Genomic DNA, 123,323 nt, shown 5'->3' with positions numbered 1-123,323 from the left:
CTCCTTGTACTATTCTTTTAATATTTTCTCAATATTTGACATTTTTCATAATAAAAATTTGGAAAAAATACCTTTTAAATCACTGTATGAATCCAGGTGGAGAAAATAAAACCAAGCCACCATATATGCAAAAAATAATTAGATGTTTCAGTATGAGTTAACTCTGGGTATGACTGCCAAAAAAAATGTCAACAAAACAAAAAAGAATAACCACGAGCTGTATTAATAGAAACATTGTATTTGTAGTGTGACTCTGTTCAATGTATTTATCCTCTATAAGTCTCAGTTCCATCGTGTGCAAAATGGGAAAAGAATTAAAGGAGACAATGTGTGTAAAGGGCTTGAAACAAAAGTCAATGTTCAACAAGTCTCCATAAGTAGCTGGTAGGACTACAAGAATGAGGAAAATGTTATAGTCCTAATGGACTTCTGTGCTGATACACCATGCAGAACAGTTTACACTTTGCTCGGGGCGTTGTCAGAGGATATTCCTCTGGTTCCTTGTGTGACACTGTCGTGTCATATAATGAGTTGCTGAAGGATAACAGGGTTTCACCTGGAGTGGGAAAGACTGAGGTAAGGAAGGCATTATGAATGTCTTCTGGTAGCTGAAGGAATAGCAATAAGAGCAAAGGGGGAAAGTTTCAGTAAAATAATTTCATCTTAAATAAGGAAAAGCAGTCAGAGTGGTTTGAAGAGAAATTTGACCATCTCAGGAAGTTGTGAGCTCCCTGGATCTGGTGATGGGTGGGTTGCAATCAGAGGCTGGACAGCCACTTGATGAAAACATTGTCATAAAAAGGAGATTGGGCCAGATAATCTTTACGGTCCCTTCCAATCTAGGGAGTCTAAGATGCTCTTAAAATATGGCACCTGGAACTGAATGTGATGCTATAGATGTGAGTTAGTGAGACAAATACCCTCCTTAATAAAGTTATTGTTATTTAAATCTTGAAGATCTTTATGTTACATGAAGAAGATAGAAAACCAAAAACTAAATATATTTGCTATATCTATCAGCTATTAATATCATGCCACCTATGCCAAATGTTGGATCTGTCTCATCTTTACTCTTGTATTCATTCATCTTTTCAATATTCCGTATATATTTACAAGATATGTCTTTTCCCCTAGGTACTAAGGATACAAAAATGAACAGACATATAAACAAGTGATACATGCAACATAAGGGCCCAGTGGTGGAATTAAGGAGACATGGACTCCAATAAAAATTAATAAAATTTTTTTAAAAAGGAGACATGGGTAGAGTAACAAGGACAGAGATTCACTCTGTCTAGGGATGGTGGGAAGGCTTCCTTGAGGAAGTGATGTTTGAGCTGCATCTTGGGAAACAAATAAGGTTTTCCAGGCATAGAATGAGTAGAAAATCTTTCAGGAAAATGGAAGAGCTTATTAGAAGTCAAAATAGAAAGAGTGCCATGTTTTGGAGGGGAAATTAACCAGGTAAGACCGGGTCTCAAGGATATATGAAAGACCAAGAACGTTAGGAACACGTATCACAATTCTAACAGGAGAGACAGAAGGAGAGACGGAGAGAGACTTAAGCACCCAGCCTTCTCTTTCTTCTCACTTTTAGAGATCCCCCTCCTAAAACCTGGTATATTTTCATTCTTTAAGCTGGTGACCCCATTCACACTATGCTTATCCTCCCAGTTATCCTTCAAGAGGATTTGCAGCTATAGCGATCTGGAATTAATCTCTTTCTAGTTGTACATTTCAGATTATTGACCCTTCGAAGTACACCCCACCTCCTTACTCTACCTTTCGATGGGCTTGTCTTGGATCTCCCATCAGAACCCTCTCTGCAAGCTTGTCATGTGTGGGGCACTCTCGGGTTCCTCCAATATTGCCTCCAATTAATTGAAATTTCTTGTTCCTCCATTTCTTTAGCTAACGAGCAGGGCTGATGATGGGAAGGATGAAAGAATGGAAGAGACTCATGAAGCCTTAATTTTTTTTTAACATCTTTATTGGAGTATAATTGCTTTACAATGGCATGCTAGTTTCTGCTTTATAACAAAGTGATGAAGCCTTAATTTGACTATAAAAAGAACTCTAATTCCTGGCCCCTCATCACTGCTATTTAATAATTTTTACTGATTCTCAGCAAAAATTGATATTCCCTTTGGTCAGGGGGCTGAGTGACTATCTGCAAAGTAAGTGAAGTATGGCGTGCTTGGAGTCCCTTAGCTTGTGAAATTACCAAGACCCATTATTTCAGCATGGTTGTCTCCAGGCTGGCTCCAACACAAGAAAAAAGGACTGGTAAGATGCCTGGCTCCTGCCTTCCCATCAACTATTTAATTTGTTTGACACATCTTACTGGTAAAAGCTCAGGTGAAGGGATACTGAAGCCGGATGAGGGCTAGGATCTCTAAATATGTTGAAAATGTTATCTGTTCTTTCTCAAATATGTCTCTCCCTTTCAGGTATTTGCTCTGTGATAGCCTTTTCCCTCGGCAGCCGTTGAGTCTCTGTGCCTTGTATTTCAAAACCGATAAGGAAAGGCGAGATCCTCCTGCATTGCGGGGCACCTGGGGAAGAGAGGCCATGTGTGACTTGGGCTGCGTAGCCTCACAACCAGCGCTCACCCACCTCCCCCTTGCTGTGCATGCCTTGCTCGGCTAGAGAGCAGAAGGTAACAGAAAAGGAGAAAATAAATGGGCTTTCTCTGAGGGACTCACACATGCATTCTCTCTAGTGATCTCCTTATCTGCAGACTTTGCAAATTCTCTACAACATCTGATCAAGGAAGGGCTTTCTTGATGTTTCTGCATGTTCTCGATTTACTGCCCTGCTGCTGGGATATGATGAGATGCCCTTATCAGGAGCCCCTTCAGAGCTTTCCAGACGGGTTGCAAAGTCGTGTGTATTTTTAAATAAACAGCAAACTAGTCCCGGAATGTGGCTTCTTTGGAGCTAAAGCAACATTTGCATAAAGCAGGAGGGTAGATGCCAGACCCAAGTGATCTACTGCCCCTAATCTGACTCTGTGTCCCTCCTCTCCCCCCTTCCTGTCTCTCCCTAGACTCCCCATCATGTTAATTCTGCTGTCAGGACCACTCTATAAGTCCCCAGGGCCTGGACTGAGTTACAGGATGGGAAGCTGCTCGTGGCCTCCAGGCTTCTACCTTGCATCTGCCTTGTGCCTGGCTCTGCCGACCAGTGCCGGGAAGCTCACAGGTGGAAGGGGCTGGAGATTTGGACTTTTTGATCTGCTTATTCCTCAAAGTCTTCAAAGCTCTGGTCTATATGTCTACCATGACCAGGATCTCCAACGAAGTGGTGGGGTGGGGGAGATATAGGGGGAGGCTGATTAATGTGAGAGCAGGCGCATGAGAAAAAAGCTGAAAGCCCCCACTTCTTGTTAAATTAATTAATTTATTTATTTTTATTGAGCTATAGTTGTTTTACAATGTTGTGTTAGTTGCTACTGTACAGTGAAGTGGAGTTCCCTGTGCTATACAGCAGGTTCTCATTAGTTATCTATTTCATACATATTAGTGTATATATGTCAATCCCAATCTCCCAATTCATCCCACCACCCCCCTTTTCCCCCTTGGTGTCCATATGTTTGTTCTCTACATCTGTGTCTCATTTCTGCCTTGCAAACCAGTTCATCTCTACCATTTTTCTAGATTCCACATATATGCGTTAATATACGATATTTGTTTTTCTCTTTCTGACTTACTTCACTCTGTAGGACAGTCTCTAGGTCCATCCATGTTTCTACAAATGACCCAGTTTCGTTCCTTTTTATGAAAGTTCCCACTTCTTATCCATCCCTGTATCATGACTCCCAGTACCTAGAAAGTCATAGCATTTGCATACCCATCATAAGAATTTGGAAAGATGTGTCCTCAAGGAGAACCCCTTCGCAAATTCATGTTAATAGCCCCCTTCCCATTGCCCCCAGGGTTGCTGTAATATGCCAAACCTGAACCCTTTCAACATCAAGATCGATCATGTTCAAAGTGCCTACATCTTTCCAAACTTGGAGAAGACCCCCCCCCCCCCACTTCAAGTGGAAGGTCTCTAAAGCAAGACCTCCCATAATGGCCAAACCCTGACCGTTAGAGATTTTCACAGAATCTGTGAGTCAACCCATATCTGACTTGGACACTATTTGCGGGAATTCTCAATCTTAAAGGGTTACAAAGACAGAGAGAGAGATTCCCTAGTTAAACCTGGTAATCTTGAATATTGGGGTAGTCTGCTTGATTTCTCTCCTCCAAAAGGAAAAAAGCAGTCACCTCAGACTCTAAACAATGCCTGGTGGTCTGATAGCTAAGGCAGGGTTAAGAGTAGAATGAGAGGCTTCCCTGGTGGCGCAGTGGTTGAGAATCTGCCTGCCAATGCAGGGGACACGGGTTCGAGCCCTGGTCTGGGAAGGTCCCACATGCCGCGGAGCAACTGGGCCCATGAGCCACAATTACTGAGCCTGCGCGTCTGGAGCCTGTTCTCCGAAATACGAGAAGCCGCGATAGTGAGAGGCCCGCGCACCGCGATGAAGAGAGGCCCCCGCTTGCCGCAACTGGAGAAAGCCCTCGCACAGAAACGAAGACCCAACACAGCCATAAATAAATGAGATCTTCTTTAAAAAAAAAAAGAGTAGAATGAGGTGGAAGAGAGGCTGACATCCTAAATGCATTGCATATTCCAGATATGTGGGCTTATATATAAATCCTAGAGGGCCAGAGGCACAAAAAGAAAAATGATGTGTTGCTTTTCAGGTATGTGATCTTGGGTACATTATTTATTTTCTCTGAGCCTCGGGCTCCTCATATGTGAGAATAATGATCATACTAACCTCCCAGAGATGTGATGAGAAGTAAAGACTAATAGCAAAGTTCTATATAAATGTCAATAACATCAACAATGATAACAAAAATAATAACAGCTGCCACCAACAAGGGAAGTGGGAAAAGCATTGTGAAAGAAGTAGAGTTACCTGGGCAGCAATGATAAGGAGCAGGACTGGAGTAGCTGCCGTAGCCGAGGTAAATCGGCACTTCCTTCCCTTGAGATAATAGGGCCACTCCTTCTCACCTTTCACATTGCTTCTCTACTCTAATGCTCCTTTCCCTTCTCACAAATTAAACAGGCACTGCTCAGCAAATGTTTGTTCCCCATAATGGCTGCCAATCTGGCAGCTCCCTCACAGAGCTTGGGGATTTGTGTGGATCATGGTATCAGTGACTACTGCAGCCCTAGAGGTCAAGTAGATGGACACAATTTGAAAGAGAGAAAGGATTCCTCCTATTTCTCAGCTGCCACCAGCCTGCCCCGTTGTTCTTTCCTGTGCAAGATATCCTGCCTGTATCAACAGAAATATAGTGCCCAGATCGAGGGATATAATATTTCCACTCTACTTAGAACTGATCCAGTCACACTTTATATTTTCTGTTCAGTTCTGGACACTTTGTTGTGTAGAAAATATTGACTAAGGAAGAAAGAGCAGGATGGGGAAAGATCTGGAAATCAGGTCTTAGGAGAAACAAATTAAGGAATTGGGAGTGTATATTACTCTAGGGATACACACGACAGCTGTCTTCAAATATTTGGAGGGGTAGCATGTGGGAAAGGAATTGAGTCATTCTCTTGGCTCCAGAAGGCAGCAAAGAAGTAAGATCAATGGGTGCAAGTCCCAAGAAGACAAACTCGTATTCCTTATAAAGAAGTATTTTCTAGTATTTAGAACAGTCCAACATCGGGGGAATCTCCCTTATAAATAGCAATCTTCCCATTGCTAGAGGTGTCCAAGTCCAGGATATTGTAGTAAAGATTGGGTGAGGGTCTTTACGTTCCTTCCATATCCAAGCTTTCAGTTGTCGTTTTGCTTCGATTTGTGCCTCTTTCATTCTCCTAAGTCCATCTCAGGTGGGCACTAGTGAGGTTGAGAAAAGCAAGGAATTCCCAGCAGTTGTCACCTTCAGCCCTGATATGTCTTGGGAAACTCACTCACCTAAGGAGAAATAAAAAAGCTCCTGGGTTATGTTCAGGAGGTATATGGGGAAAGAGAGAAAGGAACCAAAAAGCGTTCAGCGATGCAGATTCCTCACCTCTCTCTATGAGCTAAGAAGCAGCTAGATGGCCATCAAAATATCCAAAGGCAATGTTGATTTGAAATCTGGATTAGTAGTTAATGGTATCTCATTATTGGGCAGGAATTTCTCTCCACATCTGCCAAAGTTCTGAAGAAAACACCTCTCCCTGTTGCCGGAAGCAGATTTACAAGTAACTCCCTCCTCCTCTGTCTCCATTCCCTTAAACAGTAAAATTCCTTCATTAAGCTTGCAGGGTTGTTGGGTGTGTGTGTGTGTGTGTGTGTGCGTGTGTGTTGGGAGGAGAGGAAAGTCCTTTCTCTCCAGGTTCACCTACATAGAAAGACCTGCTCTTCACACCTATCAGGGACCCATGAGCTTTTCTCTCTCCTCTCTCAATCAAGGGCTTCAGACCTCAACAGAGAATGGACCCTGGGACTCAGGAGGCTGCTCTCAATTCCAGGCTGAAGTGGGAAGGGGCTCTAAGGGTGCTGAGTGAGACCCTCTGTGACTCCAAAACAACTATCTACGTCTGGAGCCCTGCCTCAGTTGAAAGGAGAGGATGGAAGAGGGCTCCTGACCCCAGAGAAGAATCTGAGTTATGTCTCAGCAACTGAGCAAACATTTACACTTGTCACCAAAAATAAAACTGAAAACTAAACTTTAAAGTTCTGGGGAGGGAAAAAAAAAGAGGGAGAGAATCCGGTCTTTTCTTGTTTCCCAAGGAGAAATCTGAGATTGGGAGCAGCTCAGCACCTGGCCAATGCAAAAGACATAAAAGCAAGAAGTTTTTGTACTGATTAAATTAAATTCAAACCCAGGACCCCTTTTTTTCCAGAGAACTGTGTGCAAGAGGGCTGGAGGAAGAGAGAAAGAGTAAAGCAAAAAATCACTTTGACTTAGAAAGAGTAGAGACGGAAGGAAGACTGCTGCAGATAAACCCCCTTTCTTATTCAAAGAGAGGAATTTTTTAAAAAACAGATATTTTTTCTCTAGTGAACTAGAGGGAGTTTTTCATAAAGGGAGGATTTTGGAACACACTCAGACTATTTTTGGTAGATTTATTGAACACACTTTTGAAACTATGTTTTTTCTTTTTTCTTTTTTTTTCAAAATAGGATGTTGAAGAACCCAAAGTTAGTATTGGTATTGGGCACTAACTGGATGCTATTTTTCTTTTATTTTTGTATCTGTCCCTCTGTTCTTCATCATTAAATTCTAGGGATAAGCACAAGCTCTTTTTCTTTTTCCTACTTAAGGTGGGAAGACTCAGGTAAAGCCTACTAAACTCTGGGTCCAAACACCCAAATGAAAACCAGGGAAAAAATCAGCTTTCCAGATCTTTGGTATTCTGTGAAGGAAAAGTAGGAAATTAGTCACGTTTGGGATTTTTTGTTTGTTTCGTTTTCTCTTAATTTTTGCTTTCCCTCTGAGCGCGCAGCCGCACACCACCCAGCACAGAGAGATGACTCATTACTCACCTCCTTCCTTTTCATTTCCATTCTGGGAATTCTGTAGAGATGAGACTGAAGCATTTTTAGCAAAAGGCCCTCTTCCTTTTCACCTCTTTGCGGAGAACTCTTCTGTTTTCCACTCACACTTCTCAGAAGCTTCATTTGGTACCACTTAACAGTCAAAACATAAACTCCAAAGAGTGAAGAGAAACAGAACCTTTCCACGCAGGTAACAATACCTGTCTCTCCAGCCCGCTTTCTCTGGCTGTTGCAGCCACGTGTGCAGAGCTGTGTACAAGGTCAGTTTATTTGCCGGTCTGAGGCACGAGTAACAATGCTTGTTTACAGACAGGTCTGCGAACGTGTGAGGGAGGTTGGCGTGTCTCTTTGGGGATGTGTCAAGGTGTGGATTTCAATGGGTTTTGAAATGTGCCGCTTGGTAAGGCGGGAGCCTGCAAGCATGCAGACCCTTTCAAAGGTGTCTTTGCAAGTCCCCATCCAATGCACCCAAATCACTGAATTTGAATTGCTGAATACAGACCCCCTGCTGGATTAGGAATTGCTCCACCCACCCCACCCATCCTCCAAGGAAGGTGTTGCCCTCCTGCCTTCCTCTAACTCTGGGTAGTGTCCCTCCTGCCAGGCCCCGAAAGGTGGGGATTGAAAATTGAGTTCCGGAAAACGACTGAGTGTAAATTGGAGAGACAGTGGAGTAACTGGAGGCGGTGGATGGTGGAAAGAAAGCTCAGGGCTGGAGAGGAGCGTGGGACAGCTCTTTCCACCAGCTGCCAGCCTATTTCCTCACATACACCTCAAAGGCTTTTCTTCTGCACATCTTGTTGTCCAGATTTTGCCTCTTCAGACTCCCCATCCCCCAAAACAACAGCTCCCAGCAAAGGCTGTGTCTGAAATGGGGAATCAGAGAACTCTGGCCAAATTTGTCAGAGCCATGCCCAGAAGCCTTGAACCTTTGAGTTTTTTCAGGTCACTGCTGAGGAATTCCATTCCCCAACTCCGTTCTTCCTAGGGGGCCCTTGATCTGGAAATCTAATGCCAGGGAGGAACAGGAGGTGGAGGTGTCTTTTCCTTTTCCTTGACACTTTTCCCTTCCTTTTTCTTGCTTTAAATCAGGTTTCCTGTTCTGTGATCAGGATCCACGTGTGTAGGTCTGTGGCTGGAGTATGCAAGAGGATGTCATCAATTCCCAACAATTTCCAAGAATGGTAACTGACCACACCAGAATGGGTGATCTTCTCAAGCATTCTGAGAAACTTCCAACAGGTGACCATCCTTGCCCTCGAGTTCCATTAAGCATTAAAAGTAATGCTTCCCCTCGCTGTCCCCTTTCAGACCCAAACAAACCTAAGTGAATTCACTTTATTGGGCCTAGAAGGGGAAGACTTCCCAAAGGTTTTTAGAAACGGAAAACTTGGTCCATTGGCGTATAAAGGACACTGCACCCTGTGGGGCTGCATTGGGTGATGGAGAGGAGAAAGGAAGGCTTGTCTGCAGCGGCTGCACCTGCCTGGATCTCTCAACAGAAGAGTTGGCTTCTCTGTCTATTTTCTACCAACATTTCTACCAATCTAAACATCCAGCTGGGCCTTCAAATCCTTTGCATTTCTAAAGTTGAGTCTTTTCTTGAGTTTACGCTTGCTAAAGTAAAGGAAGTTCAAACAAAACAAACAAACAAAAACTCTATGGGTGAACCCTGGGAGCAGACTCTCCCTGAAGCTGTAAAAGAAACTCTGTCATTTGCCTGAGATAAATACCTTTAACGAATGAACGGAAAGTCAGAGAATAAGAAGATGTTTCCCAGGTCCCCTTCCATCACTTGTCCTACTTTCATTATTTTCATATGAATACACTGATCAGGTAACACTCTTGGACTAATCAAACATCTAAAACTGATGTCATTTCAGAAGACCATTTTGCGGGGGTGACTGGCTTCTAGACAAGAGAAATTTGCTTCAATGTTCACTTGTCCAACAAATATTTACTGAGCATCTACTACATGCCAGGCATTGTTCAAGGCACTAGAAATGCAGCAATGAACAAAACAGAAATCTCAGTCTTCATGGATCTTATATTCTAGAAAGTTAGGAGGTTAGAGACTATTTTTCATATATGGTTGCTGAGAACATGCATGTCACTTCTTTATCATATTAGCCCTTGTAGTGTCTTTGGAAAGAGAGTCCAGACTATTACAAGTTTACCAAATTTCTCTTCCATTAGACATAGTTTATGACACTAATAACATGCAGATATGTGGCCCTTTGCAGTCCTGGATGATGTTCCCAACCTGACAGTCCCATTTTAGCCAATCTCCCTACACCCCTTCCCCCAAAAGACAATCATTTCCTGAGTCGTCTCTCCTCTGGGAGGCTCAGGCACTGGTCCAGCAAGAGTGGAGAGACCAGGGCATGACCCCACGACCGGGACCCTTCCCCCGCCCTCTGGCCTCAGCAATCCCCTGGACAGGCAGCTCCTCCAGGGCTGGGGGGTGGGGGGCTGTAAGCCATTTCAGGGCTGAACTCTCCATGAACCAGGAAGGGAAGGGGGTGAGGGTTGCAGAGCAGAGCCAGCAGGAGCTGGCTGGGAGGCAAGGCTTCTGGGCAAACCTCTCCGGCTGAGTAAATACCGAGCTGCCTCATCTCCAAGGTGGGGTAGAAACGGAGCTGTCAGGCCAGAGTAAACTCAAGGGAGCTTCGGGCCTCTAAGGAGCAGAGGGCACATGCTTTTTGGGACTCCCTCCCTCCTAGGTTCTCCCTTCAGGCAGAAAGGGCTACAGGGCTCAGAATTGTCTGGACCCAGGCCAGTGATCTTGAGAGCATGGAGGAAATTGACCCGGGTGGGGGGGAGAAACAGTAATTTTAATTAGCTCCAACTTGGCCAGTAGACTATGCGGGACATGATGCTTCCCCCACCCCACCCTACCACCCCCCATCCCAGACCAAGTTTAACATTCTTTCTTACTTACATCTTCTTCTATCATCAGAGGGAAGGATCAGTAAAGCTGCAGTGAGATAATGCAACTTATATTAAAGACTGGGAAAGCAGGCCCAGAGAGGTTAAGTGATTGATTCAAGGACACACAGGAGGCCCTTGGTAGAGGAAGCTCTGGTCTCCTGACTTCCTACAAAATTCTTTCTTCTCTGAAGTACCTGATCCACTTTTTTCCCGATGAAGAGAATGACAGTGGCCAAGAGGTCCTACTCTGAGCTGAAGTTAATAGCTGCTTGAGCCAATCTGTTCTCCCAGAAATGGGCATTAAATATTTGGCATCTCCAACTCCTGTTCCACCCAGGACCCACTCTGAGGATATCAAGCATTTAGAGAGCCTGGGAAATAGCAAAAGTTAAAGCATCTGGAATATTGTGGTTGAGTCATGTAAAGGAGGCCATGCAAGGAAGTTCTTAGAGCTAGGACTGAGCCACCAGGAAAAAATCTGGTACAACTGCAGGGCGTGCCAACCGCATGGACCACAGCGAGAACATGCTCCCAGAGTTATGCAATGAGACTGTCCTGCCAAAAGCATGTCTCATTACGATGCTGCACTTACTATGAACTAGTATTCTGTGGAACTACCCTGAACCTTTTCATTCATAATTATTTTATTCCCCAGCAGCAAATTCCATGGTTACAGTACTAGATGAGTCTGCAGGTACAGTGCTGGAGGATGAAGGCTAGCGAATGTCTGCTTCCATCACACCAAGGCCAAGAAAAACTCAGTACAAGAAAGTAATAAAAAATGTCTTGTATGAATATATAAAACAGAAACTCTCTACTGAACACTGCCAGGCAGTGTTCTAAGCATGTCTCATATATCTCACTTATTCAACTTCCCTCATTTTACATCTGAAGAAATGGAAGCACGGGGAAATTGAATAACTGGCATAAGCTCACTCACCCAGCTGATAAGAGAGGAACCACGTTGAAAACTAAGTTACACTTCAGAACCCTTGCCCTCCACCACTCTAAATCAGGAACTCAAACTGTCTGCCTTCAGGACTTCTGAGCCTTCTTCCCAATGGAGATGGGAGGGAGAGTTCAAGAGGCCCAGGACAACTCTCCTCTTCTACAGGTGAGTGGGCTGAGACCTGAAGGAAAGGAAAGGGTCTCAGCCAGACCCACCTGGGTGTTCTCAGCTGCTAAGAAGGGAATCCCCTCTACCTGTCCTTAGCCCCAGAACCTGTCTCTAGTATCATATACCTATCAGGGATCAAACAAGATATGAATGTGAGAAGTGAGAGTGTGTGTGCACCCCAAAGGGTCAAGATGTGCCCTGGAATCAATTAGGGACTATAGATAGGGGAGAGGACATGTCCCCTTTAATAATGATAAGTATTATTATAGCGCATATTTATTTATTAGGGACTGCTCTCGAATATTTTACACATATAAACTTATTTATTAACATCCACCCTATGAAATAAGTACGATTATGATGCCCATTTTGGAGAAAATGGCCACAAGGCTGTGAGAGGCAGGGCTGGAAGGATTTGAACCCACGTATCTTGGCCTTCCTCTCAGTTTCATCTGGATCTCCATGCTCTCAGTCATCTGGAGATGCCCCCAGCCTCCCCATCTCCACCTTCTTCTACTCCGCATCCCACCAACTCCCTTCCAGCAGCCCAGTGGTATTGGTGCAAAGAATGTTCATAACAAAGAAACCCACATTAAAAGTAAGAAGAACTTTAGGGTTTTTTAAATCTCTTTTCCTTGTCTCTCTTGTCCTGGAGATCAAAGGGCCTCATGTTGGGAGAACAAATGCTGAAGAAGAAAGCAAATGAAAGAGGAAAAGTTCACACTTGGGGCTGAGAAACAGATGGTGCAGAGTGTTGGGTGGAGTGGAGGCTACGTGGTGGAGGAGGGGCGGGGAGATACTCCTCAGAAACCTTGACAAACTTTCAACCTGAGAAGAATTCTCCCCCCCCATAAAGAATCAATGGGGGAAAAAAATCTCTATTTTAAGATTTTTATTTTCAAAATAGGAGACTTTTTGGAGATTTGGTAAATGGAGGTGTTGGGGTGGAGGGCTTTAAATCTTGCAGAAAATGTACTTTCAGATCTTCTGGGAAATATAATTCCCTTTGCCCCCTCAAGGGCTGTGAAAAACCCACCTATCTGAAAGGCATGGTGGAGTCTATGAGGGAAGCAGTTTGTCATCTATTCTGGAAAGTTTAACAATGTGTTTTTGTTTGTTTGATTGTTTGTTTGTTTTTACCAACCTCTCCTTTGTCATTTATGATAGGAAAATACAGTGACCTTTTGTTTCTGCAAATAAATGCTTTCCGTGTAGACCAGTCTGAGGCCTCAGATAAGTGGGACTTTAGGAGAGCACAAAGTGGGGAAGGGGTTAGGATCAAAGGAGATGGGGGGGCTCAGATGTATTGCAGATTCTTCTGAGCCTGCCCCTCTGTTAACAGAGAATTGATTTGCCCCTCATCTCTCCCTGGGGGAATCTGATAGTTCCTTCTGCTGTGGCCAAAAACCAAAGAGACCAGCCTCCCCCAGGACCTGTCAGCCCCAGTCTAAGGCCCAGCTTCACCATCCCTGGGGTCCTGCTCTAACCAAAGCTCCTTCCTCTTCCCTGATTTTCTGCCCACTGGTCCAAAGGTTGCAGGATCCAGAAATATCCCAACCAGAAGGCTCTACCAGCTTACACTGAATGGCTCCAAGCAAGCGTTTTGTTTCCACAGACACTGGTCTGTCCCCTCTGTCAAGGTGACCCCCTTGGGAAAGCCAACCTTGGTGGCAATTTTAATTAAATGCAGAAGAGCAGTTAATAGATTTTTTTTTTTTTTAAGACAGAGGGCAAGGCATCAAGCTCTGGGAAAGCTGAGCTTCCTCTTGCAACACACTTCTCTTCCTCTCCAGCTGGGCTGTGACATTATTGATAATTTGGCCTCTCCTATAATAGCACCAATATCATTAGGAAGCAAACGCTCGGCTTTTCTTGCACACACTCCTAGTCCTCTTCGCTCCTTGTCTTCCTCTGAAAGGTCGAGAATTCAGTAGATGGGGTGGGTAAGACGCCCCCTTTGGTCCTGCTGCCCGACCCCAGATGTCTTGACTCCAGGGCATCGGGGGTCCCCGTTAGCAATAAACCGGTCGGGAGCGCGCAGGCCCGCGTCCTCCGGACGGCACTGCAGGGCGAGAGCGCTGGCGGTTAGGCGGCCGTCGCGGCGCTGCCGGAGCCAGGCCCGCCTCCGCCTCCCCAGCCTCCGCCGACCAAAGGGTTGTCAGTGGGACCCGCCAGGAGACAATAGCTGCCCCCGCGGGCGCGCCGTCGGCTTGTTTGGAAAGCCCGGGGGCGCTTCGAGGTAAAAAGGTCAGCGCGGGACTGAGGTTTACCTCGGCCTCCTTCGCCCACCCCGGCCCTCGGGACTCCAACCTGCCGCTCCCGCCGCAGCCCTCCCTTCCCCGCCTCCCCCTCGGCCCTTTCGCCTCGCCTCCCATGCTGTCCAGCGCCGGAGACCCGGGAGTCACCGGGAGCCTGGTGGACGGCACTTCGGAGGCGGGCGGCTGCGGCCAGAGTCTCTCAGCCTCGCCGGCTCCCGAGCCCCGACGTCCCGGGTGGGTGGAAGGGCGCCAGGCTGGGAGCGGGAGTGGAGGGGTAACCTGTGTGCCAATCTGAAGTTTGTCGGGGGACCTGTCCTCTGACTTTCTCTGAGCAAGAATTGGCGGGGAGGGGGACGATAAACAGCCTCCCCAGCAAATATTTATATTTCCCGAGGCACACTCTATGCCAGGCCTCGCTCTGGACGTGGGGGACGCAGAAGGGAGAAGGGGCAGTGGGCCCTTTGCCTTCCCCCGAACTTCCTCCTCTTTTCACACCCTTTTCTGTTCTCTCCAAACAGATCCGTTTTTCTTCTTTCCTGCCTTCCTTTCAGGACCCTCTCTGAACTGTATCCTCCCCACCACCCTTTCCCTCCAGGTCTTCCCACATTCCTCCAATGACCTGAGGGCTGACGGCTGTCAGATCTGGAAACCTAGGGCCCTGTTCTGCTTAGGCCCCACCCAGTAAGTCCTTCTCTTTATCCAGCCGAGCTCTTAAAGCTCAGCTCCTTCCCGCCCAACCAGCCTGCACCTACTCTTTCCTCATCTCTCCCCCAGGGCTCTTGGAGAGAGCCTCCTTTACCCCTAGGTGGAGGAGCAGAAGAGGCGGAAGAGGGGAAAACACAGACTTTATTGAAATGAGGCAGCTGGAGGTACAGAGAGAACCCGATTGCTTGGGGCTCAGGTTTCCAGAAAGAGTGGTGCCTCCACTGTCTCCAAGGTTCAGAGAAATGCTTGCTGCTGGTAGGAGCTCTCCCTGCACCTGGGCCTCCCTGGGCTGCGCCAGGGGTCGGGGTGGAGATGAGGAGGAGGGTCCTGGCTTTTCCAGGAGGCAATAAATAGGGGAGGAACTAGTGGGGGCGTGCCTGCGCCTTCCTGGTAGAGGCTTGCTGGGGTCCAGCCTCAAACAAAATTGCAGAAGTCTCCGAAGTACCAAGTTCCAAAACACTTTGGTAGCTTAGAGATGAGGTCACTGGTGGGAGGGGAGGCAGGTCTCAGAAAACAACCTCTGGAGGCTGCTAGTGCAATACAAATGTGCCAGGAGGGGGTTAATAGGCTTAGATTGGGGGGGGGGTGCTTTTTGGTCTGTCGCAAGGCAGCTGGTGCTATTGTAAGGTCTGTGGTGACTAGAAAGATTAAGCATTGGTAATACGCCTGCACCCAAACACCTCCCACACAGGAAACCTCAAGGCCTTCTCTCTGTCCTGGGCCTAGAAGGGGGAGTTAGGTAGGATAAGAGTGCATGAGGAGAGTCCTCGAAGCTCAAAGGCACTGGACTGAACAAATCGAAGTTGGGAGGGAAAGGAGAATCCAGGAGGCTGGGACTTGTTCCCACCCCGCCCACATGCTGATCCCCAGATTAAAGGCAGAGGGAAGCCCTTCCCTTTACTCTTGACAGGTTGGGTGTCTCCCATGCCTCTGGTCCTCCTGTAGGGTCCCCAGCCATCAGCACCTTGCCCAGACCGGAGAAAAGGGGCCCCCATTCCTCCCCAAAGCAGCTCTAAACTGGCGCCCCAGCCTTGGTGAGGATCGCCTGAGTAGTAAAGCCGAGGCCCAGGGTTAGGGAGAGCAGAGGAGGGGGCTGGACTGCGGTGCTCCGGGGCTGGCGAGCCCCGTCGGCTGCGAGGTTTAGTTCAGGAGGTGACGGAGCTGGGCGAAGCTTCCGGGGAGGTGCACGTGGACTGGTCGGAGGCGTCTCCAGCCGCCTCCTTGGGACAGCCTGAAGGGGCTGGGGGCACCCGGCCTCCCTCCCGCTCGCGCTTCTTCTGCTTCATGCGCCGGTTCTGGAACCAAATCTTGACCTGCGTCTCGTTGAGCTCCAGGGTGGCGGCGATCTCCACCCTCCGGGCCCGGCTCAGGTACTTGTTGAAATGGAACTCCTTCTCCAGCTCGGTCAGCTGCCGCGTGGTGAAGTTGGTGCGGAGGCCACCGGGCGCGCCCAGGCCCAGCTCGGACACCTTCGCTGAGGGCGGGGCGAGAGAAAGGCCACGTCAGTTCTCTCACCTCTTTCTCCTTCCCCTCCCCTCCCCCCTGGCCAGCTCTGCACCCGCATTCACCATGCTGTCCCGCTTCAGCTCTCGAAGCACCAAGCACCCCTCCAGGTGATCTGGATCAGCCTCCCCTCGCTCCCATCCCCCATCCCTCCGCAGGACAGCAGGTCCTGGGCCTGAGCTGGGCACACAGATCCGGAAGTGCGGCTATGTGTGGAGACTTACTCTTAACGGGAACCGGGCACTCTCTGGGTGGGGAGACCCCACCTGACCTGAGACCGGGCAGAGTGCTCTTACCTGCCTCTACCCAGCGGCGCAGAGACAGGAACCTAGCCCAGGACACCTCAGTGCAGAAGCAGCAGAGCCGCTCTGAGCCCCAGAGAGGGGTTGGCCACGTCTGAGCCCTACCTGTCTTGGGTGGGTTCCTCTTAACCTTCATCCAGTCGAAGGTCCGGGCTGTGGGGAGGCTGGTTTCTGACGCGCAGGGCGATTCCTTGGCCTCGGAGAGGAGCTCAGCATAGGCCGGTGCAAAGTTCCCTGTCTGCTCGTTCCCGTAAGGGGGCTGCGGCGGAGGGTACGGCCCCGGGCCCGTTCCAGCGGTTCCATAGCCGTCGGGCAAGGCCCCCAGCTGGGCCCCATAGCTTGAAGGATGAAAATAGCCTCCATCTCCTTCCGGCTGGCCCAGAGGGTAGTACTGAGAAGGCCCGTAGCTGGGGCTGCAGGCAGCCGGGGCGTACCCCGAGGTCGCGGAGCTGGGGAAGGGCACCCCTAACGCCGAGGGCGGGTGCTGGGCCGGATAGCCTGAGTTCTGCTGGAGCGTGGGGCTGGGCAGCCCCCCACCATAGCGGGTCTCGCCTGCATAGCTGTCAACAGAGGGAGCCGAGCTGGGGGGGAAAGAGGTAGGGGCGCTGTAGGCGCTGGGTGCCCGGTTACAGAGTGGGTACTCTAAGAAGGAGTTCATCCTATTATAGTCCATGCGTCGAGGCCGCAGGAGGGTCGGCCCGTTTGGGGGAGACACCCTCTTGCCCTACAACCTTTCCGCAGTATGTCACAGCGCCGAAGCTTGCATCCATGGCCTAACCCAGCTCGCCTGGGCCAGGGCTCCCCCAGGAAGGGGGTAGGGAGTGGGGGTGGAGGGGCGCATGTGATCTCTCCCAGACCAATGGGCGCAGCGGGCCAGAGTTTGGCAGCCCCAGCGCCCATCCATCACCCCCTGAGCATTAGCATGACAAAGACACTTCAATCACCCGCAGCCCATCCATCTGAGGGCGACGTGGAAGCGTCAAAAACATCTTTCTTCAAAGACTTTTGGAAAGAAGGGACCAGAGGGAGAGGGGGGAAAAGTTAGAGGAATATTCAGGACTTTCCTCCCCTCCCAACCCCCAAGGCCTTCAATAGGCTTCTAGGTTATTAGATTTGGACAAATTCAACCCAGCTGCCCTTCATTCTTCCCACCCCCCACCCAAAGGAGCCTTCCCCCCTCACCAAGTCTGTAGACCAGGAGATGGGGAATCCAGCCTCCTTTGCCCAGAGACTCCCACTCTGAGTTTCTTTCTCCCAATTTGGGGTGATGGGCTAGGACAGCCGAGTGAGGTATGTTATTTTGGGCCAAATGGATGACTGTGAAGGAAGAGGGTGCAAAAACACCTAAGGGTGTGAGGCAGGGCCCAGAATCTAGAGGAAGAATTAAGTGAGGGGTGGGAAACTGGCATATCAAGGAGCAAGACAAGATGACAGAAATGTGGAGAGGAGGATGAGAAATGCCCCATTCCTCTCTCCATCTCTCCACATAACCACTCTCTCCTCATTCACACATGCATTTCTCTCCCTCGGCTTCTTTTTATATTCTCTCTGTCTCAATCCATCTCTCTCTTCGTCCATCTCTCTCCATATTTATATTCATTCCCTACCTATCCATCAACTCATTTCTCTGGATGTATTTATCCTCTCTCTAGCCATCCATAGCTGTAGCTGGCTCACTCACTCAGACTCAGATAACTCCCTGTATCTCTCCAGAGAGCCACAATGAGCACAGAGCTAGGTAATGTTTACTTACAGGTGAAGAGGAGGGAATTTTTATTCTCTTTCTGAAGTGTTTAAAACTAGTGTAGTGCATTCTTCTGGTTCATTCCTACCCCACAGCACACACCCCCAAATCCCAAGCCTCAAATCCATAAATTTAATACCAATTACATCTTAAAGATGACTCAAATTTCTGATGACTTTCTAGAACAGGTCAAAGGAGTTTGCTTAGAGAATGGGAGCTTCAGGCTCAGGAGCAGAGTCTCACCCCTTTCTGCTCCGTGTGTCTGTTGGGTTAGGGTTGGGGGAGGGGAGGAGAACAGGAAGTGGCTCCTTCACTCTATTCAGACAGGGATGGAACTGGAAGGGAAGCTCTTAGGTAGAGCCCATTGATTCTCCTCCTCCAGACTCCGAGGACAAGAGCTTGGTGCAATCTAACACCCACGCTCATTTGTAACCTGTCAGGGTGTCTGCCTGGCTGGAGGCCTGGGGCCAGGGCTAGGGCAAGTCCAGGAGGGCAAGAGTTCAGGGGAGGATCTCTGTAAACAACTGAGCTGAGGAGAGGAAGGGGAAGCAGGTGGGACAGGTCCAGAGAGGACCCTCAAAACTTCTCAGGTTTCCCTGCCCCAAAAAGGGCAGGGTGAGTACTCATCCCTCTGCAAGGTGGCCCTAAGTTGTCTCTCAGTCACTGTGTCGCTCCCTCTTTCTGTTTCCCGGTCCCCTCATTTTGCCTGTCCCCTCCTACTTTCTGTCTCTATCACCAGAATCACACTGCCTTTCTATTTTCTTAATAACTGTGAGCCTTGCTTAGCCCTCAGCTATGGAAGAGCTTAGAGCATTTCACAGGACCCCTGCCCCCCTCCCTCCTCACGTGTACTCTGCTTCAGACCCTGCTTCAGAGCAGGACAAGTTGGGGGGAGGGGACCAGCTGGCAACTCCTTTAAGAGAGATGCAATGGGGGAGGGTGAGAGAATGTTCAGTGCAAAGGGATGAGGGCGGACAAAGGAAAGGAGAATTGAGGTGGGGGGCGGGGGCGGCCTGCAGAGGGACTGAAGAGAAAAGGAGTGTTGAGGTGAGAACAAGATTTCTTTCTATTTCCCCTTTTGGGTTTGTAGATGCTCCCAACAGTTTCCGCTCACTTTAAGATGTTCTCCACAGAGGCATTTGGAGAAGAGGAAAGTAGGGAACCAGGGTTTCTCTTCAAACCCCAAATCTGAACTAGGTCTATATCTGACCTGGCTGTCCTGCTTCTGGGAGACTTGAGACTCTACTTTCCACCTTTCCCTCAACCCAGGGAGACCCTCCTCACCTCATCCCTCGCCCTCCTAATTAAGGGAACAATTTGAGGTCTAAAGGGGGAAGTAAACTCCAAATCAGTTTAATAAAAGAGTAGAAATCATTCTGGGAATTGGGGAAATGCAGTCTCCCTAGTAACAGCTGAAGTCACCAATAGTCTATTATAAAGACTAGAAGGAAGGGGGCGGAGAAAATGTGCCTCAAGTTATATTGTCAAGTGCAGTGGTTGCTTTGGTCTCAGCTCTCCCAATTCACTCTGCTCTCCAATTCATCCCTGAGCCTTGCTACCTTCTTTTGTGTAGCAGAAAGATGAAAACTTTTCAGATTTCCTGGTGGCTCTCCAAGCCCCAGCAGAAAGGACTGGGAGAAAAAGCAACATGGGTCCTTAGGTTCCCAAGTCTCTTCCTCCTTAAAAGAAACTCCACTGGCCTCTGGCCTGAGGAGAAACCCTATGGAGCCTGGATTCCTTGCTAAGCCCATAGCTGAGTGAAACACAAAACAAACAAACAAACAGTGTAATCCACATCTGAAGTAACCTATGGCCTATAGGATTATCTGGTTGACCAAATTAAAGTCACCAGAGATGGTCTGGGAAGACCCAACACCAAAGTGAAATATAGTTGATTTCCTCTTTTCTATAATCTATTTAGACATATAGGAGAGCAAGGAAAACACAGGCATGTTTAGTACTGAAATGATCTTTGAGAGATACTGATCCCTGTACCACTAAGGCAGGGAGACCATTCTAATCAGAATGGGGAAGTGTTAGAAGTTTGCACCTAATTCTGGCCTTTTCTATGGAGGAAGCTGCTTTAGCTGGGGGTTGGCAGGAGCAATCTAACAGTTCTTTCATTAGGCCCTTAAGTGCCTTTCTGCCTGCTCTCCCCAGCCCAGATCTTGAAGACCAAAGTTCAAGATCAAAGATTGGAACTTAAGAATTTAAAAGATATTCAGGGTTATAATTTTTTTCTCCATAAGAAATGGTTTCTTGTTGCTGTTTTGGGGGAGGATGCAATCTGAATTCAGTGCTGTTTGTTTTAGTACAAGCTCATTAAAATGTCACAAATCTGGTTGAGAACCATAGGCTACGGGTGGTACATAATGTACTGGGAAGACTATTAGTTTTGGGGCCAGAATACTTGGGTTCAAATCCTTGCTTGGCCATTTCTTAGCATTATGGTCCTGGACAAGTTTCCTGGTTCCTCTGAATCTCAGCCTCAGAGAAGAAGAATGGGTTTAATACTGCTTACTTCACTGCATTGTTAGTAGGATTAAAGCAAACAAGAAAATATAAACCATAGAGAACTCTATAAGTGTATGATATTGACATTACATGCACATTCTGAAATAGTGTGAGTCAGTCTTCAGTTTTTTAATATAACTAGCATATTAAAATATGGAAATATGTGATAGGAAAATAGCACATGTGCTATATCTTTATGTAACATATCACCATAATTGTACAATATGTACTTTATCATATGCAAATTTCGTTGAGAATTCAGAAGGCTGGCTCCGTTTAGGCAAAGGATTTTCTTCTAAACTGAAGAGTTTTTTTGAAAAGTAAAGCCTAATATTGTATAATCTATAACAAATCCAAATGATGAAAACTGCAGCAGAGGGACTTCCCTGGTGGCACAGTGGTTAAGAATCCGCCTGCTAATGCAGGGGACACGGGTTCGAACCTTGGTCCGGGATGATCCCACATGCCACGGAACAACTAAGCCCATGCACCACAACTACTGAGCCTGCGCTCTAGAGTCTGCAAGCCACAACTACTGAAGCCCGCGTGCCTAGAGCCCGTGCTCCGCAACAAGAGAAGCCACCACAGTGAGAAGCCCGTGCACTGCAACGAAGAGTAGCCCCCGCTCACCGCAACTAGAGAAAGCCCGCACGCAGCAACAAAGACCCAATGCAGCCAAAAATAAAATAAATTAATTAATTTTTAAAAAAAAACTGCAGCAGAAAGATTTGAGGTTGGGTATTAGCAAGAACTTCCTGAACTTCCAAATTTTGGAGAAAAGTTTTCTAGATGTTTTCTCTCTTCCCTTGAAGGGTTTAGCTTAGAAACTGTCCTTCCCAAGGTAGGGGTTGAACCTGACTTCTGTGATGTCAGAATAGGATGTAAACTTTCACCTGGAGGGAAAAGTAAGTCAGAGAGTCGGGATCTTTCTAAAAGGAAAGATTAGAGAAACATGAAGAATTGAAATAACTTTCTACTTGATTGGGTCTATCCAGGTATGGTGGTTGCAGCCAAAATACCCGCGGTGGAGAACTTACTGAACATCCATCAAGCTGAATTTGTATCTGAATGACTGTCCAAACTGTGATTTTTCTGTGGTGGTTGGGAATTAGAGAAGGTTTTAGGAAGGCACTTTTACTGTTGACTCTCTCCTCAGAGGAGGAAGCAGTTTGTTAGATCTCCTTCAGGCACCAAATATCTGCCTCACCACTGAGTGTGGAGAGGGATGGGGGTGGGGGAGCAGGAGGGCAGAGCTGGGCTGGAGAGGTCAGTGGAGGATTTGGGCCACACCAGCCATAGCAGGTGAAGGGAATGATGTAGGGCCCGAGAGTCTCCTTTCTGCAAACTGAGGACATGTACTTGATAGACCATATTTCAGGAAGATGTACAGTGGGGCCAGTGAGTGTTTGTCAGAGACTTGGAGGAAAGGTGGGCAGGGGGTTCAGCAGAGCTCTTTAGGGGGACCCAGAATTTGTACCTATGCTCTGATACCCTAGCAACCAGATAAAACCTGACTACAGGGGACTTTTAAAGTCTAGTACACTGGGAATTCCCTGGAGGCCCAGTGGTTAGGACTCCATGCTTCTACTACAGAGGGCAGGGGTTCGATCCCTGGTCCTGGTCTGGAAACTAAGATCCCACATGCCTCGTGGAGTGACCAAAATAAATAAATAAACGTTAAAAAAAATAAATAAAGTCTAATACACCATGACAAACAAGTTTGGTGCCTCTTTTTGTATAAAATGTCCTACTCTTTTTCAAACAAGAGTAAACATAACAAAATGTTGGGGAAGGTGGCAGAGAATGAAAGCCAGAGGAAAACTTGGCTAGGACACTTTTTTTGTTTTGTTTTGTTTTCATTTATTTTTATTTTTTTTAATTAACTGTTTTTAAAAAGAAAAGTTTAATTAAAGACCAAGTTTAGTTCAGAAACAATGTTCATCAGGCAATAAATTAAGCACCCTGTATAGTGGACCAGAAATTCTATTTCTCTGCTGCCTTTACAGGAGTAGCACCACAAAGGTGAAACCGGTAGCATGTAATGCTCAAGTACTTGGTTCACATCTTGCTGAGTGTCGTGTCCCCCGTGCCCAGCTCAGGGCACGTAGTGGATGCTCATTAAACACCAAGGGGAAGTGACTCTGGGGTCTTGATGGAGGAGTGAGAGTCAGCCTGCAGGATCCCGAGGCTTAAAAGGGCCGACCCTTGAAATAAAGAACACTGTCTAGCTACAGATGGTTCAGAGCTCCCTGTATGATGCTTATTCTCCTCTTTTAGCCCATCAAAATTTGCATTCTTGGTCCTCCTGCTGTGGGAAAATCCAGCATCGCTGAAGTGTTGTCCAAATACTACAAACTGTATCACATTAAATTGAAGGATGTCATTTCTGAAGCCATAGCAAAACTGGTAACACTTTTAACTACTTTATTGGGAATTTTTATATTTTTAGGACACTTCTTAATACTCATATTCATTGAATACCTGGCACCTGGCACACAGCACTACAACCAATTACACGCTTGTTGAAAAGATTTCTCTCCCTGCTTTTAAATAGTGATTGGGGCATGATTGTTTGTGTAAAGATACAAATTGAAATTTGTTAAAATGGCTGTACCAGATACTTGGGAGGTGGGCTATCATCAAACATCAAGAGTCACCACCTCCATTTAAAAGCACATGACACCAGCCATAATAAATATTTGATACATTGTTTGTGAAGACTACTGAATATACTTTTGGCATATACTGATGCAGAGAACATTAGAGGCATTTAGTTCTTCCATTTATTTTATAGTTAGAGAAACTGAGGTCCAGAAATGGGAAGGGATTTACCCTGGCATAAGTTTAAAAAAAAAAATTTTAATGACTCATGGTTATCATGATTGCAAATAATTCCTCAATCTAACGGTCTTTTGCTTTCACCATAATATTAATGGGCCATTCTTCTTAAAAGAATGACTCACCAAGAGCAGGGCAGACTGACCAGCAGCTTTCAGTACTGCACTGAAGCCTTCCCACTCCAACCACAGCCAGTTTATAACCAGTCTGTGCTACATACCACTCAAGAGGAGTCCTGCCCCATCAGGATAGGATAAGTGAGTACAGCCACCTGGCACTGCCCTCTAACCTGCCATCACTGGGGGGTCTGCTGCCTTATCTGGGAAACCATCCTCTTCTCCTTCCTTCTCCATAGCCAGGCTGGAAAACTCAGGTTAAAGAGGATGACCCTAGAGATGAAACAAGGAAAAGGAGCTAATTTGGAACACAGGCATCCTGAATCCTGGCCCCTTATGAATCCTAAATTGCCAGGCATTCCTTTGAATTTAAAATTGGTTGGGATAGAAAAGAGGAGTCATTTCCTTTTGGAAATACCTTGCCTCTTTGTTCTGCTCTGGTGGCATCAGAGATGGTGAGTTACGTGAAACATGGGACAGAAGAAAGAGGGAGAGGCTGTGTGTTGCCTGTAAAAAGAGTTCTAACTCCTCTCTAATTAATAATCAATCAAGGGAAATGCTGGACCTCCTGATTCCCTGGATTGGTTGCTTCTCACTCCCAGGACACACAAAGTACCTAGATCTAAACAGGTAGATTGAGCCTTTTGTTGGGCCTTCCACTCACTTTGGCAGGAAGGATTAGGGAATGATGCAGCCTCAGGCAGGAGCTGAAATTCAGTGCCCTTTGGGCCACTGGTTTGGGTTGGGGTAGATTGGAAGGCAGTGGCCAGGTAAAGTGGGTCAAAAATTCTTAAGCATGGGAGGAAGGCAGGAAGAAAGGTGGCATTATGATCCAGCAATACTTCTCAAACTTTAATGTGCATATAGATTACTTGGGGATCTGCTGAATTGAGATTTTGATTCAGAAGATTCGGAGTGGGGCCTAAGATTCTGCATTTCTAACTAGCCCACAGATACAGCCGATGCTGCTGGTCCATCAAGTCTCTTAGAGAACTGGAGCCTTAGAGGCCCCCGAGTACTGCAGACCAAGCCATGATTCCAGGAGGTGAATTCTCTCCAGCGGAGCAGATCCTGCATTTTTGGCAACGATCAAGGGTGCTCTCCTTTTGACCAAAGAAAGCTGGAAGGTGGGCAATCAGCAAGATCCTTCTAGTATTCTCGCTCTTTGCTATAGCTGAAAGAGCATTTTTAATTAGACCAAATTATCTAGTTTGGCTGTCCACAGAAATCAACACCCCAGCTGAAATGTCTTTATTTTGTTGGTGTAGAGATAGCCATGTGCTGTGATTTCAAAGATGTTAAACACTGTCTATGGGCATATTTTATGGAGAAATAAACACACAGCCCAATGAGATGTATAGTGTGGTTTTAATATATTATATGTTCACTTATTTATGGGGAAAATAAACACACAAGCCAATAAGCTGTGTATTATTACTTTAATATATTGAATTTATTTCATACCTATATATTTTATGAGGGAAAATAAACTAAGATACATGATATCATTATTAATAACACATCTAATTGTTCTATATTAATTTATTTATGAAAGAAATAAGTGCAATTTAACGTGGCATAACATTATTTAATGCAGGAGATGAATTCTATATTAAGACAGTTTAAGGGATTGATTAAATTCCAGCAGAATAAGATGTGTGTGCTTCCCACACTGAGGGACCAGGTTAAAAAAATATGCAAGGGCCTGTCTGGTCCTATATGTCACGACCTATGTTGGCTCCTGGCTCTTCCTGACAGTTGTTGCCTCTCGGTGCCTGGTACTCCAAGTCCCCGTCCTGCTGGTTCAGGGGAAAGTCTGGGAAGCCTGGGAAATAAACTGCTTTTCAAGAACGGCAGCATCTGCTGGGGAGGTAGCCCTGTGGTGTCTGTTTCTGAGCCCGAGAAATATTAAATAAACCTAAGGAGAATGGATGGCTTTCCAGGGCCCTTTAAATCTCCACGTTCCCCGGAACAAACCAGGAGGCAGACGGGGCGATCGATCCTTGCTTCCCGCTTACCGGGTTTGCAAGAAGCCTGGCAAGGTGCGGTGGGGGATAGGAGATAGTGTTGAGATGGCAAATGAAGTTGTGGGCAAAGACAGGTAGGTCTGCACTTGGAGAAAGCTCTGGCCGGGCATCAAATCCCAGAGCGAAGGATCAAAAGTCAGGTTCGGCTAGGCAGACCCGGGCCAACAAGATCCGCCGTTCACCCCCTCCCACTCCCACCCCCTCGCGGATTCTCCGTCCATCTCGCGTCCTCAGCATCCGTTGGGCTGATTTTTTAAACAATACAAAAACCAAAAGGAGGCTCCCGGGCTCCCTTTCTTCTCTGGCATCTGGATGATCCGGAAAGGCGAAGGTGGGTGCGGGGACGGTGCCCGGGGCTGGCCCCGCGCATCCCGAGGCGGCTGTCATGGCGGCCACAAGCTCTTCCCTCGCCCTCCCTGCCGCCCGGCCCCAGCGCCATTTTGAGCATCTTCCTTGCTTCCCTGTGTCCCTCCCGCGTTCCTCGCTCCTCCTTCGCTGCCTGCAGGCCAAGCGCCTCCCAACGCAGCCCGGGCTTCCCGGGGCTTGTCGCCCGGCAGCTCTTCGGACTCTCCTCCCAACTCCAGGAGCCTTAGGGTGACTGAGGGGCCCGAAGAGCATTGGTGCCCGGCCCCCGCTACATTTTCCACCCGGTCTCCTTTCTTGTCCACTTGGAGGTCAGTTACCATCCCTGGGCACAGGCCCTGCTTCCCCAGAAAACCCCCGACCCCACTCCACTCCTTGGCCCTGCCCACGACCCCAGGAGTCGGGTCCCCAGGGGTCCTGGAAAAAGCTCCTCCACCCTGCTTGGGGCACTGAGGCGAGAAGCCTAGGAAACCCTAGGACCCCTCCCAATCTAGCTGAACCTCTGCGCCTCCCACCACGACCCCGAAGCCTCTTCTCCTGGCACCCACTTCAGTTGGCAGCGCACCCTCTCCCCCTACGTTTATTTTTAAGCAGAGCCAAAGGCTATCTGTTAGGGGGTGGCAACAAACGCCCAATCTCGTCAGAGCTGCGGGCGGCCAAATAGGGCCCCTTTTGTACCACCCGGGCTTAGTCGGCCCAGGGCCAGACAAACCTGGCGCTGGTCCTGAGGGAGTGAGGGCCGGCCTAGGGGGTGCGAAGAGGAAAGGGGCTGGGTCCCAACACAAACACTCGTTTTCGTATTATAAAGACATTTATTTAATCTATGAAAATAATGTACAATAAATACTTTTCCCTTTTCCTATTATTAAAGAGTTTTAATAAATAATCTACGATCTAAAACTTAAAAAAAAAGAGGAAAATAGGTTCCTCTAGTTCCTTTTAAGAAAGCACACCCCCGCCCCCGCGCCAGAGTTTAATTATTCCTGAGATTTCGTTGGAAGGACTCTACCAAACGGACTTTTTCTGTGTGACTTTTAAAAGACGCCCGAGTGCCCAGTATTTTAAAGAGAGAAGAAAGGAAGTGGATTAAACGGTAATTCAATAATACCTGAATTTTAGCAAAACACATAAAGAAGTCTACACAGCTCGGGGAGTGGGATCCTCGGCAGCCGAGGGGGGCGGGGGTCGAGGGCCGGGAGGAGGAAGCGGGTTATTAGGAGAACTGCAGGTCGATGGCACAGAGGGTGCTGGTGAAGAAGTCCAGCTCTTCCTCGGAAAAGGGAACCGGGCTGTCGAGCGAGCCCTGGAGGCTGGGGGAGAGGCCTCCGGACAGCTGGAGACAGGAGTCGGCCGCGAAGAAGCTGAGGTCGGGGAGGAAAGGTGAATCCTGCCGCTCCGGAAAGGCGTCTTCTGGCAACGGCTCCGGCCCCAGCCCGCCCGCCCCGCGCAGCGCGCCGCCCGGCCTCCGCGCGCCCGTGTCCTCCACGCGAGCTGCCAAAGGCCGGGGGCCCGAGGCGCTCGGAGGCCCCGGCGCGACCTCGGGCGGGTGACAGCAGGCTTCCCGCGCCGCCTGCGAGGCGGTGGGGCGGCCCGGGCTGGTCACGGGCTCCTCGGCGGGCTCGCCGGTGTCCTTCGGCGCGCCGGGGCAGGCTGGCTCCTCGTCGGGCGGCTCTCGGTGCTGCGTCTGCCGCTTGTGCTTCATGCGCCTATTCTGGAACCACACTTTGACCTGCCTCTCGGTGAGGTCCAGCAAGGCCGCTATCTCCACGCGGCGCGGCCGGCACAGGTACTTGTTAAAGTGGAATTCCTTCTCCAGCTCCAGCAGCTGCGTGTTGGTGTAAGCAGTGCGCAGCCTGCGCGCCCCGCCGCCCGCGGCCTCCTGGAGTCCCGGCCCATCTGCAGGGAAAGCGGGCTGGGCGTCAACGCGGGCCGTGTCCTTAGCCCAACCTCGACTTGGTTGAAATAAAGACTACCCCATCAGCCCAAAACAATATCAGCAGCACCCCCGCCCTGACCGCTTACCAAAGCGGCTCGCTCCCAAGGCTCTTTGCCTTCTTTCCCGTCCCTCTCTCGCCTCCAGACTCAGCCCGGGTCAGGGCAAAGCATTCAGAGAGCCGCCCACGAGCCACGCAGGGGGTGGTAGGAAGCGGTTCCCTTTCTCCCCCAGAACCTCAGAGCCCCCTCCCAGGTCCTCTGAGTGGACCCCTCATTTCGGCACTTTCCAACTCAGCCTGGGGAAGAGGGTTCATAAAGAAATATTGTTCCTCACCTCCTTTCCTCCCTAGCTCCCTAGCTCTCAAATTCCCCCTCTTCTCCTAGAGCTGGGGTAGATGGGACCGAATCTTTTCCTGCCTCCAGATTCGACCCCAGCCAACAACACTCCTCCACACAGATAAAGGTGAAACCTCAATCAAATCCTTTTCTTCTAGCATAAAAAAAAAAGCTCTTCCCCAACCAGCTTCCAAAATCTGCTGTAGAAAGAAAAAAAAAAAAAGTGCAGGCAGCGGTCAGGCCTGAACCCCAGCGGTCTTTTCTGCTTCCTCGTCCCTGGAATCGACGGGGGCAAAGAACCCCAACAGGCTCGCCAGCTTTTCTACCTCCCCCATTGCTCCTTCTCCCCCTTTCTTTCTAGCTGCCCCTCGCCCCATCCCTACCGCGCTTACCGACCTGCGGGCGATCCGACCCCGGAGGCCGGGACGGAGGAGGCGGCCGGGGGAGACGTGGCGGATTGGCTGGGTTTCTTGGCAGATTTCTTCTCTTTCATCCAGGGGAACTCAGGGGCCATGGGGGCGGCGGGGAACGGCGGCGGCGGCAGAGCGGGCCCATCTTCAGCTCGCTTTTGGCTCCCGGGTCTCTGAAGGGTGGAGGCGCCGGGCTGGAGGCTGGGGAAGGTTTGCTCGAAAGGAGGAGGAGGAGGAATTAATGTCGACTCCTTGATTGATGAAGTTTGAAATGTCTCCAAGACAGCGGGGAAGGAAGTCAGACACTCGGCGAGCGATGGCTGGCTGTTTATAAACCCAATCTCCCTCTCAAATTCAAAATTCATGGCTTTCAATGGTGGGGGAGGGGGCCTGCTGGGGGGGCGTCAGGAGGGAGGATCGGAAGGGACCCCCCCTCCTGCCCCCCCCAGGTCTGTGTGATGGAGCGATTTTGGGAGGGGAAGATTTTGCTCTTTTTTTTTTTTTTTTTAATTTTGGGCCTTTATAATTGTATATTGCTGATAAATACAAGCGTATGGGGACTCTCTCTATTAAACCCAGGACTCCTGCGAAATTGCAGGGAATTCATGGTCACGGGACCGGCCTTGGCCAATCGCTTGTCTGGGCCTGGTGGAAAACAGAGAGCATTATTTGCTTTAATTGATTCAAAAACTCTAGAGGACCATGACCTGGACACCATGAGCTCCCCAGTCCTACACTCCCTCTCCCCATGCCTCCCTTTCTCCAGAAAAGCTAAAGGAACCTTTTCCTCATCCCCTTCAGAGGATGGGAGGTTCTGGAATCCCAGGAAACGAGAACCTAAGGGAGAAATCATCCTCTTCTGCAAATATTTTTAATAGAGTAAATTAAAGCTTTCTTTACAAGGCCAGCAGCATTCTCTTCCCCTCCCCTCCCCCCAAAAGGAAGCTGAGTGAGGATCTCAATGTGAGAGGAAGAGGTAGTAAAAAGAGGCTTTCGCCTTTGGGAAAGGTCGGTGTTACCGTGCAGTAAGCAAGAGATTTGCAAGCATCAGCACCACTATCCCCAACCCACCCCCCAAAAGCAACAGATAAATCTTGGGAAATCAACAAGCACTCCTAGGCTGACACAGAGGGGGGAGAGAGATAGTGAGGGGCCCTTATGCACCTCTGGCCTACATAGCTGTGTGGTCTCAGTTGCATTCTCTGCCCAGCGTTTGCAGCACTACCCCTGCCCCTGTGTCTACCTGCCTCCTCACCTGGAGGCATCTGCACTCCTCTGTGACACCCCCAACAGACAGGGTCTAAGATGCATATGCACCCACCCACTCAAGCCTCAAGCCTGTATCTGCATCTATATCCAGCAACAGGAACAGGAACCAAGGTAGCCACCGATTTAACTTAGAGAACTCTCGAACCTCAGGTCAATGTATGGGGTGGAGGTGGGGCTTTTCCCTCTAGGAATCCCCCTGCCATTTTTGCCATTGTATTAATTAATATCCCTGACAAGATAGAATTCCCTGAACATGGAGGGGGTGAAAAAATAATGACCACTGAGATGATATTCCATTTCTGGCCCCTGGGGGGAATTGTTGTTGTTTATTTCTTTTCAGAGGATCAAGATAGTATGAACTTTAGGGAGTGCTGTAATTTACTAGAGGGAAGGGATACAAGACTCAGGACCCCAAGCAGTCGGTGGGAAACTAGATCTCAAAGCAGAAAATGAAAAGTCGATCTGGGGTAAGATTTTTAAATAAGTGGGTCAGAGGGACCGAGAGGAGATGAGGCGATCAATCTTAGCCCCCTGACAGCTCCCTCGGATGGCATCAAAGAATTTGGCTCTTTGGGAAAGCAGAGGGAACAGCCGAAATTCCACATCCCTTTAAAAGGCCTGGGGGTGGGGGGTGTTAGCAAAAGAGAAAGGTGATTCTGGGAGAGCAGGGAAACAGATGGGAAATGGGGACAGAGGAAGGGCGCTGGGTTGGGTGGAAAGTTTGTCTGGAGAACTCCCACGGCTCTGGCCTCCCCTCCCCCTCCTTGCTCGCCGCCTCCTAGCAAGAAGGAGAAGGCTGGTTAGCAGAGAAATGGCAACTCGGCCGGGAGCTGGAACTAGAAACTTTCTGTCAATGTAACAGACGCGTGGGTGGTGGTGAGTATTCATCCGCGTGGGTGGTGGGTGAGTAAAAAAAGACAGAGAAATCTGAGGAAAAGTGTGGGGCGGAGGAGAGCCAGGAGGAAAAAAGGGGAGCTGGAGGCGACGGCTGCACGGCAGGGGGCGGCAAGCTCTGGAGGGTTCAGATCCAAGAGAGCTGCTCTGAAAAACTGGGCAAACTTGCCAGAGACGATTAGTTGTATCCAACTCAGCTCCAAATAAAGTAATTTTTGCTACTTGGAGGTGAGGATGGGGGTGGGGGTGGGGAGTAGGCAGAGAAGAATCTGAAGAGTAGTTGTCTGGAAGTTGTGCAGTGAGGCCTGAGAGGGTTCTTCCTCCGGCCACCCCCTTGAAAAGCCCTGCAAGTTTTTTCACAGCCTCTCCAGCTGGCTGCAGGGTTGAACGCTTCTCTCCGCAACAACTCCGGCTGTCCCTGCAGGAAATACGGCTCTCTCTAACCCTGCTGACAGATTTTATGGCCAGATTAGAGAAGAGCAGAAAACTTGGGTGTTAAAAGGGACCAAGAGAACCTTCCTTCCCCGAGACACTGCTTCCCCGCCCCCTTGTTGTGCTGTGAATCTTACAGCACAGATATTTCCCCCTTGACCAGATATTTTCCCCTTCCCCCTGCTTAGCTAGGGCCTGAAATCCCTCAAAGGGAAGGGTAGGGGACACCAAGCCAAGGCAGCCCTTATTTTTCTTGTTTGCAATTACAATTTCAAGCCAAAGCTCTGTTTTTCAAACTTGAGCTAAACTCTGATTTGGCCTGCCTCTCTCCTGCTAGATAAATAATCTATCCACTCTACCCCCAGAGCCAAACATGGCGCTTCATCTAGTTACATCATTCAGAAAATGTTACTCAGGGAAGAGGAAGAGAGAGAGAAAGACAGAAAGAAAGAAAAACCCTTGAGCATTATTTGATCCCAATCAAACTTTGCATGCTCTTATGCCTTTAAATTATAGCCTGACTCAATGCTAAATTGCTTGCTGCTTGGGTGAGCCTAGTCCAGTTAAAATCCTACTTGGTGGGGGGGGGGGGGAGTGTAGAATTCAGGTTGCTTTTTTATTGTTATTTATTGTTGCATAAAGACTGTAATTACTAACCTTGGACTGCCAGGATGCAACATAAAAATGAAAATCAGCTCTCGCTTTAAGGCTGAGGGCCTGGAACGATTCTCACCGACACGCTCCCCCCCATCACTATCACCAAATATATGCTCCTAATTAAGCAATGCGGGCGCATCGCTTACAATTAGAATTATGCAACTCTTCAGCAAGCAGCCATCGCTTCTCTTTCAACGAATTAGCTCCATATTTCAGCCGCCCTGTCTCCTCGCTCTTATCGGCTCCAGCGACGCGGCGGTGACATTTCATCTTTGACAGACTCTCTCTATCCTCGCTCCAATGTGATAAAAGTTTTATGGAACCACGACTAAGAAATGAAGTTTTCCCAAGGATCGTGGAAACAGAGCAGCACATTAGCCTGGGGACCATTTTATTTACGCTTGGATCCAACAGCTTCTCCTACCCTCCTCCTCTCCCCTTTCCCTGGCAGTGGAAATCAAACACGCCTCCTCTCCCTCCGTCCTGAGTTTTATTTAGTGATTTAATTTCACTTTAGTTTTAAGGTTTGACCTGAGAAGTCTAGGCCTCAGATTTTTTTTTTTAGATTAATCATTTTCCTTTGTTTTCATTTTAGACCCAATGGTGGTTGGGCTTCGGGTCACGTGACGACTTCTTTGTCGCCCCGGAAGAGAACTGTGAAGTTTAGGTTGCGTGTAAGAAGCAGTAATGGGCCAAGTTTTTGTTGTTGTCCATGGGGTGGGGTGGGGTGGGGTGGAGGGGGTGGGGGGAGCGGTGAGGAGGTTGTGGCCAAAGAAGCAAAAAGACAAAAGACCAATCAATGAGAAAAACTGAGAGGCAAAGAAGCCAAACAGAAAGATGGAGAGAGAGCGCCCAAGTCTCCTTTCCCCCCAAACTTGTTACTTATATCTTAGCTAAAGAAGTTGGCAGAATGCTCCAAGCTTGTGTGAGAAAAACCAAATAAACCTGAGACACAGATGGGGGAGGTAGGGGCCTGAGCAGTAGACTAAAAAGGCCAGGATAGGGTCTTCACCATTCTTCTTCCCTTGGGGGAAATCTGGCAGTCAGCAGCCTGCTGCTCTGCTATCTAAATTGGACCACCAGGACAAGATAAAATTGATAACAGAAAGTTTATTCAAGAATTGTTTGACAGACAACCCTTTTAAGTAAGGAAAAAAAGTAACTACAGAAGAACAAAGAAAGTTCCAAGAGGGAATTAACTCTAATTCTACAAATTCAGGACTATACAGTGACAATTAGGAGCTGAGTTCATGCCTTTAGAACTAATTACAATTGCTCATAAGTACGAGTTTAACATAAATCTACAGCTCTTTTCTAGAGTATAATATAACTAAAATAGCTGGTTTTACATGACAGGGAACACAACATCCTTTATAACAAGTAAATACTAAAAAAAGTACAATTTTTTCCTTTTTCCTCATATAAATACATAAGGTAGGGGGATAAATAATACAAAAAAGGAAAATATTTTAACAGGCTATAACCAATAAATATATATGAAAATGTTCACTAGAACACACACTTTTTGAGCAATGCTGGACTCCTGCAGGCCCAGGCATCTCTCACAGTTGTTTTTATATCCATTAAAATGTAAACTCTAAGTGCAACAAAAGTGTCCTGTCCCGGTTGAGCAAGGCACACAGGCCCAGCTGCAGACCCCGCCTGGGACAGACAGTTTGTTAAAATATACCCTGTTTTCACGTTAAGTCAAGAGAGCAACGGAAGAAAAGAAAAGTGTAGAACCTCGTGTCACCGACTGCTTTCTGTGGAGAGAGGGGGATGGACCTGGAGCTGAGATGCGAAGCAGCAGAATGGGCAAACCTTCAGTCCTGACAACTTGCTTGCCCTCACCTCCCAGCTTTGCCATAAAAGAAAAAAAAAAAAATATATATATATATATATTTATAATATAGACAGCTCTGACTTTCAGGATCTCTCACCATCCCTGAGCCCTCTGAAGACTGTAATTGATGGGGGCGGGGTATAGATATTAATGTCCTAGAGCAGGAAAAGTGTGGGACTAGAAATGGAGGGAGTGCCCAATCAACCTCAAATCAATTGACAGAAATTTGAGGATTCAGGGAAGTGGGAGGGGTACGTGCTTTGTGCCCTTGGTTTTGAAATATGTTTTAATTTTTTTTTTAAAAAAGGAGAATTGCCAGGAAAAAAAAAATCAAGATTTGGGGGAATTACCCACATAGACAGAAGGTAAGTTGGTTGGTTGGCTGGTGATGGCCTAGCCATCTTGTCTGTTTTTAAAAATGTGCTTCTCTGCCTTGTTTCCCTATCTCCTCTTTCTCTAACCCACTCTCGAGGGTGGAATTCCAACTGGGTATTGCTGGAGGCCTAGGATTGATAGGGTCATCTCCAATCTGCTGTAGATTCCTTTCCAATGGGCTGGCAGGTGGACTTAAGAGCTGCAGGACTTAAAAAGCAACTTCTCAGGCCAGGGGAAGGGGAAGGAACTCCAGGCCCTTTCTTCCCGGGAAGCCTGGCTGCCACCTCCCTGCCTCCTCTTTCAGACCTCCAGGCTGTCCCCCAGAATTCCACAGCCCGCGCCCCTCCTGGGTCTCCCCCACCCCAGGACCTGCCCCTCAGCCCCCCCTCTCCCATCACAGGTGTGTTAACTTGGGCGCTTCTTGGATTCTACCCTGAGGAGGCGCATGGTGAGAGGAGAGGTCTGTGTAGGTGGGGTGGGGGTCGCAGGGTCCGTGGTGCTGGCTGGGGGCCATAGGGGGTGCCCCGTTGTAGTCCAGGTTCCCCGAGGGGTGGTGGGAAAGGTGGTTGAGGCCGTAGAGGGAGGGGCCGGCAGGGGGCGGCAGCGGATCCGCGTAGCCGCCCCCGCCCACGTACACCGGGCTGCCCTGCATGGTGGGCGTCCCGTAGGCGCCCCCGTTGGCTTGGAGGACATGAGGCTCGTAATCGGGCGCCGGGGTCGGGGGGTACTTCTGAGGGGCGCCGCAGCCTTTGAGGGGGGGCTGGTAGTTGGAGGGCAGCGCATAGGCATTCTGGTGGGCTTTGCCGAAGGCGGGCGGGGACGGGCTCTCGTAGCTGGGGGTCATGGAATGCAAGGCGTTCATGAAGCCGGCCGTGGACTGCATGGGCTGCGGGGGGCTGCCAGCGGGGGAGGGGCCCCCCGAGGACGAGGCCAGGCCCTTGGCCTTCTGGTCCTTCTTGTACTTCATGCGCCGGTTCTGGAACCAGATCTTGATTTGCCGCTCGCTGAGGTTCAGCAGGTTGGCCATCTCCACGCGGCGCGGCCGGCACAGGTAGCGGTTGAAGTGGAACTCCTTCTCCAGCTCCACCAGCTGCGCGCTAGTGTACGCCGTCCGCGCCCGTTTGGACGCCGCCGACCCCGGGGGGCTCTTGTCCCCTCCCCCGCCGCCGCCGCCCCCGCCGCCGCCACTGCCTCCTCCGCCGCCGCCGCCGCCGCCGCAGCCCTCTGCTGGATCCGCGGGGGAGGGGTGGGAAGGGGAGAAAATGAAATAAAAGATAATTACTGAACACGCCGAAATTGAATGCATCGTTTCTTAATAAATCCAGGCCTGGACTCGGAGCACCCGCCGCCCTCCCCTTCGCGTCCCCGCCTCCTCCTCTCACCGCCCCCCCACCCGCCCGTCGCATTAGCGGACACTCTATAATAGTGGCATTTATTAAGAGACCTGTTCGCCTCTCGCTGCCCCAGCTTATGAAAATTTGATCATGTCACGCAGACAGAGCCGCATGGCCATTTATTTAGGGCTGGATTTTCTCGCGCACGCTTCCTCCCACTTATCCCCAGTTCCAGGTGTGGCAGACACTCCTCCCACCCCCACCCCGCCCGGTCCTGTGGACCCGGCAGGTGCCTGAGGAGAACCCCGGGGGGAGTCTGGACATTCTGGGCAGGGCACGGAAATGTGGGGCGAAGAGGCTGTAGTGCCTGGAGGCCAGGACCCCGGGCCGCCCGAGCGACTGTGATTAATGCCCACAGTAATCATCCTTAATAATAATCAATCGTTGACGACTCTGCGTCTACTGGCAGCGTCTGACTCTGCGGCCTTGCGAAGGGCTGAGGCCGAGCACCTGGACTTCTGGACCTCTCAGAAGCTCAGGTGGAGGGGGCTGGAGGGAGAGGGTGTTGGCGGGGTCAGGGGTCATTAGGTGGTGGGGGGTACGGGGAAATGCGCCGCTGCCGCAGCCACCTGATATTGTTCCCAGGCCGCCGCCTGGGCGCCTAGGGGCTGGGTGCTAGAATAACAGTGACATTCCTGGCCCGGACAAACGCTGACGACGAGGAAGCCAGAGAGCCGGTACCTGTGCCGGGGGAGATGTTTTTCAGCTTGGACGTTTGCCTCGACTCTTTCATCCAGGGGAATATCTGTTTGGTGAGGGTGGAGTTGGAGCCGGGACCGCACTTGGGGGGGCCGCTTTTGCTGGGGCCGCCCCCGTTACTGCTGTTGCTAGTGGTACTGGTAGGTGCAGCGCTGGGCGGGGGTGAGCCCGGCGGGGCGGGCAGGGGCTCGGGGGCCAGCCCGGGCCTCATGCAGCTGCCGTTGAGCTCCTTGCTCTTGGCGTGCGGGGTGGCGTTGCCCAGGGACTGCAGCGAGCACGCTGAGCGCTGATAGTCACCCTCCAGGTGCGTGGCGGCCTGGAAGGGGGGTTGAGGGGGACCGTCGTAGCCGAAGCCATTGCTGCCAGGGTACGAGGAGTAGCCTCCGAAGAGTGCAGCCGCGGCGTTGTCGTAGTAGGTGGCTTTCTGCATCGCTGGGCGAGGCCCGGGCGGTGGGTGGCAACTTGCAAGGGCCTGATACCCTCACGACCGGACATTGGCACCCCTGGGGTCACGTGGCTCGCCGGACCCCCCTCCCCTTTCTGCCCCCCTCCTCCCGGGGTCTGTTCGTAGCGGTTGACCTGCGGGGTGAGAGAAGAGACACAGGGGGAGAAGAGGACTGGGGCTCGAATCCATCTTAGGAACTGAAAAGGGAACTGACATCAATAGGGTTTGTCTTCTCCCCCACCCAACATCTTCACAGCAGATGCTGAGGCCACTTCCTTGACCTGAAATGGATTTTTCTTATTGCAACCCTTTAATTTTAAAAGAAAAAGCCCACCAGTTTTCATTTCCACTCAAAAAATAAGGACTCGACTCCTTTGGGGACTGCCTAGATATAGAATCTTACTATTGCAAGGGACATTGCTTCTCTCCTGCCTGCACACTAGTCCCTGACCTCTCCTCTTCCCTCTCCCTACACCCCCCCCAATCTGGGATAGGTGTTGGGGGGGGGTTGCAGACTCCAAAATAAAAGCATCATCAACACCGTCCTCTGAGCTGAGAGGCCTCCTGCCTTTGCCTCCATCTAGGTTCCTTTCATCCAGAGTCTAGCCTGGAGAAAAAACTGAGTATCTCTGAAAGAGGCAGGAGGGAGAAGCAAGTTGAGCAGGGAACCTTCTGGTGTGAGGGATACTCTCTTTCCCCTCCCACCTCACGAAGACTGCAGCCTGACCTAGAAACTTCCTGAAGATTTTTAACCTCCAGAGCCAGTGGAACTGAGCCTCCTCCATGGCCTTGCTGCAGGTACCAATACCTCCAGTCTGAGTCATTTCTAGCCAAGTCTGGGACCCCACAGCCAGCAGCCCCCATGGGGCCCCCAAATGGAACAGGATTGTTTCCCTGGCGGGGCTGGTTGGTGCTGTGACCATTTGGCCCAGGTCTCCCCCCACCCTGTTTTTTTTTTCATCAGGCTTAATTTTTTCCCCGCCCTTTTCTTGACAGTCTGTTTCCTTTGATTTTTCTAAAGAAGAAAAGAAGAAAGAAATTGGATAACTGCTGGACTTTTCTACTGAGAGATGGGAAAGTGCTTTCTAAAACAGAAAATTTTTCCCTAGGAAAAAAGAAAGTAAACAAAGCAATTTGAACAATATTATTCTCTGGGTTGGAAACTGGGTGCCCCTGTTTACTGAAGTTCTCTGAGGCCAAAAAAAAAAAGATTATTTTAATGCAGGCTTTTAAAAATGTGCTGGAAAAATAAAGGTTCAAGCTGTCATAGGATTTTGTGTATTTCTTCTGAAACTTCTGACTGCATCCCCCCATCTATCTTCCCAACCCGTCACCATCACTTTTTATAAAATGTTAAGACTGACCCTCTCTTCTGACATATGAGTTTGGACTACTTAAATCCCATTCAGCCCAGCTGGTCGACTCCAAAGAAAACTAAAAATAGGAAAATAAAACAGAAAGGAGTGCAGCTGAAGGAAATCCCTCCCACACATAAACTCCCTTCTTAATGGCACAGATTTATACTCAAAAGGGAGCTGGGTAGCCTTGAGTTCTGATTGGGTTCTGGGAAGAATTTGTTTCTGGGAAACACGCATAGGTCTGCAAAGCAGCAGATCCTTCCAGGGAGGAGGACTGGAGTTCAATTGACCAGGCTGACCCAATCCCTTTATTATTATTACCATTAGCCTCTGATGATTTAACCAAAATTAGCTTCGGAGTAGCCCTGGCTGAAGGGGGAATTAATTAACAGGCATCAGTTGAGTTTGTTATTAATAGATAGGAGAATGAAATAAAACTGTTGGAGGGGGTTGGCTGGCTGGGCCCTGGCTTTATTTAGTCTAAATGATTGTTAACAGCAGTAATGATGATGATGATGATGATGATAAAACAATAATTTGACTAGACGCCTGGGGCTGAAATTCCTGTCGCTCCCCCTGCAATAAACTCGCAAACCATCGCAGGACCGAGGCCAGGCGAGTGTGGGAAGCAAGAAGCCAGAGACGTGATAGGAAAGAATGGAGATTCCGCTGGCGACGAGAAAGGGCCGGGAAGGTTTGCGGACAGAGTTAGCCCCTGGCTGCCGCCGCCGGGCTGTCTCGGCTGCTGCTGCCGCGGTGGCTGGCGACGAGCTATGTTGGCCCAAGGAGGAGAAGAGAAAGCGTTCAGGACACGGAAACGGTTAGCAGCGTCAGGTTCCAAGCACACCCGGCCGAGGGCCGAGCCCTAGGGCGGCAGCAAGTTTGGGCGCTGGAGGTAACCGAATTAAAAGACGTCTTAGCAACTCCGCACCGGGACTTTGCCAGGCCGGACTCGGCTGGAGGGCGCAGAGGCCTGGCTGATGGGACAGTGAGAAGAGGGAAAGGTGCCAGGGGGATCCGAGATCTGGGGATCCAGGAAAAGGGGGGGTGGGGAGCAGCTCTACCAAGCCAAACATGTCTATTTCCCGTGCCTCCATGTTGGAAAAATCCAGGCTCCATATGGCTTCTCGGGAGAAAGGGAGGGAGGGAAAGAGACGTGGCTCCCGGCTTCCCCCCAGGGTCTCGCTGAAGAAGGGCGGTGAGCCACCCCAAGAAACCCACCTTTCCAGGCACACCCCCGAAATCCTGGGAGAGTAACAATAGCTGGGAAGCCCTGGGAGAGGGGACAGGCCACCGTCCAGGACTTAAAAAAAAAAAAAATAGAAGGAAGAAAAATAAAAGAACAAAAAAGGAAAAGAGAAAAAGGTTAGGCTCTTCTTAGCAGCGGGGCAAAAATTCAGCCCTGATCTGACTGCTGAAAGAAAAGAGAAGAGAAAAGGAGAGAAGCAGGAAGAGAGAGGGAGAGGGAGAGAGGGAGGGAGGGAGGGAGAGAGAGAGGGAGAGAGGGAGAGAGGGAGAGAGGGAGAGAGGGAGAGAGGGAGAGAGGGAGAGAGAGAGAGAGAGAGAGAGGGAGAGAGAGAGAGAGAGAGAGAGTCGCTGCGTGGAAGGAAGCTTAAAGCTTGTGAACTCTTCTTGAACCGAGATTGGAGTCATATGGGCCATAAATCATTGAGACATACTCTCCGCCATTCACAAACTGATAGCCTATTTCAGTCCAGCTTACCTTAGCCACCGATGAGGGGAGAACAGGCAGACATAATATATATTCACATCGAGCCCCAGCGCGAGCGGCAGGCGAGAAATCTCCCCTCCTTGAAGGCAAAGGAAAAAAAGACCACTGTTTAAAGCGGCGTCGCCCCCCTCCCCAACAGCCACCCCGGCTGGGGAGCCTGAGGGGCAGACCGGCCAGAGGAGCCGCGCGGCGTCCGCTTCAATTCACTCGGCTTAGGAGCGGGGGTGCGCAGGAGGGAGGGGGTGGGGGAGAGGGGAGAAAAATAGAAGAAGACCAAAAGGTGCTCGGGCGGCTCAGCTCGCTGAGAATCCAGCTCCGGGCTCCGGCACGGCCAAGCCGCCACAGTGTGGTTGCCCTATAAGACTGGTACGCCCTACTCTCCGTAACAATGGCCTCTGCTTTTGCACAGGGAAAAAAGACCACACAGACACACACACTCACACACTCACTCACTCACACACACACAAGCTCACACACACCCCCACCTCTCCCCCTTTAGCAAGCTTAGATGCCTGATAAGGAAGGAAGGTGATGGTGGTGATGGGAGAGGGGGGACATTTTGAAAAACCCCCCCTCAGTTTAAAAGAAAAAAGAGTGAGGAAGGAAAGGAGGTAGAGGTTTTGAGTTTTGTCTTTGTTTTTTAAGGACAGGTAAATTTTTAAATTCAGATTTTGGCGGGGGAGGAAGAGGAGCGCAAAGATAAGGCAAAGCCCGTGGAGTTCACAGCTCCCCCCAGCACCACTAGTAAACCCTTCCTCTAATTGGAGAAGTAGCTTGGGAGGCCCTAGCCTGGGGGGGGGGGCGTTTCCTGGGTGTCCCTCTGCATTCATTCGCAGTGGGAACACTAGGACTTTTTTTTTTTTTTAAGTAGTTTCACTCTTGTGGGACTGGTGGCTGCGTCTCTGACCCTCTGGCTCTGTCTCCATCCTTCCGAGTCTCCCAGTCTCTGTTTCTTCTCTCCCCCACACCCTCTCTATTCCTCCTCTATCCCGGCAAATCTCCTGGCCCAGTTTCCAACCTGTGTGGGAGGGTGGGGAGCCAGACCTCTCTTTTCTTTTTAACAGACCACCCCCCCCCCCAATTTCTGAGAGCAGACAACAAGCGGTGAGTGATTATTTAAAGAATCCAGACCATCTTGTAGGGGGAGGGGGGTTGAGGAGAGGGTGACAAAAGGAGAACCTTGTGTTTAGCTTGAGTTCCAGACACGGCTGCCAATAGAGATGCTGTAAGAACTGCATGAAGAAGTTTCTGTTGAGATTCTCACCTCTGGATAGGCAGAAGGGGCTAAGAGGTGAGAAGGACATTTGTACTTCTAAGAAGATGAGAAGAACCAGCAAAATGGCTTAATTTTAAATGCACTGGCAGAAGAGATGGAGGATAGTTATTTATATTATTATTATTCAGAACAAACCTGTTAATATCTCTTAGCTCTACAAGATTTAGGACTCTTGGAACAGGTGAGGAAGACTACAAAAGCTCAACTTTTCTTCGGGTGTGTTTTAGAAAGGCAGGAAAAGGCGAGGAGGCCTGTAGGAGGAAGACAGGAGGCAAGAATGTAGGTGTCTGCAGATTTGGGGCGGGGGTGGGGAAGAGCCATTCCTGGCGGAGGAAAAAGACAAAAAGAGCACCAGGACTTTTCCAAAAGCAGGAGTGTCTGCAACTCCGCCGAACTGCTGACTCGGGCTTAGAGGATAAAATAGAAGGCCGACAGTCTCTCTGTTCTACAAAGGCAGCTTGGAAAACTTGTTCTCTTAACTTCTCCGTAGACAGAGCCAGCCACTACCTTGTGACCTCCTGGTTAGAATCCTTGGCTTTTGCCTTCTCCCATCTGGATGCACCAGGAAAGAAGGGACTGGGAGAACAAAGGTGAGAGATGGTTTCCAGCTGTTGTCTCCCCTCCAGGAGAGGGTGGCTGTGTCTGGCAAAGCTTCCCTCACACCCCATAGCTCCCCACTCACAGGCTTTTCTTTGGGCTGAGAAAGGGTCCTACTATCTACTCTCGTAGGGGGTGGTCCCTGGCTTCCTCCGGCCCCCACTTCTTTCAGGCCCACTAAGTCAGGCTTCGTGGGCTGGAGCAGCCAGTTTCCTGGGGCCCTGCTGAATGGGGGTGGAGGGGGGGACCCATGGCCTCCCTACCCTCCAGCAAGGAACTGCATGAAGAGTCTCCCGCTGTGATGTCCTGAGGATCCTGCCGCCTACCTAGAGAGTTGGTGGCTGAGGGAAGTGTGGTGGGGAGGTGAAGACGGAAGGTGGAAGCCATTTTCTGTATTTATTAGTTGTATCAAGAAAAGAAAATGCCCAAGCCAGACCCAGAGCTGGTGCTCAAGCCAGGACCCTCAGAGAAAGCAGTCAGGGCTACAAAGAATCTGTCCTGAGATCTCTGGACCCTGGTTAGAGACCTGCTGGATTGGACCTTATATAGCTTTGGGCCTGGTGGGTCAGGGACTTGCCCATGGCGGCTTCTAGAGGCTTTAGAGAACAGCACCTTTGGGTCTTTTCCTCCCCAAATTAAAAAGTCAAGAATGTACCTCAGACCCTCCAACTCTCCTAGCCCTTGCTACCACTAGCTAGAGAAGGTCATTGTGAAATTAAGAGAAGAGGAGGACCTGTTCACTTGTGGGACTGCACAGCTTTGCCCCAAGGAATAAAAAGAGAGCCCAGGGGGCACACAACTAGCTGCGGGCCTGCAGGAGGATCAGCCTGAAGCTAAGCTGAGGGGAGAGGGGGAGAGGAGTTTTCCAGAGACAGCAGGGGACCCCTCCCCTCTCGGAGCTTCAACTCATGTGGTCCCCTCTGGCTACACAAGGAGGTGGGGTGCAGTGGGGTAGGAGCAAAAAGGAGGGCTGGAAGGAAGAGAGCTAACCTGGAGAAGATTTTCAGAGCACACGTACCCCCAAATGTGGTAGGAAATGGGGTGGGGGCTTCTTAAGGAATTCTGAGAGCAGAGCCTATTCGAAATGCTTGGGACGCAATTAGATCCCAGTTTGGTTTCTTTCTTGCCTTTTTTATCCCTTTCTCGGAGATTTCTGTCTGGCCAATTGCCCCTGTTTGGGGCTGGGAAGGTGGCGGGTGGATGGTAGAACTGGCAACCCCAGGACACCCATTTCGTTTGAGGTGTTGCTGCAGGCTGGGGACCTTCCAAACTTCAGGGGATAGGGCAGGGGCAGTGAGGAGCCTGGGCAGGGACCTTGGGGTGGGAAACACCAGAGGGGTCTGAGGGAAGACTTTGAGGTCTGGAAAAGGAGGAGAGAGGGATTTATCACCCCTGACAGTGAAGTCGTGATTTAGGCGCAGACTAGAGAGAGAAGAGGGAACAATCTCTTCCTGGATTCAAGGAGGGAAACTTGAGCAACTTACCATGTGTGAGAGACAGAGAGGGAGAGAATATGAAAAAGAAAAATTGAGAGAAAGATTAAGACACAGGTAACTTAGTGTAATCTAATAAGGGCAGAAATTAATAATAAAGGCAAAAATCAGAGAAAATGTCCACCTTCCTAGACATTCTTTCCTCTCAGATTCAGTTTCTCCAGAGCTAGAACACTTGCTCCCGCACTCCCCTCCCCCACTCCTAATCTGTACCCAGTACCAGGGGACCGGGCCCTTAAAACCCCCTTGAGGGATCACTGGGCGCCCATCCTTCAAGGCCTTCAGGGATCATGTCTCTCCCCCCAAAAACCATCAAAGAGCAAACGAAAATTCTCCTCTCAATAAGGACAAACTGGCTGGCTCCCTTAAAATCGATTTCTGATATCAGCCTTGGGATGACCAAGGATTCCCCCCTTCCCCAAGCCCCCAGCTCAGCCAGCCCCAAATTCGCCTGGCCCGCCGGGCTCCCTGAGAAGCCGGGACCTGGGAGTCGGGGAGTGGGGTGGCGGCAAGGCTTTTAGCGATCTCTTTCTTTCTGGTCCAGTCTGGGTTCCCAGTCCCACACTCTTCCAGCTTCACTGCCCAACTTTGTGGCCTCAGCAGAGTCGTGAAAAGCTCACACACACACCCGAATCTCCATCGCTTTTAAATATTAATAAAGATTTCCAAGCTAGGTGTTGTAAAATGGGAATTGCTACTGCAAATCGCTCTCGGTATTTGGATCCCCAACTCCCACCTCTCTAAGATGCCCGAGCGGGAGGGAACAAAGGGGCTGAGGAAACGAGAAGATTCCGAGCCTGGGCGGAGGCCCGTGTAGACCCGGCTCAGTAGAAGCTGAGATTGAAAGAAGAAAACGGCCGCTAAGATTGGAAAAGAAAAATCCGAGCTGAACTCTCCCCTCACCCCAGGCGTGGGAGCGCGAAAAGGAGGCAGGACAAAACAGGGTAGCCACGAGGGTTTGCAAAGTCTGCTCGGTGACCAAGGAGGCCGCGCCAGTGGCTGATGGTGCTTAAGGCAAAGTCGGGATTTGGGAGCTGGCGGCGCCTGGATGGGAATGAGCCTGACTGAATCGGGGGTCCCGCCTCATCTAGAAGCTCTGTCCTGCCCTGGCAAACCCCACCCCGGCGGATGTCGAGACAAAGGTGGGCAGAGTGGAGAAGGCAAGAAGGAGAGGGGAAGATCTTGGACAGCTTGGGGAAGGGTGGGAGTGGGCGTGGGGTGGGGTTTGCTGGGGAAGGAACAGAGAAGCAGACAAGAGAGGAACAGGGCCCAGCCCGCTGCGAGGGACTGCGCAGGTCTCTCCTGACAGATTGGATGTCTCTCCCAGTGACCTCTGTTCAGCAGGCAATAACTCACCGGATTAACGACCAATCAGCGGAAGGCCTCCCGAATTGCCTCTGAATATAAAAAGTCAGAATGGGATAGGGCCAGAATCTGGGCCTGCCGGCCCTTTTGGTTTTTTTCTTTCTCTCTCTCTCAAATAGGGTTTGGGGTGAGGCTCTAAGAAATGGATTATCTGGCCAGAGACTCTGATTTCCAGAACCCCAAAGATGAATTTGTTTCTCATCTCTTCCCACTTCCTCCACCAGAATTCATATCCTTGACCACACTTCCCAAGGCAGCCTGGAAGCCTCCCCTCCTCTGCTGGCCTCCTCATATCCCTGATCCTACAAGAAATCTCCCTTCTCACAACCATGCAACTTCCGAGAAGCCCCCATCTCTTTTGAATCTTATTTTATTTTTTCCCAGTTAGGAGAAGAGATGGAAAATAAGAGCAAGAATAGGACAGGGGTCATCCACCTTGCAGGCCTTCTCTGTCCTGGCTGCTCTGGAAGGAGACCTGGTATAGTGCTGTGGTAGCCTGTGTGTGTCCTCTCCCAAGAAGAGGGGGCCCAAAGGCCCAGGGGTCAGGATCAGGCTGGATGTAGTGGTGGTGGCGGCCTGCTGTCATAGAATCTAAATTCTGAAACCACAAATCAGTCCCTAGGCTATACTGCCAACAACTCCAGCCTCAGCTCCCATGCCTGGCGGGGAAAGTGCCTTTCTCTGAAAGGTTGAGCCCCTCCTTCCTTAGCACCCCCTCCAAATGCCAATCCCAGCCCAACCCACCCAGCTAGCCCCTCCCACTGCCTTCTATCTCCATTGCTCTAGGCCTGGGCTTCTCCTTTGCTGAGAATAAGGACACCTTCAGGAGGAGGAATGGTCCAGATTCCAATGGATTTCTTAGAGCCAGTCTGAGTGACCATGCACTGCTCTGGGCATATGCAAACTCCCTGTATATTGCAAATATGCATGCAGTGACCTATACCCAGATGCCCACAGAACTCCAAGACACAAAAGGGAGCTGCTCCTAAGCACTAGAGAGTTACTCAAGGTCAGAACTGGGAAGAACTCAGGGAGTGTCCTGTCTAACCCTGCCATTGTCAAAGATAAACTGAGGTCCAGAGCCAGGAAGTGGTTTGTCTAAAGTCATACTTGGGATAGGCTTGGAAGTCAGGAGGCTTGGATTCTAGGTGGTCCAGATTGGCTGTGTGCTCTGAAGCAGAGAATTCATTGGGCCTCAGTTGTCCCCTTCTGTAAAGCCAGATCCTGTGTGGAGGGGAGGGCTTGGGCTAAATGATCTTCCAAGGTCCCTTTTTTGGGCTGACAGTTTGTGGTTCTGTGTGTACTGATGTAAAAGTGAGTGACAATAAGCAGTAATAAACTGAGTTCAGACAGTAATGGGCACCATCTTGGCCAAAGGCAGACTATTTCCGCTTGGGATTTAAATGCTTACACCCCCACAACTGAGTACCAGCCCCACTCCTGGTCCTCCTTGTCCCCTCAGAGGCTGGTGCACTGGTTTTTACTGCTCTTCTGTGTCAGGGGTGGGTATTCTTCAAATCAAAAGTGCTATTTTTGGACACAGCAACCTGAGCAGTAAATAATTAATTTGTGTAATTAGAAGAGGAAGGCTTAAACCTGACAATTTTTAACCAGGAGTCAATGCACCCATTGTACCAGCCTGGCCTTCTCACCCGACCAACCCCCAACACTGCCCACACACCTACCAGCTTCCCCAACTGCCTCCCCCAACTGGGAGACCAGCATTCCCAAGACTGCCAGCAGGGTTCATGGAATCAGACTCTGCTCCCTCCCCAACAAAGTTCCATTCTCTGCCTTCTCCCCTACAGAAATTGGTCTGCCTGCAGCTGCCCCTCACAGCTTGCTTTCCTGACCCCCTAAAGCTGTGCTGGGCTCCAGGTCCAGGCTCTCTGCTCTTGGGACACATGTAATCTACCTCCCCTGCTCGAGATGCCCCAACAATTCAGGGAGTTTGCATTTCAAGAAACTCCCATTAATATCAATTTACTTCACTGAAACCTCGGGTTCTTCATCAAGTTGATGATTTATGATAAAATCAATTAAATTACAGCCACTTAGGGCCCAGCCGCTTCCTCTCAGATTTCATTGGTGCGGGGCCCAAGTGTCTGGTGGAAAAATGCAAGTTTAGCTGGAGGCGAGGAAAGATAATTCTGTGGCTGAGAAAATTTAATGCAAAACAATTTCCAGGCAAAGCCGGGCGTCTGGACAGAAATGCAAGAGCCACCAGTTGGCCTGCGGAAATAACTATCTGGGGGTCAAAATATTTTTCTCCCCACCTCCATCATCCTGCATGGCTCCTTTGCTCTGTTCCCCTTTGTGCTCACCCGTCCCCTCCCAAACAGACTTTGGGGGAGTTTGAGCAGTACTGGTGGCACCCAAGCCAGCCTCAAACCAACATCCCCTACCACTGCAGGCCTTTTTCTCCACTACCCTACCCTACCCTTCCCTCCCCCCTCCCTCCCCTCTTTCCTCCTCCCCCTCTCCTCCCTCCCCCCTCCCCTCCCCTCCTCTCCTCCCCTCCTCCACCCTCCCCTCCCCTCCCCTTCCCTCCCCTTCTCCACCCTCCTCTCCTCCCCTCCCCTCCTCCTCCTCCTCCTCCTCCCCCTCCCCACCTAGCTGTGCTCACTAATTCCTCAGTCTCCCATGGCAAAGTTAAAGGTTCAAAGTGAGTATCTGGCAGCGTGGGCAGATGGCACACAGGGGCCAGGGACCAAGCCAGGTGGGCGCTGTTGCACGTGGCTGTGGGAGGAAAGAAAGCACAGGCTGAAGGAGCACTACTCTATGGTGAGGGCACAAGGCGGCAAAGTGTGTCCAGAGCTACCCCTTGCCAGGGTACCAAGACCTGAGAACACCGAGTCCCCCCTCTGGCTACCTGTGTGCTCACTTGTAAAGCGATGCCGTACCCAACAAACCCCAACCTGAACACAATGTGCACTCACACAATACACAAAACACATCTACGTGTGTGTGCTTTCACAGTCTTCTTATACCTCACATCTTGTCCCGGCAAAGGGACAGTTCCCACCATCTCCCCACATCTGGGAAAATAAATCCCAGCGAATCAACCTGGCATTGCCTTCCACTCCAAGGAGAGAGGCTTCTCCCGCCTCTGCTCTCTTTGGTTTTTGGTTTCCAGAGCAGGCAGGGAGTAAACACATCTTCTCTGAAGCCATAAATCACCCCCTCTCCTACCTCCTCAGTTTAACACCCGGCCTCAGCGCAACCCCTTGTAGTTTCAGCTTCAAATAACCCTCGAGGTGCTAGAAGGTTCTGGCCATAGGTGGCAACTGGACTGCGGGAGCAGGGCCCAGCCACCCCCCACCCCAGCAGATGCCCCTCACATTCGCCGCACAACCCTGAGCTCCCAACTCCCGCGGAAAACCGTCTGCAGCCTCCAACCGTCTGCAGCCCTTCCTGAGCGGGAGCGCTCCCCAGGCCCTAACCGGGTGCTGTCCACACCCCACATTCCTCCACACTGCCCCGCACCCTCCGCCCGCACCGCCTCTTTAACTCGCCCCCACCTCTGTCTTCCAATGTTCCGATCGTCCTCCTTCCCGACCCGGGGGCGGGGATTTCAGGCACCCCCCTGCTCTCCACCAGGAGCCCGGCCCGGCGCCCTCTCGGCACCGACACCTACCTGTGCGGCTCCGCTAGGGTGCGGGCAGCGGCGGGGGGCCGGCCGGGCCCGGATCCCGGGGCGCCACTGGGGGATGGGCGGCCGGCCGCATCTCGGTTCCGCCGGCCGGCGCGGGGAGAAGTCCGGAAGCGCGCCCCCAGTCCGCCGCCGCCGCCGCCGCTTTGTTCGGCCCTCGAAGCGGCGCGCGGCCGGCCCGCGTGGGGCTGCGGGAGGCGGGCGGGCCCGGCGCGGAGCGGGGTCGCGGCTTCGCTGCGCGAGCGGGCCGAGCGGCCGGGCGGGAGGAGCCGCGTCTGCTGGGGGCACCGCGAGGCGAGGCGCGGGGAGCCGGGGGCGCCATGGCGGAAGGCGGGCGCGCAGCGGCTCTTCAATGTCACCGGCGAAATGGGTTCCATATGTCCGGCTCGGCGGAGGAGGGAGGGGAAGGGAGAGCGTTGTGGGCAGGACGGGACAGGAGGATGGGGGGCGCGATGGAGAGAGCCCAGCGGCGGCCAGGGGGTGATGGGAGGATTGGAGAGGCGAGAAAGGTTTGCGTTTTCCATTTTCCCTGGAGTTGTCTAAAGCTGCTTAGGCTGGTGGGAACTTTCTTTCCCTTTTCTTTCCAGAAAGATCGGGGAGGGAGGAGATAAGCGAGGGTAGCATCCGTTTGTTCAGACTGGGGTGGGGGTGGGGTTCAAGGGAGGAGATGTGGATTGGAGGTGAAAGGGAAAGTTCTCAGGCTGCTGGAAGATCAACTTCTTCTCCCTGTCCCGGAAGAGGGAAAGAAGAGACCAAACCCAGGAGGGGGAGAGAGGCCAAGGAAGGATTCCTTGGGTCTGGGTGTGAGAGACTGACACCAACCACCAGCCCACCCACCCAACCCCACCCCACCCCAGGGATTCAGTTTTGGGAGATTCCAACCTTTAAGTTATTGAAGATGGTGGTGGAAGAGGAGTTTGAAGTGCCCAAGACATCTTGGCCATTCCAGACACTTCAGTTCCTACCCCAGCTGCCTCACACCTGATTTAGCACCCCCCAGGGTCTACTCTAGTCCCCTTGTTTCTGGGATGGCCTCGGCTTTGGGCAGCTGCCTGTAAGAAAGCACAGAGTCTGGAGGAGCTTCCAGACCCTACAGCCCTCTCCTCAGTCTGTGCCCGCCACCCCCCTCCCCCCCGCAAGGGGATGGGCTCTTTCTCTGCATTTCTGTCTCTATTTGTTTTTCTCTCTTCTCTTCTCTTTTCCCTTCCCTTCCTTTTCTTTCCCTTTCTCTCTCTCTCTCTGCCTTTTCTAACCTTCTCTGTGGTCTCTGTCCCTTTCTCACAGTCCCTTTGTCTTCTCACACTCTGCTTCTCTCTTTGTCTTAAGTGAATTTGAATTGTGCCTTGCTAAGGACTTAGGAGTGTCTCCAGAAGTCACTTCTGGCCTCACTTATTAGGCTGCCCCTCTGGGCAGTGTGGAGCCCTTGGCCTCAGAGCCCTGTCCTTTTGGCGGGGGGTGGGGAACCCATCCTTCTGCCGTGGAGACATCTTCTTCTACAAAGAAGGGGGCAAAGTGAGTGGTTTCCTTTCCACTTCCCTTCTCACTTAACTCTGGTTTTGTGAGTGTGTTTGTGTACCCATCCAAGTTGTGGGATGTCTTCTGCCAGGACAACCTCCCTGCCCCTCTGAGTGGCCTTTGTCTCCATTCTCCCTGTCATCCTTTCCTTGGCCTCTGCCTTGACTTCCCCCCTCAGAAAGGGATCCTGCTGCTTGTTCTCTCTCTGGGCCCTCTCTTTTTCCTTCAACCTCTCTCTCCTCATCTTTCTATCTAACTCCTCTGCTCATTAAAGCATTAGCAGCCCAGTTTCTTAAAGGCACAGGGATAAACACTATAATTATATAGAGAAAGTGGACACCAGCAGCGTCTGGGGAGAAGACAGAGTCAGCAGCTTTCCTAAAGCCCCTTCCATCAAATATATTCTACCCCATCTCCTGCACAGCAAAAAAGCAAATGGGGTGCGTGTGTGTGCAGAACTGGTAAGAAGCAGCGTGCTTCGTAGCTAAATGAACCAAATGCATATATTTTAAAAAAACAACAAACTTGCTGATTTGAAGGGTAGGCCTATATGCCTGGATGGAGGGCATCAGGCCTCACATAGGGAGATTTAGCAAGGGGCCAGCGATTGACTAAAAGATAATGGTGGAGAGGGATGGTCTCTCTGCTTTTGTCTCCTGGGCAGAGTCTGCATGTGAGTTGGGGAAAGGGAAGAGGAGGGGGTATCCCAAGGGCCAGAAGAGACAAAGACCTGAACGGGGCTGAGAGAATGGAGAGGAAAAGCGGGGGGACCAGGCCTCCACGTCACAGGCAGAGGCAGCAGGAGGAGGGGAGATGGAGAAGGGGGGAGGAGTTGGAATCACAGGGGCAGGGGCCTGTGAGATTGGCTCCCAGCTCTCCCCACTGGCTCTGGCCTGTCCCAAGGAGCACAGCCTTCAGCCTTCTCCTGCTATTCCCCAGCCTCCAAAACAGGTTGAATTCAGAAGCTACTAACACCCACCATTCCACCCTTCATGTCCCTTTTCCTCTCCAAGGAAGAGTTAATCCTTTCCCCCTCTCTCCGGCATTCTAAGACTTTGGCCTAAATTCTGGAGCGCTGGATTGGGGGTGAACTCACCCTCTCCACATTTACCCCCCTTCACTTTCCAGGTGAGGGAGAAGGAAATCCTTGCTTCCCACACTGAGTGTGTGTGGTATTCTTCAACACCCAAGGGTGGGGGGCCTGAAGGGTATGGAGCCCGCTATCCCTCAGGTCTCTCTGCTGCCTCCTCCGGCCCTTCCCACCCGCCCCGTGATCTCCAGCCCTGTCAAAGCTGCCCCTGAATCCAGACTCTCCCCAGGCCCTTTTAGTGAGGCCAGGTAATGTCCCCACCCATCCCAGCCTAGGGTCTTGGCCTTTTCCTCCTCTTTCTCCCTAAACCCTTTTCAACCCAGACTCCCAAATTAGGAGGCCTCACCTACCACCCACCCTAAAAGCTGCCTGTTAACAAGAAGAGGGCTCAGCGCCCACTTGGAGGAGAGCATGGGAGTGAGCTCCTGGACGCCAGCACTGGGGCCTAAGCCGCCACTCCAGGACGCAGCTGATGCCATGAATAATTAACACCTGGGCGCGGCATCACTAATTTTCCTGCTCAAAGGTTTACACTAGCAGGCAGAGTTAAGTATCACAGATAATAGTGGCTATAAAGTCAGTTGGCCAGGCTCCAGCCAGGGAAGGAGAAGCTAGCAGCCCTGACCGAACTTGGCAAAGGCTCTGTCCCTCATCCATAACAACTTCGGGGCGCAGCGCATAATATCCCCAAAAGCCGCTTCTGGCTTTGCTCTCTACCAGCAGACCCTTCCCTAATGGGAAGGTACTCAGACCTCCAAGTGAAATCAGAGGGGAAAGTTACCAGCTCTCCCCTTCCCAATCTGTACCCCATTTGCTCCCTTTTTGGATGGGGGTTTAGTGAGGGGAACACACCCCATGTCCTGAAACACTCTCCAACTTTCTGAGACCACCTGATTCCTGGAACATTTCTTTTCTAGAACAACTTAGAGAACTTTTCCCTCCTTTAGCCCCAGACACGTATAGTCCCTCACTGCTGAGGAAACTTTCTTTGTTTCAGGAGGTCGAAGGAAGGCTACTGGGGTGTGAATTCACTTCCTTGTTTTGTTAGACAGGAGGATGGGGAGCCAAAGCTTTCAGCTTCCCTCCCTGCCCTTCAGCCTCTGCCTTCATTGTCTCCCCCAGTTTGGGTAGCTCCTTCCCCACCCTCAGCTCCCTGTCATATATTCAATACATCAGTCCTATAGGTTAAGCTTTAATACTATAACTGAATCCCTCCAGCCCTCTCCAGTTGCAAAGGACCTCTACTTGGTCCCCATCGACTACCAAAATCTTTGCCTTCAACTTCAGTAATTTTTTCCGCTGCCTCCACCTCTCTTGCCCCCAGGTTCCTTCTGCCTTCAGAGTTGGGTTCTTTACCCACAGCCGGCGTCAGAGCAGCCAAACTCCTGGAGGGGAACCGCTGAAAAATGAAGCTCTGTCTGCTGCTGCAGGAATGTTGGCTCTATCAGGCTCACAAACATAATTTTTATATTAGGTTGTGGTCTTTGACTGGGTTTATATGCCAATGAGGCATTTCTGGTTTACCAAATTTATACAGATCTCACCTTAACTGATAATCACAGATGCTGCAATTTAAGACCTCCAGCTTATAGAGCTTTCATATTAACTGCTGATATATTACTGAAAATCGTCTGAAATAACCAACTTCTGGGAGCAGAGCAGAGAGAGAGGAAGTGCCTCCGAGAGTGACTCTTTCCCGGCCACAGAAATAGCCCAGCTTCCACATCATTTTCTGTGAGAAATGATTTATCGAAGACATGGCCATAAACAACACAACTCACTCACAAACACACGCAGATGCGCGCACACACACACACACACACACACACACACACACACACACAATGGCTGGCATGCCGGCCGAGAAGCTGACACCCATATTGCTATAAATCAAGAAAAAGGTTGGAGGAGAGGGAGAGGGAGAGAGATAGAGAAGAGGAATATTCCTAAAATCTCTATGCAATGCCTCAATGGGTATAAACACACAGAGGACCGTGTGAAGAGAAATGGCAGGAAATGAAGATGGCTATTTGTCACATTTTACGACAATAACATTAATAACAAACAATAAATTTACATGGACATATAAGACGCGGTAGGTAGTGAGAAATCCCTTCTACTTACAATACCCCAGCCCGCGGTGTGGCTCCGGCTGCGGGGCTGTTTTATTGCTGCCTCCCTCTCTTTTTCTCTCTCTCTCCCTCTCTCTCCCCCTCTCTCTTTTTTTTCTCGGGGTACAGGCTTGTTTTTCAAAGGACAGTTGAATTGCACGTCAGAAACAGGGAGACCGAGCCTGCGATTTTCCTGACGAATACATATCTATTCTGCAACCTCGGCATTAATTATTTAATGAATCACGTGACCAGGAGGGGGAAGGGGGTCTTTCGATTTCAGGCTCAAAGGACCACTATGACCTTCCCCTTCAGGAGGAGAAATTTTCCTGCAAAATAGGTTCCCCCCAACCCACAAATGGAATAGTAGCTAGTTCTCTCTCCCACATTCACATCTGTATCTGCTGTATCTACATTCCCTAACCAGCCCCCCCAGAACACACACTTACCCACAGCCCACCTCTCCTCTCTCCCTTCTCCTCCTGCTTCTGCTTAGTTCGTGGAGGTGCAGAAGTAGTCTGCAGGGGCTTCTGGGGGGTGGGGTGGGATGGGCGCAGAGTCCTTCTCCAAGCCCCTGCATTTCTCAGCAACCAGTTCCTCTCTCTGCATCCCCCAACTCTATTCTCTCTCTCACTCCTAGGGTATTTTAGTGGGACCCACTCCCCCTCTTCCTTAAATAACCAACAAAATTTCTAAAGAGACCAGCTTCAAAAGAAGCATTTCATAAGTCCAGATTGTATATGTATAAAGAATGGGGCTTCTGGCTTTAATTCTCTTTTTAAAAAGATCTTTTGTGGTACCTTTTGAAAGGGCAGAAAAGGAACAGGGTGAAGAGATGACTCGGGAGCTTCCAGAGTTGAGAGTAACCACAAGGGGGACTTGTTTTCGTTGTGTTGTTACTATTATAGGGAACCAAATTCTACTGACTGACTGAGAATACGCTCTAGAGACAAAAGACCTGGACTAAGTTTCCTACACAAAAGAAGTGGACACTCAGTCTCTCTGTACCTATGTCACATCCTGTCTCAGCCCTTCCCCACCCCCCAACACACCAGTGAAGACAGCTGGAGATTTGAACTGGAGGGGAGGAGAGGGAAAGGGAAGAAAGAGGCTTTGAAGTTGGCCTGACAGCCCCGTCCCCATTTCCCAGGTGTTAGTACTCCTTGCTTCCAAGCAGCAGACAATGGAGACAGATCAATAGGAAAAAGATGGGGGGATTGCATATTAAAGTGTTAAACACTGGTGATGATAGGAGAAATCCAGTCCCTTGGCCTAGAGAGAGAAATGTACACAGACTTCTTCCTCTCAGATATGAACAAAACAAAACAAAACAAAGTATACCCCCAAACCTTCACATACAGCTTGGCGCCAGAAGGAGCAGACCAGTTACGACCAGAATCCCAGAACCGGAGTATTTGGCCACGATGTGGGATGGGGTTGCAAAGGGAAGCAGGGAAGACATTCCTGAAGGAGCCCCTCGCCCACACTCCCAGCCTTATCTTCAGCAGCTCTGGGGCAGCCGCAGCGGCCGGTGGACTGGGAAGAACAGATGCGTTTTGGGGAGGGGGGCATGGGGCCGAGGGGCCGCCAGCAGTTTGTTTGGAGGGGTCTGAACCAAAAGCGACTGGATGGGGAGAAGGTTGAGGACCCAGGTGCCCTAACCACCCCCGAAGAAACCGCCACTCCTGGGTGGTGTCCGGTCCAGCGGTAGCGGCAGCGCAGCCCCTGCCTCGGGCACTGGGCCGGCCTGGTCCCCTCGGAATCCCTCTCCCGACCCTCGGGTGGGGCGCCGGCGGGCCTGGGCTCTGTAGGGGGGTGGTCGGCTTTGATTGTGCAGATACAAAACCCAGGCTGGTATTGAATTCAGCCCCGCGCCCGGCTCCAATGAGGGCAACTCCCTGCATGGTCCTGGCCAGAAATCCATTAAAACTGGTCCCCCAGAGAAAAGCAGTCCACTAAAGTCTAAAAGAAAAATACTAGGGCGTGGGGAGTGAGGGGGTGGGGGAGAGAAAAGAGGAGAGAGAATATGCTGGAGCATGGGAAGACAGCAATCTCTGAAACGGAGAAATTATTTTTAAGGACGAGCAAAAGAAAAGCCTGACACGAAGGCACGCCGGGCAGGTTCTATTAAAATGCCCACACTCTTCGGATCCTGGGAATGTCCATGTTCAAATAAACAAGCGCCCGGGCGTGAGCAGAGTGCTTTCTTGCTGCCGATAAAGCGAACGTTTATACTGTGAGAAAGGCGAGATTGATTTACGAATCTGAACGTGCCTGTTTTATTGCCGATCACAAATCCGTCAGCGCTCAACTCACGCTGGGAAACTTCCCAACTTCGCTTTCCAACCAGACCCCCTCCCGGGCCGCCGCTTCCCAGGGAGACCCACCACGGGCGCTGGGGCTGCCCCGGCGGCGACAGGCTCTGGCAGGACCCAGAAGCCCTACTCTGCCAAGACCGGTGCAAGTAGGAGCGAGGGTGGTGAGGGCCCAGGAGCTGGAGGAAGAGAGGTCCAAAGATTCGGAGGATAGGGGTGGCCGCTAGAATTGTAGATGGTGAGCCCAAGGGGCTGGGGAGCCTGCCTGCAGCACTCAGCTCTGCAGAGGTTGGGGTCTGGGACTGAGGGAGGGGGAAGGTCCCTCAGTTCCCACCTGTGGGGCTGAAACCCTCAAAGGAACCCCAACCTTCTCTTTCCATTGTTTCCCTCCTCTTTCCCTTTGGTGGACCTCTAATCCTCACATTGCAGAAAGCAGGTTGTAAAGACTCAGGGGACTAGATCTTTATCACCTGGGCCTATAGAGGGCTCACAACTGGTTATCTACCCTTATGAGTTATGGGTGTACATCGCCCCAAATATTTTCATCCCAGGAGCAGTCCAGCTTGCCTTTCTGCTCGCTCACTTTTCTTACCAAGGCCTCCAGCTCCTGCATTTATTAAACCTCCCAGGGACAAAGGAGAGGATACCAACCAACGCCAGTTATTTCTTGCCTGAGACAGTCCCCAAGACATAGGAGAAAATTTACAAAATGCAAACCAACACCCCACATACATCCCAGCAAGTTTCTTTCTCTCCTAGTCTTAACTCAAGGGAACACTTCCTTCTTCCCAGCTGGAGTCTGTCTGTGTGTCTGTCTGTCTCTCTCTTTGTCTCTATCCCCTCCTAGGAGGATGGCTGCTGGTGTAGATTTTTAAGATACAGCAAGTAGAATATAGATTTGAAAAGGCTCTGTGTTCAGAGTTCACTTCTTAGCAAATCCTCCACACATCTCTTGAAAGTTGCTGGAAACTTTGGTTAACATGGCACAGCTGTCCCTGGCAATGGTCAGAACAGCCTGCACTGACCCTTCTCCCATCTCTCTTGCTCCTCTGGCGGGGAGGTACTCCGTGGGCTCTGTGAATAGCTGGGGTGGGATTGGGGAGTGGGGAAGGGGGTGAGAGTGATTACAGAAATAGCTTCCTAAACAAAGGGACTTAAGAAAATGGGTTAAGATTTTGTGGATTTGGATAACAGACCTCGAGAGACAGTAACCACAATGGGGGCCCTCTGTCTCCTTAGAACCCAGGGGTTTGTCCCCTAGCCCTCTGAAGCCCCTGGACCGCTCATATCTGCCTCCCTTTGTCTTTCTTCCCTCAGCTCCCTCCAACGAAACAGGAAAGAAGGAGGGATGAACTGGACATGCATGGCGGGGTGAGTCTGCCTGAGGGAAGGAGCTCTGCACAGAGAGAGACCAGCACCCTACTTTCTTCCCCCAGCTGAGCTAAAAAAATTTTTTGTTCCTTTTCTCCCCAATGGACAGTAACAGAAAAACAATCCAGAAATTTCAAGATAGCAAAGAAGGGGTTGGGGGGGCTGGTGGGGGGTGGAGAAGATGGGACATACAACAGCCCAAGGACCCCTCCCTGCGGAGGTGTGACTTTCCCTTCTGGGCAGGAGGCAAGAGCCAACACAATGTCCAGTCTCAGAGAGGTCAAGGGGCTTCCGAGGTCATTTTGTGGTTCTAATACTGAGCTAATCGCCTAGAAAACGTGGCCTCTCCATGAACTCTCTCTCCTGCCAGCCTCCTACTTCCAAAGCCTCAGTGAGCCCCAGGGAAAAAAGGCCAGCACATTCTGGTCTGAGGCAGAGCCCACTGGCTCCCTCACCCTCAGAAGCGGGGCCCCAGAGGGGAGAACAGAGCCCCCAGACCAAGAGAGCAAAAGGAAACCAAACTAAACTCTGAGCCTCCAGGAAGAAGGAAGGGAGCAGAGTGGAAGAAGAGGAAGATTCTGGCATCAACGAACCTTGCCTGTGAACAGAACAGTTTCCTGCTCCAGAGAGTTGCAAATATTTGTCTAGAATCCCAACCTAGACACAAAAAGAAAAACCGAAGACATCCACCTATACCCTGCTCTGAGGTTGGGGCATTCCATCCAAAAATTGCATTCCATTTTTCCAGGAGGTGGCAGTGACAACTGCTCACCGGTAAACAGACCTGTGGGACACCAGCCCCCAGTGTAGACAAGCAGAGTCACGGAACCCACGGGCTACATGTGCACCTCACCTTGCTACACACACACACACACACACACACACACACACACGCTGGGGCTCCCAAGGCCCTCCTGCATTTTCTAAAACCAGAAAGCACTTCTGAGCTGCCTCGTAAACAACCTTTTCTGGGGTTTTTCTGGTGCCTAACACCTCAGTCCCAATCAATTCAAACACTCTCCAGGTGTCAGTCCCTGACCCAAGCATCTGTCATCATAAAAGGCATCAAACCTGACCAACCGTCCACCATAAAAACCCCGCAAAGATAGTTGAAAAAGAAAAAGAAGGAGGCGAGAGAGTGTTTCTTCTTTCCCTAGTAAAAAGAGCTCATAAAACGATTAAAAAAAAAAGCCAGCCCAGGCGGGGCTTTGTTACCTTTGAGCCTCTCGCCTCCTCTCGCCTGAACTCTGCAGATCCCATTCATGACGAACGGCTTCTTCCAAACTGAGAGAAAAAAGTTTTCAGCTTTATGGTTCCAAATTTTTTCCCCCTTGCAGATCCGGGAGTGGCGGCTAACACTTTTTTCCCCCAACAGCCGGTCTGCGGAGATTTGCTGTTGAATAATAACAAAGGAGAGAGGATACGTATTTAAAGAAAAGAAGTGATTAATGGTTTTCTGTATAATTCTCACATTTTTCTTAGCTCTTGTCTACACAGAATGGCTGTGAACTTTAAGCTCCATAGAAATCTTTTTTATTCTATTCATACCTTCCTAAGAGCAGCTTTGATTTGGTTCTATAGAGACATGGGGGGGGCATATGCTTTTTAACTATTTTCCCCTCTAGAAGGAAAGGGCCGCCGCATCCCTTGGCAGCTAAACATCACACCGCGATTCCACCGAAAACAAAGCTCGCCACACTCAACCTCCAGTTCCGGGCGATTTGCTACCAGTATCCCCACAGCATCGAAACGAGCGGTTCAAACGCCCCTTCCCGCGCGGTGGACCCCAGCCCGGTCTCTCCCGGGCCCGACACAGCCTCAGACGCCCGGGAGCTGCACACCGGAAGAATGCAAAAGAAATAACAGTAAAACGCGCTGGTGGAATTGGTTATTTTTATTTTCTGAAGGGAGATGGGACCGAAAAATGACTTTTAAATGCATCTGCTCTCCCGAGCCCTGAGCTTTTGGGAGGCGGGATGGCTGTACCCGGAGCCACCATCGGACCAGAGCCCCGAGGCCGGAGCCCCCAGACCATAGAACTTCTCTTGGGCTCAGCCCCAAAGCGGCCCAAGCCTGACAGAGCTTCTGAGGGTCACCTGCACCCCTCCCTTCCCCCACTCCATTCTAGGGGTGACTGGGACCTCAGAGACAGAAAGCTATTTGGTCCCCAGTCATACTTTCGATACTTTCTATGAGAAAGAAAATGAAAATTAATACAGGAGCAGGGCTTCACAAAAGAGGCCATTTGTCTTCTTGATTATCTATTTGCTTGTCAGAGTTTGAGCTATGGCACCGGCTAGCTCCTTTGTAATATAAAAATACTCTGAAAACCTGCAAACACCCAGAAACATCTGTGCAAAAAATTAGACTCATTAAAGCCTTAAACACCTCAGAGGAAAACGATACCTTCTTACGCGGGAGGAAAGAGGCCGGCCGCTCAGAATCCTCTCTCGGAACTTTAATAAGCAAAGAGCCGTCTGTCTAGAAGGAGACAGCTTTAACCGCATTTTATTTGCTTATGACAAATAAATCACTATATGAAAGCCTTTGTCATACTTAAGCCTCTTGTGTTCTACAATGAAACATTTTCCCCTCATTAGGGATTGGAGTCAGCCCTCCCAGTTCTTTCAATCCATTTTTGGACTAGAGGGGAAAAATTAAAAGCCCCAAACAAAACACACCCACCCCAAAAGGAAAACAAACCAGCCACCACAATTTGGAGTCCTCTGAGATACAAATTCCCATCGGATCCTTTGAAAAAATTCCTCAACCACATAAATGTGCGGTCGAATGGACTGGGGTGCCTAAAATATACTCTGGGAGGCATTTATCTGCATCTTTACATCAAGGTTTCAACAAACACACGCCGTGCTGGTCACAAGAAACCAAACATTTATTTCTATTGTCACTCTGTACAGGACACACATTTTCACGCCAACAAAGGGTTCTAGACTCAGGCAGCCCCAGAACTAAGAATGGTCCTGGTTTGGAATGTCAGAAAGAGCATAGGAGAGAGAACGCACATGACATAAAATAATTAATAATAATAATAATAATAATCAATGCAACAATGATAAACTATGGGAGAGGTCTCTGTAACCTCATCTCCCAGGTGGGAAGGGCATTTTATTTCCTAGTTTCACATTCACTTTCAGTCTGGAACAGGCCTCCACTGTACAACTCCAGATTGGCCAGAGGGTTGTGCCCAGCTCCCACAACGCAACTGGCCCCTCACCCCGCCAGACGCGGCTTGACCTTCCAGAGGAAGGCCCTCCTGGTCTCTGGGTCCTCTCTTTCTCTTGGACTCAATTTCCCTGCCCTGCTCCTGCGTAGCCGAGGCACGCATCCCCCCACCCGCCTCCACTTGTCCCCTTGCTGTGGTCCCTACCCCAGCCCCGCAGTGGAAGGGGGTGAGCGGCCAGCGTCCTCGTGAACGGGCACGGAGCGGGAGAGAGGTTGTGTGCGTGTGTTTGTTACCGTGGCCAAAACACTGCGCTATCTGGCAGTCAGAGGATGCTTTCGCTGGGTTTCAGTAATGGGGGACAAAGAAAAAAAATCCAGACTGTCTTCCAGCAGCGGCAGCAGCAGAGGCAGAGGCGGCGGCGGCGGCGGCCGCCGAGCCGGGCCTCATTTGTTAGCGGGGTGTCGAGGTAATGGTCGCCACCGAGGCCCGTCCTCTCCTCGGCAGAGTAAACAAGACAGATGGGCCTGGGCCTGGCGTGATTAAAGATGAAACGTGGATCCATCTTCACCAAAGCTGAAAATGAGGAGTGCAGCCTCCTCCTATTTCTCTTTTTCTTTCTTCCTTCTTTTTTTTAAAGAAGAAAGCAAGAGACTTGAACCTTGCTTCTGGGGGGCCTCGCCCGCCTCCCTATTGTCATTTCTATAAATAAAGCTTCCCCTCCCCCCTCCTCTGCATTTATTCGTGTAAATAGACAAAGTGGGGGGAGGGCAGGTAGGCTTTTTCGGACCCAGGCCTCAGGGTCCCCTCCCGCGTCTCCCCCAACCGCCCCCCCCGCGCTCGCAACCCACCCCCGCCCCGAGGTTCGCGGCTCCCACGTGGGGGACACTAGAGCGCGGGAGGGCCTCCGTTGGGCCGGCCAGGGGGCCCTCCGGCTGCGCCTGCGGTGCCACCCGAGCGGATCTTGGTGTTGGGCAACTTGTGGTCTTTTTTCCACTTCATTCGCCGGTTCTGGAACCAAATCTTAATCTGGCGTTCAGAGAGGCAGAGCGCGTGGGCGATCTCCACCCTCCGGCGCCGCGTCAGGTAGCGGTTGTAGTGAAATTCTTTCTCCAGCTCCAAGACCTGCTGGCGAGTGTAGGCGGTCCGAGAGCGCTTGGGCTCCCCGCCGGCGTAATTGGGGTTTACTGGACACACACAAAGAGAGGGAGAAAGAGAAAGTTTTATTGCCCCGAAAGGGAGGAGGGAGAGCCCTTTCTTCCAGCTAACACAGTGTCTTCCTCCCTCCTTCTCCCGCCACCTCTTCTTCCTCCGGAGGGGGTGGGGATGAAAGAGAAAGCGGGACCCCAGGAAGAGAAAGAGACCTCTAAGTTTTGGAGGATTGTGTGGTCACGACGTTGTTGTTTGGGTGTCTGGGGGGAGTGAGGAATCTTCACAAGGTTTTAATCGCTCCTCTCTCCCCGCACGTGGCCTGGGGCCCGGGATGGGAGAATGAGGGGTGAAAGAGGGAGGGGGCTTCATTAAACCTTTCTTCTGTTAGTTCCCACCCTCTCTGCTCAGATTCCAAGCAGTGCCTGCCCCCAGTAAAAACTTTTGCCCACTTCTCAAGCTAAGGAGCCAGACTAGAGGAAAGAAAGGAAAAAAAAAAAAAATACAGGGAGTTGACTCAACTCTCAGCTTAAATACAGATTACCTCCTCCCCCTTCTCCTCCCCCCCTTACACCCCTCCCCAATTTCCAATTTCACTGAGACTGCATCTCCCTGGCGAAAAAGTCGCTGGTGAGAATGGCAAAGAGGATGGGGAACCGACTTCAAAGGCGCGGGGCCCACCAGGCCATAAAAATTTATGGGGGATGTAATTATGTGGCTCTGAAAACAGGCGACCGTAAATCTCCGGCAATGGCGAGTTTATAGCGGGGACAATTGGCTTCCCCTAGCTCCCCCCCCACCCCGCCCCATGCCTCGAGGTCCCTTTGGTGTAAAGCGCCGGGGGTGGGAGGGGGAAGGGGTGCCCACGCACTCACCCGTGCTCACGTGAACTTTGCGCATCCAGGGGTAGACGACGGGCTCTTTGCACGCGGAGTGGGACGGGCTGGGGTGCAGGGGGTTCTGAGCGCAGGGAGGCGGCGGGGGGCTGCTGCTGACCGCCTCGCAGCGCTGGCCGGGCTCCGGGAGGAGGGCCCCAGAGGGCGGCGGAGCGGGAGCCCGAGGGGACAGCCCGGGCGGTGGCGGGGGCGGCGGGGGCGGTGGCGGAGGCGGCGGGGGCCCAGGGTCCCGGCAGGCCGCGTAACGCTGCACGGTGCACGCGGAGCGCCGCCCGAAGCCCGCCTCCGGCTGGAAGCTGCTCTCTCGCCTCTGGCCGCCGGCGTAGTACCCCGGCGAGTGGTCGCTGGGTAGGTAATCGCTCTGTGAATATTCCTCGCACGGAGGGAACTTGGGGTCGACATAGTTTGAGTTGATCAAAAAAGAACTCATAGCCATTAATTTCTGGGAATTGTCCACAAAATATACTAAAATTTATTCCGACCCCTGACTCGTTTTCCTGTTTCCGAAAGCCCTCCTACTTACTGTCAAGTGAACAAAGTTAGGGGCCCACGTGATCCTCGGAGCCAATGGCCGCCCCGCCTGCGATTCCCGGATAAGGAAATCTGCTCACCCGGACCCTACTCTAGCCAAAGAGGTTTATTTCCCCTTCTTCTCTTCCCCCCCCCTCCCCACCCAACAGTAGGATTTACATAGGGCTCCTGCGGGGCGACCGCCTCCTCGCTTCTCCTCACCAGGATCGGGGAGAGGGAGGGAGGGAGATGGAGAGCGAGTGAGCAGGTTGCCACCCGAGGGCCTGTTGGGGCGCTGGGCGGAGCGCAATCCCTGGATCCCCTCAGAAGCTGGGGCTCCGGGTGTGGCCCCTCCTGTCCTGCCTCACCTCCCCCAGGCCTTCCTTAGGGCCCCAGCCCCTCCTCACGACGTGGCGAGGGGGAGCCCCTGCACCCGGCGTCTGTGCGGGGGAGTTAAGTGAGGGACGGACTAGGGGCTCCGCCTGAGAGGGGAACCCACACGGGGGAGAGGCACTGAGCGTGGGCCTTTTCTTTGCAGCCGCACGGGGAGGGGTAAGGAGTGAGAGAGGAGGCATCGGAGCAACCAGGCGGGTGCACGGAGGGACTTGTCAGAGATGAATGGAACCGCGGGCGGATCGATAGGAAATTCATGCACTAATTCGGGGAGACCTCGCCTTCCAAATCGCATTTAGCTGCGCTATTAGTTTGGCTGTGTCAGTCAGTCCGTCTGTGTCCCTCTCCTATCCACTCCTCCCCTTACCCCACGCGGCCCAAGCCGGGAGAAACGACTTGGTTTCCCACACTAAACATGAGCACTGGAGTAAAAAACCTCCAACTTTTGAGAGCACGTTGAATAGAAATTTGCTAATTCCAGAAGCACCGGAGCAACGCTAACCTCGGCGTCAAGACGTTGTAATTGCCGCTAATGCGGCCGCCTGCGCAGCGAGCAGAAATCTCACATCCTTGTGATGCTGAGGATAGGAGACAGGAGTGATCCCCACACAATAACACCCCTTGGTAATCGTGTGTTTCCAGGGCATCTTGTTCTGAACCCAAACGGAAAGGCGACCTCTGCATCCGTTTGAAAAGCAAATTTCCTTTGCCTTCGCACACTGAAGACAAGTCATTTTTACCGGATTTTCAGTGAAGCCTCCCTAAGCCCAAAATAGGGAATAGGTGGGCTGGAGGGAGAGGATAAAATAAAACATCAGCAACAATATTAACCTCTTAAGAGAAGTGAAAAAGGACCAAGGCTCCCAAGGGCAGGCAGGGGGAGATTTCAGGTAGACGATTCCTCCATCTCTAAGCAGTTGAGGGAGAAAAAGAAAGAGAAAGAAGAAGGAAGGAGTCTTCGTGTGGTCAGTCACCGGATGGTCCTCATTTAGGAAAAAAAAAATGAGCGGAGTGTTTATGTCAACTACATATTCCCCTAGATACGAATTTGTGACCACAAAATTCCTTACACAAATTCGGATCTACAGGGTATATACAGAAGACAGATGTATCTTCTTGGCCCAGAAATTTTCCAGTTCTCCTACTTTCCACGCGTCCTTCGTTTGGGGTGTGGTTTGAGTGCTTCGATTTTATTTCGTTTTGTTCAAGTTTTGAGGTCTGGGAGCAGGAAAAGTCACTGCGGGTCCATTCCTGCGATTACAAGGTTTTCAACTCTCTTCCTCTTCTATTAGAAATAGAAGCTGCCGGTCCCGCAAAGGGACGCGAACCATGGGGCCGCTGCGCAACTCGGCGGCGCATGAATTATGAGATGTAAACATTAGCTAAGCACAAAAGGAGGAAGGGTCATCCTGAGGCTGCGGCATAGTCAGAATCAGGCCCTTCTGGGTGCCCTCGCGCCCCTCCCCTCCCCCCAGGACTTTTTTTTTTAAAAAAAAGAAACAAAACCCCAATCGGCAACTCCGTGCCCCCTTGCAGCCTTTAGTTTTCGATCAAACGAATATCTAGATATTTTCCAAGGCGCCTCTCAGCAAAAGGAAGAGGGAGAGGCGGCTGGGTGTGAAGGGGGGGGGGGTCATAAAAGTCCTTTTAGAAAAATTCAATGGTAAAAAGAGAGAGAAACAGCTGTAAAGAAAAATGCTGGGAGACCAAGCAGATGGGGCCCCGGATATTTAATGATGGGCAATTCCGTTTACAACCTGAGAAAAGATCAAAGGCGTTTCATTTCCGAATGAAGGGCAATGAGGAACCATAAAAGATGCAGCCAGATGATATTCCGGCCCCTCCCAACCTCCCATACCTCCTGGGGCCAGAAAAGGAGGATAATAGGTAAAGCGTGAGGAGGAACCCCATTTCCCCCACCTCCCTAGCTCTGGGCACGCTCTCTCAGTCTAAACTTGCTCATTCAGCCACCTGCTAGGGTTGCTGGCAGTGGGACCAAAATGGGGATCTGGGAAACCTGGGGGATCTGGAATTTCTGAAGGGACTTCCTGAGGCTGCCAGTAACCACTGAATTTACTAAGCTGGGAGACTGAGGATGGAGCTGAAGGGAACTGCGTCCTAGACTGTGAAAGCTGAGGGCCTTCACAGGGTGAGGAGAAGGGTTCACAGAAGCCTCTTCTGCACCCAGACTCCCCATTCATCTCTCTAGGTCTGAAGAATACTTGCATCCCTAGTGAACAAATCAGAATAATATCAATTTCTTTAACAAGTACATCAACAAAACAAAAAGCAACCCTCTAACCACCATACTCTAAAGGTCTCTGCCCATCCCTAGTCCTGGGACCCTTGCAGGTGGATAGGAGAGTTTCCACCTACCAGCAGCTAAGCCCAGAGACCCTCTGATTTTCTGTCCCAAATCTAGTTTACCAAGGTTGGCTTCCGGGCCTGATTTCTAACACCAACACTCTCCCAGCCAGGCTGGACTCACATATATTTGAAAAATCACACACACACACACACACAAATATTGTAGTTATCTTTGCCAAGAGAGGGTCCAATAAGTAATCTCAGAACCCCGTTTAGGCACCCAGGGAGACTGGCACCTGACCCTGGATCCACAGACAAAATGTGTGGATAGGACCCCCAACAGCCCCCCAGCGTCAAGCAGGGGCTTTCCCAAGTCTTGTCAAGGGCCACTTTAGTGAGGGGCTCCACGACCCTTTCCAGCTGGCCAGGCCCCTCCCCCACCCCATACCTCCTGTCCTTCTCAGCTCGCCTCCCTGAAACCCGTCCAACTCGAACGCTTTTCGGAATTTGGGGAGGGCCAATGCGCTGGCCACCGGGGCCTCTCTGCTGCTCTACACTTTCTCAAGAGATGCGGTCCAGGTGCCCCAAGCACCCCAAGAGAGAGGGATGGGAAGCAGAGCCCGCGGGGCTGTGTGTGGCTGATTCTGGGGACAGAGCGCTGCGCGCTGAGAGCCGCCACCTGCCCATCCCACCGTGGCGCCGCACCCCCCATCCCAGCCAGTCCCACCGCGATGGGTGGAGGACTTGGTTTATCAGCGACTTCCAAGACGGGGTTCAGAGCAGGAGGCTGCCTCTCCCTCCACCCCCGAAGAGCACTAACATCAATACGCATAATAATAAGAAAGAACCAAGGCTCCACCCGCGTTCAGAGCCACCTCCCCGGCGCTCCCGGTGGCTCGCTGGCCCGCCGGCCGCCTTTTCCCTGCAGCCACAGGTTGCTGGAGTGACCTCTCGCTGCTCAGTCCCTCCGCCGTCCCAGGCGTGCCCAGCCCGCGTCGCATCGGCTACCTTTTGTCGGCGGTGAGGGAGGGACTGAGCGAGGGAGGGAGACCCTGAGGCCGGGAGGGCGAGCCCCGGCGGCCCGCACCGCCAGCGGCGCGGAGTAGCGCCAGGCCCGGAGGGGCGCGGGCGGGAGTACTCACCGGGCCGCTCCCCGCGCCCTCCAGGCCGCCAACCCGCCCGCGGGCCCGCGCGGCCCCCGACGAGCTCGCTCTCGTCCAGTATTGTGTGTTCCGAAAACCGAACCGCGGCGGCGGGCAGAGGAGCTCCGGGCCCCCTTGGTGGCCGGAACAAGCCTTTTTTTTTTTTTTTTTGGTGTGTTTTTGTTTTTGAAGCGCAAGTTTTCGTATTAATCTCATACTTTGGCAGTCTTTGTTAAACAGCTAGGCGCGTCACCAGGCTCTCGAACATTTTAATAATTTTTAGACGCCGTGACCTGCGGTTCACCCCTCTCGGGCCTCCCCCACGAGCAGGCAGTTACTATAATACGCTCGCGCAGTTCGCTCGGTCATATTGAATTTTGCGCAGGTCATTACTTGGGAGAAAAATGACAGAGCAAGGAATTTGATTCAGCTCATCCTCTCCAGCTCTTTTTGCCAGAAACTTCACCCCCAAAAAGTCCCATTCGTATAAGACTCAGCCCGGCCCCGCCTCTTCTTTGATATCCCATCATTCCTATATTTTTTGTCAGCTCTCGTTCGGGGGCCAAGAGGGAAAGGGTAGAACTCCACGGGGGTTCCCTTTGCGGCCTGTGATGGAGGCTGGCACCTGGAGAGGTGGAAATGTGGGGATCTGGGTCCCAGAGAGCAGGCCTCAGCCAGAGCCCCCTTCCCTCCTTCCTCCCCTATAAATGGCTGCACTGACAAGGCCTGTACTCCCACCCAGCTGCACACTCCATCTGCTTTGTTCTGCCCCTCAATGCCAGAGAGACCCCCATTTCTGCCAAAACTTTAGAGGCTCCAGGGCCCCAGGAATGACCCCTCTACCTCCTGGTGCTGAGATTTGGTTCATAGGCCAGCATGTTTGGGGAAGATAGAATCCTGAGAGAAGGGCTGGACTGCACTGGTCAAAGCTGGGGCACTGGCTTTCAGAGGCTCTAATTCTCCTTTAAAAATCAAACAGTATCCTCCCCATCTGCATTTTTATTTAAAACTACTTCTCATCTGTACAGTAACTCCTTTGCCTACCCCCAGCACCACCACAAGGAGGTTGAGGAGCAAATCAGAGAGGTGTTAAAAATACTCAAGAGATTTTCTTTGCTTTGTCCCTCCAGGATCAGAAATAGGTGACGGGCCAGCAACACATTTCCCCCTTTCTCCAGCCTCCAAGGAACCAGCAGAAGTAGATCAGGTGACTCCCCCTCCACCCAGTTCAAGTCTACGGGGAGTGTCTGCAAGGGGGTATCTCCCTAGTGCGAGGAGGCCGGAAGAGAGCATCCCAAGGTACCCAGCTCGGCCTGGGATGGCAGAGGACTCCTCTTTCTCATTCTGAGGCCCCTCCAGCTCAGGACCTTGGGCTGCTCCAGTCTATTCCACAAAACTATCAACTTGCTAACATACTGTACTGGAATGGAGGGAAAAGAGACTGAGGAGGAACAGAAAGAGATAGATTCTCCAGTTCAGGTTTTGACCTCTACCTCCTCTGGACTCTAGGAATTCCCTGTGGCCTGACTCCCCAGAAAAACTTGCCTGAAGGCCAAGTAGAAATGAGGACCCACACCCAATTGGTTTAATTAAAAAAAAATTGGGGTCAAATTGATTTGAAATTTGACATTAAACTGTGGTCTCTTCTGGCCATATTTCAAAACGCATCTTTATAAAAACTCCCAGGTTATCTTTTTTTTCTGGCGGGACAAACACCCAGAGAGTACCTCCTATATTAAATGCTTAGAAGAGAATATGATGACATCTCATAATGCAACAAACAGTTACTTAAAGACCCCAAATAAGCATATGCCCTGGTGTTATAATTAGTGTCTCTAAGCATTTTACTTATGAGCTAAGCTTAATGCACGGATTCAAGGTTCATTTCAGGTCGCCAGTTAAAAAGATCTCTGTGAGGCCATTCAGTATTTTTCCTTCTCATTTCCCCTCCCTCCTTGAAATAGGAAGAGAGGGACTCTGGAAGAACATACAAATGTAGGTTTGGGAGAGAGTGAGAGAATTAACAAGCTAACCTTCTTTCAGTATCCAAGTGCTTAAACCCAAGCGATCGGGAAAGAGGGATGGGAGTTTTTAAACTCCCTCCAGTCCTGGCCCATGGTTACTGGACTCCAACTGCCTGGACCCCGTCTGGGGGTAATCCCTGAAAAAACAGGCCTGCCTGGAGGGAGGAGGAGCTGGGGGATCCAGCTGCTTGGCCCCTTTAGGGGAAGCCTGGTGGGGCTGATGTGGGTTGGAGTCAGGTCTTCACCTTGGAAGACTTCTTTGGCCCCACCAAACGTCCTGCAAGGACGTGTGGGTAATTGGATTTTTAAAATGTGTGCGGCTGGGTAGGTTTTAATTAAATTTTATATGGTGACTCAAAGGTTGTCTTTGGGAGAGAAAATTGCGCAGAGGATTGGCCATGCCCAGAGCGCTTTCTTTTGTGCAGCTCCCCACCCCACCAGAGCCAGTCGGGGGAGAAAGGTTTCTTCCTCCCTCAGTTTCTCCTTCCCCAGATATCTGCCTCTCCCCTCTCCAGTTCCGCTCCCGCACTCCCCGAGCCCACAAGTCTTCCTTACCTCGAGCATCCCTTGCTCGCTTTCTTCTGTCTTCACACACACACACACACACACACACACTGCCTCCTCCCCTCTTCCACCCCGCCCCAGCCGCTAGACGCCGCTGCGGCCGGCTCACGCACGCTGTAAACTTTTGACCCTCCAACTTCGCGACCCCTCGGGCAATAACACTGGCCTCACGGCCCAGGGTCTCATTCTGCTGCGCCGGCTGCAGAAACCCAAGCGCAAAACGTCTTCCCTGCCCTTCCTCCCCCGCCCCCACTAAGGGCCTTAGGCCTGGAGAAGAGGAGTCAGTCTTTCGATTATTCAATAACTCCTCCTCGGGAAAAGATGCTGACTCCACTTCCGGCTTTTTTCACCACTTCCCGCATTTTCACCGTTCTCTCATGTTTAGATGGCTGGAAGAGCTTTTGACGACCCACCCCTCTACATTCTTGTCCCCCAGAATGGGGCCGCAGTTGCCGTTGACAGGAGTGGGGACATATGGGAAGCCATAGAATGGGCTGACCTGGAGAAGGGTGTTTCTGGGGTGAAGAGTGGAAAGAACTTGGAGCAAGTGTTCCTTGGGAGAGGAGGGGGCCATAGGCCCCCAAAAGGCTGGAGAGAGAGAGCTCAGCGTCCAGGCTTTGCGAGGCCCAGCGGGCCCGGGGCCACCTCGCGCGGCCGCTCGCTGGCGCCTTGGAGGCTCCAGCCTGGCTGTGAACTTGGTCTAAGGCGGACTCTACTGGCAGCTCGGGGACGTTACAGCCTCAGCCTCTGCCTCTCGGCCAGCGCAGCGACCGCGCGGCGACCTGCGCTGTTTCGGTTTCCTTTGCTCCCAAATATCGCTTCCCAAGCCCCCACTTCTCAGAGAAGGATTTTGTTCCTCCTTTCCTTGGGGCCCTTGGGGGTTGGAAAACAGAAAAGAGAGAGTTAGAGAGAAAAAGAGACTGGAACAAGCAGAAGCTCCGATATACAGGGATTATGCTCCATCGTGTCTCCAAGCCCCAAAGAGGAGATGTTCCCACACGCAGGGACTTTCCCCCTTCGGCTCCCCTAAACGCTTCTTTTCAGGCTGAATCCCCTCCTCTCCACCTGGCCCTCCTGGGTCATCTCTTGGCTAGGCAAGCGGTGTTCGGGCCTGCGAAGTACCTTTCCTCTCTAGACACATTCGTCCCTACCCCACTGGGCTCCGAGGTCAGGGATCGCTGCAGCCAAAGTCAGCCGCCACGCTCAGAGGCTGCAGCGAGGCCGCAGCTATGGGGGCTCAGCCCGAATCCACTCAGAGAAAAAGACCAGAGCGTGGCTGTGCAGCTAGGGAGGAAAAGCTAGAAGATGCCAAGACGAGATTTAAGGAGAGAAAAGACAGGACAGAGGACGCCTAAATCTTAGAGAAAGGAGAGAGAAGGGGGAGAGAAAGGGATTAAAAGTTATAAAGGTGCTGATATTCGGGGTCCGACAGGTCCAGAACTGCCCGAAGTCCAATCCTCTCCAGTCTCCTAAATCCCCCACTTCCTCTTGGAGCCCGAAATCTGGGTCTCAATAAATTCGCCAAAAGGTGGGGAAAAATCGGTCTAAACCTGTGGGCCTGCCCCCAACCCGGCCGGGAGCGATGTAGGTGGCGGCGGTGCGGCCAGCGGCGCGTAATGTATGCGGCAGCGGCTCGGAGCCCCAAGTAGGCCGGCGCTCCGGCCCTGTCTGCTGACCTCTGCGTGATCCCGGACTCTATGAATTATTGATGAGATATGAGCGTTGATTTCCCCTTTCAGGATGCAAACTCCATTATATTGTTAAAATGGCGATTTAATCGTTGAGAATAGCTTTGGTGTGGGTTTTTTCCCCAAACTCATTTGCGCCTCCTTCCTTTTCATTTAACTCTCTTAATTAAATCCTTTAACAGATTTTAATCACTTTTTGGAGGGAGGGGTAGGAGGAAGAGGAAGGACATCACTACCACCACCAACAGACACTAAAAACAAGCCAGAAAACCATAAAAAGCTTCTACCTTGGGGAAGTTGAAAGGAAGGTGGGGAGGAGGTGTTAACCCCTCTAGAAAGGTCGTGCTGGGAACAACCACCAGAGGATACATGCATCCGAGTGCTGGGGCAAACTAACTCTGACAAGGAAGTGTTGGGCCTGGGAGGTGTTTAATTCCACCCGGGAGGAGAGTTGTGTGTGGAGTCCGACTGTGGAGAGTAAGTCAGGCTTACCCTTCTTGCTGAGAAGTCGAGGGACATGGAGCTTGGGGAAGACACGTGTTTCTTGAGGGGAGCGATTCTCCAATCTGAAACCCGGGGCACGGCTTACCGAGAAATGTCCATTCTCTTTACCGCCCCTATTTCTCCCCTCCCCCAACCCAAGCAGCTCGGTTTCCAGGCGGTGTCTGGGTTAATTAATATGGATGTGTAACAGCGCTGCAGCAATCGATAAATCCCGCTGTGGGCAGATCCCAGCCTCGAAATCCGATTACTCTGAGAAACTCCAAAAAATGGAAACAGTGACCAGTGGGCTCTCCGCTAAAAGAGGGGAAAGGTTCTTGCTAAGCCCCGTTCTCCTTGGTTGGCTGGGTTGGTCCCCAAGCTGGGAAACCCATGCAGGCAAGCGCCTTCTCTGCTCTGTCCCAAAAGGGACTGAGTCTGGGGGACCGTGCTGAGCGGTTCACTTCTCCCTTGCTCTGAATTCTTGGCTTCCACCTCAGCATCCAAACCCCAAGGATAAAGGAACCAGCCCAAGAGAAGAGCTTCCACGTGGATCCTGCCCCCATACCCTGCCCCCCCAAACCCCAGTGAATACTTCTCACAGCCAGGGAAGAGTTAAGTGTCCCTGTTGCAGTTACCAAGAGGAAGCCGATGAAATATGGGCGCTTGGAACTCCAGGCCCGGCTGGCTTTCCTGTTTACATTTCTTTATACTTCCTCCTACCCCGAAGCCTCGGAGAAACAAAACAAAAAACCAAACCAAAAAAATAACCAAATAAAACAAAACAAAATTAAATTGTCCATTGAGTGGTGGTCAAGCTGGCCTCAGAGGGAAAAGGGAAAACGTAGCTTTACCCTCCCGCTGCTGACCTCCTCTGCCCTGCCCAGGTGGAGGGTGCTGATGGATGGGCATGAGGATTTGGCTAGTGGGTTCTGGCCTGCAGCTCAGAAAGTTGGGGCCTGGACCCAGCTGGGGAGGGGAATCAGATGGGAGAGGAGAGAGAGGAACAGCTTTCCCAGAGAACGTCTTGAGGAAGACTGGAGAGGAGGACACAGGTCTGGGGCAGAGAGAGTTCCTTTGCACCAGAAACCATTGGAAAACTCTCCTCCTCTCCCCCAACACGTCCTTGCTGGGGTTCAGGGGAAACAGTTGCCCAGAAAACCTGAAGTGGGGAAGAGGAAAGCCCAGCTAGGGTGGGGTCTTCTCCAGGCAGGATCTGCTCAGAGCCGGAGGAGACCCTTCAAGAGTTCTGGCTGTTGCAGCAGAAGTGGGCACCCCCGCCAGAGCCGCTCTTCACCACTCCGGAAAATCTCTCTAGATATGCTCAGCAGATGTCCCTGGGCCGCTGGCCCCAGACATTCTATATCAGAGTTTGCAGGACTGATGTGGGAGGGGGCCAAAAAATCTTTAGTGGCAGGCCTGGTGGTCTGGGGTTTCTGGGAGAGGGTGGCTGGCGGCATCAGAGTGAGACCAGGGGCACAATAGGAGTGGGGTTTCCCAGGAGACCCCAGGTCAGATTCTGTGCCCACTGCACTCTTCCTTTGCACCTCATTCACCTCATTTGTCTTGTCCAGAGTAGAAGCCTGTGGAAGTTATGCCTCCAAAATTTATTGGTATTTTAAATGGTGCTCGACATCCTTTGGGAACTGACCAGAGTCTCCTTTCCATGGGATACAAATGCCCCATCGTTTCGGGGGAGATGTATCTTCACAGTAAGGTGAGGACCCCAAGCTCTCTGTCCTCTTTGCACTCAAAGCCTGTGAAAGGTCTCCTGTAAATCAGGCCTGGGCAGGGAATGCAGAGCTCAGGGAATAGAGAGCAGCTGCAGGAGAGAGAGGAAATTAGGAGAGAGTGCAGATGTTCTTTAATGTGAAATGGGGAGAATCTTGTGACCCTCTCCTTGTCCCAAAGATCAGAAGCCCCTTAAGATGCCACATGACCAATTCCAGGAACAATGGGAGCTGATGAGCTAAATCCAGAGAGGGTGGGCTGGCAAAAGCAGGAGTGACAGGGTGGTTGACCCCCCATGGGTCTTAAAATTGGGAGGTCAGTTTGGTGAGGAAGAGGCCTCCAGTTTTTAGAAGGAGGGTGACTTATCCTTAGAAAATAACGGGCCCCAGGGAGTCAAATAATAAAATCCTTCTGGTTTGTGGTGCCACAAAACAAAGGTGCCTCTGGGCTCTGGTAGGGAGAGAAGAAGGAGAAAGGAGAGGAGAGGAGAGGGAAAGAGCACCTTTCCAATTTTCTCTCCCAGCTCCTAAGTCCCTTTTTATTCTCCTGACAGTTGGGGCTCTGTGTTCTTCAGCAAGTTTTATTTTTGGAGGGATTGCCAGGGATCTGCTTAAACACCTACATCCTCTAGATAAAAAAAGAAGCTCTATATGTTAATATAAATGTTTCAGACATTAAAAAAAAAAAGAAGCTCTCCCCTTCCCCCCACTCCTGGCCAGAAATTTGAGGGAAATGCCCCCTCTGTCTGCTCCCTGCTTGGACCTCAGGACCCTACATAGAGCCAAAGACAGAAGGTTGGCCTGGGACCAGAAGGCTGAAGCTGGGTGCAAAGGTGCCATGCTCCCCATCCCTGATAGCCCTAATGGGGCCATGGAGAACCAGGGGTACCCCCTTTCACGGGTTTCGAAGATCTAAAAGCCAGAGAGTGTCCCAGTGCAAGGCAGCCCACAGCAGCTGCATTAGCCTTCTCCGGACTTTTTCTCAGCTCAGATGTATCCAGATAAAAGTGCCCGGCGGCTCGCTCCCACACACCCCTGACAAATGAATGTCATAAAGTTCCTTTCCTGGGGGTGGGGAGATGGCTGTCTGAAGATACCCAGTAGTGAAGTGGCCCCCCCACACACGGGGCCCTCCCTTCAGCAGTAAACACCCCTCTTTCTTGCCCCCTAAATTTCCAAGGGCACTGAAAGAACCCACACAAGCTTTGTCCCCACAAAGACTCAGACACTCCTGCAAATAAAACCAGGCACCCCGGACTGCAAAGACCTTATTGAACGGACCCGAGTGCCCCTCTTCAGACACCCAGCTGGTCAGAACTTGATGCAAAACCAGGCTAAATTTCCTCCACTTATCACCCCACAGTCCTGCCGGAGGCAAGGTTTCCTTCCCCCAGTTCCAAGCCCCACAATTGCGAGGGGAAAAGCAAAAACTGGAAGCGACTTACTGCGGGAGAGCTGGGCCTGGGCTGCTGCCACACCACCGCCTTCTGGGCTGGGAGAGCGCTCACCTACCTCTGCCCCCTTCCCCACCACTGCGAGCAGTTAAAGTGTCACTTAACATTCTGGAGAATGTGAAATATACCGCGCGGTGTCAACTCCCCAAAACCATAAAACTAACTTTATGGACCTCACGTGACTTTCTCGAGCCAGTGAGGGGTATCTGTCTGACTTCTCCGCGATTTTTACGATCTAACTTCAAGATAAAACCCCTATCCATTTGACATCTAAATGTCATAGCGACTTTTGGGATAGTTTGCTATGGACAAAGGGGGACAAAGTCAAGGGGGAAGGGGGAAGGAAGGCCCAGTAGAGCCACCAAGACCCTCAGCTGCCTCCTCACCAGCTCCCCCTCCCCCCACAAGTCCTGTAAGAAGTTGGGCCAAGCTGGAAGGGATTGACCGGGTAAGTGTCCAGACTTGACTCTTGTGCTCAGGGTGGAGGCTGACTTGGATGGAGGAGGACTGGCCCCTGGCCCTGAGCCAGTCCAGTTGATGGGGGAACCAAGGGTCTTCCAGGAGGGACCCCAGCTCCTAATCAAGAGGGCAGGTCACTTGGGCCCCTGGAGAGAGGAAGCCCTTGATAAGTGTAGAGAAGACTGAGGGTGAGAGGAAACCTTTGAAATTGAGCTGATTTTTTTTTTTTTTTTTTTTTTTTGGCCTTAGTGGGTGGCAGAGCTGAACTGGGATTTGGACCAGGGGACAGTGGCGCTGGGCAGGCCTGTATCACTCCCAAAAGGCCAGGAGCCTCCTGCTCAGGACTTAGGCCCAAATTACTTTCCGCTAAGCGGTTTCCAGAGACTTTTTGGCCAGCTGGTGGAAGGCCAGGGTGGAGTCCAGCTCAGCAAAGGCTTGCTTTTTGCCCCAGCCTTGCCCCTTGCCCCAGGCTCATGTGGGGTTTCTGGGTCTCTCAGCCCCCCAGGCATGAAAGCCTGTCCCCTGGCCCAAGTACCGCTGACCAAGCAGAGACATAGGTGGTTGAGAGGGGCTGCTGGTGAGCATCCTGCTTTCCCTTCCCTACACCCCAGGTCTATCAAGAATGGTCTAGGGTGTGCCCGGTGATGGGAGAGGCAGGCCCCAGAGAAAAGACAAGTGGAAGGGCAGTGGAGGAGGGGAAACATTTATTTGACTTCAAGGAAAGCTACAAACAAATACCAAAAGCGAATCACTGAGACAGGCCCGCCCGGCAAAGACAGATTTCACATGTAGCACAGCATCCACTCGCTCACTACAAATGGTCTTGGAAGTGAAATGGGTAGGGAGGAGAGGCTAGATCTGACCCAGACTATCCCCATATTTACAAGCTTTGGGCCCTCTATGCCAGACCCATAGATTCACAGAGAAATACACAAGACATTTTACACTGAGGATTATTTTTGTTTCCGGATGCTCCAAGACCAGGCCTTGTGTGGCCTACCCAGGCGGCAGGAACTTAAATCTCATTATTTACCGGCCCTCTTCTCAACATCACCCCTTTGGTCCTCCCTGGTCCCCTCCCACCCCAGGACCAAGTCTTGGGAGACTTGGGCCTGGGAGTGGGGAGGGAGGAGGAAGAGGAAGGTGGAATGAGACACAGTCATGGACTCCGGTCTCCGAGGCCAGCTCAGCTGGGCCCGGTGCTGCGGCACTATCCGACCTCAACTGCTGCCCCTTTTAGAGAAGTTTCTAGCTGAAACTCAAAATACAGAGATCATCCTTTTATAAATAAGTTAGAAGAACACAGATGGGGAGGGGAAAGTTCACATTAAACATGCGAGTTTCTTTTTTTCCTGGGGGAAGGAGTGCAACCACAGACACGAACGTTCAGAAACACTGGCGGATTTGGGGTGAGCAGAGGGGAGTGGGGAGCATGGTGGGAAAATAATAATTATCATTATTATTACAATAATAACAAGATTAACCAGTCCAAGAGAGAGGGAGCCACAGGAAGACTTAAGACCAAACGAAAAATCGTAGCACAAGGCCCGGGCGAGGCAGGCTCGTGGGAACCGGTCCCCTGCGGGCGGCGGCAGCGCGGGGAGGCTTGGAGGGGCCAGGGCTGGGAGCAGCACGGGCTCTTGGGCCGCCCGGGGCTCCTCCCGGCGGGCTCAGGGCTGGAAGGCGCTGCCGGCTGTAGCCAGGCTCATACTTTTCAGTTTGTTGTCTTTCTTCCACTTCATGCGCCGGTTCTGGAACCAGATCTTGATCTGGCGCTCGGACAGGCAGAGCGCGTGGGCGATCTCGATGCGCCGCCGCCGCGTCAGGTAGCGGTTGAAGTGGAACTCCTTCTCCAGCTCTAGGGTCTGGTAGCGGGTATAAGCGGTCCGGGCCCTTTTCCCGTCCGGCCCGGTCATATCTGGAGCAGACAGAGCAGCGAGGCAACGTTATTCCGGTTAAGGGAGGGGGCCCTGGGTGGGAGGGGGGCGTAGAGCAGGACCCAGGCGTCCCCGGCACCCAGCTCACCGCAGCTCCAATTCTCCCCACTCCAGATGCCCGCATCCGAGCTCGCTTTCTGCACCCCTTTCTCCTGCAGCCCCCACTTCTGCCGGCAGCGAATGCGCCCGGCTTTGTCTGTTGCTCCCTCCCTGTGCCTCACCCTTCGCTGGGCTCAGGCGGTCGCTCACCCCGGGAGGGAGGAGAACGGTTGCACTTTTGCCCTGGAAGGCTCATTTTACTGCTCGCCCCTCCTCTGCTAGAAACAGTCTCAAATTTTCGGGGGCAAAGCAGGACCCTTCCCCACGTTACATAAACCTCATCCTTCATCCTAAAGCTAGTTCAAGCTGGGCAAATAAAACCTAAGGCGAATCTGGGAACAAATTATTAAAAATACTCCTCCCCAAACCCCCAGCTAAAGACCTTCTTTGGCTCTGTCCCCCGAGCTGTGAGGACCCTCTTAGAGACTTCTCCCCCTCTGGAGAAAAGAAATCTATATTTGAGGAAAAGCCAAGTTCTCCTCGCCGCCCCCCCCCCCAAACGCGGAGAAGGAAAGCCGAGAAGACAAAAAGGGGAGCGAGAGCGAGAATTACCATGGCTGATGTGAAGCTTCCTCATCCAGGGGAATATCTGCGGAGTCTGCCCCTCGGGCGCGGCTGTGGAGGTGGCCATGGGCTCTGGCTGCGCCCGAGCTAGGCTTGGGCTGCTTAGCTGGCTCGCCGCTTCCTCGGGCTCCGAGGACACGCTGGCCTCGTCTATTTCGGTGAAATTGGCGCTGGAGCTGGCCGGGGTCGCCTGGTCGGAGGGGGACGAAGCAGAGGGCTTGGCGCCGTGGCTGTCGCCGTTGGTGCAGGGCAGGGACTCGGGCGAGGACAGGGAGCAGCTCGACGCCGCTTGCCTGAAGCGGGGCTCCTGGGAGGGCGCAGGGAAGGCGCGCGAGCTCTCGCCCACCGCCCCAAAGTGGCTGGAGGAGGCCGAGGAGCGGTTGACGCTGAGGTCCATCCCATTGTAATTGTAGCCGTAAGAGCCGGTGTGCATGGCAGCGGGATCCCTGTAAGAGCCGCTCAGAGAGCTGCCACTGCCATAATTTAGCAACTGATAGTCCGGGCCATTTGGATAACGCCCCGAGAAGGAGTTTACAAAGTACGAGCTCATTTGGGTGATTTTGGAGGGCTTGATTTGTGGATCGTGGTCGTTATAACCCTGTGCTTCACGATTTATGATGTATTAATGAATTATAGCGATGCACTGTACTTCGTTTTGCTATGTATGCGGCCAAATATGGGGGGGGGGTGGAAGGGGGATGGGGGGGCGTTAGGGAATCACGTGCTTTTGTTGACCAGTCGTAAATTCTCGCTGATGACCTCAAGAGGTAATTCATGCTCTATGGTTACAAATAATGACGATCCGAGAATCGTTAGGGCCGATTCAATGCGAGCCTCCGAGAGAGGGGGAAAAAGGAGAAGGGGGAGAAACAGGGAGAAGGTTGGCGGCGGCCTCTGAGCAGAGCGCGCCACCTCCCGGCGAACGGCGGGAGCGCGGGCCGCAGACCGCCATGGCGGCGACAGCTGCCTCCCTGCTGGCTCCGTGCAACCGCGGGGCTCGAAAGAAACCCGGCCTAGGCTCACCCAAAGGGTTGAATCTTTTAGAGGAGAAACCCGATTGAGCCTTTACCCACCTTCTCGGGAGTGGAGTTCGTCTGTGCATCGGTCCTTCTCCCTGTCGTTATTATTATTATTATTATTATAACAACTCTGGATAAGATGACCAAAAATTGAGTTGCTCTTCCCTTACTCGGGCTTTGCAAGTCTCCGAGTTGGGGACGGAAATGGGGGAGAGGTTGGAAGATGTCTGTGAAAAACAATGATTGCAAAGGGTTTCCCCTGTGAGCTCAGCCTGGCCTGCTTCCTGACCGGGATGCAGTGGCCCATCCACAGCATCCAGGCCAAGCCGGTAAGGCTAAGCCGAGGGTTCGAAGGAGAAGCCTTCGCTTCTCCTTGTTCCCTTAGAAGTTTGAAATCCTCTTCCTGACCTCTTCGTCATCCTTAGCCCAGGACATAAGAAGGGCAGAGCAAGACAGGGACCCCAAAGGAAGAGGCCGGCTGGGGCTAAGTGGCCTAATTGCGAGAAAAATGGTGGAGGCGACCGCGTCGGGGGCTGGGGTTTGGGTGTAAACATGGTCCTGAGAGTTTGGGACCAAGGCAGAATCCTTTCGCCTTCTCACCAGCTGCCCGCTATTGCCTTGGGATGCCCCACTTGAGACCCCTTGCTGGCATCTGGGTAGTTTCAGAATTTGCCCAGCGGCCCACTCCTTCCCAGGAAAAGGGTTCCGAGGACCCGCGGCCCCTTGCTGAGCGCGCTGGGCGGCCAAAGACCGCCACAGCTGGGCCCCTTCTGCCAGGCGGCTATTTTCTTTAAAAATAAAAAAGGGAGAGAGAGGGAGGAGGAAGAAAGGAAAACAGTCTCCGCAGCTTGCCGCCTGGGTGAGGGTGAGGGTGGGGGTGGGGACAGAATGGGTCGGTTTTGGTTGATGGGATGAGACCGAACTGCCCTATCACCTGGCCTCCTGCCCTCAGGTCTCCAAAGAGCGGGGGAAAGTCTTGCCCTTCGCCCAGCGCCTGCCAGCGGCTTCACATTCCCCTACTTGTCGCTGAGCTACTACTTGAGGCAGGAAGGGGTGCCGGGAGCCTTCAGCTGAGGGCAGAGAGATAGATACCCGGTGGTCCCAATTTAGGCCAGGAGCCGAGGGCCAAGGCCGGCGGAGACCAGGCCATGTAGGCAGGCCAAAGACCACGGGCCTTGGCGATCCTGCGGACAGAACAGCGCTGCTGAGGCACTGAGACCCGCCTGGCTCAGTCTCTGCAAGAGCTCCCGGCTAGAGGGCCTCGGTGGCGTCCCTCGTGCCACGGACAAACGAGGAAATGCTAGAGACTGAGAGGGAAACGGCCCTTCTCAGTCCCCCAATTCCGCACCAGGAGAGGCCGTTGTGAGCCTCAGCACTGGCGAGGCGAGGCGCTGGAGCCTGGGCCGAACCGCTGTAGCCTTTATCTCAACTGTAACTTCCGAGCCGCATCTGGCCCTCTGGGGCCGACCAGGGCTCCTGCCTTTGCTGCGGAGTTTCCGGCACGGGGACGCAGGGGTGGCGGTGGGGGTGGGGGAGTGGCAGGGGAGGAGCAGAGGTGACCCGGCAGCGAGGTTTTACGTCTTTATTATTATTATTATCATTATTAATAATATTAATATTATTACCGAAGTATTTCACGTCCAGAGCTAAGACAAGACTACAAACACAACACATAGAAAATTAATAAAATAGAACTTTGTTTTCTTCTGAGGCTCCTCTTCTTACTTCTAGGTAGTATGTGCTCTTTCCAGTGGCTTTGGGGAGGGGCTGGGAGAGAGGTCTGGGGTCAGGGAGTCTTCGAGGCCCCCGCTGAGGGGACTGCGAATCTACCATTGAACCGTGCACGGGGGACATGGACGAAATGAGACGCGACACGGACGAGAGCATTTTGCTCTGCTTCCAGGAAACATCAAGTGAGTCCGGTCCTCAGTTCTCACGGGGGAGCCTCTTTGGGCTCAGGAGGTTCCACGGGGATGGAGGGGGCGCTGGGGTGCTGGCTGGGCTCAGGCAGCGCGGCCTCCCAGCGCCCAGCGAGAGCTCTGCGGGCGGGGGCGTCCAGGAGAGCAGTGGCCCCGCCTGTCGCGCGCTGGAGAGCAGGTCCCCAGGCTCCCCGCCCGCAGAGCCTTCTCGGGGCTCTCCGATGCCCTTGGCTCCCCAAAGGCCTCTCCCTTCGCGTCCCCCCGCCCCCTTCCAGCGCCTTCATTCGGCTGGTTTTTCTTCTTCCTCCTCGGCACTGAGCTGAGACGCGCTGAGCAGTTTGCTCTCCTTTTTCCACTTCATGCGCCGGTTCTGGAACCAGATCTTGATCTGCCTTTCCGTCAGGCACAGGGCGTGCGCGATCTCGATGCGCCGCCGCCGCGTCAGGTAGCGATTGTAGTGAAACTCCTTCTCCAGCTCCAGTGTCTGGTAGCGCGTGTAGGTCTGGCGGCCTCGCCGGCCACTGGGCCCAAAGGAGGAACCTGTTACGCAGAGAGGAGATGCTGAGGCCTGGGGTCACCAGGGCCAGAGCCCCCCTCCCCCACTCGACCCTCGAACGGGGACTCTAGCCTGTCCCGGGATGCCCTCCACTCTCCCTGTTTCCCTGCCCCCCACCCTTCCTCACTCCTCCAGCGCCCCCTCCAGATTCCCTCCAGGTCTCCTAGGCTTATGCCTTCTGTCTAGATTCTTGGTAGGGGGATGGGAGGAGCAGTTTTAAATCCCACCTGAGCCTAGGGGGAGGGGCTGGGAAAGCACTGGCTAGGTGTGTCTCTTCCTAGCCGCATCTTTTCTTTCCATCCATCTGGCTCCCCCACCATCCTGTGATAGATTCCGGCCCTTAATCCGTAATGACGTAGATCGATCCGTAGTCGGCATTAAGGGCGCCTCACTTTCGTGTCCCGTTAATGGACATCAATTTGGGACTTAAGGCCGACAAATAATCCAACCTGAGATCCCGGCGCCTGCTTCTCCTTCTGTTCCCCTCCGCCCGCTCCCTCTCTTTCTTCTTCTTCTTCTCCCTCCCTCCTCTGACTACCACCCCTTTCCTGGTGCCTCATCTTTCCCCAGCCCCCGACCCCCAGGGAAAACCAGTCCGGGACAGACTCAACCCTCCCTCGCCAGCGTCACGCCGCCCCTCTTCCCATGACGCACTCCGTTTTTAATGAACAGTCTTGGAGTGGGGGATCGGACCAGAGCTGGGGGCGACAGGGAGAGCCCAGCCAGTGACTGCGGCCCCTGCCCGCCTCCCTGACCCAGAATCCCGGCTGCGGCCTGGCGCTCCGGGAGAACCCACTCGTTCCCCCTGACTCGGAGTGCATCTGGGACTTTGCAAACTTTGCAACTCCTGAGGGCGAGAGGGCAGCGCGGGAGACCGGTGCAGGCGCCCAATCTTCCCTAAGCTCCGACCCGAGACGCTCTCTCTGGAGGAGAAGGGGGTGCTCTCTAGCTCTGGCTCCGGGAGGGGGTCCCGTGGGGGTCGCGGCGGCCGCAGCAAGTCTCACTCACTGTTGCATGAATTCATCCGCTGCATCCAGGGGTAGACCGGGGTGGAGCACTTCTGCTCCTCCGCCTCGCCGAACACGCTCTTGTCCTGCGCGCAATCGGACTTCCGCGGCTCCGGGTGGAAAGGGGGCGGCTCGTCGGCACCCGAAAGCGCGCAGGCCGACTCCTTCTCGCGGTAGAAGGCCGGCGCCGGCCCGTAGTCGCAGGGCGCCGCCCGGCCGTAGCCGCTGCCGGCCGGCGGGTAATAGGAGGAAGCTGCAAAGCCCTTGTCCTGGCCGGGCCCGGGCCCATAGGGCGCGGGGTAGTGCCTCAGCGGGTCCGCATAGCCCGACGAGTAGAGCGGGAGCTGGCCCAGGAAGGACTCCTGCCCGCTGGCCAGAGTGACGGGGAAGGTGGAGTTCACGAAATAGGAACTCATTGGGAGGGGAGGCGCGCGCGGCCGCTGCTGCTCCGCCGGGTTTATGATTTGTTGTGTTTTATAGTCCGAGCGCCGCGCCTATTAGTAGTATATCTGAGATTGGGTTTTAGCTGAGGGGGGATGGCGAGGTGCCAGTGAGGGCCAGAAGGAAATACAACCATCTGATCCAACACTGACCAATGGCAGAGGCAGGAATTGTCAAATAGCACCCAGGAGGAGCGCAGCCCGCGCTAGGGACCCGCGCACAAACCTATCAACCTTTTTTTCCCCTCCTTCTTCTCCTTCTGCTTTCTCTCTCTCTCCCCAACAGCACAACGCGTCCTGTTCCACCTACGTAGGATCTGCGAAAGAGGAGTCTGTGCCTTTGAGGGAGGAGGGAGCACTTGGACTGATACCACCCCATCCCCCAGTGATCAAATAAATATATCCCTCCCCTCCCCACGCAGAATAGGAAAAAGTTAATTGTGTTTTCAGAAAAGTTAACCCCTGCCTTGCTTGGGGTTAGGCAAGGCAGGGGTTATTCCCTCCAGGGAAGGTGGGTAAATGTCTCCGAATCTTGAACCTCAATCTCCTTAGAAGAGAACTAAAGGAGAAGGCTGGTTTCTCGGGTTTTGTACTGGTAGAAGGGGAGAAGAGTTCTCCACTGATCAGCATTGTTTTCAGAAAGCGAGAAGCAAAGAAGAAGAAACCCTCTCCTTCTCAGGTTTTGAAAAACGTTTTTCCTGTTTCTCAGATCTACTCCATCTCCTCCAAGCCTGGGTTTATTATTCCTGCTTCTCTGCAACTCTTATGGTCTGAGAGACAGGCCAGAGCCTGCTGCCCAGAGGACCCAGACGGCTGGGAAATGGGAGCAGGGTCTGAGGCTAAGCTTCTCCCTCTGGTTGTGCAGCTAGGCTAGGAGCTTCTGGGAAGGCTACCGCTGCCGCTGCCCAAGACATCTTGCCTGGTTCTAGTATGTACTGCTTGCTCTTGGCACAGGAAGGGGCACCGGGAAGAGGGGGATAGGGAGAGGAGGGGTGAAAGGCATCCTCCAACCTAGGTTGTCTGATCCCTATCCTGCCTGCAACCCTCCCTCCACCCCACCTCCTACCCCAAAAGACATTAGAATATACTGGGCTATAGATTCTTAGGAATCAAAGGTGTTTCAGTAAGTCTGGGTTCAGGGAAGAAATTGTTCCCTCCTCCAGTTCTGGGTCCTCAAACCCTCCTGATATTGGAGACAATCAGAGACCAACGGGAAGAGAGGAGCCCTTGCTCCTTTTCCAGGTCTCTCCAGAAGCTGACAGTTCTTTTTAAAATTAATTCTTTCTCAAGACTTGGTTTTTGTTTAGTTTTATAAGGAGGGAGGGGGTTGGGTCCTCCTGGGGTTGCAGTAGGCAGCTTACAACTATCATTCCATATCCCCTCTCCAGATGCTCACTACCCTTCTGTTTGTCTCTCAGCATCTCTACAATCCCTACCACATCTCATGTTTGTATCACCAGCTTGCTGCCTACAAGCTTTGGTGTGAGAGTGTGTACATCTCTGACTCTCTCTCTCTCTCTCATCTAAGGAAAATGAGCATTGGAGGCAGGCTGGAAGACTCAGCCATGGTGTATTTTCAACATTCTAATGTGCACATGGAGGCCAGGCATAAAGGGTGACAACCTTCGGACCTGGGGCCAGGAATGGGCCAGGGTGGGAGACAAAACCTGATGATGAAGGGGCTGGGCTGACCCTTCTCTGACTTGTTCTTTGGGCTCCTTTTTATGGGACAATTCTGCCCACTGAAGATGGCACAAGACATTAGGAAAAGAGGTAGAGGGCTGAAGTTGGTGACCAAGGGTGGGAACTTGGTTGCTTGCAAAGTGGCCTCCAAGGCTCCCTGAACTCAGGACAACTTCTGGGCTGCAACTTCATGGCTAAGTGGCTATTCCCAGTTGTCCCATCAACCACTTCCTAGCCCAACTCTTTGGGAGGTTTTGTCAAGATTTAAGAAAATAAACTCAAGCCTCCTAATGACGGAGAGTCATAAGTGCTCTAATCCAGCTGTGGTTAGGCCCACTCCTGGAGAGGAATGGGGAACATTTGGGCTGGAGGAGCAAGGTGGGGAGAGTGCCTTGTGTACCTCCCTCCTCCTTGCTACTGAGGTGGGGCCTTGGGCCTCAGTCCTCTGTGCCTCCTCTCTGGCCACAATGTCCGCATACTAGGACTGGATGGTGTGGGCTTTTCCATGAAGCCTGGATAACATAAGATTTGGTGAGGGAGGAAGTCTTCCCCTGTGACAGAAGCACGAGAATAATCGCCTTATCTTTAGAGTCATAGCCCCAAATTAACCTCACCTCTGCAGGTTGCCTGTCGTGAGATGGAGCCGCAAAGGCAGAGCCTGGGCGCCTGGAGTCCGGCATGAAAGGAAATAGCGCCTCATCGCTCTTATCTAAGCCCAGAGGTATTTATGAGCGTTTATTCGTCTGATCCGTTTGTTTGGGAGAAAGAGCAGGCAGGCAGGGCCGGGCCAGAGGCCGCCTGGCTTCTGGAGCCAGATCTCTATGAATCTGTCTGTGGTTCCGTCCACTGCCGTCTGTCTGTCTCCAAGGGGGAATATGTAAATACACAGTGGGCACAGCCATCGGCAGGTCTGGGGTGTCTCCCCCTGCTCAATGAGGAAGTGTGTGTATGGAGAGATGGATATAAATGTGTACTAAGTCTTGAGTACACAACAGAAGGATTGCATAGAAATCTCACAGGCAGGATTTATAATTGTAATTTTCTGAGCTGTGACTCTGTGGTCCTGTGGACGTACACACATTCCAGCTCCCAGAGAAAAGTGTAAGTTGTGTTCAGCTCTGGAGTAAAATTCTCCTGCACCGGTAATATCAGGGAGGATATTTGCCAGTAGGTGTGTGGAGGGGAGGGGATTGAGACATTGTCCAGGCTTCCCACTTCCTCTCAGCTGCAAAGCTCCCCCCACCCCCAGCTCTTAGGACTGTGGGCACCTTCCCCCACCCCACTCCCAACTGTGATTGGGGTGGGGTGAATTCAAACATCTCAACCCAGTTCTTCCCCTAGACTCTGTGATTCTCTGGTTTTGGGGAACACAAATGTTCCCAGAGGGAGCAGTGTGGCCTCTCCCACTCTTTGAGAGCTGTTTAGAGAGAACATTGCCTTAAAATTGGCCAGTCCAAAGCACAGTACAAAGACATTTCCATTATGCAAATGAACGGCATCTTCTCTGATGGAGGGGGGAGCAGTGACAGTTCAGCTCCCTCTCCCCAGGTCCTTGGGCACCCTAATAGTCCTTAAGGGTTTCAATCCTCTATACCAGCCGCCTTCCCCTCCCCATCTGTCCTTCGGATTGTCCACAAGAAAAAACCTCCGAGGGGCCCAAGACCTTCGGAGAGTGCTCCCTCGGGGCCTCCGGCACTGGGCCGGGCCTTCTAGCCGCCAGAAAGTCACTCTCTGCTTAAGAGCTGAAAGGGCTTCTCCTGCGGCCCAGACTCGCGAGGCGCCAAAGGCTCCGGGCCGCAGCCCCCGCGTTTGCCCCCAGTACCGCTGGGCCCCTCGACCTCGGCAGCTCCTCCAGCTCCGGGCCAGACCCTACTAACACCTCGGCCTGCCTGGCACCGCAGGCAATTTCCTGGAGCCCCCGCCCAGGAACTGGGGCCACAGCACCTTGAAAGGGGCGGCCAGAGCTTCCTCCTGCGGCTTGAAAGCCCGAGCTAATCAGTAACCCGTGAAACAGGGGCCAATATTCAAACTCGGCGGCAGCGGCGCGTACCCCCGCCCTCGCCACCCGCTTCTGGGAAAGCAGTCGCCTTAAGCGGGTGTGAGGGGTCCGGCAGGAACGGAAATTACAATGGTTGGGTTCCTTACTGATTGATCCCCACTCCCACTTCCCGTTTTTTCCCAAAGCATATTTGTGTCGATTTCGCTTGAAATGATCGGGAATGGGGAAGGGGACCCACACTCACTTGCAAGACACCAACAGTTTCCAGAAAACTCGGCTCAATTCCTTCACCACAGACTCAAATGGCCAAGAAACTGGCAAGACCCACCACCCAACCCGGAGAACACAGACTCGGTTTGTCTTTTGACAACCGAGTGGAACTGCCCGGGCCAGCGCCTCCCCTGCGGGACCCCCCCCCACCCCACCCCTTAGCCGAAAAGAAAACCAAATAAACCTTGAACAGCCTTGGCCTCGGATCTCCCTAGCGGCCCTGGTGATCCCCTCTTGATCTTGGAGGGGGATAGCGGGGAGAGGGCTCTCGACTCTGATCCCCCAATCCTTTGATTCAGGGCCCCCTGCCCGCGGGATGAAGTATTAGTCCTTTTTAAATATGCCCTAGAAAAAGCCGCTTCCCTCAGCCAGCCGCCAGGTTTGGAGCTGGGATGAGGCTGACAAGGGGGAGGCGACGCTTGTTCTCCAATGCACACGCGGGCAGGCGGGAACCAAGATCCAGCGGAAAGCGTCAATCTGGGCCGACGTCCCCAGAATCCCGCCGAACCAGAGCGGCGGGGGCTCCAGTCGTCGGGCATGGTTCAGGCAGTGTCGCGGGGCATTCGGCGCCGAAGCCGCATGTCTCCAAACGGACGGTAGATGGCAGCAAACCGCATAATTTGGGTCAGAGCAAACTGTCTAAGGGATGATTTATACCCCGCCAAGACTACAGGAGAAAAAGACCTTTAGTCTGGGTGAGTTTGGGGAATTTTTCCTTTGAGAATAGGCTCTTAGTGCCGTGGGTGCTGGCCGAGAACTTCTCTGGCTACGCAGCCTAGGAGTCCCTTCAGACACCCATTCCGGGCCTGCTTCGAGGGCATCTACCTGTGCCTCCAGGGGCCCCCCTCCAGCGCCACAAGTGGCTGCTTCTCTCTTCTCAGCTCAGGATTGAGAGGGCCAATATCCCCCTACACACACCCAGACCCCACAATCCCTGGGCAACCAGAGGCCCGAGGCTGAATGCTCTGCGTCTGGTCTTTAAAAGGAGGAAAGCAATCACCTATTCCTGCAAACCAAACTAAATCACAGTCTCTCCTGCCCTCCGCGCCCTAAGTCCCTTATCGGTCGTCTGGCAGCTTCCCCAGAAGCCCTCTGTATTTTTAAGTCCTCACCTAGCGACTTGTGCCTTTTTCAACCCCAGCAGCTACTTTAGGAATCTCGGCCTCCCGCCCTACGGTTCTTCTCCCCCGGTTCTTCTCCCCCCTACCCCCGTCCCCGGAGGCCTGGCTGGGGAATGAAATCAGGCGCCGGAGGGACAGGATTAGCTGTCTGAGCTCAGTGCCAGGCAGCTTTCTGGCCCGGACACCATCAGGTCCCCTAATGGGATTTTCTTTTAATTTTATTTTTCTCTTTTTTGTTTTTGTTTTTCTCTTTTGTTTACACGCCTAAAACAACGTGTTAAACAGCTTCTTCACAATCACCACATTTGGATCTAGGAAAGTTTGAAATGTTTCCACATCAAGACACACACGGCAATTTTCTCCTCCACCAAAATCCATACCAATAAAACACAAGTAATAGAACCAATATTGCACAGAAATCAACAGGCTAAAACCTACCGCGTTAAAAATCACAAAATTGTCTCCCTGCAGAGCGAGGCTCCCTCCTGCGGGAGTGGCGAACGACCTGGGCATTTTCAGGCATGCTTCCTGGGAGGTCTCCCTCGATTTGGGTGCCTCCACCCACAGCCCTTTAATTTCAGAAATATCTCCGAAGGGAGATAATGAGTATTTCTCTGTGAATTGTTCTTTCTGTGTCCCTCTAGACGCCTCCTCGCCCTCGCTGGCTCTGCGAGATTCCAGGCCCTCCAGAGACCAGGACGTCCCTCAGCGCCACCGCCCCTTGTGCCAGTGCTGCCGGGAAACCACCGATACCCGATACCCGCACCGGGCAAGAGAACTGCGCGGGGGCAATTGGGGGAGGCCGGAACAAGGGAAGGATGGTGGGAGGGGGAGGGGGCGCAAACCCACAGAGGCCGTCGCAACCGGCTTCTGCCGGCGTCCGAAGCCCAGACATCCCCATCCTCTCTTTTGCAGCCCCCTCGCTTAAACCTCTCCTCCCAGCTTAAAAAGGCTACTTAGAGCTCGCCTCCGTGGCCCCTTTCGGTTCCTCTTCCCGTCTCCCTGCCTTGCTCCCCCTCCAGGAAGCAGCCACCCCTCTCTCGGCCACCGAATGTCCTGGGAAGCTTCTCCCTGCAGCGCCCAGAGGTGGGGTTCAGCCCCGTCTTGGGGGGGAAAGAGAGAGACAAACCCAAGCCCCACCCCCTATAAAATCGATGCAAAAGAATAAGAAGAAATTGTAGAATCTCCCTTACCTTTGCAGAGCTTGGGATTTCTTTCCTCCGATTGAAGGGGGTGGAGAGAAAGGGAAAAAAAAAAAAAAGAGAGAGAGAGAGAGCGTTCGGCTTCTTCTTCATCTTCCAGATAATATTGTCCCAACCTGAGAGCCGTTGCTTCCCCTTCTCTGACTTGGGAAGAGAGGGTGTTCGCTTTTCTGATATTTGCATAGAAAATGGAGTAAGTTCTGGCTTTGAAAAATGGTATCAGGTTGTAGTCCTGGGCAGATTGTCCATTTACCCTCCATTATGACTAAAATCCCAGATCAGCAAGCAAATTAACTTAGAAATTAAAATTATTTTTGGTTTTCTCTTTTGTGTAATTCCCACCCCTCCTTCTCTCTCTCTCTCTCTTCTTTCCTCTCCCCCTCGCTTTTCCTCTCTCTCTTTTGCTTTATCGAGCTGATACTGAAGTATAAAAATATCAAGAGGCTGGAGCCCTGAAGGACGACAGTGCTCCGACCTAGGTGTGGTGTCCAAAAGAATGCTGCATTATAACCACCAGGGAAATGATAAAAAGTTCATGTTCACGATCGCCCGGCCACATGACCGGCGCTGGCCAATCGCTGGATTCAACCACTCATAAACTTCTATCACAAAGTTGTAAATTTTCATAAAACAACAAGGAATTTATTGCATTTCTTCATGGCTGCTCCACCAGCAACGCTTTTCTCAGTCGCCATCTTCTTTTCTTCTCCTTCTCGATTTTTGGGGAAACCCCAATCTGAGAAGGGGTGCGATTTGGGGTGTGGGGAATCAGGCGGAGGAGGCACAAGCATCCAGCTGGGAGGGGGGTTCTTTTTGGAACCTCTCTATTCTCACAGGAGCTCTGTCCCCCTCTTCTAGTAAAAATTCACCCCAAAACCTCCACACAGGGACCGTTCTAAGGCAATCTGGGGGTGAGTTAGGAGCAGCAGCCAGTGTCCAGAGCTACCACTTGCATCAGGGCAAAATGAAAGCTTCAGTGCCCCCTTTCCCACCTCTGAATGCCCCCCTCACTCCCAGCACTATAGATGGCGGGAACCCCACCTGTGAAGCTTGTAGCACTGCAGGTGTGGGGCCCTAGATCTCCTAGGGCCTACTTTTTGCCCCAAAGAGGCTAATGGGGGCCAAGGCGGACACTCTAGCCACTGGATGCTTGCCTCTGCACCCCAGAAATTGGAGGAGGGTAAAGCCGGACCCTTGACTCTCCCACCCACATGTCCACACGCCCAGATTCCCAGGGACAATTCCCTGTGCTCTGCGGGGGGGGGGGTTGCGGTCATTAATGAGGGAACTGAAGGTTTAGGAGCCTTTTACTTACAAATTCAGATTAAACAGATTCTCCTAAAACACGCTTCCTTCCAACCCTCTTCCCCTTCTCTGTTCCAACGCCCGATCTTTAAATTTAAATAATCCAGGGTTTATAATCGAATAGATACTAAAAATCAACTCCGCAGGTCTAGCTACGTAGGCACCGTCCTCTGGGTATTTATCCCTCAATCAAGGGGGTGTTTTGGAGACAAACAACAACCCAGATTCACCCCAGGTTTCCCAGGTCCCCTGAAATATGCCCGAATTTTGAATTGAGCTACCAGCGCCCAAATGCAGGAAAGGAAATAACCTCCCCCACACACAAATGTTTTTCTTTTTTCTCTTTCTCTGTACTCCGGAGAAGATTCCAGGTTGCCGGCAGCGCGGACAGCAGGCAGAAAGGCTCAGAGGCAGCCCGCGGAAGGCGGGCGGCCGGGCTCAGAGCAGCAGGGATGCGGCCACAGCAGCCGGGTAGTTCGCACCGCTCAGCTTCTCGCTATCGGCGCTCATTTACTTCCCCCAATTTCAAGTTTTACTTGGGTCGCTGGGTCAATTTAGAATGAGATAAATTAAAATAAATGAAAGTAAAATAAATTGCAATAAAATAACCGAATAGCTCTTGCGGAAAATGTTTGCCGACCGAGCGGAAAGCCAGGAGCATCTTGACGTTGGAGGCCTGATTGGGCGGCCGGGAGGTTTTGCTCGCCGGCCTGGCCTCTGCCCAATGCCGCCCGCCCGTCGGCGCGAGAAGGGGGAGTGGATTTGGGTGGTCACCTTCCCTTTCCTTCCGCTCCTTCTTCGCTTGAGGCCTAGCACTTAAGATTTCAGCTCTATATTTGTGCCTCGGCGGCCGTGCCGAGCCAGAGCCTGGTGTGAAGGCCTGAATGAGGAAGAGTTTGTGGAACTGTGGGGGGTTTGTTTTTTGTTTTGTTTTGTGAATGTGTGCGACTGGGCATGTGGACTCAAGGACGTGTTTACTTGGGGGCAAATGTGAATCTGTGTGTTTTATGAGCCAATGTGTGAGTGTACCCTGGTATGTATAAATGTCTGTGAGTATGAATGTGGGGTTACTTGTGTGAGTGAATGTGAATACTATGTGTCCTGCGCAGGGTTTGGGATGTGTGAATGCCTGTATGTTTATTTGTGAACATAAGAATATGCGTGTTTGTGACTGTGTGTGACAATGTATATATTTATTTATGTGCAGTGTCAGCCTGTAAATAGGTGTGGTTGGGTGCATCTGTGTGTCAATATGTGTAAAAAAATGTAAAGGGAATGTGTGTGTGTGGTATCCGAGGTTCACTAGTTGGCAGCCCCCAGAGCAAGGGGCACAAGAAAAAAGAGCAAGCCCCAGCACAGAAAGAAATGGGCCAGCAGCAGAAGTTGGAGCAAAGGAGCGCTGGGATGCATGACTATCCCTCCCCCCTCCCAGCCTTAGGGAGACACAGAAAATAGGGGATCTGTTTATTTTTAATTGCTTTTATTTCTTCATCCTTCAGATACACATAGAATGCAAAGAGGATCACAGGGGCTGGTGGGAGCAAGGAGCAGCGGGCAGGCCAGGTGCACAGAGGGGACACTTGAGCTAGTTGGTGGGTCCTTGGGGCTCCCTAAGGCCGCTTCAGCGCCACTACTGGGAAGGGGGTGTTGCTCAGGAAGCTGGGGAACCACACATGTTATTCCAGACCCACAGACCACACAGACAGCGTCAAAGATGGGGCTTACAAAACAGCAAGATTTTACCAAAGACCTTAACAATTAGCGACATAGAAAAGGGGAGGCAAATTCCAGAAAGCTACAGAACAGGTAGATGATGTCCTTCCCATACTGTACAAAACAAACCTGATGGACTTTCCTATAGGTAGTATTTTTTTTCAGTGTTAAGAAACCAAAATTTCACCTTCTCTCCTTAAAAAAAATTAACTGCTTTCCATTTAAATAGGTTTTTTTCCCCTCCCTATTTGACTTGAGTTTCCTGGTTCAGTTCCCAGAGCTGGGTTTCTCTCTCTTTCCCTTTTTCGTCTCTCTTCCTCTGCCCTTCCTCTGTCCCTCACTCTTCCTCGTCCTCCTCCGCCTCGGCCTTGTCCTGCCTGGTGGCCCCGGGGCCTGCTGTCTTGTTCTCTTTTTTCCACTTCATGCGGCGGTTCTGGAACCAGATCTTGATCTGTCTTTCGGTGAGGCAGAGCGCGTGCGCGATCTCGATGCGCCGCCGCCGCGTCAGGTAGCGATTGTAGTGAAACTCCTTCTCCAGCTCCAGGGTCTGATAGCGGGTATAGGTCTGGCGACCTCGCTTTCGGTCGGTCCCTGCGCAGGTTATTTGCAGGAGAAAAATCAGTGAGTGAGGAACGAGCCATGAGAGTGCTCACCTCCCTCTTGGACCCTGTATGCGGTTTGGCATCGGTGGTTGGAAGAGCCTATTTCCCATTACATCAAATTGTCACTATCCATACCCCAGCCTATGCCTGCCATCTTTCCTCAATGTGCAGACCTTTCTACAGACCTCCCAAGGCAAACACTCCCATCTTCCACCCAGGAAGTCTTCTAGCCTAGGGCTTCTGAACACAAGGTCTAACCTGCTGGCTCTTGAAGGCCCTGTGCCTAAAGGGGTGTATGTGGGATGAAAGGCAGTTAATCCTCCGGGACCAGGAACCCCAAGTCTCCCCTTTTGCATGCTGACTCTGATGGTCTTTGGGGGTACAGGACAACAGAAACCATGCAAGTGACCCTGGAGTGGGACTCTAGGCCTGGCCTGAGGGCTTTTCCCAAAAAGAAAAGGAGACAAACAGCCTCATAGGTCCAGTCTCCCCCCTCCCCCAGCCTGTTGTGGAATGAGGAGGAGGTGAGAATTTGCAGATTTCCTTGGAGCGTGGAGTCAGTTGGAGAGCAGCTGCCTTCTGATGACTATTTTCCAGTGAGTGGCTGAGGTTCAGACAGGGCCAGGCTGTCCTGCCTGCCCACCTGTCCAGACAACCCAGCCCTCCAAAGCAATCTTTGGGCCTCCAGGAAGGCACAGAGGGAGAGGAGAGACAGCAGCCTGGGTTGGGGTAGAACATTCAGTATCTGGCTGGTGGGGGCTGAAGGGCAGGGAAGAGCTTCCCAGGTTAGGCCCCAAACCCTGAGGAGGCTTGGGGGAGGTGCTGGTGCCAGCCCTCCTAGGAAGGAGACAGTGGGAGGAGGGGCTAGGGGCCCTAATTTCAAGTCAGATAAAAGCCAAGCTGAAATGTTTATGAGCAGAAAAATTGGGGCTTTAATAAATCAGCTGGAAAGACAGTTGAATTATGAAGCAGGTAATGGGGACCGTGACCACTAATACTGAAAGTGTAAGAGCTGGGCTCCTCCTGGCCCTCAACCCTGGCTGGATTGGGAGCATCTGACCACAAGTCTTGGGTCTTCTGGACCTTGAGATTGGTCTCTGAGTCCAGGACAACATTATGAAGGATGTCTGGGACAGGCTTGTCAGGAGACCCCACGGAGCCTCTGGTCTCTTGGGGTTCCTGCAGCAGCTTCCTCGGTGGCCTGCACTCTCTAACTCTTGATTTGGCTCCTTGGAGTCCTAGTGTCTCCCCCAAGAGGACATCCACCGTTCTGGAACGACACTTGCAAACTAGTTGGCCAGTTCTCCAGGGGAGCTAGGAAGGGCACCTGAGGAAGCCAGCTGTACTCCCCTGAGGCCTCTGCTCCTTTCTCTAGTTCGCCTGCCTCCCCCTTCCCAAGTTTACTGGGGGTCAGGAGCCTGCTCTCTCTTGGCCTTAGCCCCCCTCTCTCCACCTGCCTCTCTGGCTCTGTGTCCCTGGCTGAATCCTCATCACCTCTCACACCCCCTCCTCCCACCAGGCCTCTAGAGCCCACCTCTAATTGTCCAGAAGGGAATAATGGGGGAGCGGGGTTGGCTGGGAAGAAAGGGGGAGGGGAGAACTGCTCAGCGCTGCAGCCCCCTCCCCTAGACCTTATCCAAGCTGGGGCTGGGGGACACACCCAGAGCTGAGATCCCCGGCTGGGGAAGGGAGAAGGGAGGGGGGGAGACCCTAATGGCTATTCTCTGAAAACCCCAGCCTTCCTCCGCAAGACAAACGGCCTCCTCTCCAGCCCGTGCCGGCGCGGCTGATAAATATTTAAAGCTAAAAGGACGGGAGGAAGGGTGGGGGGGGGGCGGGTGGGCTGGGGGCTCAGAGCGCCGCGGCGTCGGCGGAGAGGGATCCGCTAGGGAACAGAGCGAGCCTGAGAGCACCAAGCAAAAACGGGAATGGGGGCGGCGCGCCGGGTCGCGGCTCGGGGTGGGGGGCCGCGTCCCCAGGGCCGACCTCCTACCAGGAGCACTCTGGACACGGAGAGGGGCACTTGGCCGGGAAGGGGGCGCCTTCCGGGGAATGTGCCCGGGCCACTGCGGCTCGGGACCGCTCGGGACTGCTCGGTGCGCGGCGTTACCTGAGCTTCGCATCCAAGGGTAGATCCGGAAGTTACTCTCGGCCGCCAAGTCCGAGTCCCTCTGCTCCTTGGCGCCCGCCGCCTTGGCAGAGTCGCCGGGACACACCCCGGAGAGGTTCTGCTCAAAGGGTGCGCAGTGCATGTTGAAGGAACTCGGCTCGAGCCCGTAGCCGGCCGCGTAGACGCCGGCTGCACTCTGGCCCGCCATGCCCCCCCCGCCGGGATACAAGCCCTGCATCGAGGCGGCGAAGGAAGCGCCCGAACCCGCTCCATAGCCCGGGCGCTGGGGGTTAGAAGCAAACGCACAAGAAGTTTGTTCGGGGAAGGCTCCGGTAGCGAAAACCGAACTTGCGGCTGGATATTTAGAAAATAAAGCATTCGCATAATACAATGAACTCATAATTTGGCCGGATGATTTGTAGGCAGGGACGTTTTAGTGTCGGTTTTACGAGATTCCTTGATATATTACAGAATTAGAGTCCAGATTTACACCAAAAAGGACCCCCTTTTTCCTCTCTGGACCACGTGACCCCGCCCACGTGACGTCCCCTCTGCCAATAGCCGGGCAGCCTCCTCACGGCTCCCGGTAATGTGGAAAAAATTGTGTGGCGTTGGATTTATAAAATATGATCAATAATGAATGAGAAAACCAGGCCCTGTGGATTGGGGCTGGGGGCTCAAGGGCCGCTGTCGACCCCCGTGGGCTGGAGGCAGCTTGCAGGCGAGATTTGGGGAAGAAGGGATTGAGTGGAACGGAAAATAACCTCCGAGAGCGATCCTTGTTGTCACCCCCTCCTCCCCAGCCCGTTACCCAGCCAGAAACAAACGCAGGGATTGCATACAACCGGGTGAGTGGGTGGGTGGGGGCAGGCCAGGTCTTTATTAATCCGGACCGCTTCAGCCTGGCTGGGCCTTTGGGGGAACTTGGTCCGGAATTGGTCCGTTTCTCCCGAGGTGAGGAGCGAGGTGAGCCTGGCCTCAAGGCTCGCTCACTCTCTCTCTGCCCCAGACGGGCAGGGATGGAGTGAGGTTTCCTGGGTGCTCCCAGAGGCGCGGAATCCAGCCCATGGGCGTTGGATGCTGCGGTTTCTGGTGGCTAAAAAATAAAAAATAAAACAAAAGGTTTTAAAATTAAAAAAGGAAGGGGGTGGAGAGGGTGGGAAGAGAAAGGAAGGGAGGAGGGTGGCCCGGTATGCTGCTCTCCTGGTTCCCGGAGGCGGATGCCTCAGTCGAGCGTGGCTGCTGGAGAAGCAGAGGGAGCGAAGGAAGGAAGGCGGCGAGCCACCACCTCGGAGCTGGGCGAAGGTGGCCAAGTCCCAGAAAGGGAGAGGCAGGGAAGAGCATCTCCCTTCTCCTCCTGCTCCCCCCCCACGAGAGTACGAAAAAAATTAAATTTTTTTTTTAATTTTTCAGCTTGTTCAGCAGCTCCGCACTCCACCTCTACCCCTGCACACACACACAGGAGAGGGCACACAAAAACAAAGGGGGAGGTTGGGGAGATAAAGCCACCAGCCCAGGCGCATCTCTCCCGCATGGCCTGGGCGCGGGGGTCTCCGGGGCCGGCAGCCTCGGAAGACGAAGGGAAGGGGAGGGGGTTTCTCTCGGCTCCCCTCCCTCGTTCGTCTCTCCTCCAATCACGCGCAGCCGCCTCCCTCACCCCCTGCGCCCCTGGGCCAAGGGACTCGCACCACCTGCCTCCAGCCCCCGCCCCCTCCGCTGCGCGGCCAGGCGGACACAGGAGCCCGGTGACCGGCTCCCCCCCTCCGCAGCTCTGCAAGGCGCCGGGAGCAAATGAGGAGTACGGGCCGGGCAAGTCTCGGGTTCTCGCTTGTAAACTTTATTGTAACTCTTCCGCCCTTTTCAGGCGCAGACAACAGAACAAAGTATAGAGGAACAACAAAATATATAATTAGCCCTCCCGCCCCCCAATAAAGCAATTCACGGATACAGGATACATTCTCTTCACAGTAAACCTAAGAACACTTTAAACAATTGCCCACAGCGCGCATGCTAACTAAAGTAACCTCTTTTGAGAAACACTTAAGACAAAATTGTCAAACCAAAGCGGTGGAAAAGGGGGGGAGGAAAAGAGAGAAGCCAGAGAAAAAGCCAGCGAGCTAGGGAGGGCAGCGGGGAGGGGGGTGGGAGGGGAAATGAGGACGAGGCGAGAGAGAGAGAGAGAGAGAGAGAGAGAGAGGGAGACAGAAAGAATTACGGCGTGAATAGGCAGTTTCATGTTGTTGGGAGAACTTAGCAGAAATCGGTACCTCGGTCATTACAAAGAAGCACGTTCAAAGGAAAAAAGACCATTGCACAAGGAGGCTTTTTACACGGGGCAGGGGCGTGGGGGTGGGGCTCAGCCAGGCCGCAGCCGCTCACCCTAGCAGGGAGAGGAAGTCCTTGCTTAAAATCCTTTTCTTTCCCCCCCACCCCCGGCCCCCAAGAGGTGGGAAGGAGATCCACGGTAGCTCACACACAGAAGCTATTACGAGAAACTACCACTAGCGGGGACTGGCGCGGCGGGGACGCTGCGGTGGGAGGCCAGGCTCCGGGCCCCGCTCACGGGGCCAGAGCTCTCTCGGGCGGGGGCGGGCGACGGCAGCGCGGTCGGGTGACCCGCGGAGGCAGGGCGGCCGCGGCTCTGGCAGTCCCAGCTGGAGCCTACTTCTTGTCGCCCTTCTGCGCGTCGCCCTCGTCCGCCGCCTCCGGGGCCCGCTCCAGCTTCTGTTTCTCCAGCTCCTCCTGCTCGCATTTGCTGCTAGGGAACTTGTCTTTGTTGTTCTCTTTTTTCCACTTCATCCTTCGGTTCTGGAACCAGATTTTGACCTGTCTCTCTGTCAGTCCCAGCGCATGCGATACCTCGATCCGCCGCTTGCGAGTCAGATAGGGATTAAATAGGAACTCCTTCTCCAGCTCCAGGGTCTGGTAGCGGCTGTAGGTCTGTCGGCCTCGCCTGCGTCCGGCGGCTGCTGGGAATGGGGGAAAGGCGAGACAGAGGGGAGGGGAGGGTGGGGGAGGGGGCAGAGACAGAGAAGGTTGGAAGATTCGTGAACCAGCCTAGGAGACCAGTATAATAAGGGCAGGGGACCTTCTACCCCGTGCAGGGGCGGGAGCGCTGGGAGGCCGCGGTCAGCCGAGGGGGGGCGGGTGAGGGGGATCAGACACCACTGAATCTAAGGGAGCCAGAAAGGGGAGCCCCCTCCCCTGGTCACCAGCACCAGAGAGTTGGGCGGGGGTGGTTGAATCTATTAAAAGTGCCATAAACTTTAGAAGGAAGGATGTGAAGGAGGGGGAAAAGTAAGAATAAAAAAGCCGGGATGGGGACGAATGGACCCACCTTGAAAAGCCCCCAGAGCCTCTGCCCCAGAAGAAAAGTTTCTTCAGGGTAATTAAACTATAAAGCAATTGAGAAGTGCAAAAGTTGAGCGCCCCATTCCCACCACCCTTTCTCCACTACCCCCCATAAAACAGTAAAAGGGGAAAAAAGGAGGGGAAGAAGAAAAAAAGTCAGGCAGGGTGAGGGGTTTATGGATTCAGGAAATGTCGCTTAGCGACCTCCTTCAAGGGAAACAAAAAAAGAAAGAAGTAAAGGGAAGGAAGGAAGGAAGGGAGGGAGGGAGGAAGCAAGGAAGGAAAGAAGGGGGAGCCTATCTGAACGGAGCAAGCAAGTCTTCCAGGGGCTGGCGGAACCGCGCCTGGCCTGCCCGGCCCCCCGTGCCGGCCTGGGCCCCGGGTCTCCCTTCCCCCCGCCGGCCCCGACGCGAGCTCACCTTGCGGGCGCATCCAGGGGAAGAGCTGTGTGGGCGACGGGCTCTGCTCGGACCCCTCGGCCTCCTCCCCCAGGCCGCTGGCGGCGGCGAGCTTGCAGTCTGCGTACTGCACCAGGTCTGGATCCTGCGCACCGAACAGGCTCTGCCGCTGCAGCGGGTCGTAGCCGTAGAAGTTGCCCGGGTCCCCGTGGCACGCCACGGCGCACGGGTTCTGCTGATAGGGAGCCGTGGACAGCGACGACGGCCCGTGGTAGAACTCCTGGATTTGCGACGGGTGCTGGAAGCTGCCGCCGCTGCTGGGACCGTACACCACGGTGGGTCGGCCGCCCAGGTCCTGGGCGAAGCCGCAGTCATAATAATTGGGGCGCAGGGACTCCCCGGTTTTGTATTTGGAGAACAGTGAGTTGACGAAATAAGAGCTCATTTTATTGAATTTTGAGGCGGCGGCGGCGGCGGCGGCTGTAGTTGGGGGCTGTTGGGGAGGGGGTGGGGAGGGGGAAAGGGAGGGAGAGAGAGAGAAAAAAACGCGGATTCGCCGGCTCCTGGTCACCCTCGCCAGGAAAGGAGAGGAAAAGGAGGAGGGGGGAAAAAGAAAAGAAAGAAAAGGAGAAGAAGATCTCGAAGCCACCACACTTTTTGTGATTTCCAGGAATAGAAAAGGACAGCGAAGCCTCCAAAAGTCTAAGCTTGCATGGCAGCCGCGGCTCGCTCGCCCTCCCCCACCCCCCACCCCCCCCAAAAAATATACCGCCACTTAAAGAGGTCCTCGCTTTACATTTCGAAGAAGGGATGCCAGTTCATAAACAGTTTTCGGTGATTTACTTCCCTGCAAATGAGTTGTTTCATATTTTGCACTGTCTTTTCATGATCATTTGCATCCATTAGAGACCCCGCATCCTATTGGCTTCTCCGTACTCCTCCCGGACAGAACGCAGAGCTAGGGTGAGAGCGAGAGAGAGCGAGCAAGAGAGAGAGCTAGAGCGAGAGAGCGCCAGGGAGTGAGGAGGGAAAAAAAAAAAAAGAAGGGGAAGGAAAAAAAAAAAAAAACACCCAGGGAGAGAGAGGGGGAGAGGGGGAGAGAGCGGGGAGGAGAGGGGGGAGAGAGAATGAATACGGATTAAATCTGTTTAACTACCTACATTAATGAGATATCTCTCGCCTCACAACAAATCAAATACCTTCGCAGACCACCCCCAAAGACTGATGTGGGGCGCACGGAAAAAACCACGCACACACATACACAACGCGCCAGGCGTAGGCACGCTGTTAATTTCGCGATTTTAACGAGGCAGTTGGAGTCTTTTTAAATGTCAGGGTCGCTTCGGAAAAATGTAAAAGAACACGGTTTAATTGCACCGAGTTTTAAAAGGTCCTATAAATGTAATTGGTATTTTAATACAAGTTATCAAATCATACAGCTTCCTCTCCTAAACATATTTTCAAACAAACGAGGTAGTCATATTTAAAGCTTTAATGATCAATTTCCTTATTATTGATAAAGGTTTAACTATCGTGTGGAGGGAATTGGCTGGGTAACCGGCCCCCAAAAACGGCTGTAAACTCTTTAACAAACTATAAAACGCAATAAAGCCGAGTCTGTTGTTGTTTATGCCGCAGCGCATAAAAGCTGTTAGCATTTTACGAGTTCTTTCCTCTACAGCTATAAAACTGCAGCTTCGATCGCCCCCGCTGCCCGACTGCAGCACGGTGGGGGTGACAAAGCCGAAGTGAGAATGATTATGAGTTTTTTCGGCGCAGACGGTGACTTTTCAGAGATTTTCCGCCTCCTTCAGCTGTTGAAGCACCTGCCCCCACTCCCTCTCCGGAGCCCCCAACCACACTCTCTGCCCCACCCAGGCCACTCACCAACTTTCCAACAAACAAACAAGGCTTTTCTTTGGAGAAGGGATCCAGGAGAGCTTGAGGAGGCACCAGGAGGAAGAGCTGAAACTTTCTGGTTAATGGGCAGTAGTGAAGTCCTGACTAAAGCTCACCCTGCAACTGTGATTCTGCAGTTTTACACAACCTGGGGTGGCCTGGGAGGGGGTTGCTGGAATGGGGAGGGAGTCTCTAGAAGGTACTGGAGCCCAGTCAGCAAGCCTTTGGTAGACCAACTCTGTGTGATGGGAGAGGGGCCTGATGCCACCAGCAGGATAACATTCAGTTGGGCCGCCCCAGTCCTGCACCCAGGCCTCGGGACCCAGTAACCAAGCCCAACTGGCTCCCAACCTTCCCAGGCCAGTCCTCCACACCTTCCGCATCACCCTCGGTTGAGAGGGCAGTTCCAGGCTCATCAGCACATCAGAGGGAGGGAAGAGCAGTGGAGGCTGCTGCCCTGGTGCCTGGCCTTGGTGCCCACTGTCTTGTGCCCTCCTCTGCCCTGGACACTGACTGCAGAGTGTATGAATGGGAGGGGCACCATTTAGCCTTCACCGTCCTTTGAGCCACTGTCACTACCTAAACTGACTTTGGGGTAGAAGGGATTTGGATGCAGCAAGGTCACTGAGTCCCCCATTTTCTCTCCTCTCCCCTTGGGAGCCTCTAGTTAAACCCTGCTCTCCCTCCAGACCTGAGGACCTAGGTCCTGAAACAGACTGCAGGACCCAGCTGACTGGATGCCACACTCTCTTGCCAGTTGCCTTTCCCGGCCTACTGGGCCTAGTGACAATGGTGGCCAGGCTTTAGAAGGCCCCAATCTGAGGGTCCAAACCAATGGCTTCCTGAAGTGGCTCACTGAGCAAGGAAAGGAAAGGCAAAGAAAGGAGAGGAAAGAAAAGGAAAAGAAAGGAAAGAAGGAAGGAAGGGAGAGAGAGACAAAGAAATCTTCTAGCAACAAAGGTGGAGCCTTTACAAATACATTGGATCCACAGCTGATCCATTGCTTATTCACGAGAGAGTGGCTTCCTTTTGGAGGGGTGCTTTTTGGGGATCCCACTCACCCCAACCTTTGTAAAAAGGAAATTATCACCTTTTCCAAAGGGAAGGTACCGGTGGGGCCACTTGGTCCTTCAAAAGTGAATCTGGAGAATGGGAGAGGGGCTGAAAGGGAGAGAGAGAAAGGAGAAAAGGAGGGGAGAGGACCAGGGTCTTGAATTTTCAGCGCCAGGCTGAGGGGGCGGTGAGGCAGCGGAAGGCAAAGTTAAGTTGTTGCCAAAGCGAACATTTTTATCAAGTGCCGGGGATTTTATGGTCATGATTTGAGGACTCACCGGTGAGGTAGAAATTCAATGGCTTGTTCTAAATCATCCCTACACCGTGCCAGAAATTCCTGATGGAAGGAAAATGTTTCTATTATAAGAAAAAACAAGAAAGAGCGAGGAGATAATTTATAAACACCCAACGGAGCGCAGATTTATTAGAGAAACTCAAGTTGAGAAACTCCGCTAGCCTCTTCGCACCCGGTCCTGGGGGAGGAGAGGCGAGGCTGCAGCGGGGTTAATCTTAAGGGGGGGGCATCTATTTCTCGCACGCGTTTGTCCGGATGGAGGGCAAGGATCGGCCGGACCGGGTCGAAATGGGAGATGTGGAATCTAAGGGGCTATGGGCAGGCTGACAGCGCTCAGGTCTCAGAGCGAGAAATGCCTGAAGTCCAGGCCTCCAGCTGCTAAGATGCGAAGGGACCGGTGTTCCCCAGGTCTGTCTGGGGCCGGGGCCTCGGGGCACGGAGCCCGAGCTCTCACCTGGAAGCCACGGGACGCGGGGAGAACCAATCCCCTACTTCCTGCACTGCGCCTGTTCCCACATCCATCCGGAAAACGCACTCTTTTTTGGCGGCCCAAATTGGAGCGCCCAGATCAACCGAGGAAATATCCAAGCCTTTCGCACCTCGCCGTTCTGGGAGACCCTGCCCTGAGCCCGGGTCGCCCGGCGCCGCCCCGCCCAGCCCCGGCCACATACAAAGGCTCTAGAGCCTCGGTCCGTGCGGAGCCGCCCCGCCGGCTTTGGGCACCTCCGAATCCCCGCCAAAGCCACGGATCCGTTTCCCCCAAAGTGCTCCCACCCCTACCCCGGACTGGCTCACCCGGTTCCCTCTCCCGCCGATCCCGCAGCAGGTTGGGGCGGCTTCCTCTGTATCCGACCTTCTGCTGGCTCGCCCCTCTCACCTGACCTGCTCACCCGTATCCGCAGACGTTCCTCTCGCCCCCTTCCCCTGATAATCTCATTTTTCCGAACCAATCCTCCTCTTTTATTTGGATCCACTAATCCTATTATTACTATTATTCCCCGTTTTCTTGCATTTGTTGTCCCACCGAACGTAGAAACTGGGTGAGAAGCCCTGAGCCCTGCTCCTGGGGGAAATTCAGAAAATTGACCATTTGAGGAGAGGGGGTCAACACCACTATATCTGAAATCTACAAAATGGGGGAAATGGCCACAATGAACCGTGTATTTTTATTCTGGGCAAATTATTCATGACTTTTGGTAGCGCTCAATTCGTAGATTCAGGGCCGACCGAAGTGCGAGGTGCAGCCGCGGGCGCCGGCAGCCGCAGCACGGGGGGATTTTCACGTGGAGCAAGGGTGCCATCTAGCGGCCATGCTGAGAAAAGGCGCCGCCGCCACCGGCTCCTCCAGCTTCTCAGCGAGCCAGCCAGTGCGGCGACAATGCGGAGAAACTTTCAGTATTAGCAGAAAAGGACGAGGGAAACGAGAGCGGGCGAGAGAAAAGGCGTCGGAAATCAGGCAGTGGTTCATAAAATTGTGCAGATAAGCTAAAAAAAATTTTTTTAAACAAAACAAAACAAACAAACAAAAACAAACAAACAAGGAGAGGGGATAAGGAGCGAACAAGAAACCAGAGGCTTTTCTCTCTCGTCCCCACCCCCCACCTCAAGCCCCTAATTTCGGGCAGATACCGCCGAGCAGTGCGCCGTTTATGGCCCGTAAAAGGGGGAGCCGAGCACATTTCAAACCCAACACTATTGTTTCAAATTCTGAGGGGAAACAATTGGGCTTTTTGTGGGGGAAGAGGAGGCCTGAGAGGGTGGGACGAGACTGTAAAAGGATCAAGAGGCTGCCAGCGCCCAGACGTCTGGCCCCGCCGGACCTGCGTGCGTGTGTGTGTGTGTGTGTGTGTGTGTGTGCGCGCGCGCGTGCAGGGGGCTTCTCTTTATGACGCCCGATTCTGGAAGGGGGTGCGGTTTCGAAGAACAAAGACGAGTCCCAGTTGCATTCCGTGAAGCATTTGTGACAACAAAAGTGTTCTTCCCTCCCCTCTCCCTCCTCGCCCCTCTTTGCCCCCTGGGGCCCCCGGAAACCCCGCGCCCCGCACTTCGGGAGGGTGAGGATGGGGGCGGCCCAGTCAGGCCCACCCATTCGCCCGCCAGGCCCGGAGCCCAGGCCCAGCTGTGGCTCTCTCAGCTCCGGAAAGTTTCCCCTCACTGTTTGCTTTGCTGCTGTTTAGTTTCTTAACCTTCAGAAATTTATACGCTATAAACTTTTATAGCGGTCATATTCTTTTATTGCTGCGCACACGGCATTGAATTCCTCTCCCGGCTTCCCTCTGTCTCGCACTCTCCCGGTCCCCCTCTCTGAATCTCTCTTTTATGACAGCAGATTTCCCCATCTCCGGCTTCCGAGCCTCCGCATCTTCGCCTTTGTTTGTTTTTAAAGAAGCCACCCCGGGCTGGGGACCCAGACGCCGCCGGAGGCTTCCCGGGGCGCCCTCGCCCCCTACTCCGCAGCACTCCGTTCAGCTCCTGCCTCACTTTCTTGCGTTTCCTCTGGGCGGAATCCGGCCTTTTCGGCTCACTCTCAGCACGGGCTGGCTCCTGGGAGCCCAGGATGGGGAGGGAGCCCATTCTACACAAGCTTTAAAGGCAGATTCACTTTATATATCGACTGGAACCCTCGGAGGAGGAGGCGGGTTGGGGCCCAGCAGTATCAGGAGCTTCGCGTTCTCCTGCCTCCTGCTGTCTCTCCGATTAGCTCATCCTTCCGTTCGCCGGAGAGGGGTAGGCAGGGCCTTTTCGCTTCCAGGCTGCTTTCTCGAGGGTCAGGCTTTGTCCCCAACTCTACCCCAACCTCAGGGTCTCCGCGGACTGCAGCGCTGCTGGGTGGGCCCGGTGGGAGGCTCTGGCAGGAGGCCGGCTCCCAAGCGCCAGCACGGCAGAAGCAGAATCCCAGCGGCTGGATGAGAACGGCCGGGCTGCCGAGACCAGCGCTCCCCATTTGAGGCTTTGGTGGGACGCCACAGTCTGAGGGGGACAGAAAGGTGCCTTGAAACCGAATTTAATTCTGGGGTCCGACTGGGAAGGGTTTTGTTTGTTTGTTTGTTTTTCTCCTGAACCATTTCTGTTTCACACTCAACCATCTCTCCCAGCCTGTCCGAGCTGCCTCCACCCCTACCAAACTCCACCCGCCTTACACCGAGGCTGCTACCCTGTGGCTCAAATTGGAGCCTCATACTCCAGGTGGGGATTGAAAACCCTAAGGCGCTCACTCTTTCTGAGTGGAAAAAAGGACAGCCTGGCCTTCCGGAGGCCTCTATCTGCATCCCATCCCTCTGCTGCAGGGAATAGCAGAACGAAGTTACTGCCTTCTTCACTTGCATGATATTTTAAAGTAGCCAAAGCAAGGTGGATTTCTCAGCCAGCTGAGAGAGGACCTGCTTCCAGGGATGGCAAGGCAGGTCTTGCCTTCCTCTGGCTCTGGAGGTGGTGGCGAAGTCTCTAGTGCAACTTAAGGGGACGATTCTCATTGCCCCCTGCAGACCCAGACCCCTCTCCAAACCACTAATCTTTCCTTTTCTCCCCCTCCAGTCTCCCAGCTCTCCTGTTGGAAGGCTCTTGCTCAGTTTAAGCAGTGGTCTTGGGAACCTTGGTCTGGACCAGCTCTCAGCTCCACTAGGAAGCCCACCCTGCAACCTCTTGGGCACAGGACTCTCTCTTTATTCCAAGCCACCCTCTTGGAGCTAGCATCTCTACCTCTGGTCAGGTGAGGCGAGCCAACACAGAATGACACACAGGAGAGATTTATTTTCTAGAGTGATATATATTTTTTGTTCTTTTTCTTTGTTTTCTTCCTTCCAAAACGAACAATCAGCTCTAAGCCCCTCGCCCTCCCCACTCCCACCCACAACCCTCCCATATGAGCAACAACTGAAAACAGGCGAGACAATCACCCCCAAAGAAATCACAAAACACAGCACAATTTCACGACTGCCACCGACAAAGCAAAAGAAGTTCTACTGGAATGTCCCCTTGCAGGGTTGGGAGAAGCAGGAGCGAGAGTCCATGAATTGAAGGGGATTGGAGAGGTGGGGTAGCAGGGGGAGGAAAGAAAGCTGAGAGTAAGCTCCGGCCTAATGCTTAGGTGCGATTTCGCCTCTTTCCTTAGCAAGCGGGACTGCTCCCCAGAAGCGTGCGCGCGCAGATCGCCATCCAGGCCCGAGTCTCGGGAGGCAAAGCCAGGCACTGGGGCTGGTCTCTGCGCTTCTGCGCTGGGGCGGCAGCTGACAAGCCCGGGGCTCCTCCGTAGGGGTCAGACTGGGCAGGACGGGAGGAAGAAGTCAAGCTCCGTGCGCCTGGGGAGACTTTGCTCCTCCCTATCCTCCACAACTTGCTCTGGAGAGGAGCCCGGGAATCGATTCACAATAAATTCTCCATCGGGTTCTCCTGACTTGGCTTTTCCGCCTGTGGAGGGGTAGAGCTAGCAGAAGATGGAGGGTGGAGGGGGATTTCTACAGGGGCGACTTGACTCGCTGGTGCAAGGTGGATTGGCCGAACAGAGTTGATTTCAGAGCTGGGGAGGATGCGGAAGAACGCAGGGCTGGTGTTGAGCAAGAGAAGCTACAGTCTCTGTCAAGCGGGGCACAGATGAACATGAGGACGACATTGTCAAGGCTTACGACCCACGATCTGACCTCCTTTTGTTGGAAGGAGAGGAAAACAACATGCAGAATTAAACATTTCCTGCAGCAAAATGTGTGTATGTGGACTACCTTCATAAAACCTAAGAGACTCTCATAAGACCACCGCTGCCTTTCCTTGCCCTTTCTAACCCACCAGCTTGGGAGCTGAATTTACCCCACTCGCCCTTGAGTCCATGCCCGGGTATAGTTAAGGATTCCGTGGGGATGGTGTTGTGATGCTGGGCCTTTTGAGCTGCAGCGCCTCATTCAGGAGTGTGTCAATAGACTTCTTCTTGGTGTGTATTGCATCAGGGGCAGACCCTGGACTTGCCTGATGGTCTGTGGGCTATTCCACCAGGTTTGGGGTGTGATGGTCTGCATTTAGGGTGCCACTTCATTTGAGTGTTGACTGTGAGTGCTTCCCATTGTTACTGTGGGCTCCAGGCTTTTTGCAGGTGGACGTCTGTTGGGCTGTGTGCAGTCGGAGTGTCCCTGGGTGACTTTGGGATAGGTGCAGGGAGGAAACAAGCAGGCTGGAAGTGAGGGGCTGGGGTTTCCCAGGAAAATTAAGAGGGTTGCTAGGGGCTCTACTAGGGGCACTCTTTCCTTGGGGCCCATCACCTTCTTAGGAACCAACTATATCTACCTTCTAAATCAATAAAACTCCCTCCTGAGGCCCAGGGAGAAGAGAAGGACAGGTGAGGGCAAAGGAAAGGAGAGAGGCTCTAGATGCAGAAAAGGACTTTGAAGAAAAAGACCCCCTTCCCCATTCACTTGAACACATCCCAGACAGCACAGGCTCCACAGCCATCCCTTATAAATAAGCATGAGATGGGGAAGGGGTGGGGAGGGCTGGGGGGAATCTTTACTCTTTGCCCTGTTCCTTATTCATTTTCTTCATTTTCATCCGCCGGTTCTGAAACCAGATTTTGACTTGTCTCTCACTCAGATTGAGGAGTCTGGCCACTTCGTGCCTACGGTCCCTGGTGAGGTACATATTGAACAGAAACTCCTTCTCTAGCTCCAGCGTCTGGTATTTGGTGTAGGGACAGCGCTTTTTCCGGGAAGAGCGAGCGTGCAGCCAGTTGGCGGAGAGGTTGGCTGAAAGAGAAGCAGCAATAGAATCAAAGAAAGGAAAGGGGGTGAAGGGCCCCTGTGTTCTCCTTCCAAGAGGGTGCACCCCTGGTCTCCACTCCCCATCTTACATTGGAGAAAGGGGCACCTGGGCCTTCAGGTTCCCAGAAGGGCTTCCAGAGATGGGCCAAGAGTTGCTATAGGTACCTCCAGGTGCGTTATTTGGACAGGATGGAGCCAAACGTGTGCCAGGCTTCTCACCACTTCCAAAGCTTTGCTTGCCCCAGGTCCTCACTCAGTCTCTTTCTCCACTTGGGTCGTAACTGGTTAGGACTTAGGTCAGAGCCCAGCCTGGCTAAAGCCCTCTCCCCCACCAGCTCTACCAGACTAACTAGTGGTGGCTGACTGAAGGGTCCTGGCTCTAGGTCTGAGAGGTGAGAGAAGGACTGGGCTGGGGGAGAGGAGAGTGGCTTCTGCTCAGCCACAGCCAAGAGACCTCCTGGCCCTCCAGTCCAGTTTGAGTGCACCCTCCTGCCTTGATCACAAGCTTGCATCTCTTGGCCACATGGCAGCAGCCATGTGTGTCTGTGCAGATATCTCACTGCCCCCCCCACACACCACAAATAGGGATTCACATTTAGAGATGCAAACATCCAGCACACTCCAATTCACATGCAACCCAATTGCAACCATTTATCAACTCCAGCCTGTGGACAAGGGAGTGCTGGAGGCTCACAGATAACTTATGGTTGCAATAGTCTCCTTTTCCACTCCTGCTCAGCTCGCAGTTTGGTTAAAGTAAGTTCAGGGAAATTGGGATGCAAGATTGGTCCAGTCCTAAGGGGGGGAGCCATGGATCATGTGGGGGTAACAGAAGTCCTTCAGAGCATAGCTAACTCCAACTGGCTCCATGTGGTGAGAGGGAAAAGAGAAAGGGAAGGGGTGACTGAGTAGAAGAGGGGAAAAAAGAGGAAACAAACATATATACAGGCTTCTCTTCTTCTTACCCCTGAACTCAGAAAAGTTGCCAAATAAAGCAGAGCCAATTAAAAATAACAGCCACCCTCTACTAGATTCCTTCACCCCAAATGAAAAGCACTGAATATTAAAAAAAAAAAAATCTGGTTCATCCTGCGCTAAGTACCGTGTCTTACCAATTTGCAGCGCTATTTCCTTAATGTGATTGCCTGGGATGGCACCCACAGCCGCATTAAATATGAAAGAGGAAAAAAACTGTTAATAATTGATCCTAGCCAAACTGCTGCCTTGCACTAATGGACTTTCCAGGTAGAGTTTGTGGGCTTGGGGTGGGGATGGGGTCTGTTTGGGTGTGAGCAGGGAGGGTTTGGGAAGAGCCGTGTGTTACCCAAATGCCAACTCCTGTGATTCAACCTGGCAGGTTGGAGGTGGTGGGACCTCACAGAGACCTCAGGGGAGTTGGGCAGTTCTCTACCCTCCAGCAGGCAAGGGCACCCCCAAAGGGCCTGTGGGCCACTCTGCTGATGGGAAATCCGGCAGGGCAAGCAGAGACTAAAAGATCTGACCCTCACTCTCCAAAAAGAGTAAGGGGTGAGGACTTGTGCCCACCATCCTGAAGGTTATTGTTTGGGGGCTAAGAGCCCCGACCAATTTGCCCTTCTCAACCTTAAAAAACGAAAAATCCGCGACTCCCCTCCTGCCGCCCTTAGCGAGCAGCACATCCTGAAGATTAGCCAGACTTCGGTTCCTGGCGCGGGTGCGTTTGGAGGGGTGGGAGATGGTGAGAAACTACGTTCCGAGGATAAAGTTAGCCTCTCCGGCAAGCCTCTCTTCCCCCTACCCTTCTACTCCCCAGGGTCCTTTCGGGATCTCTCCTTCACGCAGCCGGTCGGCCGCGAAGTTCGGAAGCGATTCCCCAACTCCCTGCGAGGCGGACAGCTCTGGCTGGGGCTAGGGAGCCCCGCGGAGAGCAGCGGGAGGCGCAGAAAAGGAAGCTGCAAACCAGGCGAGGATGCCACGGAGGGGAGGGGGCGACCGGAGGGAAGGCTCCCGGGGAGGGGCCGGCGCATCCGGGGAGGGGGCTCAGTCTCCGGGTCCTGGGCTTCCCGCGCCCCTCCCGGCGCCGGCTGCGGACCCTGAGCGGCTACTGAGCGAGATCTGCTAAAAACAATCCTCCGTCAAGCTGTTGCATCGCAAATAAAATCCTAATGAGCCCCCTCCCTCTACCCCTTGGCCGGCTTTTACGGTGTGCGCGTGGCGCGGGGAGCTCTGCCAGCCGCGCGGTGCCCGGCAGCCCGGTGCGCTCCCGCCCTGGCCCGCGCGGGCTCTCGGCCTCGCTGGCTGCCTCCCCGGCCCCGCCAGCTCCTCTCCCAGCCGGCGGTGGTCGGCTTCTTCCCGGGCTTTCAGCCCGGGCCTCGGGGGCGTGGGGGAAGGGAGGCCGAGAGAGCGGCGAGCTGGTCCTTGCGCCCCGGGTCCCCCGTGGACTTGGAGGAGTGGGGGCGGCGCTCCTCCAGCGGCCTCAGTCTCCCTTTCTGGGGCACTCAGCTGCCTCCCTCCATCTTCCCTCCGCCCCCGCTCGCTCTCCGGCCGTCGCCGCGGTTTCCCTTCACATTGTCCGCAGTTTATTGCCTCTCCCCTCCCCTCCCCTCCCCCTCGCCTGGCCTTCGGCCTGGGTATTTCCTCACTTTTTATAACTTACTTTGATCCGGCCTCTCTTTGTCCTCGCTTCCTTCGCAAATTTTATTGTCCCCGTAGCCGGGTCTTTCATTAGACAGGACGGCCTCCCTGCCCGCCGAAGTTTCCAAACTGTACTCGGGCGTGCCCTGCTTGAGCAGCTCCCCAGGCGCGCCCAGCAGCGGCTCCGCCTTCACCGCCGCCTGGCCCTGCGCAGGAGCAGCTTCGCCGCGCGGCGCCGGCTCCAGCCAGGTGCGGAGGTACCTGCTCTCGGCCGGCGGGACGCCCTGGGGCTGGATGTAGGGGTGGTAGACGGACGGCAGGCTTCCGGACGCGTGCGGGCTCAGCGGCGCCCAGGAGGCGCCGAACACCGGCGCTTTGGGCTGGAAGCTGCACGAGGGGAACTCCAGGTGCTCCGCGTGGCCCGGCTGCCGGGGGCTCGCGTACTGGCCGGAAGGAAACTTGGCTGGAGGCGCGTCCTCACTCTCGTGACTTATGATCGAGTCGACATAATAGCTGCTAAGCGTCCCAGAAATGGACATTCTCAGACATTATCCGGGCGCTCGCAGGGGGAAGGGAAGCGCTCGCGCGCGGCGCCCAAGCAGGGAGAGGTGGCACCCGGACCGGTGTGAGGGCTTTCGGACGCGACCCCCCCCAGCCCCCCACCCTCCCACCCCCACCCCTGGTCAACTTCTCAGCCAACAAAGTACAGTGGAGCAGCCTGGCTCAGCGCTCCTTGCAAAATGATTGGTCAAAGTTTTTCCGACTGCCTGATAAAGCGTCAGCTCCGACATAAATCAGTCGGGCGAGGGGGCTGCGCTCTCGCTGTCATCCGTCCGCACAGCATTCCATATCGAGGATGGATTGTTTTATGCTGATGCAATGTGCTATCACGTCAGGGCTCTGGCGGCCACGTAACCTCAGCCCGAGCTGCCGGCCGGCCCCCCCCCCTTTTGCAGGAAGGGGGGCCGTTCTCGACATGGGGTGGCGGGGGCGGAGGAGAGGCGGAGGGAAAGCAGCGGGCTGCCGCGGGAGGGACGCTGGCTGTGGAGCCCTCTCCCCAGACGGGTCCGGGAGGGAGAGAGGGAGCGCAGGACAGAGGGAGGGAGCGCAGGACAGAGGGAGGGAGCGAGCCCCAGCCTGGGGAGCAGCCGGAGAGGCCCAGGGCATAATTAAAGAAAGAGGAGGTGGTACCGTCCCCCCCACAAACACACCTCCACTCCACCCCGCCGGCTCTCCTTTCCTCTTCTCTGTCCCCTGACACCAGATATTTATTAAACAACAGCGCAGCAGCAAGCCACTGGAGATGAAGTAAAAGAGATGGGGGAGAAGTTGGGATTTTATAGGATGTTGTCTGCTTTGGAGGGGACTCTGTAACTAGTTTGGGAGGTTTGTAGGCCTGGGAGTTTCTCCTGACCCTTCAGTGGCTGAGGGAGGAGAGAAGGGAATAAAAGGGCCTGCGTGTCCAAAGATCCTGTCCTAACATTTAGCTGTCCTGAAATTAGAACCCGCATGAGGTTAAAGGGATTCATCAGCCCCTGGAAAGTTGAGCCTCTGACGAGTTTAATACAGACAGTCAAAGCTCCTTTAAATTTTTTGGGCCCCTCTCTGGCCCTGGTCAGAGGAAAGGGGGGCGCATAGCCATTTCTCTTTTCCTCCACTGAATAACAGACCCTTAAAATTGCCCAGATTGGGGAGCTGAACAGGAGAAAGGGTTAAGGGAACTTCCCTAAAGTGTCAGCAGAGCAGAGGTGTGGGAAGGGGTCCAGAGTTATCTCCCCTTCCACCCAGTGGGGAAGGAGGTGAGTCGGAGTTTTCGCCTCTCCTGCTCGGAAGTATTTCCAAACACGCTGTATTGGACACCAGCATAGACAGGGAGCCTGTAGGGTCAGTCTCCCGCCCTCCCGCCACTTTCCCTCCTGCAGACTCTCTCGCAGGAGCTTCCAAATAGCCGGCTTTATTAGTATCTCCTCTGCGGCCCTGCGCTGGGGCTCCCTCGGGGCCACTGACGGGCTTCCTGGCCCATCTCCAGCCATCTTTCCTCCGGCTTCTGCCCTGGGCGCCGTGGCTTCTCGTGGTGTGGGCTCTCAGGGAGGTGCGGTCCCTGGACAGACCCTATCCTCTCCGGTTGGGTTTTGGGCAGGATGGGGCCGATTTTCTCAGCATTCTCCGACCCTGGGTCCTTATAAGATAGGCTGCCCCAGTCCTGTCGTTTTAACAAAAGCGGAAGCATTCTAATTTGAGGTTTTATCTTTTTGGCCCTGTACCCGTCTGCCGTGCAGAAAGCTGCAGATCACCTCCGCACACGCACACACTCCCGCCCGCTTTTCTTTCCAAATGAAGCCATCTCGTGTCATTACGTGTGAAATACGAGGGCAAAGCGCCATATTTCTTCACATTATGGCGATTTCAAAATGATTTTTTAAAGATCAATGCCGGCGCCCAGCCGGCCCCCTCCTTTTCCACTCCAGCTCTCCGAGGGCGACAGCCCAGCAGATCCGGAACCAAACATCGTGAAGATCTGCTTTTTCCATAGGACCCAAGTGGGAAATCCGATGCAAATTCTTCTAAGTAGCGGTTGGACGCTTGGGAAAGTCTAGGGAGCTCCCCGGACTCGCCAGCGGAAAAAGCTGGGTGCCTAGTGAATGAATCACAGTTAAGGCAAAGCACCTGTTCTCGACTTGCCAGACCTATGGAGTCTGCTGTTGGCTTTACCTGTAATAAATATATTCTTCTTCAGAAAAAAAAAACCAAAAACTCCTCTCCTGCTGTAAATAATGGTGTTATGAAGCATGGCGGGCTTGAGTATATGACTTTCTGTAGTATATAAATTAGGGCCCAAAAGGACATGTGGGCTGTGGGCAGGGGCTTTTTTATTTATGGCAAAGTCATAGCACTGGGCTGTTCTTAAGACCCAGGCTGTGCAGACGCTGGGCTCTGGCTGCAGCCCTTCTGGTTCCCACTCTGGCCCTGGCTTTGCCGCTGTCTCTCTTTGCAACAAGAGAGAAGTTGAGAGAGCCACTTAGTTTAGGGAAGAAGTTAGAGGAAGAAGAACATTCAGGCTCATGACTTGTGCTCTACAAGGGTGGAGTGTCCCAGCAGACAGGGTTCAGGTTTGTGGGTTGCTGGTTGTCTGGTGAGTTGTCCCTAACCCCTGGTGGCTCCTGGGTGCGCTGGGTAAGGAGGGGACCCAGGCCTCTTTTCTGAGACCAGAACTTAGTCTTTGCTCACAAACGAGCTGGAGGGTGGAAATAATTCCAAAGTGACAGGTTTTGGAGGTCTCGTCGTCTTCTCAGGAGAGGTGGCTCTGGAGGGAAGAGAATGAAATAGCACCCAAGCCCTGGAGTCTGTGCCCCAGCTCTCATCTCCTCCAGGTGGGGATCCAGATACAGCAAGCAAGGAGTCCCACTGCAGCCAGGCTTTCTAGAAAGCACTGCTGCCTCAAACTGAAGCTCAATTCCAGCTCAGGCAAATGATTAAAGGGTCAGCTGAGAGGAAGCCCCTTGTTTGGGTGCTCTGAGGACCACCCCCCAAAACATACTTTTCTCTCCCAGACAACGGTACCCACCATGACAGAGAGAAGCAAACAGTTGCGGCCCCTGGAGCCCAGCTTCTAGAGCTGCTTAATAGAGGGGTTGCTTGAGTGGGAGTCACTTTGCCCTGAGAGACCAAACTGCTCCCCACCTACCCCCAGTCCTAAAGAGAAAGAAGGAAAACCCTCTCGAAGCCTTTTGCCATTCCCTGCACCAGCACTGCGCCTGAACACAGCTGGGGCCAGTAGCTGATAGTTCCAGGAAGGGCAGGCAGGGAAAAGCTACAGCTTCTGGCCACAGTAGGTCCCAGAGCAGCCAAGAACCAAGAAGGATGCCGAGATGGGGAAAGCAGAGGCCAGCCCTGGCCAGGACCAGCCGGTGAGTGCCTGTGGTTTAAGGTCTGCTTTTGGAAAGGCCCTTCACTATAAGAAGAGAGAGAAAATCTAAGCAGAGGGAAGGAAATAAAAGCAAGGAGAAAAAAGAAAAAGAAAAACAATAAGTGGAGAAGGGGGAACGTTTTTTAATCGATAAGCTAAGCTGAAATTTATGCATGCGTACTTGAATAGATGTATGTTTCCTGTACCTATATTTCAAATCAATATTTCTTTATGGGGAACCCAGTGTGCACATGTGCTGTGCTCTATGTTGTGTATAGAATATGTAATAAATAAATCCACGCAACTATAATACTAACTGTGCTTGGGCATTTGTATGTAAGATCTAATGGTGCATACGTGATGCGTGTATAACCCCTCTGAATGATATGGGCTTACAATTCTGCTCATATAAGATCTATGACCCAAAAGCCTGTGTGTACATTTTTATAACCATCACACACTTACAGAAAGGGCAAAAAACTTGAGTATTTGCGTACTTGAATTGTGGCTATAAAACATCAACTGATTCAGAAGCTTCACTTGAAAATCTGCCTGTTGACTTGATATTCAAGCAAAATATATACCGTATCCGCAAACACATGTGACTTAAATCTGGATTCTTTTACAACTTCCTTCTAAAATATTTCTCTGGAAGGTGAAAGGAATTCCTGGCCCAGGGCAGGTCATGAAATTTTGTGACTTTTTTGTCTGACCACGAAATCCTTTACTGTGTCTCTTACCCAAAACCGCAGGGACAGAGTACATCGTGTGATGCTTATTTCATGGTAGCAATGGACACGGGGATGAAAGCACCGTTACTTGTGCACAAGCGTGTCCCACACAAGTGTGAATCTGACCAGTGGACAGAAATGAGTTGAATGTGAAAGCTCTCAGGTAACTGTGGAGGTCATAACAAAAGCACTGCTGTGTACAACGAAATTAGAAAAGTCCCCACGTCTATGTCCCCAAGCACCTGGAGTTATTTCTTCTGACCCAGAATCAGAGTCCAGACCCACTGTGGGAAAGAAACAGGTGTGGGGGCACTTGCTCCTGGGGGGAAGAAATCAAGGCCCCCAGAACCTTCACCCATTACACACAACAGACTCCAAAAGGGATCACATCAAATCTGCACACATGGGTTCAATCCTTAGTGCTTCCACACCCTCCAAGTGGGGATTTTAATTGTAAAGTAACGAAATCTTCTCCCAAACCTTCCTCCCAGGATGTCAGAGGTGAAAGGAAGGACGGAGAGTTCAGCGGCCCAAGCAGAACTCGGGAATCTTCTTACCAGCTATCAGCCACCAGGAATATGGAATGCTGGGGTGGGGGTGGCTGACTTTTCGGGAGGGGGCATCCAGGAGGCCAAACGGGGTGGGCGGCAGGCGGGGCGGAAAGGAGCTGAGCAGGTAGAAGGTTATTACGGAATTGCTTCCATAAAACCTGAGGCTGTTGTAAAACTCTGCTTCCCAAAGACTTTATTTCCTCCTTTCTCTCTAACATCCCCCTTTTTTCTTTTTACAGCACTGTTCATGGGAGGGGGTGGCAAAGGGACGCCAGTGATGGAAGACAGTCAGGCTCTGAGTGGCTCTGCAGCTTTGTGAGAGGCCGGAGAAGGATGGTAGGCAGCAGGACACTCCAGACCATCTTCACCCAGACCAGAGGATTAGAAAATGCCAAGGGACAGCATTGTTGGCCTTTGCTCACCAGGACAGTGGGTTGAGGGCTGCATTTCCTCCCAGGCTGAGGGTGGGTCTCCCAAGGGCCTCCTCTACCCTAGCAGGGTCCACTTATTCAGAGACACCCTTCGCCCTCCAAGTCAGCCCAGAGCCAGAGCCCCATCCGGTCGAGCCTCTTCCCCAGGCCCCTTTCCGCCTTTCCTCTGGCTGAAGCAGGGGAACAAGTTTGGGAACAAAAGTTAGCTTATGCTTTGTACTGTACCCCTCCTTCTGCCAGCACTTCTAGTTACTCCTTTCCTGGGCAGAGAGCTAGCAGCCTGGAGAGGGCTGGGGTCAAAGAGGGTATCACAGCTTTGCCCCGTCCCACCCACCCCTGCGCCATCTCCTGCCACTCCATCAGTCTGGGCTGAACTGTCCAACAGTCTAGGGTCCCCACTAGCCTGCAAGACGGGCCCCTCTGTGTGGGGGAGGTGGCCCTCCAGACCTGCGTATACCCGTAGCCCAGCCCAAGGGTCTACAGGGGAGGCTTAGCCACTCATTGGGGAAGGGGCCAGCTGAGGGATGGGAAAAGGGAGGACTTTTTTGGACCCACCTCTGTCCCACTAGGGGGCCTAGAAAGGACCCTGGGGGCCTGTAGGCTGAGTCTGCAAGGGATTCTGATGTTTCCCTTTCAGAATGGGATAGACTGAGCCCTCTTCAAGGACCTGAAGCTTCCTGTTGAGGTGGAGCCCTGTCTACCCCGCAAAAAGTTACAAAGACCTCAAGGACCCCCTGTTTCTCTGTTGAAATCAAGCATTTGCCAAGTTGGGGAGACTTTCTTTGGAAAGTCTGGATGTACACAGGAGCCCAAGCCGGAAGCTTGAAGCCCCAACTCAAATCCTTCTGACTCTGTAGAACAGCCCAGAAATGTGCCTTTGGAGAGTGCAATGCTCCTCATTCCCCCTTTCCCTCCCAACACACATGTAAACAAATACAGAAGTGGAAGACACCCTAGAACATCCCAGCTCTCTTCTCCAGGGAACATTCTTGCTGCTCCTGGGTTAGGGACATCAAACCTCTTCACCATGTTGCAAGGGTGATACAGTAGTCCTGACTCTGCTTCACTACCCACCCCCCCCCCCACTCCTCCAGCTAAGCGAGGAGCAGTAACTGCCGTGAGTCGGGTTGTTTAATGTCGTTGTGTTCAGAAATCCAGGCCCAACAACATGAAACTACCTAATTCACTCAGCAGTTCCAGTTCATGCTCTGGGTCAAGGGCTCACTGGGGGCAGGCCCCTGCAGCCATTTTTGTGGGCCCAAAGGGGTGGCCAGCTAACTCCATTTTCCTCCACCTCTTCCCAAACAGAACACAGTTGCTAGTAAACAACATGTCCAAAGAACTGGAGGCAGGACTCCAGGCAAAAACATGCTGGAGCTGGTCCTGGCAGCTCAGATTCCAGGAACTTTCGCTCTCTCCCAGGAACCCTGGTCAGAGGGGACCCTAGACCCAGCCTCAGGCCTGGGCAGGGCCCTGGGGATATACCTGCTTGGTCACTGCCTCTCAGCCTCTGTCTCTGCAGCTGGAGGTCTCCACAGCCAAAAAGATTTCTCTCTCAACTTCAAACTGTTATCAAGGTATGTCTACGCTCACCATCTGGCTACTGCTTCTATTCCAGAGTCACCCAGGGTAGCTCTGAGAGGCCAAATCTTCAAGCCCTACATCAGACCCCAACTTTGAACCGGGGATAGACAAGAGAGCGGAGAAAAACTGACAGTCGGAGAGGGAGCCAAAAAGCAGAGCGGGAGAAAGTATCAGGAACACTAGGGAGCAAACAGAAACCCAGGACTGGAAGGGAAAGCGGGTTGACCTGAGCGGTCGCCAGGAAGTCACCCTGCCCTGGCTCCACAGAGGCCGAGCTGTCCCAGGTAAGACAATCTATTCTGAATTCACAGATGAAACCGGAAAATTTGCTCCTTCCTTCCGGACCTTCGGCCTGGGCCCTTCGCTCCCCGCCCCCCACTGATGTCCCCTACTGCCACCTATGCCCCTCCAGACCCCGCACCCTCACAGGTGCCCCGGCGCACACTCCGCACCCGGCGGCGGCCGCGCGGGCCGCGCGGCGGACTTACCTGGGCAGCGGCGGCAGCGCTGGGCGGGGGCGACCGTCGGAAGGGGCTGGAGGCGTGGAGCGAGCGGTCCCATCCCGCCCGGCCCGGCTCCCTCTCGGCCTGGCCCCGGAGGCGAGGGTCCCAGCGGCCACGTGTCCGACGGGGAAGTCCGAGGGAGCGGAGGAGTCTGCGGGGCCGCCCTCTCCCCCTCCCGGGTATAAATCTTGGGGACAGGAAATACAATAAAACTTCACCGTGTTGATGAACTTCAAACGGTTTACATCCCCTCCTGTCCTGAAAAGAAAGACGGCCGGGGGCGGGTTAAAGGAAGGGGAAACCAGTTTACGAGCCGTGGAAGCCCCGCTCGGCCCCTTTCTTTCGCCGGACGGACCGTGTCCGCGTGGAGAGAAGCGGCCTGGCCTCGGACTTGGCCCGCGCTCCCCGCCGCCCGGTCGGCCTGCTCGGCGCTCGCGAGGGCTGGAGGCCACCGCCCGCACCGAAAACGCACCGAGCCCGCGCACGTCCTCGGCTCGGCTCCCAGCTCTTCGCGAGGCAGAGCTAGGCGCCCCGGTCCTTGCTTGCTAAAGCTCGGGCTCTGCCAGCCACGCCCTGACCTCCGTTCTTTGCATCTTTCCGCCGAAAGCGGGTTTTTTTCCTTTTTCGTCTCTAGCCACCAGATCTTTGCCCTGCCCCGCCCCATTTATTGCCAGGTACTTGCTAGAAGGGAGGAGAGGGGAGTCCGAAGGTCTGAGGGGGCTGAGCCCGGCAAGGGTGCCCAGAGGAGAACCGGAGGGGCCGGTCTTCGCCGAAGTGGAAGTGACAGCCAGGGCCTAGTAGTGTCCAAGCTGGCCTCTGCCGAGCTCTGCCACCGTCTACTCTCCTCTCCGGCTCCTTAAAAGCCTCAAAATCAAACAAAAATGACCGCTACCCGGACCTCCACTAATCCTCTCCATAGTTCTTTTCTGCTCTGAGCCGTTCGTTTTTTTACAGAACTTTGTGGAATCTGGATTTGGAATCACAATTCGACCATGTGAACCAAAACTAAGAAAAATCCCTTTTCGCCTTGGGCTCCAGATAACTAAGAGTAAAGCTATGGATTTCTTGCTCACTTTGTCTGCTGGAGGGGCCTGGTTAGGTGCGCTTTGGGGTGGGAGAGCAAAGGAATTGCACCATGCCTCCCAGTTCTTCACAAAACAACCAAGGATTCGGGTCTAAGAGGCTCAGGCAAGTCTTGGGTACAGGACTGAGGCCTAGCTGCAGGCCCAGGTGGGAATTTGGTGCACTGACCCTCACCTTCCTCACACAGACACACAGGTGTGGCCCTGCGTGACCAGCCAACTCCACCACCTCCCCCTCCAAGAAAAGGCCCTAAAGCACTACTGGGAATTTTTAAAAAATGGATAAAAAGTGGAATGGACTGGGAAAATACTAGGCTGTGGTTTACAGTTCCCAAATTTTCTGAAAGGTTAACTATGTTGCAGGCAGTCCCACTCTGCCTCAGCTGGCAAGGGGTGGGGGATGCGCTCTGGTCCCTTCCCTTCACCAAGAAGGAGGAATTAGGGAGCTCATTAACAGCCGGAAGACAGGAAGAGGCTTGTTGCCATCCCAACATTCATATTCCAGGATATGCATGGGGACACCCCTCCAGCTCCCCTCCCCATTATGTGCCCCAGTTCCCTCATTTCACCCTTCATCTTGCTCTATATATATTTAACTAAAGAGTCACTCCTTCCATCAGAGAGGATTTGCCTCTGGGAGTTAGTGACAGGAGGAGGGCAGACCTGAGGGGCAGCAGTTTCCATACCATTCAAGAGTGTTATTACCCACCCCTGCCCTCCTAGGTTGGGGGAGGGGCAGACACAGGTCAGCGTGCTGGCTCCCTGCCCATTGCTGACCTGGGACTCTGTGGAATCTGAAAAAAAGGAAGAGACCACAGCCTTAGAATGACACACCTGAGCGCACACACATTTCACACACTTTTCAGGAGTTTTGTGGCTTCCCCTTACCCCATCCTGAGAACCCAGGCCATGGATTCCAGTTTAACAAATAAAATTCTCTGCACTGCTCGGGGCCTCCAGCACCTGAAACCATGGATGCCGGCAGCCTTTTCATCCGAGGTCACCTGGCCCCACAGTCAACTTTCAAATGCGCAGCACAAGACACCCACCAACAGGGGCGCTGGTGCCAACAAGCACACTCCTGAATGTCACTCATACACGAGTTAATGGTCACTTAGTGAGTAAAGGCCATTTAGGCAATGTTTCTTTTCACCCTCAAAAGTTTTCCGAATACTTTTCCAAAAGCACGTCCATTTCCAAATTATTCTGAAAATTGAAAATGTAGATGACCAAGCCGTTAGATTTAGGGGCAACTTTTCCCTACTCCCTTCCCTCCTTGAAGATAAAGCAGAGTTCTAGCATAATTGGAGGAGGCCGGACAATTTGGATGGTGAGAGGAGGCAGTGCAGACACAGATGCACAACACGGGATCCTCAAAGAAACCAAAATTGAGACCCACCCCCACCCCCACCCCCACCGCCACCCCCTCCCATTTAGTGAGAGTCACAAGAATAAATATTTCTGGACCTTCCAGGCCAGCGTCCCTTCCTAGGGTTCATTAAGGGCGGGGAGTGTCTCAGACAAGTCAAAGGTGCCAGAAGCCATGTTCCTGAAACCCGAGCTGGATTTTTCTCCCCCAATTTCTGGCCGTGGCTGCAGAAGCAGCTGTGGTCGCCGGCGGATGAGGCTGGGGCAGCTGCCGACCTCTAGGCGGCGCCCTGGCGTTGAGTCCGCGCTGAAGAAGATCCTCCTCCCGCAGCTGTGTGTCCCGCGCCGGGTTGAAGGGGCCGGCTCCTGCAGGCGCACTGGGCTTGGCCTGGAGCTGGCCGCCCGCGCAGTCGCCTTTGGCGCCCTCTGCCAAGCAAGAGAAACACGATAAACGAGTGAGGGCTGGGAAAGGAATCCACAGCTAATCATGGCTCCATGCGCTCCCCACCCCCTACCCCATCCCCGACTCTAGGGAGCCTTCCACAGCCCAAATCGCCTTTGATCTCTCCAGAAGCCAGCTCAGGGGCAGCGCCAGAATCTTTAACCCCCTCCCATAACATGCAAAAGAAGTCACTGAGGCCCGAAGAAATTAAGTGGTTAGCCCAAGATCAGAGTAGTTATTAAAAGTGGTGAAGCAGGGCTGGAGGACGTGTCCTCTACTCCAAATGGAATGTTCTTATTCCAAATTCTGACGACCCCAGCAAAAAATGTCTTTCTTGTAAGCAAAATTCATTTCCAGAACGACAGCCTTTGGAGGTTGTCTATGGTGGAAGTTTGGCATTTTCTGGATTTAAGATCTGGGGGGGCACATAATGGAATTGGAGCCAGATATAGGAGAGGCTGGCCAAGATCGGGAGCCAAGACAGGTCCGGCCCTTTCCCTTCCAGGACTGGCCAGCTCAAGCTGCTTATAACCTCCCTAGCTGTGTGCGATCATGGGCAAGTGCTTTAGGCCTTCAAAGGCCCAGATGAAAACGACCTACTGGATGGGGATATTGTAAGGTTTGAATACTTTGTAAAAGAGACCCCATGGCTAAGAGAAGGTACCTGATATACGACTGTCCCATAAACCCCAAAGAAAGGGGCCTTAGGGCAGGCTGTTGGGTCACTCTCCTTGGCTTGAAGGGGGCCAGTCAAGTTACAGGGTGGGTTAAGGGAAAAGAAGCCTTGCTCAGGACCCAGTCCCTCTGAGACTGAGCTCAGAGACATCCAGAACCTGAGAAGAAGAGGTTGGGAGAAACGGGTCGCTCTTCCCCTTCCCCCAAGGCAGAGACATCATTTTATATTTCAGAGCCCTCTAAGAGAAGTTTGTCCAAAGTTATTCTTAGGACAGTGGTCCCAGAGAATCCTCTGCAGGAAAGGAAGGGAAGAAGAGAGGCGAGGGGGCCACTGGGGCCGCGGCAGCAAAGGGCACGTGCCTACCGTGGGGCTACTGAGGACGCAGCGCCTGTCCAGGTCTGGGCCCCGGGAGATGCTCCTCTCCCAGTCAGGCAGGGGCTCTCGAGGAAGCCTAAATACCAAGCGCACATCTGGAGCAGCTGCGCCCTACCCGGTCTCGGGCACATTATTCCGCTCCAAACTCTATTTTCATTCCCAGGGTTGAGTCATAAAAGACTCCGGAGGCAGGATAAAGTTGGGTCTGTGTGTGTCAGCATTCCTGTGTGTGTGAGTCTGTGCGTGTCCGGGGGCGTCTGTGCATCTCACTGTGATTGCCCAATCGATTCGCAAAAGTAAGGGGGGGAAAATGGAGCAACATCAGGCGAATTCAACTGCGAACATACTGTCGGCCTCATTATCAGCCCATTTCAAGGGAAAGCATTTGGGGCTCGGAATTAGCCAGTTAATTGCAGCACTTCTTTGTTCATTTTAGGGCAGGAGGAACTGCGTTCTCTTAAAATATTCCATATTTCAAAAACTTTTAAGATCTTCTCCTTATCAGTTTTCCTTATTTCCATCCTCATTATGCCACTTGAGCATTCAGGTCTGCCAGTATCACATCGACATTATTTTACACACACACACACACACACACACACACACACACGCAGGCTTCATGCCTGGAAAAGTAACTCAGTTTCTGCATCAGCAAAATCTGGATGTCTTAACTCTTAGTGTGTTGTAAGGATTAATTAACATACAATGTATCTAGAACTTAGCACAATGCCTGATGAACACGGAGTAAAAAGTAACTATTAATAACAAGGAGGGGGAGGAGAAAAGAGGTGGAGGAGGGAGGCAAGGGGAAGGAGGAGGAAGCCTGCTTTGTTCTCAGAGAATCAGTCTAGGTTGGAGGGTGTGTGTCTCAGCCTGTATATGTATAATGTATTCTTTTGACTTAGAGCCATGTCTATAAAAGTGAGGCCCCTTGAACCTCTTGGCCTGTAACTACCTCTTCAATAAGGAACAGAGAATTGGGGCAATTATCTGGCTCATTTCAGGTTCAAACTCCCTTTAGCCTGAAGTACCTGGATCTGCTTGGGGGAAAGGTCTGGGGAGTGGTGGTATATTCTTATCCAGCTTCTCAATGAGCCTTTTCCCATTGCCGGAGTGAGCAAGAGCCTGCCTTAGAGAATGGGTAGAAAAGAAATAGGGACCCCAGAAAGCTGGAATTAAAACAGAACATCTGAGAAATGCCTGAGAAAAACCAGATCTTGCTCATTTCCTGGGCAGCCAGGAGGCCTTGGAGCTCTCCATGCACCAGCCTCAGAGGGTCCCCAGACAAGTCACAGACCTTTGTCTGGTGGGAACTTTCATTCCACATTCAACAAACATTTCCTGAGTGCCTACTGTGTGCCCAGCACTGGGCTGAGCTCTGGGGCTCCAGCAGGAGCTGCACCCCACCAGTTAGTCTTGCTGACTTGCAGCCAGTGAGAAGTCTCTGCTCCCAGAAACTAGTCCAGAGGCCCGGGAAGGGGGACAACCCTGCTGGGCAAGAACTTCTGGCCAATGGCAGCATCGCCTTTTCAGGGCCAAAGTCCCAGTGCAGGGGAGGAGCAAGATGGTCAGAGGGCATCCCCCTCCCATCCTCTGTCAGAAGGAGGCCAACTCCACGGTGGGGATAGTCTTGTGGGGGGAGGGGTGGGGCAGAGGGGCATGAGGAAGGGAGGAGAGATGACTACAGGCCCCTGACCCTCAGTCGGAAATTCCTAAGAACACCAACTAGCTTTTTTAATTAGTAAAGTAGGGAACAAATGGGCATATATTTCTTCTGCTCTGATTAAAAGCATTTAGGTCAGGTGTTCACAGCCAGAATTATTCAGTTTAAGTTGTCCCAAGCAGGAAATGGTTTATTTTTTCTTTTTATTTTCAGGCAGGGGTCTGAATACTACTAGCCAACCACTGGCTTCTTGTTACGGCCCAGAACTGCTGGCACTGGTAGGTGTCGGTTGTGCCAGGCTCAGAGAGGGGCAACCAGGAATGGGTTGGGGTCTTTCCTGCCCCCAGTCACATTTGCTTGAAATATGTAGGCAATTGAGGGGGTTTGGAGTGTGTGTGTAGGGGGAGGGTGCAGTAAAGCCAGGTAAGTTCCAATTGCCCTAATTTGTCTGAACATAGTCCAAGAAGAAGAAAGTTTCTTCACTTCTCAGACCCCAAAGAAACCTGACTTTTATTCTGGGAGGTCTAACTTGGTCAACTTAAAGGAGTGGAGAGAAGGCCAGGAAGCTTTTACTAGGCTGTGGAGAAAGAATTAAGT

General features: G+C 52.5%; 9 protein-coding genes and 3 long non-coding RNA genes across 18 annotated transcripts; 3 read left to right on the top strand and 9 right to left on the bottom strand.

The window, feature by feature from the left end:
* Positions 1–15,714: 15,714 nt before the first annotated feature.
* Positions 15,715–17,047, bottom strand: HOXB1 (homeobox B1). Its single transcript, XM_059907449.1, has 2 exons — positions 16,480–17,047; positions 15,715–16,043 (listed from the first exon to the last, which is right to left on the bottom strand). Exons 1-2 carry the CDS (start codon positions 17,045–17,047, stop codon positions 15,715–15,717), a joined length of 897 nt encoding a protein of 298 aa, XP_059763432.1.
* Positions 17,048–27,073: 10,026 nt separating this feature from the next.
* Positions 27,074–29,317, bottom strand: HOXB2 (homeobox B2). Its single transcript, XM_059908425.1, has 2 exons — positions 28,644–29,317; positions 27,074–27,872 (listed from the first exon to the last, which is right to left on the bottom strand). Exons 1-2 carry the CDS (start codon positions 29,020–29,022, stop codon positions 27,190–27,192), a joined length of 1,062 nt encoding a protein of 353 aa, XP_059764408.1. The 5' UTR covers positions 29,023–29,317; the 3' UTR covers positions 27,074–27,189.
* Positions 29,318–30,210: 893 nt separating this feature from the next.
* On the top strand, positions 30,211–35,423 carry LOC132355866 (uncharacterized). Of its 3 annotated transcripts, none has more exons than XR_009499708.1 (5): positions 30,211–30,802; positions 32,505–32,583; positions 34,060–34,117; positions 34,528–34,575; positions 35,114–35,423. It is a non-coding gene; the product is annotated as an uncharacterized LOC132355866 (long non-coding RNA). The 3 variants fall into 3 exon arrangements; XR_009499707.1 differs by having other exon boundaries at positions 34,528–34,587; XR_009499706.1 differs by having other exon boundaries at positions 30,220–30,802; positions 34,528–35,423.
* HOXB3 (homeobox B3) lies at positions 33,041–36,663 on the bottom strand. 2 transcript variants are annotated; one of them, XM_059908423.1, is made up of 2 exons: positions 36,203–36,663; positions 33,041–35,354 (listed from the first exon to the last, which is right to left on the bottom strand). In XM_059908423.1, exons 1-2 carry the CDS (start codon positions 36,648–36,650, stop codon positions 34,522–34,524), a joined length of 1,281 nt encoding a protein of 426 aa, XP_059764406.1. In that variant the 5' UTR covers positions 36,651–36,663; the 3' UTR covers positions 33,041–34,521. The 2 variants fall into 2 exon arrangements, with proteins under 2 accessions (XP_059764406.1, XP_059764407.1); XM_059908424.1 differs by having other exon boundaries at positions 33,042–35,351.
* LOC132355868 (uncharacterized) lies at positions 35,954–37,926 on the top strand. The gene is made up of 3 exons (XR_009499710.1): positions 35,954–36,000; positions 37,250–37,463; positions 37,662–37,926. It is a non-coding gene; the product is annotated as an uncharacterized LOC132355868 (long non-coding RNA).
* Positions 37,927–57,850: 19,924 nt separating this feature from the next.
* Positions 57,851–63,681, bottom strand: HOXB4 (homeobox B4). The gene is made up of 3 exons (XM_059908427.1): positions 61,746–63,681; positions 60,573–60,908; positions 57,851–57,933 (listed from the first exon to the last, which is right to left on the bottom strand). Exons 1-2 carry the CDS (start codon positions 62,200–62,202, stop codon positions 60,610–60,612), a joined length of 756 nt encoding a protein of 251 aa, XP_059764410.1. The 5' UTR covers positions 62,203–63,681; the 3' UTR covers positions 57,851–57,933; positions 60,573–60,609.
* Positions 63,682–74,318: 10,637 nt separating this feature from the next.
* Positions 74,319–87,938, top strand: LOC132355867 (uncharacterized). The gene is made up of 3 exons (XR_009499709.1): positions 74,319–74,506; positions 84,364–84,462; positions 87,776–87,938. It is a non-coding gene; the product is annotated as an uncharacterized LOC132355867 (long non-coding RNA).
* HOXB5 (homeobox B5) lies at positions 75,205–77,951 on the bottom strand. The gene is made up of 2 exons (XM_059908426.1): positions 77,106–77,951; positions 75,205–76,435 (listed from the first exon to the last, which is right to left on the bottom strand). The coding sequence occupies exons 1-2, from the start codon at positions 77,665–77,667 to the stop codon at positions 76,188–76,190; spliced, it is 810 nt and encodes a 269-aa protein (XP_059764409.1). The 5' UTR covers positions 77,668–77,951; the 3' UTR covers positions 75,205–76,187.
* Positions 79,705–82,144, bottom strand: HOXB6 (homeobox B6). Its single transcript, XM_059908428.1, has 2 exons — positions 81,620–82,144; positions 79,705–80,595 (listed from the first exon to the last, which is right to left on the bottom strand). Exons 1-2 carry the CDS (start codon positions 82,032–82,034, stop codon positions 80,336–80,338), a joined length of 675 nt encoding a protein of 224 aa, XP_059764411.1. The 5' UTR covers positions 82,035–82,144; the 3' UTR covers positions 79,705–80,335.
* Positions 87,939–91,101: 3,163 nt separating the features above from the next.
* HOXB7 (homeobox B7) lies at positions 91,102–94,841 on the bottom strand. The gene is made up of 2 exons (XM_059908480.1): positions 94,064–94,841; positions 91,102–91,942 (listed from the first exon to the last, which is right to left on the bottom strand). Exons 1-2 carry the CDS (start codon positions 94,461–94,463, stop codon positions 91,689–91,691), a joined length of 654 nt encoding a protein of 217 aa, XP_059764463.1. The 5' UTR covers positions 94,464–94,841; the 3' UTR covers positions 91,102–91,688.
* An 83-nt stretch (positions 94,842–94,924) lies between these two features.
* On the bottom strand, positions 94,925–110,048 carry HOXB9 (homeobox B9). Of its 2 annotated transcripts, none has more exons than XM_059908476.1 (2): positions 109,436–110,048; positions 94,925–95,159 (listed from the first exon to the last, which is right to left on the bottom strand). In XM_059908476.1, exons 1-2 carry the CDS (start codon positions 109,950–109,952, stop codon positions 95,053–95,055), a joined length of 624 nt encoding a protein of 207 aa, XP_059764459.1. In that variant the 5' UTR covers positions 109,953–110,048; the 3' UTR covers positions 94,925–95,052. The 2 variants fall into 2 exon arrangements, with proteins under 2 accessions (XP_059764459.1, XP_059764458.1); XM_059908475.1 differs by lacking the exon at positions 94,925–95,159 and adding an exon at positions 104,914–106,785 and having other exon boundaries at positions 109,436–110,045.
* On the bottom strand, positions 95,880–98,743 carry HOXB8 (homeobox B8). Of its 3 annotated transcripts, XM_059908478.1 has the most exons (3): positions 98,582–98,743; positions 97,834–98,305; positions 95,880–97,032 (listed from the first exon to the last, which is right to left on the bottom strand). In XM_059908478.1, the coding sequence occupies exons 2-3, from the start codon at positions 98,255–98,257 to the stop codon at positions 96,725–96,727; spliced, it is 732 nt and encodes a 243-aa protein (XP_059764461.1). In that variant the 5' UTR covers positions 98,258–98,305; positions 98,582–98,743; the 3' UTR covers positions 95,880–96,724. The 3 variants fall into 3 exon arrangements, with proteins under 3 accessions (XP_059764461.1, XP_059764460.1, XP_059764462.1); XM_059908477.1 differs by lacking the exon at positions 98,582–98,743 and having other exon boundaries at positions 97,834–98,559; XM_059908479.1 differs by lacking the exon at positions 98,582–98,743 and having other exon boundaries at positions 95,880–97,029; positions 97,834–98,559.
* Positions 110,049–123,323: the final 13,275 nt, after the last annotated feature.

The sequence above is a fragment of the Balaenoptera ricei genome, chromosome 20 (assembly GCF_028023285.1).
Source record: "Balaenoptera ricei isolate mBalRic1 chromosome 20, mBalRic1.hap2, whole genome shotgun sequence".
In the NCBI taxonomy this organism is placed as follows: Eukaryota; Metazoa; Chordata; class Mammalia; order Artiodactyla; family Balaenopteridae; genus Balaenoptera; species Balaenoptera ricei.
Note: the sequence above shows the minus strand (reverse complement) of the source record. Positions and strands in the feature narration are given on the sequence as shown.

Bases quoted from the DNA above. Each gene is read 5' to 3' on its own strand.
- HOXB5 (XM_059908426.1), bottom strand. From the start codon at position 77,667: ATGAGCTCGTACTTTGTAAACTCCTTCTCGGGGCGTTATCCAAATGGC. The intron at 76,436-77,105 runs GTAATTCTCGCT...TGTCTGCTCCAG, and splicing joins GAAGCTTCACATCAGCCATG to ATATGACCGGGCCGGACGGG.
- HOXB6 (XM_059908428.1), bottom strand. From the start codon at position 82,034: ATGAGTTCCTATTTCGTGAACTCCACCTTCCCCGTCACTCTGGCCAGC. The intron at 80,596-81,619 runs GTGAGTGAGACT...TCTGCGTAACAG, and splicing joins GCGGATGAATTCATGCAACA to GTTCCTCCTTTGGGCCCAGT.
- HOXB7 (XM_059908480.1), bottom strand. From the start codon at position 94,463: ATGAGTTCATTGTATTATGCGAATGCTTTATTTTCTAAATATCCAGCC. The intron at 91,943-94,063 runs GTAACGCCGCGC...TAACCTGCGCAG, and splicing joins CCCTTGGATGCGAAGCTCAG to GGACCGACCGAAAGCGAGGT.
- HOXB9 (XM_059908475.1), bottom strand. From the start codon at position 109,952: ATGTCCATTTCTGGGACGCTTAGCAGCTATTATGTCGACTCGATCATA. The intron at 106,786-109,435 runs GTAAGTTATAAA...CTTCTCTTTCAG, and splicing joins CAAAGAGAGGCCGGATCAAA to CCAACCTCTCCGCCAACTGG.
- HOXB2 (XM_059908425.1), bottom strand. From the start codon at position 29,022: ATGAATTTTGAATTTGAGAGGGAGATTGGGTTTATAAACAGCCAGCCA. The intron at 27,873-28,643 runs GTCGGTAAGCGC...CTTTCCCTGCAG, and splicing joins CGGGGTCGGATCGCCCGCAG to ATGGGCCGGGACTCCAGGAG.
- HOXB8 (XM_059908478.1), bottom strand. From the start codon at position 98,257: ATGAGCTCTTATTTCGTCAACTCACTGTTCTCCAAATACAAAACCGGG. The intron at 97,033-97,833 runs GTGAGCTCGCGT...CCCCATTCCCAG, and splicing joins CCCCTGGATGCGCCCGCAAG to CAGCCGCCGGACGCAGGCGA.
- HOXB4 (XM_059908427.1), bottom strand. From the start codon at position 62,202: ATGGCTATGAGTTCTTTTTTGATCAACTCAAACTATGTCGACCCCAAG. The intron at 60,909-61,745 runs GTGAGTGCGTGG...GTGTGTGTCCAG, and splicing joins CAAAGTTCACGTGAGCACGG to TAAACCCCAATTACGCCGGC.
- HOXB1 (XM_059907449.1), bottom strand. From the start codon at position 17,047: ATGGACTATAATAGGATGAACTCCTTCTTAGAGTACCCACTCTGTAAC. The intron at 16,044-16,479 runs GTAGGGCTCAGA...CCCCGCCCTCAG, and splicing joins GAGGAACCCACCCAAGACAG to CGAAGGTGTCCGAGCTGGGC.
- HOXB3 (XM_059908423.1), bottom strand. From the start codon at position 36,650: ATGCAGAAAGCCACCTACTACGACAACGCCGCGGCTGCACTCTTCGGA. The intron at 35,355-36,202 runs GTACCGGCTCTC...CCGCGGATCCAG, and splicing joins AAACATCTCCCCCGGCACAG to CAGAGGGCTGCGGCGGCGGC.